The 112,378-nt window shown below is 39.0% G+C and overlaps 2 protein-coding genes, 2 long non-coding RNA genes and 1 pseudogene across 8 annotated transcripts; 2 read left to right on the forward strand and 3 right to left on the reverse strand.

Moving 5' to 3' along the window:
* Positions 1–12,485: 12,485 nt before the first annotated feature.
* On the reverse strand, positions 12,486–75,468 carry APOLD1 (apolipoprotein L domain containing 1). Of its 4 annotated transcripts, none has more exons than XM_027856362.1 (3): positions 75,450–75,468; positions 16,107–16,161; positions 12,486–14,511 (listed from the first exon to the last, which is right to left on the reverse strand). In XM_027856362.1, exon 3 carries the CDS (start codon positions 14,505–14,507, stop codon positions 13,758–13,760), a length of 750 nt encoding a protein of 249 aa, XP_027712163.1. In that variant the 5' UTR covers positions 14,508–14,511; positions 16,107–16,161; positions 75,450–75,468; the 3' UTR covers positions 12,486–13,757. The 4 variants fall into 4 exon arrangements, with proteins under 4 accessions (XP_027712163.1, XP_027712164.1, XP_027712162.1 ...); XM_027856363.1 differs by lacking the exon at positions 75,450–75,468 and adding an exon at positions 74,777–74,830 and having other exon boundaries at positions 16,096–16,161; XM_027856361.1 differs by lacking the exon at positions 75,450–75,468 and adding an exon at positions 74,777–74,829.
* On the reverse strand, positions 60,789–63,961 carry LOC114038892 (annotated as a pseudogene).
* A 703-nt stretch (positions 75,469–76,171) lies between the features above and the next one.
* Positions 76,172–83,188, forward strand: LOC114038879. The gene is made up of 2 exons (XR_003568603.1): positions 76,172–77,004; positions 82,596–83,188. It is a non-coding gene; the product is annotated as an uncharacterized LOC114038879 (long non-coding RNA).
* Positions 79,582–84,964, reverse strand: CDKN1B (cyclin dependent kinase inhibitor 1B). 2 transcript variants are annotated; one of them, XM_027856385.1, is made up of 3 exons: positions 83,983–84,719; positions 83,247–83,377; positions 79,582–80,881 (listed from the first exon to the last, which is right to left on the reverse strand). In XM_027856385.1, exons 1-2 carry the CDS (start codon positions 84,458–84,460, stop codon positions 83,256–83,258), a joined length of 600 nt encoding a protein of 199 aa, XP_027712186.1. In that variant the 5' UTR covers positions 84,461–84,719; the 3' UTR covers positions 79,582–80,881; positions 83,247–83,255. The 2 variants fall into 2 exon arrangements, with proteins under 2 accessions (XP_027712186.1, XP_027712187.1); XM_027856386.1 differs by lacking the exon at positions 83,247–83,377 and having other exon boundaries at positions 83,983–84,964.
* A 49-nt stretch (positions 84,965–85,013) lies between these two features.
* On the forward strand, positions 85,014–94,330 carry LOC114038878. The gene is made up of 4 exons (XR_003568602.1): positions 85,014–85,188; positions 87,674–87,784; positions 90,240–90,346; positions 91,805–94,330. It is a non-coding gene; the product is annotated as an uncharacterized LOC114038878 (long non-coding RNA).
* Positions 94,331–112,378: the final 18,048 nt, after the last annotated feature.

Consider the following 112,378-nt stretch of genomic DNA (forward strand, 5'->3'; position numbering starts at 1 on the left):
AAAATAATTTCTAGGCATGTAGTTTTGACTTAATTATCAATATGTAGCTCTTTATATCTTTACTTTAAAATTCCTTCATCTCCCTGAGGCTTTCTCAATAGCCTGGCTCCCTCTCTTAGAGACAGTGTTTGCAAATGTGATATCCTTCTCCATGCTCCTTTATGGCTGTGCTGAATGAGCTGGGGTACATTTCTCCACCTCTCCTCTTTCTTCCAGTTCTTTATTTTTTCAGATGGGTCTAATTCATCTATAATTATTGCTTCATCTGTCATTCAAGCTAGAGCTAATGAAAATCACTTTTCTGATCCTTAGGAATTCTATGTTTTAAAAAGTTTTTCCCTGGTAGTCCCAGTTAAGCTTTGTTCTGATCACATAATGCTGCTTCACAGTATGGAAATGTACTGTAGCTTCTTCCTTCCCTGGCCAGAGAGATAATTTTGACCTGGGGAATTAACTTCTCCTTCATTTCCAGCCTCTAGCATTCCTATCTAGATGACTCTCATAATGACATTCATAACTCACCCTCTACAACAGATTTGATTTGTTGATTTGCTCTTCCCTCTCCCCAGCCCCTGCCTGCACTTTGAAATGAAATCTATATGTGACACATTAGATTTACATTTATAACACCTTATACATTAGCTTGGATATATTTTTTTTAGCCTCTCACAAAATCTGAATGGCTCACATTGGTCATGCTCCCCTCTCCAGGTAAACCCTGGGAAATTAATATCTTGCAAATTGTGTGTATCAGGGATTTGGCACACGCGCAGAGCATCTAAAATGGAAGCACCCATGTGGGAGCCACCAGAGAGCTGCTTATGTGAGAAAGGGGATCTGGTGCATGTGTGGGCATTCTATATTTGGCCTACCTACCACGTAAGTGGAAGCAGCATCCTTCCATTGACTATGTAGCCAGAACTGGCAGCATCTACCTGATCGAAACACAGTCACACTCTTTCTCCTGGGGAGTCCAGGGGTACAAGACATTCACAGCAGGTACTACATGGACATCATCAAGTTAAGGTAAAGGGCCTGGGGACTGCTTCCTCCTTAGGCCCTGTGACTCCAAGAAACAGGCTTGGAGTTTTGGTCTTATTTTGCTCATACTTTTCAGTTCTAAGTGTTGGAAGTAGAGTCCTCAATGTGGGATCTTGAATTGTGGGGTCCTTGGAGCTCAGGTTTCCAATATAGATATTGCAACTAGCCTAGTAGGGAAATCCTGAGAAGGCTGTGCCCCCAGGATGCAAGCCCAGGGGATCTTTGGACTTGAAACTTGTTGGTAGTGATGCTATATAAGAACTGAGCTAAACTATGAACCTAGTTCCCCTCCCGTCCCCAAAGACAGTGGTGGTATAGGGGGATTACTGCTTCTGAGACATTGTGGGAAATGTTTATATGTTTGCCCTTGGAATATCTGAAGTGAATATTCCTTTGCTAATCTAGGGACAGCTAGGTGGCACAGAATATAGAGCACTGGCCCTGGAGTCAAAGACCTGAGTTCAAATCTCAGTCTCAGATACTTAACTAGCAGGATGACCCTGGGTAACTCAAATCCAATTGCCCCCCCCAAAAAAAAAAACCTTAATCTGACTATTAAGTAATTAAATGGAACAAAGTTGCTTAAACCCCTAAAATTGAGTGGGGGGTCAATGAGAGACATAAATGACCCTCTTAAGCCCTTACTCCTAAAAAACTCTGGGAAGCAGGCTCAATTGTAACACACTTGGCCTTGAGGCAATGGGGGCCAGAGTTCCAACTCTTGCATGTGCTTTCACCCAAAGGGATCTGAGCTCCCCTACAAGCACTAGTAGAAAAGAACTTATTTTAACACAGTTGTGAATAGAGAAAGGACTACATTTTGAGCTCTTAGAAAAACAATGAAAAGTCCGAGCCAGTGGGCCTCCTCCCTTCTCTCAGAGACTTAGCACAGCACCTGCAACTCCCAGCACCACCCTTAATGTAAAGGGTGGATTAGCTGTCCCGTCAGTCAGTCAATAACAATCTACTAAGTGCCTCTTAGGAAGGGAGTTTGGAACTCTTATGACTCTCTTCACATACCTCTCTTCACAGAAGATGTTGATATGTCCATTGGCAACTTAAGAGAAAGATAATTCCTGATTAAATCTCAGCTACTGAAGCTGCCCCAGGGTGAATTGGTTGGTGTGGGGCCATCTCTTGGTACCTTGCATTTGAGTGACTAGACTTTCTCCTCCAAAAGATGAACTACTCTTTGTATTCATTCACAAAGTAAACAAACAGATCTGCTTAGCAACTTTTGGCTGTGGTTTGCCTTTTCCATTCCACCTTCTGGAGTAGACACATCAGGTGTGTGGGGGTGAGGTTGGCGGGAAGGGGGGAGGGATTTGTCCTCCTCCCTGCTGGTCCTCAGGAACTGTTACTGGCTGCCTTCAATTAGACTCATATGAAAGCTGGACGTGCTTGCCCGAGCCCAAGAGGACAGCATCTTCATTCCTCTTTTGAGCACAGGTCAGGGAACAAATGATCTCTAAGAGAAATCCACTTGAGAATGGACTCTTCTAGCCCAAGAGGTGGCAGCAGCCAGGACACTGGTGGACTGTCCAGGAGAAGCACAAGGAAGATCCATGTGGTCTGAGAGAGGAGTTCACAGACAATGAATCTTTCCTGGATGGCATAATCCTACAGCCTAGCCTTCTAGCCAGAGAAGGGAGATTTAATGGGTGACACCAGCCTTGGGGACTGGCTCAATAATGACTCCAAGTTTGAAAATTTGGCCACCCAATCTTCTATCTAGAGAACAAGAATTTCCTGAATGGCAAAATTCCCTGAGAAAGAGGAGAATAACCTCTGTAATCCATATTGCTGAAGCACCAATAAGGAACTAAAGCCACAACGTGGAGGGAAAGAGCTTCGGTTTTGCTCCCCACTATTCAGTGAGTTTAGTACAGATCCACTAGGAAGGGAATGCCTATCTAGCAGGTCAAAAATGTGTTCAAACTATGGGGCAGCACTGAGTTTGGAAGACTCTAGGATGTTGTAGAAAAATGAAACCCATTAGAAATGAACATTTTTCTTGATTGGTCAGGGGCTATTGTGAGTCACTTTGTACATTTTCTTTTTTTTTTATGGACTTCTGCAAATACTTGGGATTTTTCAAATTTTATGTCAGGTAACGATTATCTTATACCTAATATGCATATGCTATCTTGAACTCTTGGATGGAAGTTAGGAATCCTGTTACCCACATTTGGGAATGACTTAAAAAAACAATATTCAGATATTCTCCAGACTAAATTCTGAGTCAGGGCATAATAAGCCAATGATAAAGTGGTGTTTTATGGCCACTATTTGGATTAGACCCAGTCCAGGGGAGGCAATAACTCAGGGCAGTGGGCCACAGGTAGAAGAGAAAGCCTCATTCCTGGAACCTCCATCTATGTTGGCTCTTCCCTAGAGAAGCTATGTGGATTCCCTGGCCTAGAGCAACTCCATGCCATCTGTGGTCCTCATGGCTCCACCAGCACTGGAATACTGTCTCTCTCTTCTTTTTTCTTTTTCTTTTTTTTTTTTTAGTGAGGCAATTGGGGTTAAGTGACTTGCCCAGAGTCATACAGCTAGGAAGTTCAGGTCCTCCTGACTCCAGGGCCAGTGCTCTATCCACTGCACCACCTAGCTGCCCCCAAATATTGTCTCTCTTGCTCTGCATCTACCACCTAGGGGCTCTGACCTCTGGTATCCTCACCACCCTATCAGGACCAAAGCATTTCTCCTCCCTCCCATCCCTGAACTGGCTGTTTTCACATGGTTTTCCTCTCCTTCTGCCCAGTCACCATGTTACCTCATCAATCTTCACTACTGAAGTCTCTTTCTCTCCTGGGTATTTATACTTTCCAATTTCACAATACTCACTAAGAGCTGAAGACTGTTATTGGTACAAGGCCACTACATAAGCATGTATTGCTATCTTTCTATTGGGTAGTCTAGAGACAAAAGGATTTTTATTTGTTTAATTGCAAACTATTTTTCACTATTTTACTTGAGTATCACCAAATACTAATCTGTCCCCTCCTCTGGGAAGAATTCCTTGATTCTCTGCTTCCCCCAGTTGTTAATGCTCTCTCTCTCTCTCTCTCTCTCTCCCTCTCTCTCTCTCTCTTTCTCTCTCTCTCTCCTCAAATCCTCTTGTTTTTATCTTTTTCACATGCTACATTTACCCAAAACACTGGCAGCTCCTTGAAGGCAGTGACTCTTTTTGTCTTTCTTTGTATCCTCAGCACTCAGCACAGTGCCTCGAACATAGTAGGTGCCTAATATATGCTTCTTGTCTTGACTTATTCTTGTTTTTGTATCCATAACCCCTAGTCTGCTTCCTTGCACACAGAAGACATTTAATAAATATTTTTTAATTAAATTGTTGAAATAATGGTTTATTTCTCTATTTAAAACATTCAGACTTAAAATCCATAGGCGCATGTGTGCTCTTATCTTAAACCATTGGCCTGCAAACTTAGTTTCATTTCATTTATTACTTTGTCATGAAAGCAATATCTGGATGCTAAAAACTCACAAAATTCTCCAATTCTAATAATATGTCTCTCTGTAAATTGTATTCACATTTAAATGCATGTACAAATGAAGGAAATACGTCATAACTAGGAAACCAGGAAATGAGTCAAAGCTGCTTATCCCTTTGCTGCAGATTCTGGTAGTGGGCTGGTCCTGAAACCAGAGACTGTGGTTTTCTGTGGAAGGAAAATATAGCATGGCACCAACAAGGCCAGAACTGGAGCACTGTGTTTTACATTTCCTGCCTTCAGTGGATTTAGGCTAAATCCGTCACTTACATATACACATCTACATTTCAAAGAAATATTTGTTCTCTTCTACTAGGAGTTCTGAGTTTGGGGATTGGGAGCAGGGGAAACAGGATTTGGGGGCCAGGTTCTCAAATCCCCAAACTTCAAAAAATCGGATTAGCTCTGTAACTCTTGCCCTAAAATTTATAGTTGATACTCACTGGGCTCAGATACCTGACTTTATACAAAAAGCCACACACTTTCTCTCTCTCTCTCTCTCTCTCTCTCTCTCTCTCTCTCTCTCTCTCTCCCTCTCTCTCTCTCTCACACACACACATACGTCTCAGACAAATATTAGCTAAATGACCCTGGGCAAGTCACTTAACCTCTGTTTGTCTCACTTTCTTCAACTATAAAATGGGAATAATAATAATAGCATCCACTTCCCAGGATTGTTGTGAGGATCAAATGAAATAATATTTGTAAAGCACTCATCATAGTGCCTGGCAACTATATAAATGCTTATTCCCTTCCCTTCCCCATATACACATACACCCAAGATATACAGGGTCTTCCAACAGCAAGCAACCTCAAGATTCCTTGGAAAACACCCTGTTAAAAGCCATTTAGCCCAGGGTGTGCTGATAAATGTTTAACAACTGGCTCTCTGGGCAAAAAAAAAAAATGTATGCAGAACACATTTTTAAATTTAATCTGTGTTAACATTTTCAAAATCCCTTTCTTTAGTCTAGACAATCAACATAACCATAAATTAAGACCTGATTTGTATCATTTGCCAATTTCTTAAGTGTAAATGATCACACTGAAAATTTAATAATCAGCTCTAGCAAGCCAGTATGAATTGGCTCTAGCAGTGATTCAGCTTCTTTTCTAAGGACTGAGAGGGTAGGATGTGAAGCCCTTACCATGAGTAGTGCACACTTGGACCCAGATGAGATCTCCATCTGCTCCAAAGATGTAGCATTACCTCTCAAGTCCAACTCAGGAAATCCTAGGACGAGAAATTTGGAGAATGCTTGAATAGGGAGCAAACCCCCTTAAACTGAGTTGTCAGAGCAGACCCTCGTAGAGACAGGGCTCCCTGGAAGACCAAATGCAACCTCTTAAGACACCATTTTGGAGGGAAACACAACTTGTTTGACTGAGATTCCATTGCTTCTATTCCTCACCTAAAAACCTCTTTAATTTCCCAGATCCCCACTTAATTTATTTAAACATGCTTCTGTCTACCCCTTCTGTTACCTACCCAGCTAATCTGCCTTAATGAGTTCAGCCTGTCTCACTTCATCACAGACCCAACCTGGTCTTCCTCTGACCTTCCTACCTCAGGTCCCTCATAATCAACCTTCAATTTACCCAACCAAGCTTCTGTTCAAGCCACAAACTAACCTTCATGTATACCTGTGCTCTGGAACTTTGACCTACTCTACACCCTCACACAACCTCTCCACCAATTGTCAGTCTGTCCATACTTCCTCCATGCTGGCAGGTAACTCCCAAGAACTCAACCAGGTAAGCTTGAACAAAAATAACCCATAACAAGCACTTTATGCCAAATCACAGTTGGGGATAGCTAACATTTGGTGGCTGTAGAAGGAACACATTTTACTTAAGAAAACAGATCCCACAGTTGAATAAGGAAAACTGAACCCTACAGCCCTACTTCCAGAATACTTCTCTGTTTGCTAGAGGTCTCAGCTTCACTGCTTTACCCCAAAAGTGCCTTCCAGGAAACCCTGTTGAAGCTTAGATGACCATGGCAAGTTTTCCAGCCTAGGCCCAAGCATATGTGGAATTTTACCTGACATTTTTACTCACAGAATGAAAAAAAAAGGAAACTTGACCTCAAAAGTATAACTGAGACTTGGTGGGTTGAGATCCATGTGTGAAATCCATGGTTCTAGAAGGATATACATTATTCAAAAGTAACAGGAGAGTTTTGGTTTAGTTTTTATTGCTGTTTTTAATGGGGGACAGAGTTAGCAAAGATACTAGAGTGATTTGTCATTTTCTTCTCCAGTGGATTAAGGCAAACACAAGTTAAGTGAGTTGCCCTGGGTCATACAAGCTAGTAAGAGTCTAGGACTGGATTTGAACTCAGGTCTTCCTGACTCTAGGCCCAGTACTCTATTCACTGAGCCACCTAGCTGCCTCCCTGTTTTTCTTGCAATTATAATTTCATTTGAAAGGCATCATGTGGAGGAGGGAATAGGCTTCTATTTCACTCCAGAGGACATCAATAGACGGAAAAGGCAAAGATGTAAATCATCTTTTTAGCAGACAGTTATCCAAAAGTGACATGTGCTGCCGTAGGTAGTAGTGGGCTCTCCCTCACTGGGGGTCTTCAGGCCAAAGTTGGATAATCATTTGTCAGGTGTGTTGTGGGAGGGATCCTGATTTGGGAATAGACAGCCTCTGAAGTCTCAATTCAGAGATTCAATGATCCATAGGATGAAGGTTGGAAAGAGGGCCCATAACACCGATCCATTAAAGTACTGTTCTGTTCTATGTAAGAGACACTTTGTATTGAAGCCACTAGCTCTTGCCTTCCTTTGAACCGAACTCAAGCCTTCCCATGCATGAATTCAGACTGTTCTCCACACCTGGTATGCATTTCTTCTATATCTCTCCCTGCTGAAATTCTTTTCCTTCAGGGTGAAGCCCAAGTGCCATGAAGCTCCCCTCCCCCTTCCCCTTTTGAAAGTGATTGCTTCTTTCTTGAATTTCTTACAGCACTTTGCTTAAATCCTTCCTTTGCCCTTAGATTCTATTTTCCTTGTGCCTTTAATGAATTCTATCTTATTCACATACATCTTATCCTCCAATTAGATTATAAACTTGTTGAGGGCAGAAACTGTGTAGTTTTTCACCTTTGTGTCCCTACCTTAGCAGTACATGTATAATCACTGATTTCTTGAGTTGAATTGAACTAAAAGCTGTTAGCAGAGGTAATCTAGCAAGAACTAAGGTGTAATTTTCCTCTTGTGTTCAAAATAACCAATTCTGGTCTGAGAGAGACAGGACCTGGTGAAAGAGGTTGCTTCATGTCTCTCTTCAGGGAACCTGGAAATACCTCTTTCTGCTTAAAGAAAGCAAATACAGGAGCTTTTGTTCTCCCTGGCTGTTCCTCTCACTCTTCTGCTTTGTATAGATAAGGAAAACTGGGGCTCTGAGAGCAGAGAGGTCCAAAAAATAAACTAAGACTTTCCCTGTATTAGGTCAAACAGCTCAAACAGAGCGAACAGATCATTTGTAGCTGAGGCACAAAGACAGCTAACTGCTGAGAGATGAGCAGAGCTTGGCAGGTTCTGAACCCGTCTCCGTCCAAAGCTTGAGGACAAATCCCCAGGAAGAGCTGTGCTCTAGCCAAGATTCAAGGTGAGTTAATAAATGAAAAAGGGCTAGTGGAATTCTGCCATAGACCTTCAAAGGGTTGATATGAAATAGCTTACAAAATAGGATAGAGATTTTACCTGTGATTTCATTGAAATTTGGGACTCTCAGGAAAGGAAACTTCCTCTACCAACGGAGGTCCACACTTTCTCCCAAACCTCGCCTCTTACAGAGTTGCCTAAAACATTGAATAGTTAAGTGACTTACCCAGGGTCATACAATTTTTGTTAGAGGGAGGACTTAAACATTGGTCTTCCAGGCCCTGAGGCTGGCTCTCTAATCCCTTATGCCAAGCTGCCTCTCACATCTTTAAAAGTAAAGGTTGCTTAACATCGATTAGGAAAGAATACTGAATTAGAAATCAGAATGTCAGATTCTAATCCTAACTCAGCTGTGTGAGTTTATACAAGTAATTTGACCTCTCTGGTCCAGTTTCCTCATCTATCAAATGAGGCTGCTTGGTTTTGACAACTTCTAAATTCATAGAGTTAAGATGTAATATTTTGTGAGTCTATGAATCAAAAGCAAGCAATCTTCTAAAACTCAATAGACCCCTGAGAGTATTGGTTAGCTGAAAAATTTATTAATGATGAATGTCCCATTGGCTAATGCCAGAGAGAAGAAAGTGTAATGCTCATCATTTCTTTAGTGCCTTGTCTTTTCCAAGCATTTTCCCTTACATTATGTCCCTTAGCCTAGATCAGAGATGGGGAACCTGTGGCCTCGAGGCCCCTCTAGATCCTCAAGTTCAGCCCTTTGACTGAATCCAAACTTCACAGAACAAATCCTTTTATTAAGGTTCCCCACCTAGATTATATATTTGACACATTTGGGTGTGCCGAATGCCAGATCCTATTGTTCTTTCTATATTTCCATTTTTCCCTTTCCTCTCAAACACAAAGTAAATTGATTGGCGGAGGGGCAGGAAATCATCATTCAAACCAGCACATGCAATCTATCCAGTACTTTTTGTACCTAATTGGGCATCAATATCTCTGCCAGTATTAATTTCATTCTGTAACATAAGTTACTCTATTTCCTCCTTCATTTCCTAAATGATTCTACCAAACAGTCCTCAAAATTGAAAAACTGAAGTTTTACGGAATATATCTCAGACTCTCACAGGATCATAGATTTCTGAACCAGGTAAAGACTATAGAGATAATCTGGTCCAACTTTCCCATTTTAAAGATGAAGAAACTGAGTCTCAGAGAGGTTGTGACTTGTCCTAGGCGATACAACTAGAATCTTACAAATCTTTATATAGTATGGTATTAGACCAGATTCATACAGTCAGAATGATAAAAGTCTATGCCATGCCATATAAAAACTGCATTAAGCTCAGTTAACTAATTAGTGTTTGAATATGTTAGTAAGAATGCAGCAATACCTTATTTAAAAGAGGAGTGCTCTAAAAGAATGAACAGTCTACACAGTCTCTGGACTCAAAGTGACGTCTAGTTGTTTCAGTTGTGTCCAACTCTTTGTGATCCCATTTGGGGTTTTCTTGGCAAAGAAACCCGAGTGGTTTGCCATTTCCTCCTATGGCTCATTTTATAGATGAGGAAACTGAAACAAACCAGGATTAAGTGACTTGCCCAGGGTCATACAGCTAGTAAGTGTCTGAGGTCAGATCTGAACTAAGGAAGATGATTTTCTTGACTCCAGGTCCTGTATTTTATCCACAGCGCCACCTTGCTGCACTGGCTGACTCAGAGTACTTACATTCAAATCACACCTTTGCTGCTTACTTCCGCTATGTATTTATGTAAGTCCATCAACCTCCCTGGGCCTGACTTTCTTCATCTATAAAATAAGAGGCTTAGACTACATGACTTCGGAAATCTCTCTTGGCTCCAGATCTATGACCCTATGGATCAATTCGTCAATTGCAAATAATTGGCTTTTCCCTATTTAAGCACAAAAATTATTTTTCTTTTAAACACACTTAATGAAAACCTTTCTGAAATATACTTTTCTCTGCCTTATGAAAGTGCACTTTACATAATTTAACCTTTTTTATAACATAAAGTCATTATTATAAACACCAATTATTAATAACCTCAAAGGCTTTTGAAGTATAGAGCTATTTACCCTTTTACTAACTGGATTCAAATTGCGGTGCTTTTAATTTTTATCTCTAGTTTTACAGTTTTCGTCTGTTCCTTTGAGGTCAGACTGTCAGCCTGATCATTGCTGTCAGTGAGGAGTGACACTTGTCTTTTCTTGCCTTTAGCTGTTATCACTTTTAAATTTGCTATTTCCTTGTACTTTGGGCTGGAATGCCAAATGTTTATTTAAAATATAATAAATTTGATTTGAGTTTAGCCTGGACAATATCCCCAAATTCTCAGCTTTAATGAACTTTCAGATATCAATTTTATTTCCTCAGAGGCCTTTTTCCCACACTCCCCAGTTCTCCACAGTATTCTAAAGGGGTGAAGTTCCTACAGTCTGACTCCCCTATAAGTGGACATCTATTATATATACTATCCCTGTTCTAATGTACTCCAGTCTGGTAGTTTGAGTCACACACAGTACAGTTTGCATTTCTGGAAAATAGAACAAGATACAGTTTTATTGAAACACTACAATACAGAATCAAAGCTTGGATCTCACCATTATGAAAGATAACAAATTCAGATGCTTTAAGTATAGAATACTAGAAAAATAACCAGAGAGTCACTTAGATATTCAGCATGTTTGTTTTTAACAAGTTTATTTTTAATAGACATATTGTTTTCCTGATGTGCACCTTTTATCTAAATATTTCTTTCCATTCATCCCTCCACAACATTTCATTCTATACCTTATTTCTGAAAAAATGAAGATTTATCAAAACAACATTCTGTAAATTCCCACAAAAATATTATTGTCCCTTAAGAATTAATATTTAGCTACATTAGACTAAGGATAAATTACCTAATGCCCCAAAGAGATTCCAAATTTCAAAATAATAATTACATAGGGAAAACTAGTGATCTTCTTTTCCTACCAAGTCCCCACTGGCACATAAGCCAGATATTCTTCTTGCCTAAGCTATTAAGCTACTTATTCATTCAATAATATTTACAGAATCCCTACTGTGTACATAGCATTATTGCAGAATAGACATTGTTCCTTTATAAATTGATCCATATAAGATGTAACTCAAAGTTACAATTCTGATGCATTTAAAGTACTTAGTGATAATGCTTCCAATGGTACTCACTATAGAGTTAAGTCACTGATAGAATCCAATTTAGTATTAAGTACTGGTAAGAATGAAATTAGGACCAGATTTGGCCAGCCCCTGGGTAAATAAACTAAGGAAATACAGGCCCTCTCACTGGCCTAGGATGCAAGAGAAAAAAAAGGCAACAAGATATCAGCAAAAGTTCTCAGAAAAATTGGAAATATTGAAAAGCTTTCAAATTTCACTTCCTCAGGCTCACTGCCATCATTGGTAGGTGATTTTTTTTGAGGCACCCAATATTTTGGAACCTACTTTTCGTACTTGGTTACAATTATTGGAAGGGCGATTCAAGAGACTTGTAAGTGTTTTCTTAAGGGTAATTAACTACCAAAAAAAAAAAACAAAAACAAAAAACCCTGGATCTCCCGTACCTGTAACAAATGAAACCAAGGTACATCACTACAACCTCACCAGCCTCACTGTCCATCAACCATAAGACACAACTTCACAGGACACTAGGCTTTCTGACTGTAGATGCTTGTTTCTTACAACTCCTCCTCTCAAGTTATTCTTTTCTACACTGAACACATTCTCTTTCCAGGTCAAGTCTTATCTGTTGTCACTTGTACCTTAGAGGTAAACATATATTTTAATTATTTAAATAATCAGAAATATATTACCTTACTCTTCTTCCTAAAGGTTCTTTTTTTTAAACCATCCCTTTATTTGGTCCCTCTTTAATTTACCTTACCTAGTTAACAGGAAAGTTGAAAAAGGAACCTCTCCCCACAGATCAAAAAGGAACTTCTTAAAGGGAGTGATGGCACCTCCAGCAACCATTTACCTATCTCCTATCCACTTTACAGAAACCACTTAGCTGTACTTTACCCCATGGAAATGAAGCTAGTGACGGCAACCAACATTTCCCAAATTTGTTATTCCGGTGATTATTAAAATACATCATTCTATAAAATTCAGTTATATAGGGGTAACTAGGTGGCGCAGGGGATACAGCACCGGCCCTGAAGTCAGGAGGACCTGAGTTCAAATGCGGCCTCACACCAAACACTTCATACTTACTAGCTGTGTGACCCTGGGCAAGTCACTTAACCCCAATTGCCTAAAATTAAAAAAAAATTCGGTTATATAACAAAAAGCAATAAAATAATAAAACTTAAATAAATAAATAAAATACCTTATGTGCTGTTGAAATAAATGGTAGAAAAGCTAGCTTCTCAATAAAGTTACATTCTTTGGTGTACCAGTTTCTACAACATATAGTCAATACTGCCCTCTAAAGGGCAGAATGTGTCATATCCTTTATTTGATAAAGTGGGGAATTTTATATCAATTATCCATTCCCTTATACTGACCCCACCACTTTCCCAGTTATCTCATCTTTTCCATTATCCCATGGGATGCTGACTGTCTTTCAGCTTGCCACTCGGAATAGACAGGTAGCAGGAAGTGGACCCCATTGGGACTGCACAACTGAATATTGGAGTAATAGCCTCAGAGACCCTTGAAATCATTAGGTCAGGATGGGTAAATTCAGCCTACAGCTGCTTCGAGTGGTCCTCTCCAAACCCAAGGTGAATCTTAAACAGAGACAGCTAGGGAGAACAAAGGGTCAGGTTAGTTCCAGGTCCCTTCCTTGAATTCTGAACCAGAGATTTTTGTTGGTTTATTATGGGTGTGGGGAGAATGGTCATAAAGAGGAGGTAGAAGTCCTCTTTGGCCTCTGTAACTGGCTTTTGTTCTGCATCCTCTGGGGCTCCTTCAGAAGAAGGGGAGGTATTAGATATGCGCTGCTTCCTAATACATCTTTGGGGCCTTTCAATTACCTTGGGCTTGAAGTGAATCCTTTGAATTGACCTGACTCTGAAGAAATCTCCTAGACCCTCTTTGGCCTCAATCTGCACCCCCAAGGCAGAACTGGAGCCATCTTGAAAATCCAGGTAATTCTGCATGGTACGATTTCAACCACTAGGTACTTAGAGAAGAACACTTAAATAGTTTTTGGTTGGCATTCCTGCCTGGGAAACTTTTGATGTTGACATGAAAACATTTTGCTAGCACAGAACACATTAGTATTGCCATCCACGGTTGCTACTGTAACAAATTGGAAAAGTTTCCAGCACTAAACCCCGGTCCTTTCAGTCCCAGGATATCACAGAGGTGAAAAAATAAGGGCTATGAGGACCCGCCCATTTCAAGTCACATATTCATAAAATCTCAGTGTTACACAGGATCTCAGAAATCCAATCCATACCCAAAGCATGCATCCCTTTTACAAGAAGTTGGGTTGGTTTTTTCTTTCCATTCTTTGTGTACAACTACCCATCCCAATTCAGCTCCAAGGTCTTAATCTCTGGGGGAAATCTTTGCTCTCAAAAAATCATGGCTCTATATTTGTCCAGAGAATCTTTTGAGTCCAAACAGGGGCTTCTATGTTTGTTTTTTGCATAGAGCTGCACTCTAGATTCCAGCTGCTGACTGAGTTCATCCAGGGCAGTGGTGCAGGACTCCAGGCTCTCGGCCAGCTTCTGAATTTTAGCCTTCAATACGGCCTGGCTAACCTTCGTGGCCCCCTCTGTGTGCCTGGGTATGAGGAAGCCACGTGAGCCGAAAAACACGATAAAATAAACAGAATTATATAGAGCAATGGAAGCCTTCTTCCCAGACTGGAGAAGCTGAACGTCCAGACAGCCTTGCCCCCGGCAAAAGAAATCCAAGCACCCTAGTATTTCCCTCATCTGGTCCTGGCAAATTGTTGCAATGTCCTGCACTCTTCTCAGCTCTCGGAAGTTGCAAAACACCAGGGACAAGTCCGAACTGATGGTAACTGCCCCTCCTGCAGTGGCCACACCCAGCCCTACTGCTGACGCCAGAAGAGAGGTCCCTAGAGTGATGGGACTCAAGGACAGCCCCACAATGGCTGTGATGGCTCCAGCTGCACTCAGGGAACTTCCTGCGATGTTAGCCAGTAGAGACCGTTTGCGAAGCTTTTCAATCTTCCGGATGATGTCCCGGAGGCTCCGGATCTGGCCATGAAGCCTGCTCCTTCTATCCAGCAACAACACCTGGAAACGGCGAAGAGAATCCACAGCTTGGGGCTGGGGGACAATGATCCTTTCCATGACGCTATTAAGAAACAGATAAAGGGTCAATGCAAAGGCGTTATGCAATGATAGGAATTGTGTCCCTGATCACTATCAGCAAAATGGTCCCTTAGCATCGGGAAGACCTGAGTTCCAGTCCCAACTCCAGTACTTCCTATATGACCCCTCTTAATCGCTACGAGCTTGAGTTTTCTCATTTGTAAAATGGCAATAATAATATATTATCACAGGATGGATATGAGGTTCAAAAGAGGAAAATATGTGTAAAAAAAGCACTTCAGAAACTTTAAGGTGAGAAAACACCCACAACCAAGGCAGATCAACAAGTAGCCTATAATTTATTGTCTTAGAAAGCTGCCTGGGGAACACTAAAAAGTTATAGAATTTAAACATATGTGGCTGTCACAATGAGAGGTAGGAAAAAAAATTAAATTAAATTAAATTTAATTTAATTTAAAAAAAACAAGGGGCAACTAAGTGGCGCCGTAGATAGAGCTCTGGCCTTGGAGTCAGGAGGACCTGAGTTCAAAATCCAGTCTAAGACACCTGAAACTTAATAGCTGTGTGACCCTGGGCAAGTCACTTAACCCCAATTGCCTCACCAAAAAAAAAAAAGAAAGAAAGAAAGGAAGGAAGAAAGGAAGAAAGAAAGAAAAAAAAAGAAACAACACAATCAAAGGTAGGTCTTGAAACCCGTTTTATTGCCTCTCTACGCACTCTACTACTCTGCCTGTAGATGACCATGATCTTCATCCTCATCAGAGTTTCTTTCAAACATGGTTTCTATTCTAAGCTCATTCACTAACCACTCAAATCCTTTAACCTTGGGCAAGTCACTTAAAGGGAGTCAGGATTTTATGTTCTTCACAAGTAAATAGGAATAATACTATCTCCCGTTCACCCTACAGGAAAAATGAAAATAAATTGCATTATAAGCTTAAAGAGATTGACTAGAAATGAAAGAAAGTGTAGGAGGAACAAAAAGTAGTGACTTTCTCCTCTCCTTTTTGATCTCCTTTAGACTCTCCCAGAGTATTTGACCCATTTTGGGGTAACTAAAAGGTTTTCATGGGGCATTCCCCAAGGATACTTTTTATCTCAGAATTCAACCTAAAAATAGAGCATTTTTTTTTGTTTCACTTGCTCTTAAAATAAATAGTCAAGACTCCTGGGTTCTCCCTCAACAGTATCTCTTTCCTAGTCATTTCGACTCTGTGATGAGAGATCATCTCTCTTTTTTTTTTTAACTAAACACTAAAGCTTCATGGAGAGTTATGAAAATTAATAGGATGGCAATAACAGAAATACAAAATACAAGATAAAAACAAAATAATACAAAATAAAACAAAAAATAACACAAAGTAAAATAGTCATTAGCATGGACAAGGCAGAGCAAATTGCAAATGCTTTTAGCAAGGAAAGCTTACTTCCTATTGTAATCAATTATTCTCACCTCAGTATATATAGGCCTGATTTCTTAGTCAGTCAACAGTCAATAAGCATTTATTAAGTGCCTTAAGAAGAACTTCTTAAAGGTGAAGAATAAGCAGAAGAGGCAGGACATTTTAATTATAACATAATTAAAGCTTTTAAAATAGCCCCCTACCTTCAACTTACCAAGCCTTTTTGCTTATAGCTTCTTCTTTTAATCTTCTTAATTCTCACAATAACCCTGTAAGGCAGATAGTATAAGTAAATTTTTTCTCCACTTGGAAGATAAGGAAACAAGTATAGAGCAGTTAAGTGACCCAGCCAAAGGCACCCAGCTAATAATTAAGAGAGTTGGGACTGCGGTTCTCATTAGTAGCCATATTCCCTATCCATTGTACCACAAGTTAGTTGTCTATTCCCAGGGAAATGCCTCAATAAGACCATCAAAAGAGAGAAAAACTCACATACACAATGTTCAGTGACATAATCTCAATATTAACAGAACCCCAAAGGCTATTTTTTCCCCTAAAAATATCACATCAGGTTTCTAACTTACCCTTTCTTCACTGCCTCCAAAAAGGAAAAATCTTGGGCTGTTTCTGGATGAGTATATTTTATAGTTAGGAAGGACCAATAGCTATCCTGGGAAAACGTTGCCTCATTCCAGGAATATGCCATTTCCTGCCTCTAGCCCCATGCTGCCTTAGTCCCGAAGGATGTGACATACGGGAAAATGACCTGCTAGCTGTGCAGCCCGGCACAGCACATCCCGTGGTGAGGAAATGAACATTGTGTATTGACTTTCCCAAGAGTGCAGGAAAAAAAAAAACGAAGGTTCTTCTCCAACTTGAAACAAGTGTTGTCATGATTCCAGGGGGAGACCCTGCCTTTCCTACCCTGGGAATAGCTGGTGACATCATCGAAGAGGACATCAAAAGTGCTGACTGACCAATTACAGAGCTTCTGAAGAAACATTTCCTAACCATTCTTAAAAGGGGAGGGGGGGAGAAATTTCTTGCATTAGATATTCATCTGCCATGTAGAGTGACATATATTTTTAAAAATCAAACTGTGAGTGCTGAAACATACATGCAACCATAAGACAGGATAAGAAGTGAAGGCTACCTCCACAGGAAGGGCTGAGGGTACCACCAGCTGGGAAGGAGACATTAGAGGTCTCAGAAAGGGCAAATAACAGAGCAAATGCGTCAGAAAAATCAACTGGGTCATGTCACATAAGGAGCTAATTATAGACTTCAGCAGCAAGGGTTTGGCTTCATATTTTCACTGGAACTTAAGAACTGCAGCCCAAAGCAGAATCAAACAAATGGGCTTTATCTACACGTGAAGTGAAGGTGAAGCTCTGAGGTAAATCTACTACATAAGACCCTCGAAACAATTGTGTGGAAAGCATGCTGAGAGTAGACTTTGCCACTAAGGGATAGGTATTATTAGCTTGAGTAATATTAAATTATATTAGGCAGCTTTGCATCATCTTCAGTGATAGGGTACCTGGATCAGACTGCCCTAAGGTGGGGAAGTAGTTGACAAGAAAGATTGCAATAAGTTTAGCTTCTTAGTTGTGGTGGTCCAAGTTTTCCCCTCCTGTCTTAGTTATTGTTGTGTGGGATTTCTATAGAGAGGGTAGTCAGTAAGAAGCTGATGTAGTCAGGCAGAAAAAAAAAGAGAAAGCAAATTCTTGTTAAGTGAAAAAAAAAAGTATTAAAAAGAAAGTTGGTATGGAATTCATGTGTTTCCTGAAGATCTATTTGGTTCAAGGCTGGATCGTATAATGTCTTGGCAACTAAGACACAGAATACATCCACGATTAGATCTGGGTAGTGACGATATGTGTTGTAGATTCAGCATTAAATATTTCATGACTGAGTTTAATGTCCTACTGCTGGAGAACAGGCATCTCCATGACAAACCATGACAGTACGTGTAGACCTCAAACTCAAAAGAACTAAAGCTATATAATTCAAAAAGGAATATTGTTTATAATGTGATTCATTTGAAAAAGATCTGGAAGGTTTAGTGGAATTCAAGCTCAGTGTGAGTCACTAGTGTCATATGGCAGCCAAGAAAGTCAATGAAGTCTTAGGAGGAATTAAGAGTGTCAAGGTGTGCAGAATTTGGGAAGCAATAAAACCTGGGATTAGGGCAAAGTCAAGATGGCAGAGTATCAGAAGCACAACAAAGCTCCTCTGCCCACCTGACCACATTCTGATTGGGAAATCCCCCCAAAAATTACGTTGAGTCATTTTTCCCACCCAGGTTGGCATAAGGAGAATGAGGGATCTGCAAACATTGGGGACAGGATCTAGTCAAGAATAGCAGCATGGAGCATTCCAGCCCAGGGAAAGATTACAGACTTCATGTCAAAAAGATGATCATAATAGCAACTACCTCACAGGATTTTTGTGAGGACCACGTGAGATAATATCTGTAAATCGCTTATTACAGTACCCAGCACATAGTAGGTGCTTAATACTTGTATGTTCTACCCTTTTCCACTTCTAAAATCAATAAAGAGTGTCCCAAGCTGGAACAGGATGCAGAAATAGATGCCAAATGGCAGCTCTGTTGCTCACTACCCAGGTCTAGGTTATAGATCCAGGGCTGGTTGAGGAGGGGTCCTACAACTAAGGGTGGTGGTCCAGGGTGAGGAGCAGGTTGAGGACCCTGGGCAGTGTACCAAATAAGGAACAGGTTCAAAAGAAAGAAGTAGCTGTGCGGTTTTGATCCCAGTAACAGCTCTGGCCTACAATCCAGTATGAAGCCTGCAATGGAATAAACTATTATCCTCATTTTACAAATGAGGAAACTGAGGTAAATAGAAGGTAAATAGAATCCCAGACAAAAGGGAAGCCTGTCATCCTGTCACTCTTGAACCAGCATCTGACCAGCAGCAGTCTACTTGAACTCCAACCAGGGGCAATCCCACAGGTGCATTCCTCAAACACAAACCCAAGTCAGGAACTTGCAGATCTCAGGCCAGTGGGACAGTGATCAGACTTTGCTCTGGATTAAATCACTTTGGAAGCATTGAAAGCTTGCAGGTTCATGGCCTGAGCTGTTCCTGATACCCTGGAATAATTTAACACTCTACCCTAAGAAAGCAGCGACAGGACTAGCCCTGAAGTGCATACAGTCCATCCTTAACATGAAATCTAAAGCTAGCAAGTAGACCAGAAAAGAGGGGGAAAAAAATTCCACCATGAAAAGCTATTGTGGTGACAGTGACACTCAAGACACAAACCCAGAAGAAAAGAATAACTCCAAAACATCTATAAGCAAATCCTCAAAGAAAAACATAGCCTGGCCACAAGTTCAACTAGAATTGCTTCGAGAGATAAAACAAAAATTTTTTGAAAGCTTTTATATTTTTTTAATAAATAACATGAGAATACTATAGGAAAAAATTGGAAAAGAAATTAAAGCTAGGAAGAAAGAATTGGACAAGGAATTAACAGCTTGCAGAAAAGGTACAAAACCTTACCCAAGCAAGCAACAAATTCCTTAAAAATTAGAATGGACTAAATAATAATAGCTAACATCTGTATAATGCTTTCAGGGATTGCAAAGTGCTTTATGAATATTATCTCGTTCATTTTTCTGGCCCAAGACAACTCAGAAGATCAGAAGGAGATCTGTGACACTGGAGTTGGGGCTGGCCTGGGAGCACAGAGCAGTAGAAACATCAACTGTTGGCGTGGGAGGCTATGGCAAGGCAGCGGCAGCAGCAGCTTCAGGAGCTCTCACCACCCAGACAATAAGAGGACCGATCAACTGGTCAGAAAGAAATTATGGGGACCTCTGTGTGGGCATTAGGTGCAGGACCAGGTACCACTTGGCATCTCACTTGCCCGTTACCCAGTTCCAGAGCACAAAGAGAGAGAGAGCAAGGGCCCTAGTTCCTGGCAGCAGTTCTAAAGTAGAGAGATGAGCACTGTGCTTACTATGACAAGTGGGCAGGAGCTCTTCTTAGTTTAGGATCAGACTGCAGACCAAGAGAGCAATGACCACATCTTTTCCCAGATCATACCACCTTGGAAACACTGAAAACTTAAAGACCCCCAAACTAGTTGCAAAAACAACAGGATGAAATATCCTGAAGCTTGAGACAATCCCCCTGTCCCCAGCAGAGGTGAGCAGAGACTTACTCTAACATAAAGTTCAAAGCTGAGGATTAGGTTGGAAAAATGAGTTAACAATAAAAAAAAAGAACCTGACCCCCACCCCCCAAAAAAGCCACTATTGTGACAGGAAGCTCAAGACACAACGAACTCAGAAGAAGACAACAATGTGAAAACATCTACAAGCAATGCCTCAAAGAAAAATGCAGATTAGATACAAGCCCAAAAATAATTCCTAGAAGCGTTAAAGACAGTGATAAAAAAGAACAAATATTATATCATTTTACCCTCACAATAATCCTGTTAGGTGCTACTATTATCCTCATTTTACAAATGAGGAAACTGAGGCAAATAGAAGTTAAGTGACTTGCCCAGGGTTACATTGCTAGTAATTTTCCAATTGTGAATTTGAACTCTGGTCTACCTGATTCTAGATCTAGCACTATCCATTGTACCACCTAGTTATTTCTGAAGTTAATGACTCCATAAGATAACAAGAAATATTAAAACAAAGCCAAAGTTTGGGGGGGTAGAGAAGAAAATGTAAGGTATTTCATGAATAACCATGATTTTAGAGGATTAATTATGAAACATGGTACCCGCCTGCTGATAGAGAGCTGAAGGACTCAGTGCAGAATGAGACACAGAGCAGAGAGACAAAAAGAGACAGAGGGAGAGAAGGAGATAAAGACAGAGAGAGAGAGAGAGAGAGAGAGAGAGAGAAAAGAAGAAGAAGAAGAAAAAGAAGAAGGTGGAGAAGGTAGAGAAGGAGGAAGAAGAAGAGCTAAGTCCATCAAAGTTGGTTATCATACAATGCTACTGTTACTGTGTACAATGTTCTCCTGGTTCTGCTCACTTCACTCAGCATCAGTTCATGTAAGTCTTTCCAAGTTTTTCTGAAATCCGTCTGCTCATCTTTTCTTATATAGCACAACAGTATTCTATTCCATTCATATGCCACAACTTGTTCATCCATTCCCCAATTGATGGGTATTCCCTCAATCCAATTCTTGGTTACTACTAAAAGAGCTGCTAGAAATATTTTTGTGCGTGTGGGTTCTCTTTCCTTTTTTATGATCTCTTTGGGATATTGACCTAGTAGTGGTACTGCTGGATCAAAGGGTGTGTACAGTTATGCCCTTTGGGCATAGTTCCAAATTGCTCTCCAGAATGGCTAGATCAGTTCACAACTCCACCAACAATGCATTAGTGTTCTGATTTCCCCACATCTTCTCCAACATTTATCATTTTCCTTTTTTTGTCATATTAGCCAATCTGATTGGTGTGAGGTGATAATTTAAAGTTGTTTTAATTTGCATTTCTCTAATAAATGTGATTCAGAGCATTTTTTCATATGGCCATAGATGGCTTTAATTTCTTTATCTGAAAACTGCCTGTTCATATCCTTTGACCATTTCTCAATTGGGGAATGACTTGTATTCTTATAAAGTTGACTCAGTAAGAGATTTTTTCTAAATGTATGCAAGGAGACAAGAGTGAAAGCAGAAGTCAAACAGAAGAAGTGATAGAGAAACAAGCCTGAAACATCATGGAATAAATCTCACAATACTCCACCTAGATGTAAATAAATGTGTGTGTGTGTGTGTGTGTGTGTGTGTGTGTGTGTGTGTGTGTGTGTGTAGCTAAATTAAATGATGGTAGAGTGCATAAAAGGGTTGAGGGGAGAAATAATATAGAAGGCAATATCTGATGTGCTCTAATCAAGTTACAGGTTAACAATGAAGGGAAAATAACTCCTGCAGTCTCTCAGGAAGATGAGGGCCTATAGGAGAATGGGTAATAGACAAAGGAGAGATTGGAGCAGGGGAAAAGAAAGAGGGAAGTCTTGTTTCAGTAGTGGGAGAGAGTCCTACTGAATGCTCCCATGGGTGAAGAGAGATATTCTATAATCAAGATAGGAACCTTTTAAGGGATACAATCTGCTGGGATTTGGTGCTTAGAGAGAAGGCTCACCTTACCTCAGGAAATGAGGAATCCAAGTTCCTGGAGGGTACCTAGAAGAATGAGAGGGTATAGACCCAGAGAGAAGAATTCCTGGCAAATGGGATAAAACAATGATCACTGGAGAAGGCAAAAGATAGTAATGAAGAGCACATTCAAGTACATAGGAAAAGTCTAGCATGAGGCAATAATTCTGTGTTCTCTATTGACTGCAGGAATTCATAAAGAGTGAGGCACAACAGAAAAAGAGGACTGGGGGGAAATCTGCACGACCATAACTTAGAAATTGTTTAGAAGAGGGAAGTCAAAATCAGTACCTTAGAAACTTTAATTCAAACTTAAATAGGAATGAATTAGAGAATAAAAGTTCAGGATAGACAGAAAATGAAGATGAATAATGAAGAGAATAAGGGAAGAAAATCCCTTTGTAGAAAAAAAGGCATAGCAAGTGAAATTTTAATACTAGCAAACAAAATAAGTTGAAGGAGAGGAGAGGAAGAAGAATTTTACTTGACTATTTAGCTGGCAGGAAAAAAGGAGCAGATTTGCATAACTAAATGAAAGAAAGAAAAAAGAACTGATAAATTAAGTAACACTTCAAAATTAGGGAAAGGGGTAACAAGTGGGAAGGGAAGAGTTGATGGTAAGAGAAAGAGAGCTAGTAATAACAGGATTGCCTTAAAGTAGTTAAAGCTCAAATAACTGAAGAGACAAAGTATTGTCTTTATAGAGGAAGAGGTGGGAAATACTAATTCAGAACATGGGCGCGTGTGAAATGGAGGAAAACATAAACCTAACTCTCATAACTTTAAATGTGAATACGTAAAATAATCCAATAAAATGAAAGTGACAGATTGGATAAAAAAACAAAAACCTACAATCTATTGTTTACAAGAAACATACCCCCCCCAAAAAACCATGCATAGAATAAAAATGAGGGGCTGGAATAAAGTTTACTATGTATCAAAAAGTAATAGTTTCAATCACACTATCAGACAAAACAAAAACAAAAATTCACAATATAAAAAGAGAGAAACAAGGAAACTACATTATGTTGAAAAGAAGTAAAAACAATGAATCAATATCAATACTAAACTTCTATGTTCCAAATGCCTTAGTATCTAAATTCATAGAGGAAAAATTAACTGAATTACAGGATGACAAAGAGAGTATAATACAACCGCGTCAGGATATTCTAATGTCTCTGTCTCAGTTTTGGGGGGGGGGACGACAAAAAGATAAACAAAAGAGAAACTATAGAATTAGAAAAAATTGCTGCAAAAAATAGAGTTAAAGGATTCAAGGTAGAGATGTTATAAGACTCAAATAAGATAAGGGATGAGAAGCATTTTAGAAATCTTAAAGTACTATATAAATAGTTTATTATTATTATTGTTATCATCATCATCATTATTATTATTATCCTTAGCCTACAGTCAACAGTTCTCTATTTGGTGATGACTTCATTCCCTGAACTTTTTACTGTGTCCTTGTTAAGCTCAAGCAATGTTTATAGAGCCATACAAGGATGTGCTGATAAATATTAACACCTATGATATCTGGAGGGAAAAAAGTATGTACAAGTATTCTTAAGTTTAATCTGCATTATTGACACTTTCTTAAGTCTAGACAATCAACAAAACAATAAATCAAGCCCTGATTTCTAAAAATGATGAGGTATAAATGCTCAGGTTGAAAATTTATCAATGAGGTCTAATGAAATAAAAAATATCAATATTTCTCAGCACTACAGGAAACTTTGGCAAACACCGTCCACGTATTATGACACTGAAATATTTGAAACAAATGTACAAAATCAGAAATAGTTTTTGAAAGCTTTGAATAAACTAAAAAACTACCTGAAATAATTAACAACTTTAGCAACACAGGATATAAAACAAACCCACATAAATCATCAGCATTTCTACATATTACTAACAAAGCCCAGCAACAAGAGATAAAAGAGAAATTCCATTTAAAATAACTATAGACAATATTTGGGAGTCTACCTGCCAAGACAAATGCAGGAATTATATAAACACAATTACAAAACACTTTTCACATAAAGTCAGATCTAAACAATTGGAAAAAAAACATCAGTTGCTCATGGGTAGGCCAAGCTAATATAATAAAAATGACAATCCTACCTAAATTAATTTATTTATTCAGTGTCATACCAATCAAACTACCAAAAATTATTTTATATAACTAGAAAAAATATAACAAAATTCATCAAAAGGTCCAGAATATCAAGGAAATTAATGAAAAGAAATGCAAGGGAAGGTGGCCTAGCCATACCAGATCTAACACTGTAGCAATTATCAAAACTACTTGCTACTGGCTAAGAAATAGAGTGGCAGATCAGTGGGACAGGCTAGGTATACAAGACACAGTAGCCAATGACTATAGTAATCTACTGTTTGATAAACTCAAAGTCTCCAGATTTTGGGATAAGAACTCACTATTTGACAAAAACTGCTGGTAAAACTGGAAAACAGTATGGCAGAAACTAGGCATATACCAGTATCTTGCACTGTATACCAAGATAAGGTCAAAATGGGTACACGATTTAGACATAAAGGATGAAATTATAAGCAAATTAGGAGGGCAAGGAATAGTTTGCCTGTCAGATCTATGGAGAAGGGAAGGATTTATGACCAAACAAGAGGTAGAGAACATTATGAAATGCAAAATGAATAATTTTGAATACATTAAATTGAAAAGTTTTTGCACAAACAAAGCCAATGCAACCAAGATTAGAAGGGAAGCAGAAAGCTGGGAAATAATTTTTACAGCCAGTGTTTCTGATAAAGACCTCATTTCTAAAATATATAGAGAACAGAGTCAAATTTATAAGAATACAAGTTATTCCCTAATTGATAAATGATTAAAGGATATAAATAGGCAGTTTTCAGATGAAGAAATTAAAGCTCTCTATAGTCATATGAAAAAATGCTCTAAATCACTATTGAATAGAGAAATGCAAATTAAAACAACTCTGAGCTACCACCACACACCTATCAGATTGGCTAACATAACATAAAAAGGAAAATGATAAATGTTAGAGAAGATGTGAGGAAACTGAAATACTAATGCATTGTTGGGTGGAGTTGTGAACCGATCCAACCATTCTGGAGAGCAATTTGGAACTATGCCCAAAGGGCTATAAAACTGTGCACACCCTTTGATCCAACAATACCACTACTAGGTCTATATATCAAAGAGAATTCATAAAAAAGGGATAAGGACCCACATGCACAAAAATATTTATAGTAACTCTTTCTGTGGTGGCAAAGAACTGGAAATTAAGGGGATGCCCATCAGTTGGGGAATGGCTGAACAAGTTGTGGTATATGAATGAAATAGATACTATTGTTCCATCAGAAATGGTGAGTAGGCAGATTTGAGAAAAACCTGGAAAGACTTACATGAACTGATGCTGAGTGAAGTGAGCAGAACCAGGAGAACATTGTACACAGTAACGGCAACATTGTGCGATGACCGACTTTGTTAGACTTAGTTCTTCTCAGCAATGCAAGGATCTAAGACAATTCCGAAAGACTCATGTCTGAAAATGCTATCTACATCCAGAGAAATAACTATGTACTCTGAATACAGATCAAAGCATACTGTTTTCTCTTTTTTCTGTTTTTTTTTTGTTTTTTCTTTCTCATGGTTTTTCCCTTTTGCTCTGATTCTCTTTTCACAACATGACTAATGTGGAAATGTGTTTAATATGATTGTATTTGTATAGCTTATATCAGATTGCTTGCTGTCTTGGGGAGGGGTGAGGGAATGCAGAGAGGGAGGAAAAAAGTTGGAACTCAAAATCTTATAAAAGTGATGTTGAAAACTAAAAATAAATAAATAAATGCATAATTTTTTTAAAAAATCCTTTGCCAACCATTATACAATAAAATAGTAATTAGTTCAGGGAGCACAAATAATACAGACAAATGGAGACTTAATAATGAAATCCTAAATAGTAAATGAATCAAAGAATAAACCATGTAAACAATTAATAATTAATGTGAAATAAAATTATAATGATGAAACAACAATCAAAAATTCCTGGGATTCAGCTAACGCACTTCTTAGGGGGGAAAGTATGTCCATACAATCACTCATTAACAAAATAGGAAAGGAGAGGACTTATGAACTAAATGTGCACTTTTTAAATTAGAAAACAAAAAAATTAAAATAAACACAAAAAGGAGATATTAAAAATTAAAGGAGAAATATGTAAATAACAACCAAAAACTAGTAATGATAAACAGTACTAAAAGCTGGTTCTTTGAAAATACTAATAAAATTGATGTCTTTAACTAATCTGCTTAAAAAGAAATCAAATAAATAAAATAACAAACAAGATGAAATCCCAAGAAAACCAGAACTAAAAAGAATTATCAGTATCTACTATACAGCATTATATGGTACCAAAACTGAGAACATAAAAGAAACACAGGAATGCCTTCAAAAACATAAAAAAAACCTCAACTAGTAGAATACCACATGGAGATCCAAATTAATCCAATCTCAGAAAAAGAAAAAGAACTAAATGTAAAAGAAACACATAAAATTTACACAGGAAAATTCTATCAAACTTTTGAAGAAAATTAGTACCAATATTAAAAATTGAGTGAAAAGAGTACCTTAACAAATAGAGTCCTAATACTTAAACCTGGGAAGGACAAAGCACAGAAAAAGAACTATAGGTCAGTATCATCAATGAATGTCAATTTTAAAAACTTTAAATAAAATCCTGCCAAACCTACTACAGTGGTTCATCCAAGAAAGCATTCATCATGACCAAGCTGGATTTACATCAAGAATGCAAGGATGGTTCAATAGTAGGGAAACAATAACATAATTAATCATATTAAAAACAAAAATATCCAAAACTACATACAAATATCAATAGATGCAGGAAAAGCCTTTGAAAAAGTAAAATACACAATTATGATAAAAAGAAAAAATTCTACAAAGTATACACAGAGAGATTTTAATATTAAAAAATATCTATCTAAAATCAAAAGCTATCATCATAGACAATGGCGATATACTAGAAGTTTTTCTCAGTAAATACAGGGATAAAGCAAGGGTGCCCATTCTTTCCATTATTATTTGATATAGTTCTGGAAATGCTGGCAATGGCAATAAGAACAGAGAAAGACATTAAAAGCATAAAAACAGGTAAAGAGATAAAACTATCCTTGTTTGTTTATGACATAATGGTTTACTTAGAAAAAGTAAAGGAATCAATTTACTTAGAAATAATTGAGACAATAGCTAGGGCAGAGAGGCAGACTACAAAATAAACCCTCAAAAAGCAACAGCATATAATGATAACAAAATTCAAGAAGCAATAATAGAAAGGGAAATCCCATTCCAAATAACTAAATAATGCATGAAATATCTGGGGATCAATCTACTAAAACACACAAAATATTTGTATAGATTCAACTACAATGTGTTCCTTAAAGAAATAAAGAACAACTTGAAGAGTTAGAAGAATATTCAGTGCTCATGGCTGGACCATGTCATTATAATAAAAATTATGGGGCAGCTAGGTGGCACAGTGGACAGAGCACCCCCTGGAGTCAGGAGGACCTGAGTTCAAATCCCACCTCAGACACTTAACACTTACTAGTTGTGTGACTCTAGGCAAGTCATTTAACCCCACTGCCTAGCCAAAAAAAAAAAAAAATCATAATACAACCAAAGTTAATTTATACTTTCAATACTATTGTCAAATTGTCAAAGGGATACTTTTCAGAAATTGATAAAATAGTCACAAAATTCATCTTTGTTAGCGTGAACTTTGGAGCATGCCCAGACCACCCAACATGGAAGGCCTAGGAGAGCTTGCCTGGGCAAGCCCACATCTCCTAAGATGGAGGCACTCTTTGTCCCCTACCATATGGGTGGCTGGCTACACAGCCAGAAAAGCTGTCTTTAAAACTGAGGTTACTGCTGCTGCTGCTTTTTCTCCCTCTTGCTCTTTCTTGCAGGCATCTTCCTGCTGTTTTCAGAAGGTGGCACCACAGTGCTGGAGGCATTACCTGATACAGTAAGAGAAGAAGGACTTCATTCATCTGCTTTCTCTCTTTTACCTGGCCTCAAAAAAAAATAAGTCTGGGAGTGTTTAATTCTGTTCTATTTGGTTTGTCCTATTTCAAGTGTATGCAGTGATCCCCAGTAGACCCTCAAGTATGAGCCATAGTGACCTTGAAGCCAAGATTCCCAGCAGAATGGGACAGCCAACCAGCCTGACAGGGATGCCCAGTGGAGTCACAGTGCCTGGGACTTGAGCCTGGGGTGGATTTTGGTTTTGTAAGCAATGAAACCTAATTCCCTCATTCTTCCCAGAGACTGAGGTAGAATAAGGAAGGGGAATTATGTCTCCTACATATTGGGGAAGTAAGTTTATATATGTGATTATACTTAAATAGTAAATACTATATAATACTAAAGGTATTAGCTTTAGTAATTCAACTGTTAGTGGTTAAATGGAATTGAGGTGCAGGGGACCGCCTACCCTTGAGATGAATCACTATCAGTAGAGGACAGAGCCATTTGCAGAGTCCACATAACCCAAACCCCCTCAAGGATACCAGAAAAGCCTAGGGGTGGGGTAAAATTTAACCTACATGGCTTTCCAGAGAATGAGGGTAAGGGCAGTCAGTGTTACATTTTGAAGGGGAAAAAAAACTAAAATATCAGAGGAAACAATGAAAAAAATGTAGGAATGAAGAAAGAATATCATTTCCAGACCTCAAACTATGTTATAAAAAATCAGTTATCAAAATCATCTGATATTGGTTAAAAAAAAACTGAGAGGAAGATCAATGAAACAGACTAGACAAGAGAGAATGAGAAATAAAGGAACCTGATAAAACAGAAAACATTAATTATTTGGAAAAAAACTTTTTTTAATTGCTTAGAAAATCAGAAAGAAATCTGGCAGAAATTAGGTTTAGGCCAACACCTTACGCCACATTACACATATACTCTAAATGGATCCATGCCCTTAATGTTAAAATCATATTAAAAAAATACAGGTTGGAAATAGATTCCTAACCAAATAAAGGATAGAGGCAATTACAGAGATTAAGTGATGACTTTAGTTACATGAAATTGAAAAACTTCTAAACAAACACTCAGACTCATATTGTTAAACAAACATTCAGACTCATATGGATACCTATGGATATATCCTAGCTTTTTAGATTAGCTATCTTCTAGAAAAGAGAGAGGCTCTCAAGATGGAACATGGGTCTGGTAAGTTAGTGGTGATAGTGTGTTAGTAGTGATAGCTTTGAGGGGCATAAGGGAAAGGAGGCAGAGCACAGGACATTTCACATATTGATTTACATAGTGTAGTCCTTGGAGTAGCCAGGTGATAACCCAACAGTGTTGAGTGGCTGAAATGAAGTAGATCATCAAAGGAGAAAGGAAGGAACAAAAAGGAGGGAAGGCATCTGAGACAACTCATGGTCTTCACAATTTTAACTCTAGGTGGTCTTTGAAATAAGTCTTTCTTTTTCCTCCCACTAAATTCTTTGGAATGTTCTCCTAATGTTCCAAACTAATATTAAACTTCCCATGAGGTTCCCATTTTCAAAATTTTATGAGGACTTGAGGAACCAGGACTTAGGAAAAAAATTCCAGGATTTAAGTAACTAAAGATACTTACTTAATCAGATGCTAAATAGTCTTTAAAACCAACCTAAGAGCTAGTCCAAATTCAACCATAATCGTCTTACTTTCTCTTCATTTTGTCCTTTTCTTCACATATTGTATACTCAGTGTCCCTCAGAACCTTTCCTCAGTCTATCCTCTACTATGATTTTTCCATCTTCCCCTCCCCAATCCTGCCCCACCCCCACCCCCATCTCTATGTCTATCCAAATCCTACAATGAGTTGTCTCAGATGCCTTCCCTCCTTTTTGTTCCTTCCTTTCTCCTTTGATGATCTACTTCATTTCAGCCACTCAACAGTGTTGTGTTGTCACCTGGCTACCCCAAGGACTACACTATGTAAATCAATATGTGAAATGTCCTGTGCTCTGCCTCCTTTCCCTTATGCCCCTCAAAGCTATCACTACTTCTTCAAGTATCAGTTCAATTTCCAAATCCCAAATGAAATCTACACTACTTTATCCCTCATTGCTCAGTACCAAATAATTTATCATTTAATTATAATTAGCATATATCTTATACTGTAGTCTAATTGTTTCACATGCATTAGTTTTGTCTCTCCAACAAGCTGTAAAGGTCCTACATGTACAAAAAAAAACTGTACAAACTAAACTGTAAAGGTTACATGTACAAAAATATGTATAGTTGCTCTTTCTGTAGTGGAAAAAAAAACAGAAAATAAAGAGAGGCTCATCAGCTTAGGAGTGGCTGCATAAACTGGCACAAACATGTGATAAAATGCTATTGTAGTGTAAGAAAAGAGGAAATAGATGATTCCCTAGAGACACTGAAAGATTTATATGGACTAATACAGAGTGAAATATGAAGTACTAGAAGAATCATTTAGACTACAACATCAATATTATAAAAATGAACCATGATGAAGACTTTTATAAATTGATAAAAAATGAAATTAGTAAAACCAGAACAATTTACATAGCAATAACACTCTTAAGACAACTTTGAAAGCTGTAGAAACTATGATCATACAATTATTATCCATAATTACAGAGATCTCATGATGAAACATGCTATTTATCTCCTGACAGAGAAGCGGTGGATTTGAGATACAAAATGAGATATATTTTTGTATGCAGCCATTGAGAGAACTTATTTTGCTATGCATACTTCTTATAAGAAATTTTTTTCTCTTCTTTTTTTTGGGGGGGTGGGGTGGGAGGGAAAGAAAATAGATTTCTATTAACTAAAAAAATTTTTAAAACAGAGAATGGAGGGGCATGCTACAGACATGGAATGTTGCATGCACTTTTACATGAGGTCACTGTACGGTCAGGTTTGTTTTATTGTTTTACTTTATTTAAAAATATCTCTCACAGAATAGGAGTAATCTGGACATGTTTGTAATATAAAAACAAAATGTCAGTAAAACTTTAAAAAAAAAATCATAAGGATCATCTAAGCAAACCATTCATTTTATGGATGGGGAAACTGAGATTCAAAATGACTTCCCCAAGATTACACAGTCAATTGACAATTCTCCTGGCTCCCTTTCCAGCACACCATGCCACCTTTACAAATGGAAACTTTCTCCAAGGGATATACTGTTCTTAGCAGCAGTAAAGATGAACAACGTTTTAAAGAAACAATTAAGCATGTAAAATGAAGTCAACATACTTAGTCAACATACTTATCTCCTAACCCTTTGCTTTTTTCTATATCTTTGTACACTACAAAGAACTTACAATTCAACATCTCTGACAATTAGTCACCAAGCCTTTTTTCAGAGACCTCCAGGTATAGTGAACCTACTCCATCCCAAGACAGCCCACTCCCTTACTGGAAAGCTCTAATTATTAGGAAGTTTTTCTTTTTAGCAAATCAGACTCTCCCTCTGCATCTTCTCCCATCTGAGGCCAAACAGAACATGCTAATAAGCATCTTCATATATTTGGAAAGCAGCCATGTGAAATACATGAAGACAGCTATCATGTCCCTCCTACTCTGGTGAATGTAGCCCTGCCCACAAGCTTCCAGGGAAGAATTCAATGGCTCCCTTGGGGAGAAGGTCATTTTGTCCCAGCTGTTCTGAGTTTGGGTCCAGGCGGGAATGAGACCTGGCAGCCACACAAAGTTTGGGACACAAACAAGAAAAGCAGAAGAGGAGAGCAGTTGGGAGGGTTGAGAAACAGGGCAGAGACTGTTTAATGGAGTGGAAAACCATTTGGGATCCCCCTCAGATGACCAGCATCATCATGGGACTGCAACAACCCAACTGAAGGAAAGGCCAGATTGGTAATAAATCCCACCTCTTTTCCCCCACCCCTGCCCTCAACCACACAGCACAGTGGCTATTTCCTCCTTGCCTTTTCCTTCCCTCTGTATCTTTACAAGGTGCTCAAAAAAGCATAACTATGTCCTCTTTTGCTATCCACCACAACCGTGCTAAAGCCACTGCTGGTTGTTTTTGTACACCTAATTCTCTTTTTATAAATTAGTTTATTCTCATTGCCTGCTCCATGAGATCAGAGTGTACAAGAGCTGCCCCTCAGAGGTTTGGGATTTCACAAACTATTTATGACTTGATGCTAGAATTCTAGGTTAAGACCTCCCTAGGGTCAAAATTTAGTTTTATGAATGATACTATAAACTCTCCTAAAGCAGAACCCTACAACTTCAATGTGAGATTCAACTGGATTTCCCCTAAAAGATCGAGCCATTGGAGCACAATGCCATTGAGGAAGAGAGCTCACGGCAGGAGCCTAAAGAAATTGAGGACAGCACAGACCATCAGATTGCAGAGTGACACCTAGTGTTACATAAACATTCCCAGTTCCCTCAACATGTGTTCAGTCTGTCTAACTCTTCATGACCCTGTAGACCATAGCATGCCAATACTGTTCATGAGGTTTTCTTGGCAAAGATATTGGAGTGGTTTGCCACGTCCTTCTTCAGTGGATTAAGGCAAACAGAGGTTAAAATGACTTGCCCAAGGTCACACAGCTAGTGAGTGTCTGAGGCCAGATCTGAACTCAGATATTCCTGACTGCAGGCCTTCTCTATCCACTAAGCCATCTAGCTTCCTTCAACTTACCCGTACATAACAAGATTTGATGCATGTCTCAGACTACCTGAAATGGAGGTATTCATGTGGGAGGTGCCAGAAATCTGCTTCTGTTACACAAGAGACTTGATATATGCATGGACATTCTACATTGGCCTACCATGTGGTCAGGGGCACCCCCTTTCCACTGACTGTATAACCAGTACTGGATTCATTTTTAAAACTACTTGACAGACACACTCTCTATCTTTTCTAGCTTCATCCAGGGGTGAAGGATACTCACTGCAGGAAGACACCATGTAGTAATCTGGGGAAGAGTCCAAAGGACACCTTCCCCATTTCTTAAGCCATATGTCTGAGAAATGGGTTTGAGGTTGAAGTCTAGTTTTTCATTTTCAGGTCTAGTTTTAGGGAACAGAGTCACTGACTTGAGCCATAGAGAGTCAGTGGAGCTCAGAATTCCAGACCAGATGTTGCAACCAGCCCAGCAGGGAAGTCCTGAGAAGCCAGGGTCCTGGGATGTAAGAGAAGGGGGAGGTGGAGTTGTTGGACTTGGAACATGTCAGGATTAATGCTATGTAAGATCTGAGCTAAACTGTGAACCCAATCCCCTTCCGCCCTCCAGAGACCAAGGAGGCACAGGGGGACTATGCCCCCCAAGGTATAAAGGAAAATGTTTGTATGTTTGCTCTTGCTTTATCTTTGAAAGAAATATTCCTTTTTCGAAGCTATTCTGTTAAGTAGTTAAATAAAACTGGGGTGCTTGGATCCCTAAAATCCAGGGAGGAATATAATTAGTGGAGGATTGAGCCAATGGAAGAGATAAGAGACCCTCTTGACCCACTAAGGGTACTGGAAAACCTGGTGGAGAGGTGAAATGTAATATACCTGGTGCTTAGAGAGTAGAGTCAGAGGTTTTAGATCCTTTATCATCATGGATACTTACTTTGAACTCCTATAGTATTGATTATCTATATCATTCAGTAAATGCAATTTTAGCACAATTCTATGTGGTATAGCCAGGATTGTTATTCTACTGTTTCATGTATGTGAATCTTATCTTCTCAGCTCAATTGTTAGATTTAAGAGGATAAATGCCAAGTATCATATTTCTTCTATATCTCTCCAAAGCTCCCAGTACAGGACTGAGCATTTAAAAGATGTTAAAAAAAAATACTAATTGGATTAAAAGAATTAACTCCGTTTCTTCCACTTAACCTAGAACCTAGGTTCTAATTATGTCACATTCACCCTGCTTTGAGACTTTATATGTCACCACTACCCTCATTATTTTTATTTATCATGACACCTAAGAAAATAGTAGTTCTAAATAAAGTGAGAAACCTTCAGAAACAGGAAGCAGCTGCTTTAATTAAGAAAATCAAGACACTGAACAAGTTTCATGCTATTATCTAACCAAGGGTGTCAAACTCTCAGCCAGGCATAAAACTCCAGGTTTCAGCCTGAACAAAATTAAAATATAACTGGGAAATGTTTAAAAAAAATGAAAATACAATAAAACATAGATAATGTTAATGTGGTTCTCTAAATCAATACACAGCTAGCAGGGATCTATTTGATCTAAGGGAGCAGTCTTGGTAGAGAATATAATATGAATGTTCATTTCATTAATGTATGACCCAAAAACATACCCTCTTATAAAGTGCATTCACCTGACAACGATACCCCAGATTCAAGATTCCCTGTGGGTCTTCATCCATGCAAAATTATAGCTCATGAGCCCCTACCAACATGTTTACCTTTACTAGTCAGCCAGAAGACACAACATGAAATAACATCATGTAAATAAAACATTTTCTCACCAGCCCTGAAGCACAATTTCCCACAAATATAATAACCATTTGTAAGAAGAGAACACATATATAACATGAATAGAGATGCCCACATATGGGAAATACACGTGGTCAGATCTGTGGAGTGGCATTCATATAAGGGACACATGTGGCCAAGACACACATGTAGAGAGTCAACACACGCCTACAATGCTGCAGGGTTGCTGATGCCTTCTGGCACTGTCATTATGTTGGTCCATTCAGACCCATTAGTCTCTGCCAGACACTGATCCCTACTGCTCTTACTTGGCTGCTGCTCGATGTATCTCTACTGGTCCCATCATACTTGCTGGTACTGAACTGCCAGCTGAAGCTCTACTCGGCACAGAGTTGTAAAGCTTGTCTCTACCTCTGGGTTCTGGAATCCTCTGGAGTCTTTAACTGTGATGCTTTCTGCTATCACTCTTTTAGAGAAAAGCCCATAGTGTTTTTCTTGCTATAGTTCTTTTAGGAAAAGACAGAAAATATACTTTATCAGCAGACCAGAAAAAAATCCTTCTTGTGGGAGGAAAAAGCCTTCTCCGCCTTCTTCTTCAAGCAATGATCACTTTCTTTCTTAGAAATTTGGCTGGAATTAGGCTACCTTTCTAGGAGTCCTGAGCAGGGACTTTCACTCCAGAGTAGGCCATTCCTACCTAGCTAGTACCCTGAAGCTTACTACTAATTTTTAAATTGTGGTTTTCATTCACTGAGAGTTGAGTCTCTGCTAGACACCAGTCCCTAGTTTAGATCTAGGAAATCTCTGAGGATTCCTATTTAATTTTCCCCACAGAGGAATGTGGGTCTGACACATAGCAGAATACAAAATGCTTTGTGCCTACAATGTAAATAACTCTTAAAAAACACTCAAATGCTAAGCACAAGTGGCAAGGTACATTGTCCATCTCCTGCTTCACCCTATTTCTGGTCCTTCATATGTATATGTGAGGCAAAACAATCCTTCTTAGGGTTTCAGCATACCCATTATTAGATAGTTGGTGATACCATGGACAGAATGCTGAACCTCAGGAAGGCCTAAGTGCAAACCCAGTTTCAGACGCTTACTAGCTGTGTGACTCTGGGCAAATCACTTAACCTCTGTCTGTCTCGGTTTCTTCAGCTGTAAAATAGACATGATGATAGCACATACCTCTTGAGGTTGCTATTAGGATCAAATGAGATACTTGTTTTTGGTTTTTGTTTTTTTGCTTGTTTTTCGGCTAGGCAATGAGTTTAAGTTACTTGCCCAGGGTCACACAGCTAGTGCATGTTATGTGTCTGAGGCCGGATTTGAACTCAGGTCCTCCTGATTCCAGGGCCAGGGCCAGGGCCACTGCATCACCTGAGCTGCCCCCTCAAATGAGATATTTGTAACATACTTTGCAAACCTTAAAGCACTAGATAAATGCTTCCTATCATTATCATTAAGACAATTATTCTAGTACTGTAACAATGTTCTAAATTGCTACCCTGAGAAGCTACCCAGCTTTGTGTTCAAAACTACTCATGCTAATGGTCCTCACTCACTAAATCTCCTGCTTTTTATATTGGTCAGGATTTATCACATGAACTCAAACTATAGTGAGAACAAGAATAATTTACCTTAAAAATGAAAGTATGGTGATATCAAGACTCCTCAAATAGCAAATGACATTAACTATGGTTCTCATTTATATATCAGTAGTGAAAATGTGACCTCAATCCCCTAGGCCTCATGAGTTCAATCTCTCTGCATTCCCTGTGCTACTTTCACTCAACAAGAGAGAAAAACTTAGTTTCTATGCCTTCTCATTAACTTTTCTACCTCTCAACTCTTCCAGAGAAGGAGAATAGTAGAGAAATTTATTGGTTGTTAGAGTGTGTTGGTCCTTACATAAGGCTTCAGGGAGTCACAGGAACTTTCTATCAGGATTTATGGGTCTAGATTCAGCTGGATATAGCAGGTAAAAATACTTTATTGTCTGTGAACCAGGAAGAGAAAAGAAGCCCACAGGAGAAGACCTGGAGTGGCCATTTCCCCCTTGTCCACATTCTCACTGCCCCTTTTCTCTTCTGCCTCTCCTCCAGTTTGGTTTATTCCAGTTTTTTAAAACTCCCAGAAGTCATGTCTGGTACATGGTACATGATTCTTGTAGACTCTGCCTTCACCCCTCCAGCCCCCGGAAGTCACAATCAGTTCCCTCTATCATGAAACACACTACTTGCTTTCAAAGTCTCCTGGGAGATGTAATTGAAAAAGTCGTTGCTCAACCAGACATTACTCTATCCTAAAACCTTGTCTTTTATAAGGTCCTTTACAAGTGTATCATGTGGCTGCTTTTTTAAAAAAAAATTCTTTTGTTTATTTAATCTTCAAAAAAGCAATGACATAAATCTTGGTCAGATTGGAGGTTGTAACTTTTCCCCATTTTTATTCCATTGACATGAAGCAAATATAAGTTCATTTTATCATAGATTTAGAGTTGGAATGGACCTCAAAAATCTAGTTCTTCCTGTTATAGATGAGGAAATTGGGCCACAAGTGACTTGCCAAGATCATACAGCTACTAAGTGGCAGCAGAACCTCCTTTTGAACCTTGTTCCTTTGAATCCAAATCTAGGATTCATTACATTGCACCACTATCGTTTTCCTTTTATTTCCTAAGATTCTAACTTCATAGAATGTGCAGTATCTATATAGACAGCTACCAAATCTTGACCTTCTGTCCTGATCTGGTATGTGGAAAGAGTGTGAATTCTGAAGTCAGAGGACCTGAACTCAAAACCTTACTACCTTCACAACCATAAGGAGGCAACTCAACATTCCTAAGCAGTAGCTCTTGGGTGGTGGACAGCACAAATTGCATCTTAGTGGAAGAACCATCCCAGCAGATGACACCAACGGAGAAAGCTTCAGAGAAAGAAGGGAGATCCTCTGGGATGCCCCCCTAAAAATATGAGCTGCCCCTAGCTACCTAGTTATGTGTATTCTTTCTTTATGTATGTTTGTTCCTATTCCCAAAGGTAATGTGGGAATCTGTAGGAAAATGTGTCCCTGCCTGTATGAGAGGATTCTATTTGATATGTACTTTGATATTCAGTTTCATTAAAATTAAGCCTTTTGCTTTGAATTAATGTGTCCTCTGATTTGATATGGTAAAAGAGGAAAAATAGGTAGGGGCTTGTGAATTGTATTTTGAGTCTGCCTTGAACCTACAGTGGCTCTCAGAAGCCCCTATTTGAGAGGACCCAGGATTATATGTTTCTGATTGATCCCACCATTAGGTTGTAAACTCAATGAGGACAGTGACTGTATCTTATCTGAATTTTGTATTTTTCCCCAGAACCTAACATAGTATTCCACACAGAATAGGTGTTTAATAACTGCTTCCAAAGATATATAAAGTCTTACATTTGATTTAAAAAAAAATTTACTTCCTAAGTAGAATAAACTTCATGATAGAAGAGGCATGGCAAAAGAGTAATTCACATGAAAAAAACTGGGTAGTATTAGTGGATTGTAAGCTTAATACATGTCGGCAGTGAGTGAGATACGGCAGCCCCAAAAGTTAACAGGACTGGGGAGGTAATAGTCCTACTGCACTCTGTCTGCCCTAACTAGAAAGGATGTTGACATGTAGAGGACATCCAGAGGAAGGCAGGCAGGATGATAATGGGCCTAAGATGATGCCATATGAGGACTGGCTGATGCAACTGTAGAAAAGAAGACTTGGGGGAATGTGATGGTTGGCTTCAAGTGCTTTGAAAGGGTTATTATTTGGAAAAGGAATCAAGATTTATTCTGCTTGGCTCCAGAGTGCAGAATTAAATGCAAGAGGTGGAAACTGTAAAAAGGCAGATTAAGGTTTTATATAGGGATCATAGAATTAAGAATTTGGAGGGCCTTCAAAGATCACATGATCCAATCCCTTCGTTTTACATATGAGGCAACTGAGGCCCAGAAAGGCCAAATGATTTGCCCAAGGACACACAAGCAGTGTAAGAACTACAGTGAGAATATGAACTCAAATATTCTGAATGACTCACATGAGCTTTATCTCTATAATTCTTCCTGAGCCTGTGAGAAGAGACCTCTTAGAGCCTGGGAGAAGACAGAGAAGATATTATCTCCTTTCCAAGTGCAGTAAACCAGGATTGGACTGTGTCCATCATGTCACCTTGCTTGGATAGCAACTAAAACTCCTCCCCAACCCCCTGCAATTAGCACAGATATTTTCTCTGAAAGCTCTAGGGAAAAAAAGGGTTCAGGCCACTTGGAAAACTTTCCAACCGCAGAGGTTTTGCAAGCCAGCTCTATTCTTCATTTGGATTTGTTACAGTATAAGCTCAGTCTGAGCAGAGTGTAACAGATAGGAGGTAAAGAAAGAGTCTGCTCACTCCATGACTTAGAAACAAACATTCCCAAGCAGGCAGTGAATAAAGCTAAAGCCCAGAATGAGAACTAAAAGAATTTTTTTTTCCACTATGCTCTGAGCAAAAAGATAAACAAGGGAAAAAAGGCTCAGTACTTAGGAGATGATGTTATGTAAACAGATGATTGAGGGAAAGCAGAACTATTCTGCTCACATTTTGCTTTAGTCTTCTCCACTAAGATCTTTAAGCTAGAAAGTATAAAACAAATATTGTTAAGAATTATAGTTTAAGACAAGAGAAAAGATATTAAGAGAATAACTAGGTATTTATTTGTTCAACCTTTATCAAGCACCTACTATGTGCAATTATAGTGCTAGGCATGCTAGCCATCTTCTGGCAGAGGTGAAGGATTCAGAGGGCAGAATGAGACACACTTTTTTTTTTAACAAAACCAATGTGGAAATTTGTTTTGACTGACTATATATGCTTTTATTTGTTGTTGTTCTCAACATTGGGGAGAAGGAGGAAGAGATGGGAAGGAGAGAAGGCAAATCTTAGATGATTGAAACAAATGAAATATTTTTAAAAGAAAAATGTCAAATTAATCTCAATTCCTTTTATATATGATTGCTAAAATGGCAGCATCTGAAGAATACCAAAAACCATAGTATGTCTTCAAGAAGAACTAGCATCTCTGATGTGAGGGCTTAGTAAGCCCTTTTCAGGGCTGCTCATCTACCTTTGGTGTACACTTTTTTCCCCAATTACACATAAAAACAATTTTAACATTTTTGTCAAATTTTGAGTTCCAAATTCTCTCCCTCCCTCCATTCCCTCCAATTGAGAAGACAAGCAATTTGACATAGGTTATACATGTGCAGTCACACAAAATACATTTACATTAAGTCATGCTATGAAAGAAAACACAGACAAAAAATAAAAACCAAGAAAAATAAAGAAAGTAAAGAAAAAGTATCTTTGATCTGCATTCAAGCTCCACCAGTTCTTTCTCTGGAGATGGACAACACCTTTCATCATAAGTCCTTTAGAATTGTCTTGGATCATCATATTGCTGAGAATAGCTGTTGTTCACAGTAGATCATCATACAATATTGCTGTTACTGTGTACAGTGCTCCCCTGGTTCTGTTCATTTCACTTTGCATCAGTTCATGTAAGTCTTTCCAGGTTTTTCTAAGAGCATCCTGCTCATCATTTCCTACAGCACATAAGTATTCCATCACAATCCTATACAACAACTTGTTCAGCCATTCCCCAATTGATGGACATCCCCTCAACTTCCAATTCTTTGCCACCAGAAAAGAACTGCTACAAATATTTTGTGTGAATAGGTCCTTTTTTTTAGCTCTTTGGGATACAGACCTATTGTGGTATTGCTTGGTCAAAGGGTATATATGATTTTATAGCCCTTTGGGCATAGTTCCAAATTGCTCTCCAGAATGGCTGAATCAATATACAACTTCACCAACAGTGCATTAGTGTTTTAATTTTCCCACATCCCCTCCAACATTTGTCATGTTCCTTTTCTATCATATTAGCCAATCTGATAGGTGTGTGGTGGTAGCTCAGAATTGTTTTAATTTGCATTTCACTAATTAATAGTGATACAGAATATTTTTTCATACAATTACAGATAGCTTTGATTACTTTGTCTGAAAACTGCCTGTTCATATCCTTTGACCATTTGTCAATTGAAGAATGGCTCTTATTTCTATAAATTTGACTCACTTTTCTATATATTTGAGAAATGACATCTTTATCAGAGAAACTTGCTGTAATTTTTTTCACAGTAATGATTACCAACTATGTATTTCCCTTTATCCTATTTTCTCCATTTATCCTACTATCTCTCTCCTTTCACCATTATCCATTATCAAGTGTTCTGTTTCTGACTTTTACCTCCCCCAATCTGCCCTCCCTTCTGTCAGCACTCGCCCTTTCTCTTAGCCCCTTCCCTTCCTAGTGTCCTATATAGTAAGATAGAGTTCTACAGCCAACTGAGTGTGTATGTTACTCCCTTTTTGAACCAATTCCAATGAGAGTAAGATTCACATGTTCTCCCTCCCCTTTCCCCCATCTTCTTCTCCACTGTAAAATCTCTTTTGGACATCTTTTATGTCAGATAATTTATTCCATTCTACCTCTCCCTTTTCCCTTCTCCCAGTGCCTTCTTCTTTCCCACCTCTTAATTTTATTTTTTTTAATTATCCCATCATATTCAATTCACACCTGTGCTTTTTATCTAGGTATACTCCTAACTGCCCTAATAATGAGAAAGTTTTTAGGAATTACAAGTATTACCTTCCCATTTAGAAAAGTAAACAGTTTAACCTTATTAAATCTCTTACGATTTCTCTTTCCTGATTACCTTTTCATGCTTCTCTTGAGTCTTGTATTTGAAAATCAAACTTTCTATTCAGCTCTGGTCTTTTCATCAGGAATGCTTGAAAGTCCTCTATTTCACTGAACATCCATTTTTTCCCCTCAAGGATTATACTCAGTTTTGCTGGGTAGGTGATTCTTGGTTGTAATCCTAGCTCTTTTGCCTCCTTAACATCATATTCTAAGCCCTCTGCTTATTCAATGTAGAAAGTGCTAAATCTTGTGTTACCCTGACTGTTGTTCCACCATACTTGAATTGTCTGATACTTGCAATATTTTCTCCTTGACCTGGGAGCTCTGTATTACTGAGAGTTTTCATTTTGGGATCTCTTTCAGGAGGTGATCAATGGATTTTTTAAATTTCTATTTTACCCTCTGGTTCCAGAATATCAGGGCAGTTTTCCTTGATAATTTCTCAAAAGATGATGTCTAGGCTATTTTTTTGATCATGGCATTCAGGCAGTCCAATAATTCTCAAATTATCTCTCCTGGATGTATTTTCCAGGTCAGTTGTTTTTCAATGAGATATTTCATGATTTCTTCTATTTTTTCATTCTTTTGATTGTTTTATTGTTTCTTGATGTCTCATAAAGTCATTAGCTTCCACTTGCCCAATTCTGATTTTTAAGGAATTTTTTTTCAGTGAGCCTTTGTACCTCTTTTTCCATTTGGCCAATTTACTTTTTATAGAGTTCTTTTCTTTAGTGGATTTTTGTACTTCTTTTTCCACTTGGCCAATTCTGCTTTCAAGGCATTCTTCTGGATTTTTGTGCCTTTTTTCTTTTTTAACCATTTGGCCTAGTCTGTTTTTTAAGGTGTTGTTTTCTTCAGTATTTTTTGTGCCTCCTTTACCAACCAACCTACTGACTTTTTTTCATAATGTCCCTGCATCACTCTCATTTCCCTTCCCAATCTTTCCTCTCTGTCTTTTACTTGATTTTTTAAATCCTTTTTGAGTTCTTCCATGGCCTGGTGCTAATTCACATTTTTCTTTGAGGCTTTGGATATAGGAGTTTTGACTTTGTGTCTTCTTCTGAGTTTGTCTCTTGATCTTCTCTGTCACTGTAGTAACTTTTTATAGTGAGGATAATTTTCTGCTGTTTGCTCATTTCCCAGCCTATTTCTTGACTTTTAACTATATGCTAAAGTGGGGTTCTGCTTCCAGAGTGGAGGAGGCACCATCCTGTGCAGCTGTTTTCAGAGGTAATTCTGGGGACCTATAAGTTTTCAGTTCTTCTAAGGTGCTATGATCTAGGGCAGGGGTGGGGAACATGTGGCCTTATAGGTCGTTGGGTATGGCCTTTTGACTGAGTACAAGTTTTATAGAACAAATCCTTTTATTAAGGGGATTTGTTCCGTGAAGTTTGGAATCAGTCAAAGGGTTGCATTTGAAGACCTAGAGGGCCACATGTGGCGTCAAAGCTGCAGGTTCCCTGCCCTCGATCTAGGGAGAGGTGTGTTTACTACTCTCCTGCACTGTGTGCTAGTCTATGAGCAATCACAAGCACTCTTTTCCACGCTGGAACAGTGACAAGAGTCCCTGCTCCCCTGAGGCCACAAGCTCTGGTGTGCTAGTGCTCCTCTTTGCCCAGGGACTGAGACTCTGGACTGTGACCCAGATTAATGCAATAGAGTTCTGCCCCTAGTGCCAGCAAAGAGACCTGTGTAATCTCCTTTTGACCAGCTGTCTGACCCCCTTACTATGGGCTGAGAGGTCCAGAAACCAACCCTGCCACCACTGATTCAGTCACCCCCCCCCCGAGGCCTGTTATCGGTTTGCTAGGGCCCCAGGTTGTGCTGGTAAGGCCTGTGTTGGATTGCACTCCATTCTTGTCCTGTTGCAACAGACCTTTCCTGCCAACCTTCTAAGTTGTCTTGGGCTGGAAAAATGTTTCATTCTATCCTTTTTTGTGTTCTGCTGTTCTAAAATTTATTTTGAGAGGCATTATTTAAAGGTATTTAGAGAGGTTTGGGGGAGAGCTCACATGAGTCCCTGCCTTTTCTCCACCACCTTGGCTCAGCCTCTCCTTCCACCCAACTCTTACCTGTGGCATCCTGGGCCATCACCAGTCATCTTTGAGACTTTTGTCCTGCCACTGGACTTCAATGACTTTGGAAAAGAAAGTGAGGCAGATGACTTTCTGCAATTCTGCCTTACTTAAATCCAATTCATTCTCAAGTCAAGACATCACCCCATGAAGTCATTGGTCCTTTTCAGTTTGGTTTTTTTTTTTGAACAGCCAATGGGGGTTAAGTGACTTGCCCAGGGTCACACAGCTAGTAAGTGTTATGTGTCTGAGGCTAAATTTGAACTCAGGTCCTCCTGAATCCAGGGCTGGTGCTCTATCCACTGCACTTCAGACACTTAGTAGATTATGAGATGGCTCAATCTTTCCAAGCCTTCCTTTCCTCATCGACTTCTAAAGTTCCTTCAGACTTGAAATCTATATAACTAGGAGAGCAAAAATTCGAAAAGGTGACCTTGATTCTACTTGATTATTTTCCCTGCCTCTTTGTGAAATATGGAGGAGGCAGGTAGGAGGGTCCATGTGGACCGTGTAGCAGGACACAAATTGATGGTAGTCTAGCAGTAGTGGTGAGTTATGCTGGGTTTGTGGGCAATCCTTCAGACCTTTTTGTGGGGGTGGCTACTCTTCCCCTTGGACAGGCCTTATACACCCTCTGGGAATGCCTTTCCTCAGGAATCCAGCCTCCACAAAATAGCCCTAGCCACTATTCCAAACTTACTGCTTGAGTAGAGGAGGGGAGGGAGGGCAATAATTTAAGTAGAATCTCTTCCCTGAGAAGTTATTTTTAAAAAATCAATAATTCTGGGCCCCCTGACAGAGATGATGACTTGTTCCCAAGATACTCATTCCAATGCCTCCTCCAAGAAGAGTGATGATACCCATAAGATTCACAATGCAAGGATTTGACAATTTTTATTGCAATAGAGACAGCAAGGAGAAACTTCTCTTACTCCTAGAAAGGTAACAATCAAGAAGAGTTTCATATGCAAAGGGGAGGGGAGCCAGGTGGATATCCTCACTCCCCTTCCACCCCCCCCCCCCAGGATCCCTGCCTCCAAAGGAGTTGCCAGAGAAGCCCAGCTATCTCTCATGTCTGAAACACTCTCCCTCCTCATAGCCAACTCCTGGATTCCCTGACTTCCTTCAAGTCTCAGCTAAAATCTCACCTTCTACAAGAAACCTTTTCTGATCCCTCTTAGTGCTACTGCCTTCCTTCTGTTGATTTTCTCCAACTTATGTTGTATATATCCTGTTTATACATAGGCATTTTCACGTTGTTTCTCCCATTAAACTGTTTCTTGAAAGTGTGAACTTTTTTTGCCTTTATAACCTCAGAGCTGCACTGCCTGGCACATAGTAGATGCTTAATAAATGCTTGTTAAGACTGACTGAGATCCAGACTAATTTTCATTTTGGTTAATCAAGTGAGACTAGATTGTGCTTTTGAGTTGGCAATATGAAGCTGACACAGGATAAGTTGGCTTCTGTACTGTCTTACACCCACCAACCAACGGAGACCAGCCCTAGCGAAAACATACCTATTATTCTATGCCCAAACCAACTTACACCAGATTTCTGAGTTATAGTACAACATGTCCTAGTCTTTAAATTGTTCTCAATGTTCCAGGAGCAAAGAATAATGTGTAGTCAGTGTTCAGTTTCACTCAGAACAGAACAACCAAGGAAAACTAATAGAATGCACTACCTGTTTATGCTGAATGAAAGCATTGGACTTTTTTTTTTTAATGTTACTATGTAAATCGAAGGCACAAGAAATAATGGGAAAGGATATATAGGATTCTGGAGGGAATCAGAGCACATAAAAGCATATCTTGAGAAGCAGACAATTAAGCATAAGCCAACTTCTGCCAAATAAGGTTGCAAGCTTCTATTCTCAGCAAAGAAAACACTGTAGAGCAACAAGATGTAATTTTAAAACATTAAAATAATGAATCTGTACATATACATGTAGATACAGTATGAATAGTCTTTAATATATTATTAATAAATCAAAAAACTGTCTAATTGACTCCACTCCATATTCTGCAAAGTGAGTGAAGAGGGGTTTTCCAGGTACACATTTGTAGACTGACAGACTTATGATAAATGACTAAACATATAGTTTTTCCCAACAGAATAAAGTTGTCTGGTTGATCATTTTCTTCCTATTTCCTCCTCCAAATTGGTATGAGGGAAGAAGAGGTTGAGAAAACTTCTTGGGCCCTTTCAGCTGCTGATAAAGCAGTCAGTGGTATTCAGAAAGGTTATTCTTTTAATTGCTGATTTGTGTTACTATGCTACGGAAGATCATCTAAAGTGCAATGGAGAGGGGAATGGAAGGCATGAGCAGGCTGCAACACAAATGAGAAATTACAAGGAAAATGTGTTATAAAGAATATCATCTGCAGCTAGGTGGCACAGTGGATACAGCACCAGCCCTGGATTTAGGAGGACCTGAGTTCAAATCCGGACTCAGACACATAACGCTTACTAGCAGTGTGACCCTGGGCAAATCACTTAACCCCATTGCCTAGCCAAAAAAAAAAAAAAAAAAAAAAGAATGTCATCATGGAAATGTATAAGTCAAGTGATAACCAAATGCAGGTACAATGCATGCTTGGAGCCCAATTCACAACATTTTCAACCTGGTTACACTTGGGAAAAGGGAAATCTAATTGGGTTGTGAACTAGGTAAGCTTTAAGCATCTAACCAATCCTAATCTGCTGGTTCTACCCACTTATTCTCACGTCTGCATCTGGTCACTGCTTCAACCTACTGCCAGTCTCCACCACTCAGCTATCTCTGCTCAACACTGTCTGTGCATCCTGGCAGCAGGAAGGAGTCCTGATCTGGACGAACGTATGAACACCCAGAGAACACTCCTTCCCCTGCTCAATCTGCATGCCTGCCCACTAGCTTCTCAGAGGTAGTCCCTTCCAAAAACCACCAGAACTCTTAAATACCTGCTGCTTTCAGGGATAACCTGTATTCTTATAAAAGCTTTGGGCCCCCCATGTCTCAGTGGCATGTCACTGGGGCACAGTTACATGTTCAAATAGATTTGTGGACTCATCACTGTGAGTACTCTCTGCAACAGTGCAGATATCAACCCATCCAAGTCTGCCTATTCTGTGCAATTCTTTTCTAGTCTTCCCATAATATCTTTACAAGGGTTCCACTTAATATACCTACTCATTTTTTCTTGATATGATAAAGATACCAGTGTAATACATTAGCAGTGTCTTGGTTATCTTTTGCTCTTGCCATGTGACCAGCCCATCATTTTTGCTTATACATTTCCTTGATGATGTCTTGTGCAATACTTCCTCATTTCTTATTTATATTGCTCTTCAGATGATGCCCCAGTTAGAATGTAAGCTCCCTGAGAGTTTTTCTATTGCTACTCCAGCACTTTAAGTAAGTGCTTAAATGTTTTTTCATTCATTTATTTACCTGCAAATTTAATTCTTTAGAGATGATAACTTTGCAACTAAACAACACCACCAGGAGAAGGCTGGCAGTAAAAAAGATGAGCCTTTACTTCAGGATAAGCATAGGTTCATTAAAAGAACTTTGTTACTTCCCAGAGGTATCCAGCCCGCTCTTCTGTTCAGTTCTCTGCCTAACTCATTATCCATTTACAGTGTTTGTCCGAGACATATATTGATGAATGAGCTCTATGAATTATCCATTCAACATGCCATCATCTGGGAAACAGGCATTCTTTACCCTCTTGGTTTTTCAAAGGTATATGGTTGAGCCAAACACTTTAGAGTGATTATAGATCTCATAAATGAAGTTGTCCTTTGTCCCAGGCCTTGATACAATTAGTACAGTGCCATCTGTAAGCAGGAGCATCTACAGGGCTTCACCATCTCTAAGGAATTCCAGCTTGACTTCAAAGCAGCACTAGATCTCCTTCCTGACAGTGGTGAACCTGTTTAGTGAGCCTTCCCTTTTTTATATCTCATTTAATATTAATGATGAAGGGGTCACCTAATAAAGTTATCTCTGTTGTTATATCTTTTGAGGAATCTTGCATGTCAAGGCAGCGAGGTGATACAGTGGACAGAGTGTTAGGCCTGAAGTCAGGAAGTCTCATCTTCCTGAGTTCAAATTCGGCCTCAGACAATTACTAGTTGTGTGGCTCTGGACAAGTCACTTAACCTTGTTTGCCTCAGTTTCCTCATCTGTAAAATGAGATGGAGAAAGAAATGGCAAACCACTCCTGTATCTTTGCCGAGAAAACTCCAGATGAGGTCACTAAATGTCAGAAAGGATTGAAAACTACTGAAGAATAACAAAAAAGCAAAGGTCCTCTGATGTTTGCTCAATAGATATTTTAAATTCTCCTCAGGGCTTTACTTCCTGAGCAAGTCACAAGGTCCAGCTTTCCTAATTAGATGGACCTGGCTTCCTTTAGTCTTATAGCCATAGGATTCTTCTGGCACTGTGCTCTCTGAGGAAAGGGGACATGCCACTGTGCAACCTAGTTGCCCCTCAGAAATGTTTAGAAGTCCTCTATTCCATTAAAGGTCTAATCACCTTAGAAACACCGAAAACTTACCCCCAGAACTAATTGTGAACAGTAGGACATAAAAGTCAGAAAATCAGGACAAACATTACCCCAAAACCCCCAGAAGTGAGCAGAACTCAACTCTAAAATAAAGCCCAAAGTCAAGAAATAGACTGGGAAAATGAGCAAACAACAACAACAACAACAAAAGAACACACCCCTAAAAAGCCTTAGTGAAAGGGAAGTTCAAACTTAGAAAACAATGACTTGAAAACATCTGTAAGCAAAGCCTCAGAGAAAAATTCAGTTTGGACACAAGCCTAACAAGAATTCCCAAAAGAGCTAAAGAAAGCAATTTTTAAAAGAGCTGAAAAAAATATTTCAAAATCAAATAAAAGAGGTAGAGAAAAATTGGGAAAAGAAATGAGGACAATGCAAGAAAATAATGAAAAGAGAATTGACAGCTTGGTAAAAGAGGCACCAAAAATACTGAAGAAAATAACTCCTTAAAAAGCAGAATCTGCCAAATGGTAAAAGAGGAACCAAAAAAAAACCATACTGAAGAACATAACTTATTGAAATCATAATTGGACAAGTGGAACCTAATGACTCCATGAGATAACAAGAAATAATAAAACAAAGTCAAAAGACTGGGGGAAAGAAGAAAATGTAAAATAACTGATAGGAAAAACAACTTTTTGGAAAATAATAGATCAAGGAGATATGATTTTAAAATTTTTGGACTATCTAAAAGCCATGATCAAAAGAAGAACCAAGGGGCAGCTAGGTGGTGCACTGGATGGAGCACCGGCCCTGAAGTCAGGAGTGCCTGAGTTCAAATCTGGACTCAGACCAAACACTTGACACTTACTAGCTGTGTGACCCTGGGCAAGTCACTTAACTCCAATTGCTTTAAAAAGAAGAAGAAGAAGAAGAAGATCCAAAACATCATCTTTCAAGAAATTATCAAGAAAAGCTGCCCCAATATCTTAGAACCAAAAGGCAACATAGTAAATGGACAAACCCACTGATTACCTCTTCAAAGAGATTCCAAAATGAAAACTCCCAGGAATACTATAGCCAAATTCCAGAGCTCCCAAGTCAAGGATAAAATACTTCAAGCAGTCAGAAATAAATAATTCAAATGCTGTGAAGCCTCAGTCAGGATCACACAAGATTTAGTAGTTATTATCATAAAGGGGCAGAGGACTTGGAATATGATACTCCAGAAAGTGAAGGACATAGGATTACAACCAAGAATAACCTACCCCCAAAAAACTGTATATACTTCTTCAGGGGGAGGGGAGGGAATGGATATATAATGAAATAGAGGACTTTCAAGCTTTACTGATGAAAAGACCAGACCTGAATAGAAAATTTGACAATCAAACATAAGACTTAAGAGAAGCATAAAAAAAGTAAACATAAGTGAAAAATAATAAGGAACTTCATAAGGTTAAACTGTTTACATATGGGAACATAATATATGAAACCCCTAAGAAATTTATCTAGGTCATCAAGACAAACAACAACAAATGTATCGTCATTAGGACAGTTAGAAGGAGTCTATTTAGAGGGTATGGATGTGAGTCTATTACATTGGGATGATCTCAAAAGAAAAATGGAAAGGTGAGAAAGAGGAATGTACTGGAAGAAAGGTGAAAGGAGAGAAAAAATGGGGGAAATTATCTCACATAAAAGAGGTAGACCAGAGTTTTTACAGTATAAGAGGAAATGGGGTGGGGGGGAGTGAATCTCACTCTCACCTGAACTAGTTCAAAGATATATACACAGAAGGAATGGTCAGAAGCAGAACAGACCATTGAGGAGGAGAGAAGGTAAAAAAAAGAGAAGAATAAATAGAAAAGATTAGGATGGAGGGAAACAATGGCATAGACTTACCCACAAAATAGAAGAGAATAGCAAATGGATTAGAAACCAGAATCCAACAATATGTTGTTTACAAGAGATACTTAAAACAGAAAGGCACAGAGTTAAAATAACATGATGAATCAGAATCTACCATCTTTCAGCTAAAGTTAAAAAAAGAAGAGGAAGGGGTAGCAATCATGATCTCAGACAAAGCAAAAGCAAAAACAGACCTAATTAAAAGAGACCATCAAAAAAAACCCTATATTTTGCTAAAAGGTACCATAGACAATGAACTAATTAATATCAATACTGAATATATATGCACCAAATAGCTTAGCATTTGAATTCTTGAAGGAAAAGTTAAATGAGTTACAGGAAGAAATAGACAGCAAAACTATACTAGTAGGGGACCTCAATTTACCCATCTCAGACCTAGATAAATCTAAGCAAAAAGTAAACAAGAAAGAAGTTAAGGAAGTGAAGAGAATACTAGAAAATTTAGATATGATAAAACTCTGGAGAATACTGAATGGGAATAGAAAGGGGTATACCTTTTTCTCAGCGTGGCACTTTCACAAAAAACTGACCATGCATTAAAGTATTAAAACCTCATAAACAAATGCAGAAAATCAGAAAAATTAAATACACTCTTTTCAGACCACAATGCAATAAAAATTACATTCAATAAAGGACCTTAGAAGCATAGATTAAAAATAATTGGAAACTAAATAATCTAATACTAAAGAATGAGTGGGTTAAAGAACAAATCATAGAAACAATGATTTTATTAAAGATAATGACAACAATGGGACAACATACCAAAATTTGTGAAATGTAACCAAAATAGTACTTAGGGGAAATTTTTTTATCCCCAAACACATCAATAAAAGAGGGAAAGAGCATATCAATAAATATGGCATGTAACTAAAAAAAAAAACTAGAAAAAAACCAAACTTAAAATCCCCAGTTAAATACTAAAATAGAAGTCCTACAAATCAAAGGAGAGATTAATAAAATTAAAAGTTTAAAAAAATTAAACTAGCAAATAAAACTAGAAGTTGGTTTTATTTAAAAAAAAACAAAAATAGATAAAACCATTGAATAATTTGATTTTACAAAAGATAGATGAAAACCAAATTATCAGTATCAAAAATGAAAAGGGTGAATTCATAACCAATGTAGACGAAATTAAATCAATTGTTAGGAGTTATTTTACCCAACTATATACCAAAAAAACTAACAATCTATGTGAAATGGATGAATGTTTAAAAAAATAGAAATTGCCCAGATTAACAGAAGAGGAAATAGAATACTTAAATAACCCTATTTTACATAAAGAAATTGAACAACCCATAAACAAGCTCCCTAAGAAAAAAATCTCACGGACAGGATGAATTAAGAAGCAAATTCTTCCAAACATTTAAAGAATAATTAATTCCAATGTAATATAAACTGTTTGAAAAACTAGTCAAAGAACGAGTCCTACCAAATTTCTTGTATGATACAAATATTCTATGATACCTAAGCCTGGGAGAACAAAAATAAAAAGAAAACTATGAACCAGCTTCCCTAATGAATAGTGATGCAAAAAATTTTAATAAAATATTAGCAGGAGATTACAGCAATATATTACAAAGATCATATAATATGACCAGGCCGGATTTTTATCAAGAATGCTGGGTCAGTTCAATATTAGGAAAACTATCAACATAACTGATCATATCAATAACTAAAATAACAAAAATCATATTATTATATCCGTAGATTCAGAAAAAGCTTTTGATGAAATAAACACCCATTCCTATTAAAAACACTAGAAAGTATAGGAATACATGGGGTTTTTCTTAAAATTATAACTAGTAGTATTTATCTAAACCCAAGAGCAAACATTGTCTGTAATGAGGATAAACTAGAAGCCTTTTCAATAAGATCCAGGGTAAAGCAAAGACATCGGGCATGTAACTAAAAAAAAAACAAAAAACCAGAAAAAACAAATTTAAAATCCCCAGTTAAATACTAAAATAGAAGTCCTGAAAATCAAAGGAGAGATTAATAAAATTAAAAGTTTAAAAAAATTGAAGTAGCAAATAAAACTAGGAGCTGGTTTTATTAAAAAGAAATAGATAAACCATTGGGATAATTTAATTTTAAAAAAGAAAGATGAAAACCAAATTACCAGTATCAAAAATGAAAAGGGTGAATTCATAAGCAATGTAGATGAAATTAAATTAGTTGTTAATGTTGCACTAGAAATTCTGGCTATAGCACTAAAACAAGAAAAATAAGTTGAAGGAATAAGCATAGGCAATGAGAAAACAAACTATCACTTTTAGCAGATATATAATGGTATACTTAGAGACCCTAGAGAGACAATTAAAAAACTAGTCAAAACAATTAACAACTTCAGCAAAGTTACAGGATATAAAATAAACCCACATCAATCATCACCATTTCTATATAACCAACAAAATCCAGCAGGAAGCGATAGAAAGAGAAATTCCATTTAAAATAACTACAGATACAGTAAAATACTTGGGAGCCTACTTGTCAAGACATATACAGGAACTGTTATGAACACAATTACAAAACACTTGTCACAGAAATAAAGACAGATCTAAAGGACTGGAGAAATACTAACTGCTCATACTTGTGGCTTTATTATATTAGCTGAGTCAATATAATAAAAATGACAATACTGCCCAAATTAATTTACTTATTCAGTGCCATACCAATCAAATTACAAAAGAATGATGTTATAGAGCCAAGAAAAATAATAATAAAATTCATCTAGAGGAATAAAAGGTCAAAATTATCAGAAGAATAAACGAAAAAAAAATGCAAAGGAAGGGGACTGAGCAGTACCAGATCCAAACAATATTACAAAATGGTAATCATCAAACAATTTTATTCTGGATAAGTAGAGGGGTTGATCAACGAAATAGATCAGGTACACAATACATAGTCAGAAATGAACACAGTAGCCTAGATCCTAGTTGATGGAGTAAGAACTGCACAAGACTTATCAGGGAGAGAAATGAGACACAAACCAGCAGGTTATTGCAAAAATCCTGTTGGTAAGAAATCAGGGCCTACAACAGGCTAAGAAGGTATGAGTGGAGACAGGTGATGTATATGAGACAGCTTTAGTCCAGGGGAATTTGACTTGCTTCTGGTAATTAATTGCCCTCTGCAATCCTGTTTATACCTTGAGCTGGCTAACGCTATTGCAGGCTATCTTGGTTTTTTATGTCCAGGGGTGAAATCATTACTTGACTGAATTCCTACTCCTCAGCCTTAGGCTAGGTGCTAGTTGCTTCTTCCTCTTCTGGCTGCCCAACCTTCCAATCTGCAGTGGTGCACGTACCATTAAACACAAAACTGGGCTACTGCTGTTAATATACTTTATGCAATACTAAAACAAACAATGGTGAAGAAATAGAAAAGGGGCGGGCAGGAAGTGCTGATCAGTACAATTCACTGAAAATAATTCTAGCCAGAGCTAGCCAGTTATGACTAGTAAGAAATTACTTTTCCTGCTTAAAGACCAGAGGAGGTAGTTCACAAAGAAGCTTCCTTCCTGAGGGGCTGTCTCACCAAACCTAGTCTGTTCGGCACCACCAGTTCCTCATCATCCTCAACCACCACTACCCTTAGCAGTGCAATGATCTTATAGTTTCTCAAAATGAAAGAACTGGGGCAATGTTGAGCACCAGCATCTCTCCATACATTCCCAAGGTGGAGGAAGTACTCACACATCACACTCCACCTCCCTCTCCTAGTATCTTTCTCCTAAAAGCTCTCTTCAGACAATCTCAGGAGCCTTCATACAGTTCATGACCTCATTAGCCAGTATGATCCTGGGAAAGCATAAGTATCTATATCTATGACCATTCTGACCCAGGGCCAGATTCCCAGGTTATTATATTCTATTATGTTGAACTTTTCTTCTTTGTTATCCCACAGTGGTTCTTAATCTTTTTTGGGTCATGTACCCCTTTGGCAATCTGGTGAAACCTACAGATTCTTTCTCAGAATAATATGTAACCCTTGGTTCAAAGGGCTAATCATATGGAACACTCTCTTCATTGGTGGAGATTGATTACTCAATCTCCCAAACTTGTGTAAGGGGCTGGTGGAGTTGTCGAAGCCAGATGAGAAAAAAAATCCATCCTTGAGTCTCTTCAGAATCTTCTAATGCTTCTACTGGCCTCTAGCATCAAGAGAGAAGACTAGTGGGATTCCAACCCCTTTTCAGGGCTATGAAGAACTCTGGAAAGAAGTTAACATGGAGAATTTCAATCATGTCTTTATTCCCGGTTTGCTACACTAGAGACTTCAAGGAATTTTCCCTTTTAAGTGAGACCTAGGACTCTCTTGGTTGAGCTATTATCCTGCTCCCAATAGAAGAGCTACTTCATTCTATATTCTCTGGTATATATTCTCATATGTATACTTCTCTGATTTCTATTTTTATATGGAATTGGATAAATAGTGTTTTGTATTTGTTTCTTACTATATGCTTTCATTGTGGGACTAGTATTTGGTAGGAAGGGAGTCAAGCCTTGTTTATAAAACTCGGGGCCCCATTTCATCATAATGAATAGTGAGAAGGAGTTTCACTTGAACCTTAAAATTACATCTCCTAGACTAACAACATTTAAGAGAGCAGACAGATATAATTCTAGCCTGGTACCCTTTGTCTCTGAGAAGAGCAGAGTAGCCAACCTGCTTCCATTTCTAGCAGGAATCAGTCTCTTGTGCAGAAGAGCGAAGGGAAAATATGGTAGAGATGTCTATTCTTGCCTCCTTGTGAGCCACACACATGATATCCTTCACTATAAATATTTTTAAATGCAAATAAATAAATAGAGCTATAAAGAAAAACAATTATGTTGAAATAGTTATCAAAATATTTCTTAAAAACAGTTTCATGGATGCCAAGTCCATTCTTCCAAGCAAAGAAAAAGAATAAACATATTGAAAAAGGAAAATGATTCAAAAATAAAACATTTCTATGTAAAATTTAAAATAAATGTAAATAGGAAAAAATTTCACAAATGCATGCCCCTCCTCTCTCCACTGTCCTCTTACCCGCTGCCTCTCCTCCCTTCCCCACTGTTTGCCACTACAGCTAGAACTCTTGTCTCTCCCTGCTGACCCCAGCTGCCATTGCTGGGGTCTGTGTCCCTGTGACCCTGCCACTCTGCTAAAGTCAACTGCCATCCTTGTGTGCCATGGCCTGAGTGCCATCTCATGCTGCCTCCTGTTTTAGAGTAGGACAACTACTATTAGGGCTGGGGGTCTGCTGTCCTGTGCTGGACTAAGCATTGTTTCTTATATTGTGGCCTGACTGCCCTGATGTGCCAAGATGAGTGTCACTTCCCTTTGCCTAGGCCTGACTGCCTCACTATGCAAAGCCTTACTGTAGCCTAGACTATCCCTGCCCTCCTGTGCTCAGCAGGAGCACTGTGAATGCCACTGCAGCTAGGACTTGACTCTGGCCTCCTCTTCTTGGACTATTACTGCCTCTGGCTAGTCCATTATAGCTGTTAAGGTCAGGAACTTCTACATGGGAAAGTTCAGACAATTCTGAAGGATTCTGGCCAATCATATCAGGGTTTGGTTTCCCCTACCTGTCAGAGACAGCTAGGTAGTGCAGTAGTTAGAGCACTGGACCTAGAGTCAGAAAAATGCAAGTTCAAATCCAGCTTCAGATACTTATTATAAATGGGTGATCCTGGGCAGATCGCTTAACCTCTGTCTGCCTCAGTTTCCTCAACTGTAAAATGGGGGTAATAATAGCACCTACCTCCCAGGGTTGTGGTGAAGATCAAACCAGGCATAATTCCTGACACATAGTGTTTAATACAGGCTGGTTCCTTTCCCTTCTGTCAGGGGCTAAACTCTCCAATGTAGGAAATTCTTCCTGCTGCCAGTTGGCCTTTACTGAGGGACCCACAAGCCTGACATCTCAAACTCACATGGATGCCTCCAAGACTAGGAATGTCCAGCTCAGGACTGCACCTGTAACTAGGGAAGGGGAGAAGTACCTGGGGGCTCTGTAAGGGCCCCTCTCACTGGAAGGTTCATAGAGAAAGAGGTACAGTTCATAGTCCATGGGAGAGAGTAGAACATTTTTGAACAGATGCAGCATCCTTGCTTTTCCTCAGCAAATTAAGGGAGGTAAAATTGGTATGTTTTTCCATGTTTCCAACTCCATAAATGTCTTTCACCAATTGGGGAAAACTGAGTACTGTCCTTTCAAGTGCCTGCCCCCAATGGCCTGCACCAAAGAATCACAACAAAATCCACGTGTCATAAATTCTGACTGACCCCTCAAATACCAATTTTTAAAAAAATCAAACAGTCCCTTCAGCATAGTTGTTATATAGTCCTAAAATTCCAAGAATCTGCCTTGGTTTGCATTCTCTCACTGTCGGGGTTCCTTATGCCATCTCTCAACTAGCCGGCTATAACTATTTACAATTATATGATCAAGGTTTACTTTTTCAGCTGTAATTGTCCATTTCTAAAAGGTCATTTAGAACCAGTTTTTTTCTCCATTCACATATGAATATTAAAGCTGGGAAGGTCTTCTTTCACTAAGTCCCCACTGAGGAAATTAGGTGGTAATGGCCATTAGCAATATAAAGACATCCAGTCTCAGCCAGGGGAAGGCATGTCTCATTCTTCTTTATCCTTTTTAGTGAGGAAAAAAAAATCACTTTCAAGCCCCCAAATTCAATTCCTCTTGGCTACTTTGAAGGTAAACTGAGTTCTAAGGAAATCCCCCAATAGAACTTGCTAGACAAAAAAACTAGATAACTGGTAAGCCTCAAATCTGTGTCTTAGGGACACAGATCATATTCTCATTGATCTTTCCTTGCTCAATAAGCCACAAACTGTTTATTCTCTAATCTTCCAGTGTTGGGGGAGCACTGCAAGGTAAGCACCTACCATCTCTTGATACATCACCAAAAATGCCATTAAAAGCATGGTGTAATGTAGCAGACAAAAAAGTGATTTCACCTTAGGTTGCATCAAGAGAGGTAAATATAGCTTGCACGAAGAAGGAGTTGATAGTTGCTCTATACTCTGCCCTGGTTGGATAGGAGCCAAAGAATTATGTTTAGGCCTGGGCACCATAGTTAAGCTGGAGAGCACTCAGAGGAGGACCACAAAAGTCTTGAGGGACCTTAAATCCTGGCAAATAAAGATTAGCTGAAGGAACCAGAGCTATTAAGCCTGAAGAAGAGAATGCTTGATGATGATAATAATAATAATAGTTAGCATTTAAATAGCGCTTTAAGCTTGGTAAAACACCTTGCAAATATTATCTCATTTCATCCTCACAACAATTCTGGGAGGAAAGTATCATAACTTGCCTAGGATTACACAGCTAGTAAATGTCTGAGACTGGATTTGAACTCAGGTCTTTTTCAATTCAAATGAGGTACTCTATCCACAGAGCCTTCTAGCTCCCTAGGTGTGACAACTCTGTTCAAATATTTGTAAGGCTGTCATGTGGAGAAGGGATTAGATTTGTTCTCTTTGGCCCCAGAGGGAAGAACCAGGAACAACAAGTAGCCGTAACAAAGAGGACAATTTAGCCTTGATGTCAGGAAAAATTTATTAGAGCTGTCCAACAGAAGAATGGACTACTTGGGCTGTGTTGGGTTTGCCCTCATTCAAAGTCTTCAAACAGGGGAAGGAGTCACTTCGAGGATACCTCAAGGCTATTAAAATCCCTTTCAACACTAAAAATTCTTGGATTCTGTTACAGTAAGTCCTTCTAATGAGGTTTGTATTAACTAACTTGCAAGGGGGCTTAAGTCATCAAAGACCCCAGAATTGTATTTCTTTGCAGCAAAAGAAAAGAGGCTTCTCATTTTGGAACAGACACTAGGGAGTAGTTTTCTAGCTCGGCAGTAGTTTTTTTATATCCTTCTGGAGAGGAAGAAGAGTTAGAAAGAAAAGAGTGCCAGGCAGGGGCAGTTAGAAATGGGGGACTCTTCCAGGAGATCGAATCAAAGTCTTGTAGCTGCTGGAGACTTTGCTTCCCTGGCTCACTGCTTGATTTATTAAAAGAATACACCAGAGAATGACTGAATTCTAGCTTCTAGGAGAAACTGCTGGAACAATAGTGAAACTACCCGTACTCAGCCTCCCTTTTGTTTTATTTCCAGGCTAAATTGAACTGGCTGGGCAAGAGACCAGGAGATATCTCTCCTGGCTTCAATCAGTAGATTATCTGGGGTCTTTAAGCATTTTGAGAATTCTATTTGCAATTTATATTTTTAAGATTTTTAGCTTCACAGAGAAAGGAAGTCATGGGAAACTGGGACTTTCACCCTAGACTAATGAGATCAGCACAAACTAATCTCATTACCACAAGCTGATAGGTTACTTTGCACTAGTGGCCTTTGAGTTTTTCTCCACGTATTGAGCAAGGTTGATGTAGAGTGGAGACCTCAAGAAGTTATACCCTGAGCCAGCCACAGTGACCTCTGCTGGGCAATATTTTGATTTTGGAAATGAGATTGCAATGTATTGAGAAATAAGTGAGAGGAGGGGAAATGGAAATACTGAGTGACTTTTTCTAAGCCTTTGGTCATTCAAAAGAGAAGAGCTATAATATTGTAGTTTGTAGTTTTGGGGATGCAGGTCAAGCAAAGAATTTTAAAATTTGGACATGTTTGTAAATGACAAGGGAAGAGTCAGTGGATAAAAGAAAATAAAGATTCAAGACGTTGGAGGAATGATCAAAAGGGACAGGCCCCCAGAGGAGAAAGGATGGGGTGGGATCAAGAGCACAAGTAGAGGGGTTGGCCTTGGCAAGAAGGGCTACTTCTTTGTCAGAGGATGGGGCAAAGGAGAAGAGAATGTAAAATGATGTTAAGTAGATTTAAGGTATATGGGTGATACACCATTAAATCAAATTATCCAATAGCACTTAAAGATGAAAGGGATACAAGAAAAAGAAGAAAAATAGAATAGTTTTGTTGTCATTTTTTTTTTAACAAACTATTTTAGACATCCATGATGCTGAATTCATAGGCTCATACTTTCAGAGCAGGAAGGGACCTGAGATGACATCTAGGCCAATTCCCTCCCTTTGCAAATGAAAAAACCAAGGCCTAGAGGGGTAAAATGATTTGCCCAAGGTCACATAGGTGGTAAATGACAGAGCCAGGACTTGAACCCAGTCCTCTGATTCCAACTCCAGCACTTGTTCCACTATAGCACAATGCCTTCCAACACCTCAAGCTCCATTGTAACAAATGAGGAAACAGAAATGATACTTAAAAAAGACAAAGATGGGAAGAGGAGTTGGACAGAACCAAACATACAGGGAAGAATTCCTGACCAAAAGCAATATAATTCTGAAAGCATCAAGGCATTAATTGTCAAAATTTTTGATACAGGTGAAGATATTTTTTTAAAAATTGTTAATAATGGGTGATAGTACCACTGAGGGGAAAGGCAATTGGGAAGACAATAATAAATGCCAATCCATATGCCATCTTCTCATTTCTATAAACTCTGTGAGAATGATCTAGATAAGTACTGGGGGTATTCTTGATGAAAACTGGTAGAAAAGACAACAGGTAGGCTTTTATAAATATAAACATATAAACATTTATTGCAAATGACATTTTCAGTCATACAACTGAATAAAAGTCAGTCAAATTCTTTTACTGGTTATCTAAAACCCTTCACGATCTGGCCCCAGTCTAACTTTCCAGTTTTATTATATATTACTTCCCTTCTCAAACACGACAATTCAGTCAAATTGGCACTACATTTCCCATCCACATGCCTTTGCACGGGCTAGCATGCATTCTCCCTTCACCTCTGCCTCTTAAATGCTTCAATGCTCAGCTCAAGCACCACCTTCTACAGGAAGCCTGCCCTGATTGATCCATCTCTCTCTCTCTCTCTCTCTCTCTCTCTCTCTCTTTCACATACACACACACATACACACACACCTTCCAATGCTTCCCCCCCCCAATCACCCTGTCTCTATATGTTGTACAGACAGATAAAGGTGCATATTGTCTCCTCCAACTGAATTGCTCTCTGTGCTAGGAGCAATATTTCAACCCCCTTCTCCATCCAAATTAGTCTTATTGTTTTTTTCTTTAAAAGGTATTTCTTTAAAAGTGGATAGAGCTCCAGCCTTGGAGTCAGGAGGACCTGAGTTCAAATCTGCCTTCAGACACATAACACTTACTAGCTGTGTGACCCTGGGCAAGCCACTTAACCCCAACTGCCTCACTAAAAAAAAAAAAATAGGTATTAAGAGTATCCTTCAATCATGTTTTGTTCAGGATATAAATGTTCAGGCTGCTAAGGTCACCTTCTCTTTGCCTGAGTACAAGAAGGCTATGTAGGAGATCCAGGAGCTACTGATGCTTGATTAGTGAATCATGATGGGTAACTCAGGCAAAGGAGCTTCACTCCACTGAATCAACTAGAAGTGTTCTCAATGCCTATCCCAGTTAAATATCTTTCTCTCCCTATCGCTAAATAAATCTCCTTTCATTAACTGTGGAATGGTCTCTAAGGGTCTCATTTCCATACAGGACTGACCATTGGCCTGAGTCAGTTCTAGCCCAGAACACCCTCAAGGGCAGGAACTGTTTTACTTTCGTTTTTATGTACTCTGCGCCCCACAGAGTGTCTGACATGTAGGCATTTAATAAATGCTTATTGATTAATTGATTGAAAAATGCCAAAATATAAGATCTCATTGTTTACTGTTTATTGACACAGTGAAATAAAAGGAAGCCTGAGAGGCTCTCCTCTTTTAGCATCTGCTAAAATTGCACAAGATTCCTTGAAAGATGCAACAGACAAGGGTAGCTAGGTAGAGCAGTGGATAGAGCACTGGCCCTGGACTCAGGAGGACCTGAGTTCAAATCCAGCCTCAGACACATGACACTTACTACCTGTGTGACCCTGGGCAAGTCACTTAACCCCAACTGTCTCACCAAAAAGGAAAAAAAAAAAAAAAAGAAAGATGCAACAGAGCTAACTTTGTTCAACAGTCTTCCTATTATCAACATCAACCATGGCATAAAACAGGAATATGGAAGCTTACGGAAGATGTTCACCTTTTTCAAAGATGATGTCCAGCACAGAATTCAACTGGAATAGAGATTCCCGAGAGATGGTCAGATTCTTCAAATGCTACTTTTTTACTGGCAACATTGTACTGATTGCATCAAGCCCCAGAACATTAAGAACCTCTTTAACTAGGCTCTACAATCACTCAAAAGAGTTCAGTCCAATTTATCCATTCCAGAAAAACAAAATAAAAAAAAAACCCACTAATATGCAGTTGGTGGAAATATCTTGACAAGTATTGAATACAGATGAACAACCTGGCCCAGAATTGAGGAGGAAGAAGAGGTGAGATCAGATGGCATTTGTTATTGTTGTTTTAGGAATCCAAGAAACTTTCTTTTTCTTCATTCTGTGTTGTACAAAAAACAAACAGAAAGAAAATGTATAGGTAAACAAAAAAAACTGTTACGGGAATATACTTTGTCTAAAAATCTTAAAGAACTTTTCCCCCATAATATCTAAATAGCTGTCAATCCCACTGCCTACCTTTTCCAAGGATTTCTGAGTTCATAGGAAGGAACTTTTACAATAGTGTTATGCCCTTCTCTCCTGACCTTCCTACTGGCATATGACAAATTCTTTCAGATTCCTTGAGTTCCAAGGTAGCGCTGAGTTCAATCAATTTATCTGCAGAGGTATTAGTCATCCCTTGGTTGAACATGACTATCACCATCAAGTGATCATACAGAACCCAATCCAGGGAGTCTGTGTTAAGCATACTGTGTGTGTCCTTTCAAACAGACTCCTGGTAAACTGAAAACTGATTTCTCTTGTGGAGAAAATGCCACTCTCCTTTTTTCCATCCAACTTCATCCTCCAGATAGTCACAGTCAAGCAACAGGTCCTTCTTTTCATTGAGTTGTTGTTTCAAATAAGCCACAGCTTGAGGTTAGAGTTGACTGTCAGTTCAGGCTTCTGCTCTTCAACTTTCTATCCCTGTGATAGTTCATGGTCAAAAGTTGGTGGGAAGCAGTTAATGTTGAATGTGATTGTCATTTTCTAACCGGTTAATGTCTGGACTAATTTGGCTTCTGTCCCATGCACATCTAGCTCCCAATCTCCAGACATGTTGGGGGGATGTTTATGCTTCTGGATTTTTTCTTCTCCCCTTTAGTCTTATCTGCCAGGAATTCTGCAAAGGCTTTGCCTCCATCATGTACATAAATGGCAGAGACAGGGTGCTTCTGCAGAGCAGCACAACCATGACCTGAGCCAGAGAAAGGAGGAGAGCAAGCATAGCCAGTGGACATAAAAAAAAAAAACAAAGTATGGGGCGCTGGGTGGCGCAGTGGATAGAGCACAGGCCCTGAAGTCTGGAGGACCTGAGTTCAAATCCGGCCTCAGACCAAACACTTGACACTTACTAGCTGTGTTATCCTGGGCAAGTCATTTAACCTCAACTGCCTTAAAAAAAACAAAAGCCACCATAAAACTGCATTTGGAAAACTGTATAATATGTTTAATGATCCTAGGCTGCTCTTATAAGCATAAGCATACATGTACACACATATATCTTTTTTTTTTTGGTGAGGCAATCAGGGTTAAGTGACTTGCCCCGGGTCACATAGCTAGTTAAGTGTCAAGTGTCTGCAGCTGGATTTGAACTCAAGTCCTCCTGGCTTAAACATATATTTTTAAAACCAAGGTGCTCCCTGACACAAAAACCCATTAATGTGTGATGTTAGTTATCATCATAGATTGTAGAATTAGAACTAGTAAGGATCCCAAAAATTAAGTAGCCCAAGCCCTTCATTTTAATGGTGAGGAAATGGAGGCCCATTTGAGGTTAAGTGACTTGCCTAAAGTCAGCAAGTGTCAGAAGCAGGATTTGAACCCAAATCCATAGCCACTGCTATTGCTTGTACCCTTACAAATCATAGCATTATCTCAAAAGAATCAAAATCGTGAATGATCCAAAGGGCAATGGAGAGATACATGGTGAGAATAAGTAGGTTGCAGCATATAGTAATATATGCTATCATATATAATAGCATATAATAAATCATCTACCTGAAAGAAGTAGTGTTGGGGATATCCAGAGAACTGTATTGGTACTCACAAAATGCAAAAAGTACTAGAGAAAGGTTTCCTATGCTTTGCGGATTTTTATCAATAACTTATGGACAAGGACAAAAGTTTCATATGTTTAAGCATGAAAAGTCATTTCAAGCAGTAATAACAAAAGCCAGCATTTGTACTGGGCCTGGAGTCAGGAAGACTCCTCTTCCTGAATTCAAATTCAGCCTCACACACTTACTAGCTGTGTAACCCTGGACAAGTCACTTGATTCTGTTTGCCTCAGTTGCCTCATCTGTAAAATGAGATGAATAAGGAAACGGCAAACTCTTCCAATATCTTTGCCAACAAAACCCCAAATGGGGTCAAGGAGAGTCAGACATGACTGAAATGACTCAACAACAGTATGAGCCAGGTACTCTGCTAAGCACTGTGGATACAAAGAAATGAAAAAAACTCAGTCTCTACTCTCAAGGAGCTCACAGTGTAATGGGGAGACAATATAGAAACAACTAAGTACAAACAAGACAGATGCAAAATAAACTGGGGATAGTCTCCGAGGCAAGACACTAAGAATAAGGAGAACCTAGAAAGTTTTCTTGCAGCAGGTAGGATTTTAATTGAGACTTCAAAGAAGCAGGAGGTAGAGAAGAAGGAGAGAGTTCCAGTTTTGGGGGACAGGCAGCAAAAACATCAGGGGATGGAGTATCTAATTGGGGAAAAAAGGAGGCCAGTGTCTCTGGACTAGAAAGTACATGGTGGGAGCATCAGGATGGAGTAGGGTATGAGAAGAAAAGTAAGAAAGGGCCAGAGTATAAAGGGCTTTGAAAGCCAAATTGAGGGTTTTATTTTGATCATCATCAAAATATATTTAGAATGTCATCAAAACCTCATTATTCTGTCAGCCTTGGTATTCATGCCTTATCAGTAACCTCAGTATCCTCTGCTCCTCTGGTTGGAGGGCCAGCAAAGAGCTCCTCCCAAAGCTTCCATTTAAGAAAGACTCCCAGACCAGCCATCTCTTCATTTCCCACTTACCTGTAAATCCTTTGGATTTTCTCATCATGACCTACCCCTAGCACCAGTATCTTTCCGCCCTATTCCCACCTTTTCAGTCTGTCTTTCCCCATTGGATTATAAGCTTCTTGAGGACAAGGACTGTCTTTATTTTTTGTATTTGAATCCCCAGCACTTAGTATAGTGCCTGGCACACAGCAGAAAATAAATGTTTATTGACTCAGTGGTCCTGGAGGCGATAAGGAGGCACCGGAGTTGACTAATTAAAGGAGTAACATGGTCAGATCTATGCTTTAGGAAGATCAATTTGGAAACAGAGCCAAGATGGCAGAGTAGAAAAAGCTGAACTCTCCAAACATTCCCCTCCAAACAACTTTAAAATAATGTCTCAAATCAAAACCTGGAATGGCAGAGCCAACAAAAGGTCAGAATGAGACACTCTTCCAGTCCAAGATAACATAGGAGGTCAGAAAGAGACATCTCGGAGGGGAGCAGATTGGCTCAGAGTTCACATGGATGAAATACCAGTAGTGAAACTAGGTGGTGGTGACAAAAGCAGCAGCAGCTTCAGCAACTCTCAAGCCAGAGACAGTAAGGGGACTTGATAATTGGTCAGAAATTGGTCGCACTACAAAGTAACCCTGTGCTAGCACTGGACACAAAACCAAACACTGTTTGGCAACTCCACTGTCTACTATACCCACTTCATAGTTCAAGGGCAGACAGAAGGCTTTTAGTCAAGTGATAGTGGAAGCCCTGAGGGGCAGTATCACTTCTGGCCCCAAGAAATAATGGATCCTGAGGAACAATATCATTTTCAGTCCCAAGGGAGGAGAGGCCCTCAGGAGAAGTACCAATTGCAATCCCAAAGGATCAAGAGCCCTACCTGGGTAAAGATTGCAGAAGAAGATAGCAATGACCATACCTCTCCCCAGATCACACAACTTTGAGCATCAAAAACTTCCAAACGCCTAGAACTAACTCTGAAAACAGTAATGGGGAAAAGCCTGAAGCTTAAGATAGAGCCCCTCCCAACCCCATGTGGGGAACAGAGCTCAATATTAACATAAAGTTCTAAATCAAGAAATAAGATGGGAAAATGAGCAAACAACAAAAGAAGAATCTGACCATAAAAATCTACTATAGTGACTAGGAAGATCAAGGCACAAACTCAAAGAAGACAATGAAGTCAAAACAGCTACAAGCAAAGTCTCAGATTAAAAAATGTGAATTGAACACAAGCCTAATAAGAATTCCTGGAATAGCTACGAAATTATTTTCAAAATTAAATAAGAAAAATTAGGTAAATAAATGAAAACAATGGAAGAAAATAATGAAAAAAACAACAATAATTAACCGCTTGGTAAAAGAGACACCAACAAAAATAATAATACAGAGGAAAATATTACCTTAAAAAGAAGAACTGACCAAATGAAAAAGAGGTACAAAAATTCACTGATGAAAATAACTCCTTAAAAAAGCAAAATTGGCCAAATGGAAAAAGACCTCACCAAAGAAAGTAATTTCTTAAAAATTAGAATTGGGCAAGTAGAAGCTAATGACTCCACAAGACATCAAGAAACAATAAAACAAAGTCAAAGAATGAAAAAAAAATAGAAAAAAATGGGAAATAAATCATTGGGAAAAAAACAACTAACCTAGAAAATAAATCAAGAAGAGATAATTTAAGAATTATTGTATTACCTGAAAATCATAATCAAAAGAAAGAGCTTCATCTTTCAAGAAATTATCAAGGAAAATTGCCCCAATATCTTAGAACAGAAGGGTAAAATAGAAATTGAAAGAACTCACTGATCACCTCCTGAAAGAGATCCCAAAATGAAAACTCCCAAAAATATTATAGCCAAATACCAGAGCTCCCAGGTCAAAAAGAAATTGCTTCAAGCAGACAGACAACAACCATTGAAATACTGTGGAGCCACAGTCAGGATCACTACCACATTAAAGGAGCAGAAGGCTAGAATTACAACCAACAATAACCTACCCAGAAAAACTGAGTATAATCCTTCAAGAGAAAAAAATGGATATTTAATGGACTTTCTAGAATTCCTGATGAAAAGACCAGAGCTGAATAGAAAATTTTATTTTCAAATACAAAACTCAAGAGAAGCATAAAAAGATAAACATGGAAAAGAATCATAAGGGACTCAATAAGGTTAAACTGTTTACCTTTCTAAATGAGAAGGTGATACATGTATCTTCTAATAACTTTATCATTATTAGGGCAGTTAGAAGGATTCTAACTACATTGATACAGAGAAAGACACAGGAAAAAAAAGGGTGTGGCAGTGAGTCTATTACGTTGAGATGACATCAAAAGAAAAATGGAAAGATGAGAAAGAGGGATGTAGTGGAAGAAGGGGGAAGGGAAAAGGGGGAAGGAGAATGGGGGAAATTATTTCACATAAAAGAGGGAGGCAAGGAAGAGCTTTTATAGTAGTGGGGAAAATGGAGAGGGCAGGCAATCACATCTCACATCTCAATCACAATCTCACATCTAAATTGGTTCAAAAATGGAAAAACAGGTGTGTCTGTGTGTGTAGATATATAGAGAGATAGATAGATAGATATATTCAACTGGTAATAGAAATCTATTATACCCAACAGGGAAGTAGGAGAGGAAGGGGATAAGAGAGGGGGGTGATTAAAAAAAAGGGAGGACAAATAAGAGAAGGAAGTGGTCAGAAGCAAAACAGACTTTAGAAGGACAGGATAAAAATAGAGAGAAAGACAAACAGAAAAAAATAGGATGGAAGGAAATAAACAGTTAGTAATCATAACTGAATGTGAATGAGATGAACTCACCCATAAAACACAAGTGGATAGCAGAATGCATTAAAAAAAAGACTCCAACAATATGTTGCTTACAAAAAACATACTTAAAACAGACAGACACACACAAAGTTAAAATAAGGGGCTGGAGAAGAATATATTATGCTTCAGCTAAAGTTAAAAAAAGACAAGGGTAGCAGTCATGATCTCAGATAAAGCAAAAGCAAAAACTGACCTAATTAGGAGAGATCATCAGGGAAACTACATCTTACTAAAAGGAACCAGAGACAATAAAGTAATATCAATACTAAACATATATGCACCAAATGGCATAGTATCCAAATTCTTAATGGAAAGGTTAAATGAATTACAGGAGGAAATAGACAGTAAAACTATATTGATGGGGAGAACCTCAACTTACCCTCTCAGAGCTAGATAAATCTAACTATAAAATAAATAAGAAAGAAGTCAAGGAGATGAATAGAATATTTAAAAAGTTAGCTATAATAGACCTCTGGAGAAAAATGAATGGGAACAGAAACAAGTATACCATTTTCTCAGCTGTACATGGTACCATTACAAAAATTGACTATGTATTAGAGCATAAAAACCTCTGCAGAAAAGCAAAAATATTAAGTTCTACCTTTTTAGGCCACAATGCAATAAAAATACATTTAATAAAGGATCATAGAAGCATAGATTAATAGCTAATTGGTAACTAAATAACCTAGTCCTAAAGAATAAGTGGGTCAAGGTACAAATCATAGAAACAATCAGTAATTTCATTAAAGAGAATCACAACAATGAGACAACATTCCAAAATTTGTGAGATGCAGCTAGAGCGCTAGTTAGGGGAAAATTTGTATCTCTAAATGCTTACATCAATAAAAGACCAGAAAAGAGGGTCAATGAATTGGGCATTCAACTAAATAAAACTAAAAAAAAAAAAAAGGAACAAATCTTAAATCTCCAATTAAACACCAAAATGGAAATCCTGAAAACAAAGAAGAGATTAAAAAAATTGAAAGTTTAAAAAAAAATCATTGAACTAATAAATAAAACTAGAAGCTGGCTTTATGGGGGATAAATTAGATAATTAGATAAATTAGATAAAGCATTGGTTAGTTTGATTAAAAAAAAGAAAACCAAATTACTAGTATCAAAAAAAATGAAAAGGGTGAGTGTAACACCAATGAAGATGAAATTAAAGCAATTATGTGGAGTTATTTTGCCCAATTATATACCAGTAAAACTGACAATCTAAGTGAAATGGATAAATATTTACAAAAATATAAACTACCCAGATTAACAACAACATTATCTTAAATAACCCTAACTTAGAAAAAGAAATTGAACAAGCCATCAATGATCTCCCTAAGAAAAAATCACCAGGACCAGACTGATTCACAAGTGAATTCTACCAATCATTTTAGGAACAATTTAATCCCAATATTATTTAAACTATTTGAAAAATAGGTAAAGAAGGAGTCCTAAACCATTCCTTTTAATACCTAAACCAGGGAGAGCAAAAACAGAGAAAGAAAACTATAGACCAATTTCCTTGAATATCTATGCAAAAAAAATTTTAAATAAAACACTAGCAAGGAGATTACAGTAATATATCACAAAGATCATATGGTATGAGTAGGTGGGATTTATACCAGGAATACAGGGCTGGTTCAGTATTAGGAAAACTATCAGCATAATTGACCATATTAATAACAATAACCATAAAAATCATATGATTATATCAATATATACAGAAAATGCAACACTTATTCCTATTTAAAACAAATACAAACACACACACACACACACACACACGAAAGCACAGGAATCAATGGAATCTTTCTTAAAATAGTTAGTACTATCTATCTAAAACAGAAAGCAAGCATTGTCTGTAAACAGGAATGAATTTTAAGCCTTCCTAAAAAGATCAGGAGTGAAGCAAGGATGTCCATTATCACCACTCTTATTCAATATTTTATTAGAAATGCTAGTTATTTTCTTCCACAAAATGACTAATATGGAAATGTTTTATATGATTCTACATGTATAACCTACATCAGATTGATTACCATCTCAATGAGAAAGGAGGTGAGGGACAGAAGGAAGTAATTTGGAGCTCAAAATTTTAAAAAAATGTTAAAAACTGTTTTTAACACACAACTGGGGGAAAATAACATTTTTTAAATTTTTAAATACTTATAAAAAAAAGAAAGAAAAAATGCTAGCTATAGCGATAAGACAATGGTGACTTTTCTCCTTGCCACAAAGCAAGAACTGGGTGTGCCAGTCCTGGAGTTATGAATATTTGAGTTCAAATCCAGCCTCAGACACTTATTATGTGCAACCCCGGCCAAGTTATTTAACCTCTGCCTTACTTTCCTCAACTGTAAAATGGGAATAATAGCACCTACCTTCCAAGGGTTGCTATGAAGATTAAATGAGATATCTGTAAAGTGCTTAATACTTGGAATATTAGACACTTAATAAATGCTTATTTTCCCTTACCCCAAGGCCAACTTGTGTGCTTGATTCTCTTCCTTCTCATTTCCTCTGAGACCTTGTTTTCTCTAATCTTCAATCTCTATTTATCTGCTGGGTCCTTCGATGTTGTCTCCTCCAATAAAGCATAAACTCCTCAAGAGTAAGGACTACTTTCATTATTGTATGTATTCCCTATGCTTTGTACAATGATTTGTACATATTAAGCATTTAATAAATGCATTTTCATTTATTCATTCAACATAGTTCCTGGTTGGTCCTTGGGTATATCTATGCCGAGGAGCTGAACAAAAAAAGGACTGGTGACTGAGCCAGGAACAGCCACCCACTTTGTTGACCATAAGAAGAAATAAGAAATGGGCCCTGTGTCCTTTGAGAGGACCTCTTTGTTGAAACACAACCAACACCAGCTCTCCCCTGGACTTCCATTGAGGTAGAAGAAGAAAAAGAGGAGGAGGAAATTTCTCCCCCTTCCCCACCCCCCCAGCCTCATTACACTTCCTAAAATGCAATAGAGATTTGGAGGTAGCTCTGCATGTTAGCAGACTCTTAGTTCAGGTTCAGTTTTGGTACAAAATGAAAAATTCAAAAGTCAGCAAATCAACAAAAGGAGGCTTAAACTTCTGGGACTGTATCCCAAAGAGATCATAAAAATGGGAAAAGGAGGGGCAACCAAGTGGATAGAGCACCGGCCCTGAAGTCAGGAGGACCTAAATTCAAATCCAGACTCAGACCAAACACTTGACCCTACTGTGTGACCCTGGGCAAGTCACTTAACCCCAATTGCCTAAAAAAAGAAAAAAATGGGAAAAGGACCCACTTGTACAAAAATACTTATAGCAGTTCTTTTTGTGGTGGCAAAGAATTGGAAATTGAAGGGATGCCCATCAACTGGGGAATGACTGAACAAGTTGTGATATGTGAATTTAATGGAATACTATTGTGCTATAAGAAATGATGAGTAGGCATCCACCAGAAAAACCTGGAAAGACTTGTGTGGACTGATGCTGAGTGAAGTGAGCAGAAACAGGAGAATGTTGTACACAGTAACAGTCACGTTGTGAGATGACTAACTTTGACAGACTTAGCCCTTCTCAGCAATGCAAGGATCCAAGACATCTCCAAAAGTCTCATGATGGAAAATGCTATCCACATCCAAAGAAAGAACTATGGAGTTTGAATGCAGATTGAAGCATACTATTTGCTCTTTTTTTTTCTTCTCTTTTGTTTTGTTTCCTCTTTCTTGTGGTTTCTCCTATTGGTTCTAATTCTTCCTTACAATATGACTAATGTGAAAATGTTTAATAGGAATGTATAGGTAAAGCCTGTATCAGATTGTGCCCCCATCTTGGGGAGGGAGGGGGAGAAAAATTTTAAACTCAAAAGCTTATGGAAGTGATTGTTGATAAATCAAAATAAATTAGTTTTTTAAAAAGGAGGCTTAATATATCTTAACACAGCAAAGGATACAGTGGATACGGACATGGCTTACCTCATCTTCATATGGAGACTCATCTAGTCATCAGGGCATGATATGGTAAAGGACATAGTGACTCATGTGGTCTTCAGAAACCCACCAAGTCAAAGAGGCCTTGACTGCTCCCAGCTACCCACTTTTTATACATGTAGGACATCAGGAAGCTCCAGGAAGTTGCCTCAAAAAGCAGGGTCAATTGGGTTCTAAAGCCATCTTTGACCACTTTTGGGAGGAAAACTAATCCCTAAGGATTAGGAAAGGATTAGGGTTCTAGCCCCACCCCTCCCCCACACCCCATTCCCCATGTTATGAGTGGAAGGGGAGAAGCTCCATCAAGGAAATGCTGATAAATATTCCTATCACCAGGGTTAATAAGAGATCATAGGAGCATAGATCTAGAACAAAAAGGGATCTTAGAGGTCATCTAGCCCAGCACCATTTTATAAATGAGGAACCTGATGGTCCCAGATGGGAAGTGACTTGGCCAAACAGAAATCATGAGAATTGGAAATTTCCAATCCTGGTAGTAACCACATGAGTTTCAGAAGTTAGGAATCCCTGAGTCCACTGCTGGTTACCTAGCAGGTGGTGGTTTCTACAACTTCCTGGAATAGAAGATGCTCATCTTTGGAAGGATATAAGGCTTGCCAAGAGAAAGTTGTCTCTCCCTCCTTAGAGAGTGATAGGTTACTGTGTTACATTTTAAGTATAACAGGTTTTGGAGAGAACAAACTATTGTAGCTTAGTTGGGGTGGTCATCTCTCTCTTTAAACTACTACCTGACTTATTCCCTTATTAATTCTCACCCTAGGTTTTAACGCAACCAAGGAGGTGCCTTCTGATACTCTCTTATAGGTGAGGGATAGGGATAGGGACTAGATCTGCAATTTCACTGCTATAGAGAACTCCCAGATAAGGAAATTCTGTCTACTAATGCAGGTTGGCACCTACTGTCTCCCTTAAATAACGGACAGTTGCTCAGAGTGCTCAGAGGTTAAGTAATAACTTTCCAAGGTTGCACAGCCAGTATATGGCATAAGTGTGACATAAACTCAGGTCTTTTTCACTCCAAGGTCAGTTCTCTATCTAGTATACCACACTGCCTCACTTTCCTCATAAATTACTAAAATTATAACATTACTCTTGTTGATTAGTCAACTAGCTCTGTGGCATATATACATACATGTATGTATACATACATAGATAGATAGAAGGTATCCACAGTCTCTGTGGGAGGAACTATTTAAATTAGGATTACATTAAGTATTTGTCAACCAGAATGTCACTTTCTGAAGCTAACCCCAACACAAACTCGATAGTTAGATGCCCCAACATTAGATAATCCCAAGGTCAAGGTACTCTATGGGTACTCCTAAAACTGTAGCTCATGAACCCCTACGGATGCATTCATCTTTAAGAGTCAGCCAGCTGATACAATTAACAAAAGCATTTACTAAAATGGCTTTGTATGAAATAGTAACAGAACACCTTCTTCACAAACCTGGAGCTCACTCTCCCACAAATACACGCATCATCAGTTGGAGGAACGGGCAAATACACAAAAGTACAATAGTAGAGAGCAACATATATAAAGAATACATATAGTGAAGGCCACTCACACCTCTAGGATTTTAGGATACCAATGTTTTTTCTCTTTTCTTGGTGCCTTTATGCAGCTCTCCCTAGACATAACATCTCTAATACAGCATCACTCAACTGGACCCCCTGGAACTATTCTTCTCTGCAGCTGTATTCCTCCTGACTGCCAAGCCTAACTTCTTCCCAAATTGCTGCCTGACAAGCACAGTGTCTCTTATTTGTCATGTTGATCTGCTGCAGAGCCAAAATGATTAGGGCAGAGAAATCTCTCTACCTCCTCTGTACTCCAGACAAAGTACAAGGGAAAAAGCAAACTCCTAGAAAAATTGCCTGCCCCCATTGTTTCCACTTTTCTACTTCCCACAAATTTTTCCCCTCCTTGCAAACTAGTTTGTGACTTGACCGCTCATCTGAAACTGCTTTCTTCAACGTTACCAGAGGTTAAGTTCAAGTCCTGCTCAGATATTTACTTAGCTTTGTGATAGGCACTTTGCTTAACCTGAGTCTCAGTTTCCTCATCTGTAAAATAATCATAATAATAGCACCTTTCTCACAGGGTTATTTTGAGGACTAAATGAGATAATATCTATACAGTAGAAAGTGCTAATATAAATGCTAATTATTATTATTATCTCTTAAATGCCAAATCCAATGGCCTTCTGTCAGTCTTTAACCTTTTGACCTAATTGTAATCAAAAAGTAGAAAAAAGAACTCATACTAGTAACTTCCAAGTTACTCCTTACTTGGTCAGCTTTTGTAACACTACTCTCTCTTCCTCCTCCTACCTGTCTGACCTTACTCCTCAGTGTCTTTTGCAGGGATATTATCCATGTCCTTTCCCTAAGTATGAGTGCACCTCAGACCCTCTTCTTTCTCTCTATTCTCTCTTAGTGATCTCATCAGCTCTCAGGGTTTCAAAAATTATTTCCTTGCAGATAACTCCCAAATCTACATATATCTAGGCCTCATTTCTCTCCCAAGCTTCAGTTTTATGCCACCAACTGCATGCTGGGCACTTACACCTAGATGTCTCATAATTCCACATGTCCAAAACAGAGCTTATTATCTTTCCCCCAATACCTAGCCCTTACCCCAACTTCCCTCCTCCTGTTAAGGACATTAACACCCTTCCAATCATTAGATTCAAAACTTCTGACTCATCCTCCACTTCTCCTCATCCTTCTAATATAATCAGTTGCCAGGTTTTGTCAATTCTACCACCACATCATCTGTTTCATTTGCCCTCTTCATTTATGTAGCCATCATCTGCCTCATTATCCCTCAACTACTGAAATAGACTCCTAATAGGTCTCCCTACCTCCAATCTATCCCTTCTCCAATCTGCCTTCCATATAGCTTCCAAATTGGTATTTCTAAAGCACAAACCTGACCAAGTCACTCTCTCCTGTTTGAAAATTTTCTCAACTTCTCTACTGCCTCCAATATAAAATACCTACTCCTTTGGTTGGCATTTATAGCCATTCACAATCTGAGTCCATTCTGCGTTTCCACACTTATTTCACATCACTACCCCTAATATTATATTTTTGGGACAAATTGACCTTTCCGCTGTTCCACAAACTAAATATTTCATTGTCACCCCCCCCACCCCTTCCTTAAGCACCTGCCATTTGTCAGATGCTGGGGGGGGAGTTGGGGGGGGTAAGATTTTGGATCTTTCCATTTTCCTGTACATTTCTTGAAGGCTGTATCGTCATAGTCTCACATACTACCTGGTATATATCAAGTTCTTAACCAGTGCTTGTAGGATTAAACTGAATTAGAAAAAAATTGAAATTTGGAGTAGGAGATTCGGAATCCCTAACCTGTTATATACTATTTGTCACCTATGGCAACTAATTTTGTGTCTTTGGCCTCAGTTTTCCCTTTCTGTTAAAATGAAGGGGGAAAGGTGGTGTTGGACCAGATGACCTCCAGGCTCCCTTCCAGTTCTAAACCCTCTGATTTTAATGAAGGAATGGAGGAAGAAATGGGAGCATAGATGCATTCTTGTCCAAGACTTTAGAATATGCTACGTATAGCTTGACTCAACTCCCAGGGAGTTCTTGCCGCATTTGTTAACTCTATTACACTACATCTAGGCTCAGTTTTCTCGTGCGTTCGATCATTACATTCGTGTGCCCTCCCCCACTCATTATCAACCACATTTTGGAAAACGAGAAATTCAGACAGGAAGCTTCGACTCTGCCTCCGCCTACTTCCTCAAAACCACCACGCAAACACCCTATAGATATCAGGCTGCTGACGTCGCTTTCATCACATGCTCTCGGCACATTACAGTCTCCTAATATACTTACTACCCACCCTCCCCACCAAAAAAAAAAAAATAGAAAATTCAAACTGCAACAAATGGCCAATAAGGGAGAAGGTGGTAAGTGGTAGGAGGAAGAGAAAGACTCGTAGGGAGGGGGAACTCGAGGAGGGGAAGGCTAAAACACTGCCACAGAATTAGGGTATTTTCTTACATTGCAGGGACCCAGAAAGGCTTCAACCCAGGTTGCAATGTCTCGCGAATCCACCTTAAATCTGAAAATGTACGCTGCGCCGGGGGTCACTGAAATCAGCCAATGCGGATCGAGTTCACTAGCACCACCGTGTTACGGGGAAGGAGGACCGAGAAAAATAAATAACCACACCCCCCCTTCTTCCCTCCTCCCTACCCGAAGCACCAGCACCCCACCCCGCCAAAAAGAGCGTTTGTAAGCAAAAAAGAAAAAAAAAAACTTTTGCAAAACGGCCCGAAGAGACTGGTTTCTGGGGCTTTTTTTTTTTTTTAAGGAAAAGAAGGAAAAGCAAGAAGGACTCATCCCCAACCCAGCGCCATGATAGTTGCTACACTTTCCCGAGGTGGAGAGGTTACAATGATGCAATCCTTGGGTGCGTTTGCTCGGAGTTGTTTTTCCCTTTTCTTTTATTTGCATGTCTTTTGAGACTCGCGGAAAGACTTCGAACCTCCAGCGACTTTTTTGCACTAATTCCTACGTATACACACATTTGTACACACGCACATTAATATATAGGGCCGTGTACATAGACGTACATATGAATGCCCCCTCTCACTGCCCGATTGGCCTGGAGATCCCAGAGTCACTAGTCCTCCTTATGGCACTTGCTTGGCATCTGTAAAAAGGTCCTTACCTGACTACCAAATTCACCCCTAGGATCCTCGGGACCTGGAGAACAGGGGTTCTTTGTTTTCCCCCACTCTTCTGGGAAGATTTTTTTTCTTTTTTTTTTTGCCAGTTGGCCCGAGACAGGGAGTGGTTCAGGTGGATCATGTGGCTGTCTTTAATTTTGTTTAAATCCATTCTTTTAAAAGTTAATTGTTCACCCTAAAGAAATATTTATTTTTTATCTTTTAAAACACAGGGGTTTAAGGAGACAGACTGCAAATAAAAACCAGGAACGCTTGCGCAATGAAAACTTCCCTCGGTTGTCCAGAATGTTAATTTCTGGGAGAGTTAAACTGTGGGCGCATCCTGGCTAGAGAGTACCTACGCCTTCTAAGTGCCCCCCCCCCAGCCCCGTCATGGTTCCCTCCCAATTTATCTCCCTGCTCCCTTTATGTGGGGTTCTACAGCAAGTAATCGCTTCTTTTCCCGTCTGGGAGCGGCGTTTTCTCCCCGTGTCCTCCTACGAGCTGAGCGAGCTTTAAATCCTTTCGAAATGCGCGGGCTAAGGATCATTGGAGCCCGGGATGAGGGGTGGGAGTAAGCAGCCTGCCCTAGAAAATCCGTTTATTCTTAGAGATTCTCCCCATTTTCTCTACATAACCTTGGGGGGGGGGGGGAGTTTTTGTTGGTTTTAAGTTCGGACCATAAAAGTTGCATTTTGTTTCTTATATCCAGAGAAGAGCTGGGCAGGGGGTGTTTCTAAGAGAAAAATATAAACCCCCAAAGCATGTACAGACGACGGCAAGGCTTTATTTCCTTGGCTTTTCTAGTGGAATTGTGGCGAGGCTCTCCTTCCAGCCCTCAGTCCCTGGAAGCAAGAAAGACGCCGGGGGAGAGGGAGACTAGGGTTCGAGAGGGGCACCAGGCCAGTTGGCTGGAGGAGCGCTCTGCTAAAAGAGTGATTTTCTCTTGTCACCCGCCCGGTCAATTTGCAGTACCTACTACGTTCTATTGGCAGTCCTCCGTACCTTAGGGATGGCCACTTATAATAGTCGAATGTAATAATGACCAGTATCGCTGTAGGGAAAGAAAAGATGTCAGCCACCACTGACCCGAGCGATGTCCGCAGCGGGCTCCGGGGAGGTCGCTCGCGGGTAACTTACTGCAGCCCGGGGAAAAGCAGCCGACAGTTAGCCGGCCGGGCGGATTTTAAATTCGAATTCTTGGTACAGGCGCGTAAAGGGGAAGCAGTTGTAGTTGCTCTTGGCGCTATGTTCCAGTAAATTTGACTGGCACAGCTAGCACCCATTTTTCTTCGATCGGTCACCCCCAAATCTTCGAGTTATGTGGCTTGTCTTCACGCAAGAACTTGGATACTTAGAGAGGACACTACTACAAACTCCTCGCCTCTTCCTTTCTCGCGCCACCACTCCTCCTAAGAGCTGGTAGCGAATAGACCTGGTAGAATTTTTTAAAACCTTACTGTTTGATAGTTAGACATTCTTGAATAATAAGCCGTCTTTTATTTAAGTGGAGGCAAGAGTTCTGAAGCATACTACGGAATTTCTCAGCAAAATAAGGTACATAAAATGTAAATATCAATTTGTGAGTTGACAAGCAATTATATCTGAGGTTAAAGTTTAAATTGTGATTTAAAATTTTAAATTATTTTTGCTTACTTTGAAGAGTGTAATGCCAAATATAAATATAATCTATTTGGTATGGGAAATGATGTTTTACATTTTTTTCAGTTGTGTTTGAATTAAGATTTAAAATATATACACACATATATATTTCTAAATTAAAGGATTTTTCTTTCCAATAAAAAGTTGTATAATCTTACAGGTCAACTTCACTATCTAATGATCCACACTATGTCAGTAGCAGGGAATGGTGTTTTTTCTAAGGCCTAATGGGTTCACCTAAATGGAATTTCATTTTAATTATGCCACAATACTTTCGAATTCTTATTTTGCCAGTAACTAAAGATGTGATCGTGGCCAATTATTCCACCTCTCTGGGCCTCAGTTTTCTCATTTATAAAATGACATTGTTGGACTAGATGTTCTCTAAGGCCCTTTGCAGTCCTAAAATGCTTTGGTGTATTTTACAGTGGTTTAGTTATCAACATTTTATATAATGTGCAGAATTCTTTGCTAATTTAAGAAATAAGAATCTTGTCCCAGTTCGGAAAACCTCAGTACTTGTATTAAAGTTTTACTTTATTACCTTTTCTGGGCTAAGCACTGAAATGTGTTATGAGGAATGGAGGTTATCTTGTATTTGTTCAAAATAAGGAAAATAATTCGAAACAGAGAGAGATGGATAGCACAGAGTGATCCAGGAATGGAGAAGGTACTGTGGAACTTAAATTGGGCCTTGAAGGATGACAAGGATTTGACTGGCCAGAGGGGAAAAAGGGAACAGTCTGAGCAGATTCTTATGTTGTCAAATTTTAATGGGATCAAAATTAAGAATAAAAAAAACCAGATTCTTTCAAGAAAAAGAATTTTTTTTTAAATAAAGTGAACGATTTTCTATTTTCCCTTAAGCCATGATTAAAATCTCAGGAAAGAATAATACACACTAACTTTTAAGGGCTTTGAAAACTTTAAATGGGGATTAACATTCAACTCTCTAGGTAGTGGTGTAAATAAAAAGCAGGGGAAGGATGGAGAATTACCTGCTGTTGACAGTTTTGTTCATAGAGGGCTAGAATTTTAAAGCTGGAAGAGGCTTTAGAGATCTAGTGCAGTCCCTTCATTTTACAGATGAGGGAACTGAGGCCTAGCGAGGTAACAGATGGTCAGTGAAGAATTTGAATCACCTGATCAATTCCAGTGCTTTGATTCTTGTTTCTTCGTAATAGTGATCAGTGGGACAACTGATGAAGAAAGGGGAGCAATACAAAATTTTTCCATGGATTTGCAATTGAAATCTTATTAGGTAATTAACCAAATCATAAGTTGGAAAGGTTTTTTGAGAGGACATCTCTTAAGAAAAGCTGGATTGTAATTTTTTTTCTTAATCTCTAGAGAAGGTAATTACACAATCTCCATTGAAATATTGTATTTTCTTGTCTCTCACTCAAAAGGAAGGCCTTCCAAATATTTAGCATAAATCTTTCCTATAAGACCAAGCCCTTTTTCTCTTGGGTTAAATTGAACACCTAGAACAGTGCCTTGTCCTTGGGCTGATGTGAAAAGGAGTTACGACTCCCTCACTCCCTCATGCCAACGAGGATTTAGTTGATGAGGCCTAGACAGTTGTCTAAAAGCTCTTCTGGGGTCACAAAGCTAGCATCAGAGGCCCAAAATGAATCCAGGTCTTATTTCTACATAATAAATAGACACCTAATGTTTGTTGAGTTAAATTCTAATTACTGCGGTCAAATAAGTGTTTTCACAATGTATTTCACTTCTATTAATGGGGAAGGGATGAAAAAAATGATATTGGTCAAAATGTTGTATATGTGGTGGTAGTTAAACTTTTAAAGTAATATGAGAAAAAATGAGCAAGCTATGAATCACATGGTAAAATATTAATAACATTCAGATTATTACCAGATTTCCAAGGAAGAGCTTTCTATCACTGCATCAACGTCTTGTACCTTACATCTCTGATTAGCTAAAATAGATGTCATCAAGTCTACACACACGGGTAACATTCCTGTACCTCATGTATATAAGATTACCACACCCCTTGGAGCAGCCCCTGCTCTCTGAAATCGTTGAGGTATGTTTATTCTTTTAAACAATTCCAGGAGCTTGGTTATTTCATTTCAGAGATCCTGGCCATGTGGTAATAGTGGAAAGAACACTGGATTTGTCATGAGAGGCCCTGGGTAAAAATCTTGGTTCTCATACTTTAGTATTTGTATGACCTTGGGCAAATCACTTCTCTGAGCCTACTTCCTGGTCTGCAAAATAAATATTGGACCATGTGACCTCTAAGGTGTTTTTCAAGCTCTAAAAATTGCATGATCCCTAAAACTAATGGAGGATTAGGACAAGTATATTCCGACCAGCATAGCACTCACTCATATTTGGGCCTGTACTTTTAAGATCCTTTGCCAACTCATGGTGTGTGTCGGATTAAAGCCACTGCGCGGTACCAGGTATAATGGTTCCAAGGAGCAGCCACATCAGTACAACTCATTTAATAGCTATGGCAGTTTTATTTATTGATTGTTTGATAGGGAACAATTACACATTACAAAAAAAGTTATACTTGGCTCAGTAGGCAATCCTTTAAGCACAGCCATATTATTTAACAGAAGAAAAAAAAAATCCCTAAAGCCTACCCAATAAAGCATTTACAAATGCACAAAACATGCCATTTGGCTTTTATATCTTCTAGATTTAAAAAAAAATCTTTTTAACATAAATAAGTTAGTATAATTTTCTCAGTGTCTTTACAGAGTTATGTACACAGGTACACTTTAAAATGTTTTATACACATACAGCAATATAGAAATACTGTTTAAAGATGCAGTATCCACTTCCCTCTTCCACCAGCAACTACCTCTAATCTATTCTCACCTTCCAGCAAACACATCACATTCCTCTGGGTAAAATAGCCAAGACAGAATGAGAAATTTTAAATTTAAAAAAAATTCCATTTTTTTTTTACCTTGAATCTCAAGATTTTTTTTTTAAATACCCAGAGAGCATTATTTAGGCCATGTTTACAAGCACAAAAATGAAGGGAATGTGTAGACAATTTTCTGGCTTATCTGATAAGTACAGATTGCCAATTCTGATCATTCAGAACTCGTAGTCAATTTTGTTTTTTGCCCCAATTATGTGGATTGTTTGCTTAAGCCTTAATTAACTGGATAATTACTTCACTTTGAAGAGGTTTCTATTTTATAACCCTCCTTTTAAAAGAGCATTTGCTCTAACATAATGGACACAACAGAACTCCAGATTCTTAATAAGTGTAATATAATAAATGGTAATCAGCTGTTGACTGTTTTAATTGTTGCAATTTTTAAAAAAAGAAATATCAGATCTCACTGAAAGGGATATTACATCTTTAAAGGAAAAGCTTAACCACCACCCCCATCCCCAAGGTTGCTTCTTTTCATGCAAGTCATACATTTATATTCTTGCGATATAATTTGAAGCAAGTTTTCTATTTTCTTCATATCTTAGCCCACCCCACTGCCCCCCCTTCCCAAAGTTTATGTGCTACATAAAAGATAAAAACTATATACACAGGTAGTACAATGAAGCAAATAAGGAAAAACCTAATTGCATGATGCTACATCCAATGCTTTTAGAGGCACATCTTTTAAGAGTGCCTACAATTTTAGTGTTGTGTTGCTGCTTTTCAGTGCTTAAAGAGTAGATCCTTTCCATGACGTCATCGATATGTATTCTTAAAATTTAATTTATATCTTCCTTGTTTCATCAAGCTCTGGTATATCCAATGAACAAGGACACATTCTTAATTCTGCAAAACAAAAGATTAGGGGGAAAATGCATTAAGGTCACTGATACAACTAATTGTAACAGCAGCAAAGTAAATCACTACACTTGGTAAAAATTATTTTCTCACTGTCTTGCTTGCTCAATGGCTTGTGAAGTGGGTGGATTATATACACAAGCTAAATGTAGAAGGCTAATAATGACAGATAGATGAGGTCTTCTCTTTAGTCAGTCATTATTCCAAACTGAGACCTTTAACAATTTTAAGTAGCAAAGCTAATTCAGCTTAGCTTAATTGTATAACTTATCCTACCACCACCCCATACTATGAAGAAATCTGGAATTATAGGGAATCTACACGGATGGCAGGAAAGAAAAGGAGAGAGACAGAGGGACAAAACAAATTATAAGGGTGTAAAAAAAAAAAAACAACCCAACCACTCACCTTTATTTGAAAAATGCCTAATAATAAAATGAGAGGAAGCATGGCATAGTGGACCTTGGAGTCCAGGAGATTTAATCCTGGTGGAGACCAGGATTTAAATTTTGATTTGTAAGTCATTGAAAGTCTCAGTGCCCCAGACAACTTTTTTTTTTCAAAGATTATAAATTACAGAGATAAGCTGCTGATCTACATTGGTGGAGGAGAACACTGGGAATTGTTTACATGGTTAAATGATCAGTACAAAAAAATTAACAAGATGCAAAATGTATGTGGTACAGGTAAACTGTATGAAAATACAGTTGGAGCTTTTCAAGCTACTTCATTCAGCTGAATGTGATCCTTGGCAATATTTTGTGGCTATCTCTTAAGCTAATAGGGTAAAATGTTTTAAAGTTCATCCTTGTTTCTTGTGATGGATGTAAGTGTACAATTGCTTTGTTTGTTTGTTTGAAATTGCCAGTGTCCCCAGTTAACATTTCTAAAGATTCTTTGAATTTGAGAAATTCTGCTTGGCTGAATAAGACAAGACAAAGACACATGAAAGAGACCTGGCAGCATTGTAGGTATTGACATCTTCAGATGAATTAGTAGTCATCAATTTTCATCCAATTTCCTCCACCATATAGAGAGGTTCTATAAAACCATTTTTCAAGAAGCCCTGCAAGTGGGCATTTTGTATTGTGCAGAGGTTATATACATTTATGTAAAAAAATTGAAATGATTTTCCTGTTTAAGAAATAAAAAAACACCGCCCTCCCCCCAATTTTAAAGTGTCCTATATCTCTATATTGTACAGATTCAATTGGCATTCAATAAATGTTTATTGTTCACCTACCATGTGGCAACCAATGGTAAAGAACACAGGGAGGAATGAGACTCAGTGTCTACTCTTAAGCAATTTTCATTGACTAGTAGAATTAGCTGGCCTGAAGAATTAATTAAGGCCCCCTAAATAGAGCTTTGGGGACTGAATTATTCCATCTATCTATCTGAACTGATCAGATTCAGCAGATTATCGAAAATCTCCACTTCCCTAGCCCATATTATTGCAAATCTCCACTTCCCTAGAGCTAAGTAGACACAGCCTTAGCTAGCCCTGATATTTATTATTCCTTATCCCCTTCAAATACCCAAATAGTGAGTTGTTCTAGCACAATTTGCATATACATGCTGACATGTTCCAGATTGCTTACAGGGGGACAGAATTCATTAACTTTTACTTTGCAGCACTTCAGAGTTGTGGAAAAACTTTGTGGGTGACTTAACGATTCTGTGTGTTCTTCTGCATAAATAGGTTTGCCTCAGCCTCCAAAAACCCAGAAGTGGTGTGACACAAGAAGAAGGATCCAAATAAGTGAATTGCACAGGCCACTTCATCCTACTTCTAACCTCTTCTTCGAATCACTGGAGCTCCGTTTATTCTCAAATGAAAAGATGAAACCATTTCTTTCCCCTTCTTCCCTCTGGTCCACACAGTGCCTTTATTTGAAACCACTGAAAAATGATAAAACCTTAAAACTCCTCTGCTGGGGCACGGAACAACCACAGCCCTTATTTAGAGCTGAAAAAAATCTCATCTTCCAATCAAGTTTTTGTGACGGCTCATAAGAGGATGATCTCCCTTTCACCAGGAACTACCTCCAGGATAAGAAGTCCTCATCCAGGATGCTACCCTTCACTCCGTAGTAACTGCTTCATTTGTCTAAAGAAAAGGTCTGTCTGATGGAGAAAACTTGATGAAACTCAACGACCCTTTCCCCTACGCCATACCTATTCTTTCAACCCCAGAAAATGTGGGGGGGGGGGCCTGAAATACCCTTAACAAACTAGCAAACTTCTTATCCATAGCAAACTAATAAATAAAATGTGTTGAGGAGCTTGCAGAGACTACCAGTTCCAGCAGTGCAGTTTGGTTTCATTTCTGAACCCTAGCTAAGCAACCCACCTAAGTAGTTTACGTTTGATGTCTTCTGAGACTGGGCTTCTTGGGCGTCTGCTCCACTGAACTAGCATTGGGAGAAGTGTCTGAAACCTCTTCTTCAGTAATGTTGGCTCTTTTGTTTTGAGGTGAGACATCTAGCAGGGGAAATTGCGGAGGGGAGGGGGGGGGAAGACAAGCAACAGATTTTATTAAAAGCATTAGCTAACAAAAGTTAGCCAGGGGAAGAGGGGGAATACTACCACCACCCACAATCCTGGGTCAATAGCTGATTGTCTTAAAATCCTAAAAATATTGATGCTATTAACAAAGACCTCCTCCCACGTCCCCGGTACCTATCGAGGGATGATATATCACAGGGATAATTAGGAACATCCTAGCTGCAAGATAATAGTTTGGGTCACTCATACACCTTATGATAGCAGACTGGGGGAGGGGACAGGTGTTTTAGGGAGGCGGTGGGTTTTAAACGTTAAGTTTACAGATAAATTTTTACACCGACTGGCAGGAAACTCAACTAGTAGCCTTTAACTTCAAAAGAAATGGTAACTACTTAGATGATAGATAGCACCGGAGCATAAGGTTAATAGCTTCAGCTACCGATGGAAAAGCCAAGAACTGAGCTGGTGTTCTCTAGACACAACTTCGGGGACGGACCTCCAGTAAAGCCAAGGAGTGGCCCAGACAGACCGAGTAAACAAGGGAGGGGTTTGTTTTATTTTAATTTTAAAGGAGCGATTACCATCCGTGGCTGGTCGTTTCCTCGTCTCAGTGCACTGGTCTGCCAAACTCGTCTGGCTTTCGGATGCACCCTCAGTCTTTTGATCTCTTAAGTGGGTGTCCTCTGAGATTCCCTGAGAAGCAATAAAAAACCCCGCTTGGCGCACTCCATTTAGATCCCCGCTCTCCTGGCCGGGCCCCTGGCATCTCCCTTTGGGGTTCCTCGGGGGCCTGAAATAAAACTCGGGCAAACTATCTTTCTCCACAGGTTGCCACTCATAATTCCCCTCCAAGGGCTTGTGATTCCGAAAGTCGAAGTTCCACTTGCGCTGGCAGTCTTCCTCGATGTCCCTGCAATGCTTCTTTAAGTCCTGCGTTAAATCTTCATGGTTCACTGGGCCGAAGAGGTTGCGGCAAGCTGAAGGCTTGGGGTACTCCGCCGGCCTGCCTTCCATCCGCTCCAGGGTCGGGCTCCCATCAGAAATACGCACGTTTGACATCGTCCTCCCTCGTCTCCACTCAACTTTTAAAAACGACAACAACAAAAAAATCCGAACACGTAGCCCCTTTTATATAGGTCCCGCGATTCCCGTTCGGGGCCAAGGGAAACAAACAACCACCAATAATTACACAAGCTTTAGGATCAGTGTTGGGTTTGGGGGAGGGGGCAGGGGAAGCCCGGGAGAGCCAGCAGAAAAGTCTCCCAGCAGATCAAGTGTAAGGGAGAGAGGGAGGGAGGGACGAAGGGAGGGAGAGGGAGGGGGGAAAGGAGAGAAGGGGAGGGGAGGGGAGGGGGGAATTGGAAAAGCTAGTCCAAGACCAAGCCGGTAAGAGCCTGTGGGTTCCCCAAACTGAGCCGCGGAGGAAACAGAACAGAGCAAAACAAAAACACCTGGCTGATCTCAAAAGTCGTGGTGTAAGAAGAGACTGGGAAAGGGAAGGAATATAAAAAGACACCCCGAAAAGCCGAGCACTTTTTTTTAGTTGCCCAATATGGCGGTGGAAGGGAGGCTGAAGAAGGAGAAAATGATTGACATTGCAAATCTATTTAAACAGGGAAGAGGAACCATTGGCTGTGGCGTCGGGAGCCACCCCGCGGAGGCTGGCTCGCTGGGTTTAGGCGCTTTGCCTTAAGGTAGTCCGGGCGCAGTTCTGCCAGACACCTCTCGGCGCTACCGAAATCGTGGCGACTTGCAAAGCAGAAGAATGGGACTTGTGCGGTCGCGAGGTATCGGGGGAGGGGGGAGATGGGAGGCGGGGGTGGGGGGGATCTGGAGTAAGCAACACTCTCAGGCCAGTGTTTGAGAAATTAAAAGTCAAAAATAAATAACATAAATTGGAAGTTAATGGAGTTAGGCGAGCACAGCTATTCCCTCAGTTCGGATCGTGCTTTTCCTAGTTTCACCGACTGGGGGAGGTAGCGGAGACGGCGGGAAGGAGGCTGGTTCCATACAGTTTGTCTGGTACCTAAAAGATCTGCTCATCCTGCTCGGTGGTACCCCCGCCAGGTTGCGTTGTGAAGGTCAGAAAACGTAAAGGATATGAAAGTCTCCTGCCAGGATTAGAGGGAGAGGGAGGCGACGGGGCTCGGAATTCGGGGTAGTGAACCAGCTTGGCGCTCAGGCTCATCTGGGAAGCTCAGTAGCTTGTACCGATGTCTCCCTTCTAGAGCAGCCTGATAAGGAGGGGAGGGGCCAAGGGGATTAGGGAAGTAAACAAGAGTTAACTTTTCCCAGAAAAGTCAGGGGTAGTGAGCAGAGCTTGGGTGACTAGAGTATTTAGAAGTCCGTGTGTAGGAAAGAGGAACAAAAGCTAGGAAACGACATTAGATAAAAAGGGGTCAAGTAAGAATCATCTGCAGCTAATCCCCAAATCAAAGGTTTTGCAGCTCTCCCTACTCGAGTCCAGGAAAACCGATGTTCCTATAAATGTAGAAACCTGTTTCAGTCTCTTTAAATTCTTCAACCGTTTCCCAGGTTGTAGCAATTTCCTCCACCTGAGACCAGCCACTGGTCAACAATATCCTCTCATCCATCAACTGTTCTCTCATCTTTTTCTTCTCTTTTCCTTATTCTCACTATTACCGCCCCCCGCCCCAAAATCACCATCTGCAGCTGCTCACCCAAGATAAAAATTTCAGAAGCGAGCGAAGTAATACCGCAAATTACTGTAAGGTGTATATTCTTCTCGTTGGACGTGGCTATTGGGATAATTATAAAACTGCTACTACCATGTCAATTCATCTAAACTAGAGATTATTTGGATATTTTTCCAGTCTGTTACCCTCTGCAACATTGGCGCTAAAAAACAGCATTTTTTCCCCAACCAGTGCTCAGGAAGTTAGAACAGGAAAATGGAAGGGGGTGGGGGGGGAAGGTGGGACAGAGGCCAGATTTGATCACAAAACAAGAGATTTTGTATAAATGCCTCTACTCCATGTACAGATTTCTTCATATGGGCCAGTTAATGCATTTCAGTATTATTGGAGGCTGCCTACCTTCAACTTTAGGGTAGCATCAGGTTTTAAGTCTTCTTTGGAAGAGTTTGATGTGAAACTTGTGCCTAGTCATAGATGTGTCTGATTCTTGAATTTTTCAGGTGATCTGACCCCTGCTTTTCTTTCTTGTGGACATCTTTTGGCCTTTTTTCCTTAGGGCAGTGAGAAGGGAGGGAGGATGTGGGGGAATATTTGCTCCCTCTAGCAGAGAAAAGATTGACTTATTTTGGGCTAGAGCATTATTTCTTTCCTGTAATAAGAGGTAGTTCTGTGGATGGCCTCCAAAATAGCCTGAGATAGCTTATGATTCTGTGGATTATAGTCCAGCAGTTCAAGTAGACAGGAAATACCAAAGAAACAGCACAACACCCAGAGAACAGGTGTAGGAGTCAGTGACAGAAGACAGGAGAAATTCTTTCCAATTTCTAAACATGCAAGATGTTTCATTTTTTTTGTTGTTCTTATTCTAAACTTGATGAACATTTCCTTAAAGAAAAACAGAAAAAGAGCATTGCTTATGAAACCATGAGTCAAATATACATGGTTTTGTTTGTTTGTTTTTAACATATATTTATTTCATCACCTTACTTCCAAAAGCTGTTTTGATTGTGTGTCCTTCTAAACCTTCTATTCTCTCCCTGCCATTTAAAATTAATGATTGACATTCTTTTCTTTCTTTTTCTCCTTTTTTGGAGGAGATTATTAACAGTAGTCCTACTCTACTCCACAACTCCCCTTTCCCAATTAAAAAAGAAAACAAAACTTTCCCTTGTAATAAATTAGCATAGTCAAACAAAACAGATCCATCCAAAATAGATATTGACCATGTCTGCAAATGTTGTGTCCCATTCTGTACCTCTAATCCATTCCCCTCTCTGTCAAAAGGTAGAAGGTGAATTTCATTCTCTGTCTTATGGAGTCATGGTTGGTCAAGTCCTTCAAAGTTGTTTTTCTTTACAATTTTGTAGTCACTGTTTAATTTGCTCTTCTAGTACTGCTTATTTTACTCTGTATCAGTTCATATCTCTTTGGTAAGTTTCTCTGAATCCTTCCAGATCATCATTTCCCATGACCTGATAACATTCCATTATGCTTAAAAAGGATTTTTGTTCAACCATTCCCCCAATTGATGGACTTCTAGTTCATTGCTACAAAAACAAACACTGCTATGAATATGTACGTATGAATTCTTTCCATCTTTCTTTTATCTCTTCAGGATATATGCCAATTTGAGGTATATCTGGGTCAAAGGGTATACACCATTTAGTGACAGAGGTGATTTTTAAGGAGAATTTTCTGCCTATTGTCAAAGAAGAGTTCATACTTTGTAAGTAGAAAATCTTCAGAACCTACTGCCTTCAGTGTTTCCATGTGTATGCCTCATACATATACTTTACATATGTAAGGCCCACCTCTTCCTGTCACCCTGTCTCAGAAACTCTTTGGTAGAGACTGGAAAGGTCAGGAGGATGGAGCTTGATAGTCTGGGCCAACTATGTCACCTACTGTTGAATGCAAATTAAAAAAAAAACCTGAAGAAATCATCCAAGAAAGCAAAGTAATTCTAATCTTTTATGCTTGCTCCTTTTCTAAGGGTGGTAGATATAGTTTAACGTTTACAATTTCTGTTATTGTTTGTTTCTTTGGGAGACATTTTTAATGACAGTTATATTAATAATATTTCTGTCCCTTTATAAAATTAACATGTCTGTTGTAGTTAGTCTCTAAAAGTTCAAACTAGGATCATTCCACCTTAAGAAACTCAAACTGCCCACAGAAAGGTTGTATCTTTGGGGGAACTCTATAAAGTGTTTTTTAAAGTCAAGGCACACACATCTGTGTGGCCAATAATGAGGAGCCAAGACCTCTGTTTTAGTAACTTAGAAACATTTGAAAAATACTATGGAGCTCCCAAGAAAAGGCAATCTGAAATGATCAGAGTACCATTCTTCTCCCTAAAGAAGAGAAGGAAAGAAAGGAAAATATTTTGCAGCAAAACAGTCCAATGTGACTTCCATGTGTCCCAGGGGCCCTCAAAGACTCTAAGTTCACACAAACCCAGGTCTGATCTGGGGGACTGAGCCCAAAGGAGGCATTATTGAACTTTGCTATCACTCTGGAGTTTTTACTCGGGGAAAAATCTGAAGAAAGCTTAAATGTAGCTCACATAGCCTCCTCAAATATAGGCAACAGTGTCCCCTAATCCTATAAGCATTTAATATGAAACATAGGTATTGAATATGGGGCAGCATTTATTTCACCATCTACATAAAATTCTTAAGATGAAAAAGGTTCACAGGAATCCAGGTGTAGAAACATAAAGCACTCAAAACACCCATTAGATTGCCCCACCCCAGAAGGTAAAGATACTTCTGGGAAATCCTAAACAAAAGTACTCCCCATTGGCAGTCTTAGTGGCAGACAAATGCCTGGAGTTCCTGCTGCTGGGGAGGCTGAGATTACTGGATCCCTAGAGTTCAGGAGTACTGAACTGCGCTAAGGCCAACTAAGTCTGACACCAGTATGGTGAGCCCCTGGGAGCAAGGGACCAAAAGGCTGCCTGGGAAGGGGCAAATGGCCCAGGCTGGAAAATGGAGTAGGTCAAAGTTTCTCTGCTAATCAGCAGAGGGGTTTGGCTTTGCGTGGCTGCTGCTCTTTAATTAGAAAGATAGAGATACATCTATACATATGCATATGTGTATATGGGTAGATGTGTATGTATATACTTGTATGTGTCTGTATGTGCTCCCATCCACCCCTGCTTTGCATGGCTTTAGTCCTCCTGCTAAGCTACAAAGTGATTCTCTATCTCTTCTATCTTCTCCAGTGGTCACTGTTAGGAAATCTTTTCCCTCCAGGACAGTGGTCTCTAAACTTTTGTCTTTGGTGTATATGTAAAGAGCTAGCAACATGATACAGGTAAATGGAGCTATTGTACTTGTACAGCACTGGTTGTAATATATATATGTATAACAAAACAATGAAATAATAGCATAGGTCAGTGCCATATGATAATTAATAGAGGCATCACTAAACATATGCAGTGACATGAAAAACACACACTACATGAGTAAACATTAGTATTACTGTATGGTTACTTGTGTAACCACTTACAGTTTCATCTGTAACATCATAAGTTAATCTATACACAGGTCAGACATATCTACATTACTCTCTTGTAACTTGTTGATCTATCTACCCCTACACCTGAACTAATAGATGATATGAGCTGATCATACTCCTTAACATAACTATAGTCTTGCACTCATAAATATGAATTTGTGGAGGGTCTGGGTTGGTTATCATTGTTACTAGGCTTTGTGGGGTGTCTTTTCACACTATGGGTCTGAGTGGCTGAAATTCTAGGCATGAAATGTTGTGCATCTGGATTCAGTCTATTCCTGTTGTCAAAACAGGGTCCAAGTAAGTCTGTTAGGTTCAGTTAAACAGTGACTTCTTTGCTGGAAATGTCACTTTCAAAGACGGTACCTGCTTTGGACAGTCTTTGCAGCTGGAGGGCAGAGTCCAATGAGATAAATGTCCATAACATGCTTCCACTCCTCAGAGAGTCTAACTTTCCTATGGGCAACAAATAGTTGTGATGAATTGTTTTTATAGGGACCCTACTAGTCTCTCAAGCTGTTTTGTAATCAAGCAAGTTGCTCAGTGTATGGAGAACCTTCCATTGACCTGCTAACGTGTGTATTCCTTGAACATCCAAGTATCCTTGTTGAAGGTCTTAATAATGAACTTGTACATAATACCATCTTTTCTTTTCTCAGAGTTTTTCTACCTGAAGACATGGCTAACTGATAGGCATCTCACAGTCAAGAGATATACTGGTTGTGAGTGTTTGCATCTTCTAACATGCCAAAGCACAAGTCAGTAGGTAGGCATGGCTTTCATCCAAACATCAGCAAGTACAGCCTATGGCATAATTCGTAGTAGAGTCCCACACATGTACTAGAAATGCTACATATTTACCTTGAGATTATTATTCTAGTCTCAGAGCTCTTATATGTTCAATTGAAATGTTCAGATTATGAGTTTCCTTGGGGATGGTAATGTATAATTCTAGATTTCTTTATACCAGCCAAAGTTAGTATTTCCTTGAATAATTTGCTTCCTGAATCTCTGATTTGGGCAAAGTGGATCTTGACATGAAATCCATATTCTAAGAATGCTTCTTCTACAATAGCTTAGCAAAATAGGGAATGCTTTCTGGGTCCTGGGAGAATTTGCTTATGCCTACCTGGTGAAATGGTCATTCACCAACAGTATATGACGTACTCTTGCTGTCTTCCAGAGATTAAGAAGCCAATGCAGACAAGTTCCAGAGGTTTGCTAGTGCTTATATTCTCCAAATAGGCAACACAATTTGGTAGTACTCTTCTTTGAACACCTCAAGTGCAAAGCCCACACTTCTTAATGGCATGTGCTGCCATGTTAGGCTGATAGAATCTGTTTCTAACTAGTTCCAGGGTCCTTTCCTAATCCATATGTCCCATCATTATGCAGTTCTTACCAGGCATGCTTTGGTCAGCACTAACCACTTTCTACAACCATCTTGTGGAAAAAATAACAGAACTTGCCCGATACAGCACTGCATTGCGCAGCTTCAACTTCTATCTTTGTATCAACAACAAGATGCCCTTTTGTGGGGGGAGAAAAAGAGTGCCTTAGCATCACTGTCTTATTTCTTAGCTTGCATTCTATCTCATAGTATATCCACAGACAACTGAGGCAAAGAGTATTGGTTCATTGAAACAATATCTACAGATGCTAGGTGGACACTTAGGTGGCACAGTGGATAGAGTCTGGAATCAGGAAGACCTGATATCAAATCTGACCTCTAACATTTACTAGCTGTTTAACCTGGGCAAGTCATTTCACCTCTGTTTGCCTCAGTTTCCTCATCTGTAAAATTAGTATAATAAAAGAACCTACTTTCCTAGGGTTATTGTGAGTATTAAATGAGGTAACATTTGTAAAAGCTCCTAGTACAGTGCCTGGCACATAGTAGGTGCTATATATAAATGTTATTATTAACTACTGGCGTGTTGTCTAGTAAAGCTATGTAGCCTAGCTTGTCATATATAGCTTTCATTCCTTCTTTAGGGATTACCATAGCTTCAGGGGTCACATGGCATCCATGTGATGATAAAGCATCCATGTCCACTTTAGTCTTCCCAGATAGATAGTAAATGCTGAATTCATAGATAGCCAGTGTTCCTAACCACCTGTAGCAAGTGGCATAAAACTAGGCACTGGTCAGAATATGTCAATGGATTGTTATCAGTTTGTACTAACAGTCTTGCTCCACTTACATATTCTTTGATCTTTTCAGTAACAACCAAGAAGTCCAGTTTGTAGATGGAAGGATGAGTCTTGCTGTCTATCAGTAAGTCCTCTACTGGCAAATGCAACTGGTTTCTAGTGACCATCACTCTCTTGATATAGGACTGCTGTCAAGATCTCCAGGTTGACATGGAAGACAAAAGACTTCTTTGGATCTATACAACCACACAATGGTGCTTACAGGGGGCAGTTAACTAACTTGATAACTTGGACAGATTTGTCCATCTATCAATCACCAAATGGCTTAAAGTATTTTAGGAAAATTTGATCTCATACTACTACAAAATTATATTATGGACAATATAAAACGCACAAAATAGACATTTTAAAAGACAAGATAAAGATGAAATAAATGTGATTTTTAAATAATTTAATTTGTTAATGATACAAAATCCTTTTTTTGTTCTAAAATAATGTGACAAAAATATTTTCTTGAGAACAATGGAGTGGGATTAAGTATGCTTTATTACTTTAGAAAATCTTGGTTCAACACTTCATGATAATGATTCAAAGCATTGGTTTTAAGTTGTGTTTACTTCGGTATTTGATTTTAATAGCTGCCATAGCTGAAAAAGATACCTCACAAAAGTATATCCATCCAAATGGAAGAATTCTATCATTGGCTACATTTACATAATAGTTATTTTTCAAACCTATCCACCAGTTATGCAAAGGTTTTTAGTAAAAATTGAGCCAGTTAAATTCTATCTTGAGATGTTGTTTTGCTGTATCCTGATATACAACTGATTTCAGTTGTTTTTAACTTGAAAACTAATCAGAAAGTGTTACATTTTTACATTTCTAATTAGCAACTGGAGTCAAAATTTACTGAAACTCTTTATTTGGAATATTCTTAAATAGTTTAGAAAATTCTCTTTCCAACTTTTTGGGGTATAAGATGAGATTTCTTAGGAGATAGTTACATTGTTTTGGGCAACAGTTAACAATAATAATAGAAACATTTTCAAACATAGAGCATTTTCAAAATGTTCTATATTTAGAATGACTTTCTTTGAAAAAGTAGTGACTTTCTCACTCATTCTTAAAATGTCACCTTTACCATGAAGTGACAAATTGATTTCTATAATTTATTAATCTATATCCATTTAAATAAACATTTTTTTAAACTTCTGAGTAGCATATTAGTCAATAAACATTTGTTAAGTGCCTTGTCATCACAGAAAAGGTCATCAAATTTGTCATTTTGTAAAAAAAAAAAGTATATAACATCTTTAAAGGTGACAGTTCTTTAAAGTACTTTGCCAAGTGATAAATATGTGCTTATATATACATTTTTGTATATATAAATTATATATACATATATTAGATATATAAATTATATATATATATTCCTAGCTACTGCCTATCTCATTGGGAAGTATTGTAAATATTTTACTATTTAAAGGGGCTGCTTTAATACAAATTAACCATATTGGGGACATCCATTACTTCTGTAATAGCTTGCTTATAAATGATGCCATGAATGAATTTCACATATGATGCTCTCTCTGCTAGGATCCTTTATTTATTCCACTCAAATCAACCACTCCATCAGTGACTGTGGTTATATAGTTTTCTTGTATAACATTGTTTATGTTAGAGAAGTAACGTACTGTTAAGAATATCTCTTTTCTATTATATTTCTCCCTTAGTGGCTTCCCCCCAAAAGGAGTTCTTCATGTATTTTATAGTTGAAACAATATAGCAGATGCCAAAAACCTCAGACATACTAGAAACATCTGTACTTTTATCCAGCTTTATAATAAACCTCACACGCTGTAATTTGAATACTTGCTTCTTCAAATCTTTGACATTGTTTTCCGTGTGTTTGCCAACAGTATTGGCTAACAAAGGAACACATTGTAATTTCTCACCGTATTGTTTTCCTTATATTATTTCAGCCATTTTTACCATAGCATGAAGAACAAGTGTTTCTCCAATGGTGTGGCTTTCTGTCTTTCATTGTTATGTAAGGAACCCTCCAAAGAAGCTTCTAAATATTTATCGTTGAGGTTAAGAAAATTTTGTAAAGACTAGATTATTATATGGTTTTAAATATTGCTAGGAATTTTGTAGACGTTTGTCTTTTTGCAATGCATGCTTGGTTTTCAAAATGTTTTGCTAATTTTTATGTCTTCCTACTATGACTAGCTAGTATCCCAAGGATTAATATACACTTAAGGTGAAGTTCATCATTAATGATAGTGGATGTAAATCCGTGTTTCAAATAGTCTTGATAATTTTTACTTGCCAGACCCAATTCAATCAACATTATTTTTTCTTTGTAGTACATCTGTCAAGGAGTTGCTACTTGGGGTAAAAATGTCAGCCTTGCTGTTGTTTGATCATGCTTATGTATTATCTTCAATTTGTGGTTTCTTTTCAGAAATCTTTTAAGGCCATTTATCCACTAGTTTAGTCCAAATGATATAATCTGTAAATCCACTTAACCTGACAAATGTAAATTGAAAAAATTCACAATATACTAAAATAAAGTTGAGTGAAATGACCAAAAGTTGAAGTTGAAGTGAAGTCCCAAGACACCTCAGCTTTGTGGAGCTCTAATTCTTCCCATCAGGATACTTTTCTTACTACATGTGACATGTACCCATTAGAAAACAATTGGTTTCTGAGCTCATAGAGACCAACTGAGGGCACCAGTATCAATCTAGAAATTCCTTATTTTTAGAGGGGAAAAAAGCAAACTTTTAAAATTAAACTTGGCAATTTGAGAAATTGCTGCTTTTACAGTACCTATATGCCAGAATAACTTCATAAGCATGATGATTTCACCTTTAGAATATTCCTGGTGGATAGGGTAGACTTTTTAAGTAATCATTGGTAGTAATTCATTATCCTATTAACTTATTCTATGTAGCTAGCCAACTAGATGAATTTCAGTAATGAAAAATGACTCTCTCCAAAAAGGAAACTCAAACAGGCCAGGGTCTTAATCAGTGTCTGATTCAAGAGTGTAGAACCAGCCAAGACGAGTTCACTACCACCGTGATGCCACATAGGACACTGGGAGAATGTATGTTGTAGGTAGGAAGGGAAATTTTCCTAATGGTGCCCATACAACTATATATCTGGGTTGCAGATATCACCACCTGGCGCATCTGAAACCCAGTGTGAAAGGGAATAGGTATGGCACTTGTGCAGACAGTGGGACACCACAGAAAGGGGAAGTGTTGGGCAACAGGTGTTATGCAGTAGTTTTTGAGACATAAGTTTCAGTTGGTTACCAAGTTGAGGGTAGGATGTGACTTATCTTCTAATTGGTTGGTGCCATATACCTATGGATTGTCTTGTACACTTCCTAGAGCACACACAACAAATCTCTGAGGAGGCTGGTGCTTAAATAATCAAACTTAGGAATTCTTGATCTCTAGGGAGCTTTTAAACATGCATAGAAAGATAGTTCTCATGAATTCTAGTTTCTGACCCCTATTAAGAAAGGAAAACAGAAAGAAGACATTCAGGAAATGTAAGTCTCAAAACTATTCTCAAGTTTATCTGGGTAAATAATAGGTCACTTTCTGCTATCTGCTTCTGTAAGTATTTTTTGCTGGGGATGGGTTACAAAGAAATAAAATTTCTCTCCTTTTTCCCTTTTACTTGTAGCATTGAAAAGAAAAGAAATGTACCATTGCACAGCTCAGTCTCGATTCTAGAGTAGGGGGAAAGTATGGCATCTCTGACAAGTATCCATCCTCTCTAATTCAATAGCCAGTGATTTTGGAAGCAACTCAAGTCAGTGGGACCAATCAGAGCATTCCCTCACAGCAAGATGCTAATCTGTCTGCATCTATGGGAGGTACCCTTCCAGCAAAGGAGGTATCCTTCCAGATCTCATCAAGTGGATTGGTAGAACTCATCAAATCGATCAAGGATTCCCCTGATCACTTACCTTATACAACTGGATTCACAGAGAAGTCCTGCCTAAGGTCCTGGTTGGAGATAGCTCTATGAACTGAAAAGGTACATTCCCCTGCTTTCCTGCACACTGAATTCATAAACCAGTTCATCATCCCAGTCACAGATTTGCCCTTATCTTAGGAGCTGAACTAGAATATGTCATTCACTGAAGCCTCAAGAAAAAGATGAAAGGAATATAGGTATCTCTCCCACTAAGCCTGACCTGAGTCAGTTTCCTGGTATTTTATATTCAGTGTTGGAACAAAATGAAAGACTCATAAGTCATTCTACAGTTAGCAAAAAGAAATTTAGATTGTATTTGTTATTAGATTGTAAGCTCCCTGAGGTCAGGGACAATCTTTTGCCTCTTTTTTTTTTTTATCCCTAGTGCTTAGCATGGTGCCTGGCACATGATAAGCACTTAATGTTTATTGATTGAGATTTACTTAGCCATAGAAGGAGAAGGATATTCAATAAGAATAGGCATTGAGGTCACCTATAATTTATTCTGTTGAATAGAGCTCCCTTGCTTGAGATGCCCATTGCTTTCCACCATCCAATCATCAAAGAGTATGCCTGGAGTTCCTTGTGCCTGTTTTGTACTCAGATGACCAGAAAAGGATGTCAACAGGCTGAGCCAACCAGATATCCAGGATGGTCTCAAAAAACTTTTAAGGAAAAACTAGGCTAACTTGCATGGGGATAGGATAGTGCTACTATACTCCACCCATTGAGGGGAAGGTTTTAAAGCCTTCCAAAGGATTTTCTATAACTTAAATGACTTTAAGACCATTACTGGCAAGCCCTGATTTTTAATGTTTAAGAAACCAGATATAGATAGTAATAAAGGAGGAAGAAAAGAACTAAAACAGAAACACAGCAAAGAGTCCCAGGAAAGTCTGAGTCCCAGGTCTGTATAGTCCAGTTTATGTGATGGATGTAAAATCTTTATAGTTCATAGTGGGTCTCACAGTGTAAGAATATGACTGACCATAAGCAGGAGGACTAGAGATATCAGGACTACAGGAAAGATGATGGCTGGCAATGTGCTGAATGGTCACTGATCCTCGTCAGAGTTTAGAAAGAATTGCTCAGTACCTCCACTGACTTAGTGTTTCCTGGACCACCAGCCAGGGTCTCTCCCTTCCTGGGAGTCCTGTGGTGATGGGGCAGGAGTGAGAGGAGTCACAACAATCTTTGCCCAATGACAGGCCTCTAAGGAACTGCCTGCCTTCTTTTATGGGGGGTCATTTTCAACCCTTTTCTTGCCAAAAAAGCAAACCCCTTCCCAATAATGCCACCTTTTGGTCCTCCAAGCCTTCCCTGGGGAGTTGTACGATGACTACCGGGTGTAATTAAGAGTCAGTCATTTCGAGATTACAGTAAGCAGTGGGCTAAATGGACCTGCCTTTTGCCATTGTTCATGCCAGGTCCTGGAACTGCTCCCTTCACACCACTGCTGGCACCTTTGTCTCTGCCTGCTCATCCAGAGTTGATTTCTACTATCCTATGCCCTGGCCTGAATGGTGTCTGAGGTGTTACCGCTGTTCCCTGCCCGAGGGGGCAGGACAGATGCCACTACTGGGGCCAGAACTCTATTGCCCTGTGCTGATCCTTGCAAGCATTGCCCCACTGTGCTCAGCAGGAGCACTTCTGGGGCTGTTACTGCTGGGACCTGACTGACTTCCTGTGCTGGGGGAAGGCCATGAAGTCACACAAAAAGCCACACACACAAAAAAAGGCTAGAGATACTTCTGGAACAGTATTTGCTGTGTGCAAACAGTATCCATTTATATTAGGGTTGAGGAAATTCACCTAAGTCCTGAGCTGTGCATTCTGCAGGAGCCCCTTACTCGAAGCTCCAAAGAAAGTTACAATTTACAGCCCATAGTTCAAGGGCAAGAGTGGGAACTTTTTAACTGATGCAGCACCTCTGCGGATCATCAGCTAATTAAATTGGGGTGCAATTGGCACAACTGTTCATATCGTCAATTCCAAAAATATCTGGGTCCCTAGTGAGAATGAAGTATTGTCCTTTCAAGTGCCTTCCCCAATGGCTTGCAAAGAATCACCACAAAATCCATGTAATAAATTTGGGTTGGCCTCTCAAATTACAAATTAAAAAGACAAAACTCAAAACAATTTCTTCAGCCTGGTTATTAGACACTTCTAAAATTTCAGGGATCTGCCTGGTTTGCATTCTCTCACTGTTAATGAGAAGCCATCCCTCAATGCCTGGCTATGTTCCTATACAATTAAAGGACCTAGGACTACTCTTCAGCTTCATTGTAACTTCCAAGAAGCCATTCAAAACCAAAAATTCTTTCCCTATCCACATAAAATTATAATTCTTTTAAAACTAAAAGGGCCCTACTTTCAGCAGGATTCCCCCAAGGTAATTGGGAGATGATAACTATTTGAAATGCAAAAGCAAAATACAATCCATTCTTCTGAAATTGTCCTTTTCTAATGAAAAGGAAATCTCTTTCAGTCCCCCAGAATACAGTTCTCTTAGGTTTTTCTGAAGATTAACTGAATTCTGAAGAGCAATCCTTAGTAAAACCTGGAGGAGTTTTAAATTACCAGGCTGGAAGGTTCAACCCACGCACAGCCAGCTTACTGCAATTATTTTCAAGTTATAGTTCTTAAAAACACGCACATGGTCTGTCTCCTTGCAGAAGGACTGAAGGCAGATGACTCTTAAATATCCCAGGTGGGGAAGGAGCATCAGCATAAACAACCATTTCTAGAGGTATCACCAAAATCACCACCAGACATATGAAAACAGATCCTAGCTCACCTTTTGTACTGACCATTCTCCATTTCAAGGAACTCATTACATTCTAAGCCTACATGACTACACCAATCATTCTGGATTGGGCCTGACTCAGGCCAGTTTTCTGGAAGTTTAGTTTCCATATTGGAACAAAGTGAGGCACTCATAAGTTATTCAATAATTAACAAAAAGATTTACTTAACCCATGTGGGAGAAGGATATTGAACAAGAATAGGCATTGACGAAACTTCAGTTGGATTCAGCTGATGAAAGCACCCCTGCCTGAGTTGCTCATTGTTTTCCATCAGCCAAGCCTCAGAGAGTAAGCCAGGAGATCCAAGTGGCTGTTTTGTACTCAGGTGTCCAGGAAGTGATGTCAGCGGTCTGAGCTCTTACTCCCCTGAGTCAACCAAATTTCTAGGATAGTCTCAGTACCTTTTAAGGAAAACTAACTTAACTTGTATAGAGGAGGAGGAGGAGTTAGGATTTTGCTCTTACCACATTCTCTTTTAAGAACAACACTACCAATTCAGCAGGCTTCATTGAGGCAATGGGGAACTTGCCAAGTGTAATAGGCACATTGACCCAGTACCTATTTATGTGAGTATGAATGACACTCCTAGTTCATACACTAATCACAGAAGTTGAGAGTTTCAAGAGACTTCAATGACCATCGAGTTGGTCCAACTCCTGAAATAGAATTCCTACTACCATACACTTGATGAGAGGTTATCCAGCATTTCCCCGAAGACCTCTCACTACCTCCTGAAACAGGGTATTCCATTTTTAGATGACTCTGATTGTTAGGAAATTTTGCTTTATAGCAAACCTAAATCTCTGCAGCTTCTGCCCTCTAGCCTAATTAGAGCCAATCAAATCACTCTTTTACATGATTGCCTTTCACATAATTGAAAACAGCTATCCTGTCTCCCCTGTGTCTTCTTTTCTCCAGGCTAAAAATTCCCAGTTCCTTCAACTAATCCTTATTTGTCATGGACTCAAGGCTTTTCACAATTTTAGTTGTCATCTGTTTTTGCAGCTTATCAATATACCATATGGCCCAGGGGCTCCAACAGTGGAATCTAACTCAAGACACTGGCTTATTCCAGGTGGTAGGTTATCTCTGGCACTGGCCCTACCCCAGTATAATTCCAAGAAAATCTCCTATACAAAACTTGGATATAGTTCATGTTTAGGTTCTCCCTAAAATACGGGTAAGAGGGTTCCTTTTAGGAAAAGTATTTAGCAAACATTTGTGTATCAAGTTGTAATAGAACCCTCATTTCCCTGATTCAACTTCTTTCCTCCCATCCACAGGATGGGGAGACTTTATATAAAAGAAGACAAAGTTGTTCCTGGGACCTGACCTGATTGCCCCCTGCTTCCCTGAGGCAATTCCTTCATCAATTAGGTACATAAAATGTCATAGGGATGTGGAATCTTGGTCTGTCTGACTTAATGTGTACCCAAGACCACATAAGTCACCGTATCATGAGAGGCCAACCCAAATTTTACTACACAGAGCATCACACCTTTCCAGATGGAGTTGAGAGGTAACACCTCCAGAAAAATTAAGTGCCACTGTATCCTTATTTCATATTACTGTTTTAGGGCAAAGTAAATCTCTTTTCTTAAAAGTCCAATGACATTCAAGTGCCTCATTTCATCCTAACCTCAAACCTGAACTGAGAGGATGCTGGCATTAGAGTCGTGCCTTCAACATAAGTATAGGACAGTTGTCTGTTTCTTAAACCACAGAACCAGCACATAAGGCAACATAGATACTAATGAACAGATAGAAAAAACTCCCCAGAAAGTAAAGATAACTTTATGGACTTGCTGAACATTCACTTTAGACTTTCATTAACAATGCAGCTCAAAAAGTCCAGATCTGCGGGCCAGCCAGGGCACCTGTGATAGGACCATTAGATTTCAAGCTCCTTGAAAGCAGAGACTACTTTGTGTTTTTTGTATCCTCAGTTCAAGTTAGTGCTTAATAAATGCTTGTGGGTTTGACTTGATTTGCCCAACATCTGCCAGGGGTCCCCTTCCCCCTAGTGAAAATTAGGCTAGTTTTTCTCTGATATGTGACAAAGCTGTTGCCTGGGACTTGATGGGGGGTGGGAGGGAAGGGTGGATAAAAGCTTACACTACACTTTCCTAGATGCAGCTTTCTGGTTTACTCTGGTCATATTGACATGGCTTCTTGGTCATCTAAAGGAACAAAAAAGTCTTATTTGTGGTCAGGGTCCCCCAGATTTGGAAAATGTCACAAGACATTACAAGGTATTATTAAATGTCATTATACCCTGTCCTGCTGACCAGATGAATTTCCATAAGAGGGTGAGAAGGCTGCATCCACTCAAACTGAGTGCTGGAATACTGTAGTATCCTTGTTGAATATCTTTTCTATGCTATAGATAGATAAACTTTTTTGTTTGTTTGTTGGGTTTTTTGGTTTTGTTTTGGTGAGGCAATGGAGTTAAGTGACTTGCCCAGGGTCACACAGCTAGTAAGTATTGAGTGTCTGAGGCCAGATTTAAACTCATGTCCTCCTGACTCCAAGGCCAGTGCTGTATCCATTGCACCACATAGCTGCCCCCATAAATAAACTTTTTAGGGTTAAATAAATAAAATTTTTATTAATGGTTGAGTGACCTTGAAGTGCCTCATTTCATCCCAACACTGAGTCTAAATAGAGTAACAACATGAGTTATTTCTGCCCTAGCTTTCTTAAATTCTTCAGCTACAAGAAAACCCTGATGATCATATTCTTTGAGAAGCATGCTAATAACAAAATCTCCCAATGGGCATCTGGTACTCAATTCAGGAACTCTTGAACTCATAAAGTAACCACCATTGCTGGAAATGTTCATGTCTCAGGATTTTAGTTGCTGATCTGAGCTCAGGGAATGAAACAAAAAACTGAAAGAAAGCAGCTGTAGACTTGAAGCTATTTTCAGACCTGCTTAAGCAAGCCTCTGTTACCATTGGGGAGGAAAGATTGGGCAGACAACATCTCTCCTCCACTTTTTTGGAATTCAAATAGAGAGGAAGTACTGGAGTACTGGGAAAGAGTCCTGAAAGAGAAAGGTAGAACCAGTCTTTCCTCAGTTCTTTCTGTGGGGTGGGGGAAGAAACTTTCAACAAGTTTTTATTTTCCCTGACTCTGTTTCCAATCATTATTGAAGCAGCTTCCATTCACTTGGGGAACCAATCAGGAATTCTGTGTATCATCCCAGCAAATCACATGCCTCTCCTGAGGCAGCGGGACAGAAAGAATGCCCTTATTCCATTGGAGATGTCACAGTTTAGCAAATCAGGAGTTCTTCTGATCACCCCAGCTATGTCCTTAAGCTATGCAGCTCAGAACTGAATGCTGGACTCCAAATGTCATCTGACCAGGGCAGAATTGAAGGGTTTAAGAAGGTTGTGGGACAAGATCATATACAGTTCCTGTTCTTTGCATTAATAACATTGTGTCTTTTAGATAGTGTTTTGTACTTTCTTCTATGTTCTTATCTGATCCTCACAACAACCCAATTAGCTAGACCATCTAATTTCTAACTGATATATAGTTAAGTTTAAATGACCCATCCAAGGGCAAGGATTAGTAACCTGGACTCCTAAATCTTAATATTAATGCTATGATACTCCCAGTAGAAGATGGAGTGAACTGGTAGACTTTCAAGTTGATTTCAAATACAATACTTTGGTTTCTTTTCTATTCCAGAAAGAGTCTGCCAAAAAGGGGAGATTCACCTGTTTAGAAAGAACAAAGAACAAATGTGTAGTTACCAAAACACCAATATTCCAAGTTCTTCAACTTTGAAGTTAATAAAGCTTAAAACAGCACTAATACTTTTGGGACATCCTGTGTTTTGAAATCTGTAGCACTGTAACAATACAAGTCCTTTGACCTTGAATTTATATCTATAGATGATGTCAAAATAATCTATCTCCTGATATACTGGTTTCTCAGTCCCATTCATCCAGTCTCATCAACTTAGTGCAAGCAGCATGACTCTACTACTTCCTGAAATTTCATCCATGTTCTATTCAGTCTTACTTTTCCTACAACTTGCCTGTGTCTTGGGTCCATTCTGTTGTGCCCTTGGAAATTCCTTCTCCAAAAATCATACACCTCGATACTAAGGGCAGAAAGTCTTTGAAAGATATTTGATGTAGTGAAATAGCATCAGATAAGATATTTGTTGCAATTGTCTGAGAGATTTTACGTCCTCTGGCTCCTATGTAAGAGCATTGAATTAGCCTGAATGTGAAGCTTTTTCCAGAAATTGGAGTAAGTGTGGAATTCTCACTAATCCCCTGAGAAAGAAACTGGGAGAGGTGAGGCCTTAGCTTTAGGCTTAGCCAAATCTCTTTCCTACTACTACCTCCTCTAACAAGAGATGGACCTTCTCAGCTTCCAAGAGTTTGAAAGATATTGGACCTCCTCGTATTCATATCAGTGTACTAGCAGTGTCCCTGGACCACCTGGCAGTCGTGTCAGCATGAGGAACCAAGAATAGATGGCCACAGATCCATTATGTATAAGGGGAACTTCCTGAGCTCCCTGTGAATGAGAGAAAATGTCTTCCAGCAAACAAGTGCTATTTTATGTATTACCTCTTTGCCACATAGACTTTCTAACCTTGAGCCTACTTTTCCCTGGACTCTGTATGCTCTAAGGGAGAGTGTATCACAAACTTTAGTGGGGCATTTATACCAACTACTCTTATTGTACAACCTTAGTAAATACACCCTTTCAGAAAGTTGTTTTATGCTATCTGACTAAATGATATCCAACTGATAACCTTGGGGCAAAACACACTGGTGAGGGCTCAAGTCAATGGCATTGGATAATCATCCCCTGAACCCTCAAGACTATCTTTAGAATCCTGAAAGTGTTATATTAAAAAATAACATTATTAACTTTATTTTGCCTTTATCCACCATTTTGTGAAGCTAAGTTTCAGCTGCTTGTAAGTCACCTGATTTTGGATAAAGCAGAAGATTACTCCCCTACCCAAAGGTCACCTGACTTAAATGTCACAAAACTACCCTTTCCCTCTCACCTCATTATCTCCCACTCCTTTCCATGAATAAGAAACCAGGTGTCTCAATCCTTATAATCCTGCTTTTTTATTCCCTCTAAATTGTATGCTAACTGTGTAGAAACCAATGTTCTGTGTCCTTGGCTGCTGAGAGCCTTGGACCCAGTTTGTTTCTGCAACTGCATTCATTGCTAAATAAATCATTCTCTTGATGTAACTACTCAGTTTCTTTATTCCACCATAACAAAGGGGAAATATAGCTGGCTAAGTTCCAAATAAAACTTAACAGTGGGAATGGGAGTTGAGTTAGGGATGCTCCAGTGCATACATAGGCTACATGATACTTCTACCTCTTCCACTCTCTCAATCACACTAAAGCTACTCTTCACTCATTCCTGTTCTCCTAGTCCATTGACCCATTCTGGCTTCACTTGCTTTATACTTAGCCTTGACCTTGTTGTCTGTCATTTTTTTTTGATTTTTGATTTTTTTGCTTTGGCAATTGGGGTTAAATGACTTGCCTAGGGTCACACAGCTAGTAAGTGTCAAGTGTCTGAGTCCAGATTTGAACTCAAGTCCTCCTGACTCCAGGGCCAGCGCTTTATCCACTGCACCACCCAGCTGCCCCTGTCTGTCATTTTAAAAACTGATTTTAAAAATTCTTAACTTTAAAAAAAAATAATTTCCATACACATAGAATACAAAAAGAGGATATTATATGTAACTATGAATCTCCATTTAGCTGGGTTTTTTAAGTATATGATAAATTCAATACAGTACTTTCAGACTTCTGCTTGTCTGTGCTTCCTTCCTTCTATCCTCTTCTGAGTGTTTACAAAAATGTTTCAATGACCTTCTTTTTTTGACACCACTACTAGTTTTCAGGGAATACATTGATTCTTACATTTTTCCTCCTTGACTTAATTTTCCAAGAGAATTTTTAAAAGATAAAATATCTTACATTTTCTTATTTTCTGTAATATTTTAATATTTTCAGTCTTACAGAGTCATTGATTTCTGTTTGACCTAGTTTTCAGGGAATCCATTTCCTGGATAATGTTTGCCATATTCTCTTCTAAGCTATTTATTCTCTTTCTTTTTTTGGGGGGTGGGTGGTAATTGGGGTTGAGTGACTTGGTCAGAGTCACACAGATAATAAGTGCCTGAGTCAAATTGAACTCAGGTCCTCCTGACTCCAGGGCCAGTGTTCTATCCACTGCACCACCTGGCTACCCCATATTTATTCTCTCTCTAATTTTTTCCTCTGGTGCTTTAATTTTTTAATCTCTTGTTTCATTTCTTGTAGGTATTTGTGTAGTTCTGGAGGAAAGTTCATTTTTTCTTTCAGACCTCTGCTTGCAGCTGTTAAAGTTTACTCTTTCTTTTGGGGGATCTCTAGATTCACAATAATTTTTTATACTGGTCAATGTTTTCTTTGATTTACTCGTCTTTCAAGCTTTAGTTCCTGAGCTGTAACATGGTCAGGCTCTGCCCCCTCCTATGCTTTGGATTGATAGTCATCTGGCTTTTTGAGCTGACCATTACCTCCTAGGGTTACCCCCTCCTTGATCTTTAAGGTTTAAAGTGCTGAATCTTCAAGGCCCTCTGGCACGTCAGGACAGGGTGCTATCCCAATCTTGGCACTGCCTTGCTGTGTACTGGTTGCTGCTATTGCTCACTGCTGCTCTATATCCATGCATCCTCAGAGGTGCATGTCCTGGGGCTTTCTGATCACCCTGGGGCTTTCTTGGGGGAGCCCTCAGCAACTGCTGCCTCAGTTCACAGACCGTTGCAGGCTACACATAACTCTGGCAGTCTCTGATTGGTGCTGCAAGGCTACCTTTTGCTGGTACTGGCAGACACCTTTTTCTATTGCCCACAGGGATCTGGCTGCTCTCTTGTGCAGCTTTAGGGTAGAAATCACATACTGTGGTTTCTCATTGGGTTTCTTGATCATTATTAGGTCTGGTAATTCAGTGCTGCTGGTTTAGCTATGTGGGAGCCGAGTGGTCTGCCTTTCCTTCAGGTAGTCATCTTGGCCAGAAGTTCCCTGTGATCTGCTACATTAATTTGTCACATATCCTAGAATCCTTTCCCTCTCTTCCCTTCTACCTTCTTTACTCTAACCTTCTTTACTCTCTTCCTTTTCTTTCCCTCTTCTCCTTTTGCTCCTTCCCACCCCTCCGTTTTTGCTCATATTTCTCTCTCTCTCTGTCCACACACACACACACACACACACACACACACACACACACAGAGTTTAAAAAAGCCAAGTTCTCCCACTTCATCTGAGGCCATCTCCAGTTTTTCTGACCTATGTCTTGCCACTGGTCTCAGATGACTCTGGAGGAGAGAGTGAGGCTAGTGACTTTGCACAATCCTGCCTCATTTAAATCCACTTCATCTGCAAAAGTGAAGACATCACTCTCCAGATGTCATTGGTCCTCTTTAAGAACAAAGGACAAACAACAATCCCACCCTGTTTGCTCACATTATTCTCTATACCTTGTCATATCCTCCCTCCTCCTCTTTGGTGGTACATTTCTCCCCAATTCAAGTGAGACCTCACCTCTTCCGTGAAACTTTCCCTGATCTCCCTTATTGGTACCAACTTTCTACCCATGAACTTCACATCCTCTCTCAAATGCATTCATCATATAATATTGTATATTATAGTTATTCATGTTTATGTGCTATTCCCTATTAGACTATAAGCTCCATGAGAGCTGAGACTTATGTAGATTTTATCTCTCTCATGGCATTTAGCACCATATTTGACAAGTGGGAGGTGTTTAATAAATAAAGCTAACTTTGGTCAAGTTACTTCAGGCAAAGAATCCTAATGTCTAAGTAAAATGTAGGAAGTAAAGATTGTCAAGAATGTATGTATTTTGAGAATAGGAAATAAACAGGAAAAACTAAGCCTTCAGTATTAGCAATAATCATACAAATATTGACTTAATATTCATAACATAGTGGAATAACTTACATGCCTGAAATTCAGAAACAGGATACAAATGAAGTCCATCAATTCACATTTATTCAACTTCATTATCTTCTTTGTACATGAAAAGTCATAGAAAGGAAGCTCTCCCCAAAGTCCCTTCTCCAATTCTTTCAGATTTTCATCTGGACAAAGTTAGGTTAAAATGCAAAGCTATTATTTCCTGTCTATCACCTATGGTTGTTTGAGAGGCAGTGTATCATGATGGATGGAGCTCCAGCCTTGGAGTCAGGAAGACCTGGGTTCAAGTCCTGCCTGTGACATGTACTGGCTGTGTCACCTTGGACAAATCATTTATTGTCTCACTTCCCCAGGCAACTTGTTACAGATCAATTGTTCTCTACATCTGTTATTTCACCCCAATGAAATAGCAAGTCTGCCCACTCTTTCCTTTCTACTCTATTCCCAAAATGGCTGCCTATGCTAATTACGCAGAGATATTTCATAGCCATGGAGATGGATAGACAGATAGATAGATAGATAGATAGATAGATAGATAGATAGATAGACAGACAGACAGACAGACAGACAGGCAGGCAGGCAGGCAGGCAGGCAAGCAGGCAAGCAGGCAGGCCTCCTGGTCCTGGGACATAATTGGTATAGAGAGCTCCCTGATGAAGAAAATCTTTGCCAATGGTACCTTCTCTGCAACTTATAGTCTCAGAGTTTCCTAGAGCACTGAGAAGTTAATTGACTTGCCGGGAGTCACACAGTCACTGTCTTAGGCAGAATTCAAACCTAGGTCTTCCTCACGGTAGGGCCAGCAATCTCTCTACTTTGCCAGTCTCAGTATAAATACTCATTCATATGCGTGTGAGTTTATAGTCTAAATTCTGGACATATCACACATATAGATTCTGTTTTGTTTGGCCTTTTTCCCCCTTCCTGCTAGATTGTTTTGTTGAAATTGTAAATATTAAAGACTATTAATACATCATTGGATTATTACTGTAAGTAAAATATATCTCCTTGGGGGCAAGCATTATTTTTTAAATTTTACATCCCCAGTACATTGCATATTACTTTGTACATAGACCAGTTACTATCTGTTCATTGACATGATTTTAATTAAGTAATAGCTGAATGAGATCTTAAAGAAAATCTAGGCTAGCCCCTTCATTTTGTATATTAGGAAACTGAAACCCAGAAGTGACACAGAACCCAGATTCAAACCCACATCTTCTGATTCCAAATCCAGTATTCTTTCCATTATAATAGGTGACCTGTATTTCTCCTAACTAACTGTAACTCTCCTAACTTCTGTTCTGTTGAGGTTGTGGGGAACTCAGGCTAATTGAAGTTTGGATTAAGTTATTTTTCCCCCCAGAAGTTTGTTGGATTTTTTTTTGTCTTTACCCTTAAATCATTTTTTTGACCTAGAAACTTATATTGTCATATAATAAAGTGTTCTTCACTTTGCTAATGGAATAGAAACAACAATTTGCTAGGCCATTTGTGGCCACTGGAGGACAGGAAAACTTTAGTAATAAGACTGCTCAGCAGAAATTATAAAACAGGACCTGCCTACCAGGACCTGCCACACTGTGTAACACACACAAGAGGGCAGCAGAAGGTCAAAACAATGAAATTTAACTGTGGTCCTAATTCATAATTCTAAGCTATGTCTATTACTTCAAATACTCACGTTGTCATCATAATACTTTATGTTTGTGTAAAGGAGGTGCTATCAGTCTGATCAAATGAAGTTTTCTGACAACTTTAATAATAATAGATAGATAGATAGATAGATAGATAGCATTTACATAGCACTTTAAGGTTTGCCAAGCACTTTGCAAATATTCATTTAATCCTCATGACAGCTCTAAGAGAGAGGTAATTTTTTTTCCCCTTTTTGCAGAGCAGGGAACTGAGGCAGACTGATGATAAATGAGTTGTACAGGGCCACACAGCTGGGAAGTGCCTAAGGTTCGATTTGAGCTCAGATCTTCCTAACTCTGGATCCAACATTCCCTCCAATGAATTACCTAATTGCTGCCTAACAACAATGAAAAAATTCCTCAATCAATCTATTGGAATTATAGGGCATTGACCGTTGCCTTATATGAAAACAACTGAGCAACACAGGAAGTAGTCTTGGGTGACTTTTATTTAAGATTTCGACATAGAAGGTTATATTGGAGCCCAGCTCTGCCACACACACCACAGATAATATAGGAATAAGACCCCACGTAGATCAATCATAAAGAAACTCAAAGAGAAAAAGAAATACTAATCCAAAGTGCATTACAAAAAACAAAAACAAAAAAACAATAATGAGAACGTGTGGAAGCTGGTAGAAGTGTAACACAAGTGAGCTAGGATAAATGGGCTGAGAGGACCTATTCCAAGGAAGCCAACATTAGTTCCTGCAAATAGTTCTGAAGTGAGTCAGCACTCTGAACAAGGGGGTCATGAACAAGTGTGAACTCCAATAATCAAGGATCTAAAACTCACTCTCCACCCTGGCCTCTCAGAACAGGGACCAAAGCCTAGAACACTGGATCTCCAGTTAAGTGACTCTTTATCCTATATACAGCTTGTTTGTATGCCTTCTCCCATGTTAGATTGTGAGCTCACAGTGCCTAGTTATGATAGTAAGTACTTGATAAATGTTTATTGACCAACTCATCTCATCCTGCTTCCTTCTGCAATCAATTAACTGGAAATCACTGGTATTATGCTTCAGTCGCTGGAATGGCCCCACAGAAGATAGCTCTGACTTCAGCCTGCTTTCCTATAGTATCCCCATACTATTCTTGACCAGGTTTCCATACACCATCTCCTACTGCGAGATCTCACTCTGCAACAGGCCTTCCTTCAGCTTACTTGATCTTGGAACCCAAAATTCACAACTAATGATGAAGTATTTTTAAATGGTAAATGACACTTTAAATGTAAAAAACATTTCTACAAAATAGCCTATGACAATTTCTCAGGAAGTTCAAGAAGCATTTCTAAAAGTAAAGGATGCCCACTGATTTGCAAATGATCTGAAAAAAATGTTCCTTAATTCACAGGGTGAAATATTGCCATCACTGAGCAAATTGAAGGAGGCGGTATCAAAATATTTAAATGATTTTCAGGTGACCCTTAAGGAATGAAACTAATTAATAGAAATAGGCCTGGCAAGTTGATGTAAAAATGTAAATCTGGTGTACTGGCATTAGGTATTGAACTCCACATACTACATCACAGCCAAACTTATGGTTCCTCATACACAATATTCCATTTTCATTTCTGTGCCTATGCATAAGCTGTCTCTCAAGTGTGGGGTGCACTTATTCTCTTCTCTTCTTTGCCTCACAGAATCCACTTTTTTCAAAGTTTAACTCAAGTGATATCTCCTGTAGGAAGGATATCCTCCTAGTTACTAGTGTTCTTCTTCCCAGGAATATAGACAAAGTAGATGGTAAATTATACCTCCTCTATTTAATTTTCTGTGTACACGGAGGTAGTGTTCGTGAATGAGAAAGGCCAATGGATTTTGATTTAGAGCACATGGGCTCAGATCTCAAATCTGCTGCTTGCTACCTCTGTGACCTTCTGCTAGTTATTTAACCTCCATGGACCAGTTTCCTCACCTGTAAAATGAAGAAGCTGAACTAGATGGCCTCCAAGATCCCTTCTTGTTCTAAATCTTTGGTCATATCAACCTATGTGTTTTTCCCAGTAGAATGTAAACTCCTGGGCACAGGGACCATTTCATTTTTGTTTTTGTCTTTCTGGCACCTGGCACATTGTAGGTGCTCAATTTGTTGTTGTTGCTGTTGAGTTGTGTCTGACTCTTTGTAACCCCATTTGGGATTTTCTTAGCAAAGATACTGGAGTGGTTTGCCATTTCTTTCTGTAGCTCATTTTACAGATGAGGAAAGTGAGGCAAACAGGATTAAGTGATTTGCCCAGGGTCACACTGCTAGTAAGTGTTGGAGGTCAGATTTGGATTCAGGAAGATAAGTCTTCCTGACTCCAGGCACAGCACTCTATCCACTGCACCACCTAACTGCCCTAGGTGCTTAATTAATGCTTGTTAAATAAATGAATGAAGGAAAACTATAGTTTTATATCTCTCCTATCTTTTACTGTCAAACTCCTAAAAGAATAATCTACACTTCCTTCTGTACCATTCACTCACTTCTCAGTCCTTTGTAATCTGGTTTCTGTTCCTGCTACTTGACTAAAACTACTCTCTCCAAGATTACCAGTGATCACTTAAATGCCTGAATCCAGGCATTTTCTCCATCCTCATCCTCCTTGACCTCTCAATAGCCTTTAATCTTACCTACCTTCTCCTCTTACATATTCTCTCTTTGCTTGATCTCCATGACATACCTCTGTACTGATTCTTCTACTTGTCTGACTGCTCAGACTCTTTTGCTGAATCAGCTTCCTCCTTATCATGGATGTTTCCTAGGGTTCTGTCCTGAGTCCTCTTCTTTTCTCTGTGTATACTCTCTTAGATATTTTATCATCTCCATGAGGTTATCATACTCTATAGACTATCATCCATAAGAGATGATACTCTACCCAAGTGACTTCTCAGTCTATATATTCATCCCCAATATCATTCCTGATCTAAAATCACTTATTATCAACTGCCTACAAGATATACCTTCCTGGATGTCTTGTAGAAATTTCAAACTCAAGGCCACAAAATAACTAATTATCTCCACCTCTACTCCCAACCCTATCCCTCCTATACAAACTTATTTCTGTTGAAGGTACCAATCAATAAGCATTTATTTATTAAACTATTAGGTTCTACAAAGCACTGTGCTAAGCACCACCATCTTCTCAATTAACCTGCTTCATCATAATTGCAGACTAATACTTGACTTAATCCTCTTCTCTTATTCCCCATATCCAATTAGGTGCTGTCTTACTAATATATCTCCATGACATATCTTTCATCTTGTCCCTTTCTCTGCAATCACATAAGCACCACCTTAGTTCAAGCTCTCCCTGCCTCTTTCCTAAACAATAGTAGTAGCCTCCTAATTGGAATCATTTCCAGTCTCTCCTCCATGCAATTCATTCTCCACACAATTGCCAAAATAATCTTCCTTGCACAAGTTGTACCATGCTTCTCCCCAGCTCAAAAATTTTCAATGGCTTTCCATTTTCTTTGTATAAAATACAAACAGCCTAGCTTTTAATGCCCTCCACAATCTGTTCGCAGCTGCTTTTCCAGCTAGATTTGATACCGCTCACCTTCATAAACTCTGTTCCAGCTGAACTATCCTACTAGCTGATCCCAGAACTTAATATTACATCTCCTGCCTCCATGCATTCATCCAGGATGTTACCCATGTCTGGAATGCACTTACCCCACATCTCTGCCTCTCTGGTGTCACCTCCACTTTTCATGAAGTCTTTCCTACTCCTACCCCATAGTTGTAAGTGCTCTGTCCTCAGTTTTCTTCTACTCAACACTTACTTGGATACTCAACACTTACTTCTACTCAACACTTACTCCTGATACATTCTCAAGTTGAATGTAAGGTCCATGAGGGCAGGGACCATCTGTTTTTGTCTTTGCATTCCCAGTACCTAATACAGTGCTTTGCGTGCAGTAGTCACTTAAGAAATGTTCACAGAGCACTATCCAGTCGATTTGCAGCTAAACTAGATCAAGTGGGTTGCTCCTCAAAGCTGGCTTCTTACCAAACTTGGATGCCACAACTATGGCAGGCTCTGCTAGTGGACCACTGGGTCCAACTTTTTGAAACTCAGAGGATCGTTCTATAAATAATGCTCATTAGCCTCGGGTCAGGAAAGAATAAACACGTCAGAGACAAATGAAACAAAACA

The sequence above is a fragment of the Vombatus ursinus genome, unplaced genomic scaffold (assembly GCF_900497805.2).
Source record: "Vombatus ursinus unplaced genomic scaffold, bare-nosed wombat genome assembly UNPS02011431.1, whole genome shotgun sequence".
Lineage (NCBI taxonomy): Eukaryota > Metazoa > Chordata > Mammalia > Diprotodontia > Vombatidae > Vombatus > Vombatus ursinus.

What these genes read in the sequence shown, in the direction of transcription:
- APOLD1 (XM_027856362.1), bottom strand. Translation starts at nt 14,507, where the DNA reads ATGGAAAGGATCATTGTCCCCCAGCCCCAAGCTGTGGATTCTCTTCGC.
- CDKN1B (XM_027856385.1), bottom strand. Translation starts at nt 84,460, where the DNA reads ATGTCAAACGTGCGTATTTCTGATGGGAGCCCGACCCTGGAGCGGATG. An exon ending in GAAACGACCAGCCACGGATG is followed by an intron (nt 83,378 to 83,982) that starts GTAATCGCTCCT and finishes TTCCCCTGCTAG; the next exon opens with ATGTCTCACCTCAAAACAAA.